Source organism: Haliotis cracherodii, unplaced genomic scaffold (genome assembly GCF_022045235.1).
Source record: "Haliotis cracherodii isolate W230 unplaced genomic scaffold, xgHalCrac1.p SCAF_15, whole genome shotgun sequence".
NCBI lineage: Eukaryota > Metazoa > Mollusca > Gastropoda > Lepetellida > Haliotidae > Haliotis > Haliotis cracherodii.
Window position 1 is genome coordinate 10,157,214 of NW_027266270.1, and position 144,179 is coordinate 10,301,392.

The 144,179-nt window shown below is 39.5% G+C and overlaps 8 protein-coding genes and 1 long non-coding RNA gene across 11 annotated transcripts; 1 reads left to right on the top strand and 8 right to left on the bottom strand.

Annotated features, from left to right (window-relative positions):
* Nucleotides 1–12,586: 12,586 nt before the first annotated feature.
* On the bottom strand, nt 12,587–18,858 carry LOC139462266 (uncharacterized). Of its 2 annotated transcripts, none has more exons than XR_011653020.1 (3): nt 17,330–18,858; nt 16,943–17,073; nt 12,587–12,651 (listed from the first exon to the last, which is right to left on the bottom strand). It is a non-coding gene; the product is annotated as an uncharacterized lncRNA (long non-coding RNA). The 2 variants fall into 2 exon arrangements; XR_011653021.1 differs by having other exon boundaries at nt 16,936–17,073.
* A 2,977-nt stretch (nt 18,859–21,835) lies between these two features.
* Nucleotides 21,836–32,034, bottom strand: LOC139462252 (A disintegrin and metalloproteinase with thrombospondin motifs adt-1-like). The gene is made up of 14 exons (XM_071243851.1): nt 31,914–32,034; nt 31,254–31,436; nt 30,393–30,584; nt 29,733–29,915; nt 28,872–29,063; nt 28,212–28,394; nt 27,104–27,295; nt 26,445–26,627; nt 25,584–25,775; nt 24,925–25,107; nt 24,082–24,273; nt 23,423–23,605; nt 22,563–22,754; nt 21,836–22,071 (listed from the first exon to the last, which is right to left on the bottom strand). The coding sequence occupies exons 1-14, from the start codon at nt 32,032–32,034 to the stop codon at nt 21,836–21,838; spliced, it is 2,607 nt and encodes an 868-aa protein (XP_071099952.1).
* Nucleotides 32,035–32,733: 699 nt separating this feature from the next.
* On the bottom strand, nt 32,734–42,681 carry LOC139462255 (SCO-spondin-like). Its single transcript, XM_071243854.1, has 14 exons — nt 42,561–42,681; nt 41,901–42,083; nt 41,040–41,231; nt 40,380–40,562; nt 39,519–39,710; nt 38,859–39,041; nt 37,998–38,189; nt 37,338–37,520; nt 36,477–36,668; nt 35,817–35,999; nt 34,956–35,147; nt 34,296–34,478; nt 33,435–33,626; nt 32,734–32,957 (listed from the first exon to the last, which is right to left on the bottom strand). The coding sequence occupies exons 1-14, from the start codon at nt 42,679–42,681 to the stop codon at nt 32,734–32,736; spliced, it is 2,595 nt and encodes an 864-aa protein (XP_071099955.1).
* Nucleotides 42,682–43,380: 699 nt separating this feature from the next.
* LOC139462256 (A disintegrin and metalloproteinase with thrombospondin motifs adt-1-like) lies at nt 43,381–53,328 on the bottom strand. The gene is made up of 14 exons (XM_071243855.1): nt 53,208–53,328; nt 52,548–52,730; nt 51,687–51,878; nt 51,027–51,209; nt 50,166–50,357; nt 49,506–49,688; nt 48,645–48,836; nt 47,985–48,167; nt 47,124–47,315; nt 46,464–46,646; nt 45,603–45,794; nt 44,943–45,125; nt 44,082–44,273; nt 43,381–43,604 (listed from the first exon to the last, which is right to left on the bottom strand). Exons 1-14 carry the CDS (start codon nt 53,326–53,328, stop codon nt 43,381–43,383), a joined length of 2,595 nt encoding a protein of 864 aa, XP_071099956.1.
* A 699-nt stretch (nt 53,329–54,027) lies between these two features.
* Nucleotides 54,028–63,979, bottom strand: LOC139462254 (A disintegrin and metalloproteinase with thrombospondin motifs adt-1-like). The gene is made up of 14 exons (XM_071243853.1): nt 63,859–63,979; nt 63,199–63,381; nt 62,337–62,528; nt 61,677–61,859; nt 60,815–61,006; nt 60,155–60,337; nt 59,293–59,484; nt 58,633–58,815; nt 57,771–57,962; nt 57,111–57,293; nt 56,250–56,441; nt 55,590–55,772; nt 54,729–54,920; nt 54,028–54,251 (listed from the first exon to the last, which is right to left on the bottom strand). The coding sequence occupies exons 1-14, from the start codon at nt 63,977–63,979 to the stop codon at nt 54,028–54,030; spliced, it is 2,595 nt and encodes an 864-aa protein (XP_071099954.1).
* A 688-nt stretch (nt 63,980–64,667) lies between these two features.
* LOC139462245 (SCO-spondin-like) lies at nt 64,668–77,745 on the bottom strand. Its single transcript, XM_071243844.1, has 18 exons — nt 77,557–77,745; nt 76,897–77,079; nt 76,035–76,226; nt 75,375–75,557; nt 74,513–74,704; nt 73,853–74,035; nt 72,991–73,182; nt 72,331–72,513; nt 71,469–71,660; nt 70,809–70,991; nt 69,947–70,138; nt 69,287–69,469; nt 68,425–68,616; nt 67,765–67,947; nt 66,903–67,094; nt 66,243–66,425; nt 65,381–65,572; nt 64,668–64,903 (listed from the first exon to the last, which is right to left on the bottom strand). The coding sequence occupies exons 1-18, from the start codon at nt 77,675–77,677 to the stop codon at nt 64,668–64,670; spliced, it is 3,357 nt and encodes a 1,118-aa protein (XP_071099945.1). The 5' UTR covers nt 77,678–77,745.
* Nucleotides 77,746–80,474: 2,729 nt separating this feature from the next.
* Nucleotides 80,475–104,368, bottom strand: LOC139462696 (coadhesin-like). Its single transcript, XM_071244523.1, has 10 exons — nt 104,281–104,368; nt 101,660–101,839; nt 99,676–99,861; nt 97,371–97,550; nt 90,614–90,799; nt 84,627–84,830; nt 83,549–83,749; nt 82,816–83,019; nt 81,263–81,466; nt 80,475–80,674 (listed from the first exon to the last, which is right to left on the bottom strand). The coding sequence occupies exons 1-10, from the start codon at nt 104,357–104,359 to the stop codon at nt 80,475–80,477; spliced, it is 1,824 nt and encodes a 607-aa protein (XP_071100624.1). The 5' UTR covers nt 104,360–104,368.
* Nucleotides 104,369–109,254: 4,886 nt separating this feature from the next.
* LOC139462697 (uncharacterized) lies at nt 109,255–129,671 on the bottom strand. The gene is made up of 11 exons (XM_071244525.1): nt 129,656–129,671; nt 127,825–128,732; nt 120,725–120,806; nt 117,823–118,023; nt 116,847–117,044; nt 116,268–116,462; nt 115,663–115,854; nt 115,044–115,235; nt 111,416–111,613; nt 110,733–110,844; nt 109,255–109,883 (listed from the first exon to the last, which is right to left on the bottom strand). Exons 1-11 carry the CDS (start codon nt 129,669–129,671, stop codon nt 109,685–109,687), a joined length of 2,493 nt encoding a protein of 830 aa, XP_071100626.1. The 3' UTR covers nt 109,255–109,684.
* Nucleotides 129,672–137,169: 7,498 nt separating this feature from the next.
* Nucleotides 137,170–143,064, top strand: LOC139462257 (uncharacterized). Of its 2 annotated transcripts, XM_071243856.1 has the most exons (5): nt 137,170–137,268; nt 139,383–139,567; nt 139,757–139,837; nt 140,184–140,309; nt 140,773–143,064. In XM_071243856.1, the coding sequence occupies exons 2-5, from the start codon at nt 139,402–139,404 to the stop codon at nt 142,725–142,727; spliced, it is 2,328 nt and encodes a 775-aa protein (XP_071099957.1). In that variant the 5' UTR covers nt 137,170–137,268; nt 139,383–139,401; the 3' UTR covers nt 142,728–143,064. The 2 variants fall into 2 exon arrangements, with proteins under 2 accessions (XP_071099957.1, XP_071099958.1); XM_071243857.1 differs by lacking the exons at nt 137,170–137,268; nt 139,383–139,567 and having other exon boundaries at nt 139,577–139,837; nt 140,192–140,309.
* Nucleotides 143,065–144,179: the final 1,115 nt, after the last annotated feature.

Sequence of the window (144,179 nt, forward strand, 5' to 3'; positions counted from 1 at the left end):
AAACACTACAATTATTTTTTTCAAAAAATACCGAATCTTAAAATGCCACCAGTTCAACATGTGTGAGAAAAATATGCAAAGTTTCGAAACAAATTATAAAACGGTTTCCGAGTAATGCCCCAGAAACGATACGTTCCGGACGGACGGAAGGACAGCACCCATGCCTATTTCCCCCTCCTCCTGCGTGGCGGGGGATAATAATCATTCTCGAATATCCGCCTAAACAGATTCCTTTAGATGTTAAAGGCAGAATAACTGTGAAATGTATATGAATATATCGCGAAAAGGGTGAGCATGTGAGAACCCTACACTCACAATTGGCATGAAAACGTATGTATTGTCTGACGCCACACAGCAATACTCCAGTCATGCGACAACACTGTAAACAAATCAGACAATTAAATGATGGACCAGAAAATCCAGTGACATAACAGTGCATTTACTAATTTTTTGGAAGCTAAATACAATTTGGTAATATGGAGTTAGGTCTGTTGTGTACAAATGAAGTCTTGGCTAGGCATTTAGATGATGAAGGAGCAAGAAGTAAGACGCATCTCTGAAACGTCGTGACAGAGAATAAAAAGAAGTTGCTCTGCATAAAAAAGTGTCAAGTATTCATATTGTGTATTCAAGAAGTAAAGACATTCTGCTGTTTATAAATAAAGAAACATGTCACAGAAATATAGTCGTTTTGAAACACAGAGTGGGACAGTTTTAATGTCTCGGTCGAAACATTTCGTTGAAGCTGACTCAGCATAATTGCTACTAAGCTTATGATTAAACTCCACCAGCAGAAAACTCGACCCAGTTCTGGTACATATGACACGTCAACGCCAGAGAATAACTCGCTAATCCACTGAAACAAATTCCATTGGTTGTAAAAGGCAAATTAGCCGTGGACATTATAAGATTGGGTCACTGAAATTCGGTGACCACCAGGTGTTCGCGAAAAGTGGAAGCTTGTTCTGCACTACCGAAGCACCTGATATAACTTATTGTTATCTATTTGACACATTCTCGTCTGACTGTGATCATGAAAAACAGTACTGAAAATGTCTTAAAGGCTAACTGATGCATGCCTAGCATCTTGTGTTCATAATCAAATGATCAAGTTACGTTTTGTGAGTTTGGGAATAAATTGTCCATGCGTTTATATCAGTATGCATGTATCCCAGATGTTCTCTATAGACATGCGTTTGTAGTACTAACTACCAGATGTACAAATATTATCAAAGCGTAATATAAATCGATAAACTAATTCACTCGCGGTGTCACTTTCTAGTGTATGAAATGAAGCATGACCGAATTCAAATTAGTCCTCGCCATACCCAGTTAGAAGTAGGCGGCAATCCTAAATCCTTTAGGAGGTTACGGTTTTGAAACTCAAACATCAATGACACTCATTAAAATGCGTTTATCGTGCTCGTTGACTTGAACACAGGAACGGGGCTGTTATTTCCAGCTAGAGCGAAATACCACCTAAAAATGTCCACTCAATGTAATCCAAACGCCAAGTCGCGAGGGCATTCATACTCGCCTTTCTATCAAATGAAAAGAAACAGCATTGGCGCAATAAATGCACAGACGCCTGCCGTCGTCACTCCCTAGCGATACGTGTTTACAACTGTGGTTGTGACAAATGGAGCTACTTCGGTTATTTTGCCATGTTATGTGATGCACTTGTCTGATTTGCACCAACTTTTGTATTGCCAAAGTGACACTGCGATTGAAATTTATTTTTGTGGTGACAAATTGTGCTCCCGCAATTATTTTTCGTGTTTTCTGTATGGACTTGACCAATTTAAACTAACATTTGTATTGAAATGTCCACATCTAAGAATAATTTGATGTATGACAAAATAGGCATGAAACCTCTACCGTCCGTCACAATTTACATGCTGTCGCTTATCCTGTTACGTCTCGGTTTGTCTTTTCCAAATTTGGTTGGAAAGTTTAGGTTTAGAGTCATGGGATTCATCCGAATGGTGTTGATATCTCAAGGCTAAAAGACAATTTCTTTTCTGTGTTTTTGAGGTACACATATATTATCTTGAGAAACAATTACATGGGATCATCAATTAGGGATTATGGAAACATGTACATGTATTAGTGATACATTTTCCATTCCACTTTTGTACTGGGTTCGAAAGCAGGATATTCAGGAGGATATTGGTGAGGTGGAGGACATAGAGGCATTTCCAGGTTATGTGTAAGTACTGACAATTGACATATTAGATTCCATTATCACCAGATCAAACATTTTTTACATCACCAGTGCTTTGAAAATAACAAATCAGTTGGTCTTGATGGCATTCTTAGTGAATATCTACCGTAAAACATTCGTCTTCTGTAATAATACCTTATTTACATATATTATTTCACAGCATCAAAACGGTGTTCTCCCGGAATGCTGGTTTACTGGAACACTATTCCCTTGCATAAAAAGAAGATGCCTCTGTTCCTTATAATTATTAGACAATAAGCCTAATTTACATTCGTAAAACTTTGACATCACTTCTTTAACAAAAGACTAGTGTATTTTGCTTCAATGCTTAGCAACATATCTGAAGGTTATTCAACTGTTGATAATTGTATAATTTTAAATGCTATTATTAAGAGTCACCTTTCACGTTCGAGGGTTTTTGCAGCATTGATTGAGTTTTCTTGTGCATTCGACTCCATTTCAGAGTATTTTTTTAACGCCAATGAGTACTAAAATGGGTGAAATGTTACAATCCATCTACATTATTCTTTCATTCAAACAAGAGCGTTTGCACACCACCGATTGTTTCATGGGTGTGAGGCAAGGCTGTATGCTTAGTTATCTTCTGTTCCAGTTTCGTAAATGAATTTGTTGGTGACAATGAACCAATATGTCGTTTTGATGTTCAATTACATCCTGATGTTACTCATATTGTTCTCCCATTTGCTGATGACTTTATGTCGTTTAACAATACTGTTAACAATCTACAAGCAAGGTTAAATGTATTGCTTGATTACTGTTGTAAATGGAAAATGTCAGTAAATCTATCGAAAACCCAAATAGTTGTTTCGAAAAATATAGTTTTCAAAAATGGTATCATGATGGAAATGCGATTGTGTTTCTGGATACAGCTCTCTTGGCATGTATTTTAGTAATAGACTCCTGTGGACGCAAGCTGTAAATAATATTGCAATTCAAGCAAGAAAGGTGGTTGTGGTCTTGTTAAACTGTATACATTCCTTAAAACCATAATCGCCTCACTTTTGCTTCAAATTATAAGATACAAAGATAACACAAATACAAATGTTTGCGCATGTCAATATGCATCAATATCGATAGAACACAAATACTCCAACTTTGATGACATGAATGTTTCTTAAAACTGCGAAACATACGTTTTGTCCTATACTATGTGCTCCTAAATGGTATTTCGTTTGTACAAAAGGCTCATGGCCTACAAGTACTGAATGGAGTTTGATTTTGATTCCCCTTTCCACGTACGTACTGGATTTGAAAGTTCCATAAAATCATGTGCAAAGAGAAATATATTGCTGGGTTCAGCAACTGTACATCAAAGATTAACCATAATCTGTAATACTGGACGTTCTTTATGTCAACATAAAGTTTTTGAGACAAGCAGAATTAATACCATGTGGAGTCTTAGGAGCTCAACGGAGTTCTTATTATTCTCATAAAAGAACAGAGTTTATTATGTAAAATCATTTGATTTTCCAAGTTTGCACATCACTTGTCCATGCAACACACGTCTTTTTGTGATCTATGGGGCATTAAAATAGATATTGCTTCATATCTTTCTTCAAATATCCGTAACAGATTGTTAAAAAGTAAAGTAAAATTTAATGTCACCTGAAGTTTACTGACAAAACAATATGTGAGATTCTGAAATTCCTCATAAATAACATCTATGTGAAATTTGGGGAAAGGGCAGTCCATACTGAGATAGTCTATACTTTGTTGATGTTGTTAGAAATAATTATTAATTAAACATTTCAATTGAGAATTTTGAAAAACCCAATATGTACGACGAATACAGACCACGTTTGTGAAAGAATGAATGGCAAAGAATGTATCAAAACCCGTCTGAGGTATATCGTGGCTTTCTACAAGTAGAACATTTGATATTCATTTGAACCCACGCTATAGTCGTGCGGGTGTTACTCTATGAAAATGTCATTCGCCTGTACACTTATTACGACATGTTTCTAATCAAACTAATTCTTTGGTGATATATTGTAAAGGCGTTGCAACATGCAATGACTCTGTATGCTTAAGATGGGCGTTATCTGTGGCTTTCTTGCGAATGAACTGAAGACGTTGAACATGTATTTAGTATCGCGAGGCATTGAATGCACAAAATGATTTCATTGTTAAGTGTCAGCTTTGAAAGTGAACAAAGATTTACCTAAGGCTGATATTCACCCTTTTATGTTCTGTTACATTTTATGTGTTCGTGTGTTCGGTCATATCGTATCATCGTTCGTAAAAGTCTCAGAAATGCATCATATGTACGCGTTCACGTACCCAAACAGTTATACAAGAATCTTCAGTTTCCTTGTAAATGACATTGTATCACAAACGTCATTCCATAATTACTAGAGGTATTGAAGTCGGCAAAGATATCTTAATGCCAAGCATATCTAATATGTGCACTATATTACAAGCCATGACATTTATCTCCAAAATGGAAAGTGACTAAACGATTAATATTTTCGTGAATAATGACTACATGTTCAATAGTATATTTATTATATCAACAAATGACCATGGTTATCAAGGATTTAAAGTTATTTTGTTCACACTATGTTCTGTAAGATAAATATATCGGATATGTGCTTTTGCTTTACAGTATTCATTCAACCAGCGAAGACAGTCTTATGAATGCCTTCCAGTATCAACGACGATGCCACAATGTACATTGGCTTGGTATGTTATATTCAAATAATTCTAGTGTTTGTCTAATTACATGGTAAAACATTATTCATATGTAATTAAAAGTGTATTTTAATGCGATGTTACTTTGGATCATGTTAATAAGTATTCAACTTTACGTGATGTGTGTTTGTTTGTTTGTTTGTTTGTCGTATAACGTCACACAGCGATAATACAGTTATATGACGACGGTCTGTAAATAATCGAGTCTGGTTCAGACAATCCCGTGATTTATATCAGCGAGCCTGACTACCTGATCCCGTCAGTCGCCCCTTATGACAAGCATATTCGCTTTTTACAGCCACCAAGGGTTGCTGAAGACCTATTCTACAGCGGATCTTCACGGGTCTCAGCTTATCTTGAATCAATTAATTCGTTTCGTCTTATCTGGCAAACCCGCTATATACATAAAGATCACAGTATAGAACTGTTTTGGTCCTCAAAGTTTTACCAATAATAGTTACCTTTATTTACATAAATCACCCCCTCATAAATGGGTTCATGGTATTTTTCGTTCCAATGAGCATCACCTGAGCTCTATGAGTAAATGATGGAATATGAGCCAAACAAATCAGTGGTTGATATCAAGAGCAAATATCCTCGGCTGTTTAACGAACATCTATTGTCTCCTCAAAGGGTGATAGTCGTCACGCAGACATCCTGTGCAGCAATGTTTCCATGAAGTTTGTGGAAACAATGTTGTTTTCACTAACGCAAGCACGACTCGGCATAAAACACATTGACTTAATTACAAATGCGAAATGTATACATGACCACTTTCAAGTAGATGTGAAAGTCAGAACTGTCAACCATCTGTGCAGACTGAAATACAGAAATCGTTATATAGACACTGTGTCAGCGTGTCCCTGACCAACATAGTGTTAAATGGTGGTCGCTGCATGGCGCCTCTATACTTGTTGCAGTATGAGTTGACTGTGGGTTATCAAAGCCGATCAACCAGCTATTGAAACGTTTATTTGAAAATAAGTATGCCACTAAACAGTAACAGTGAATAACTGTTTCAAATGAATAAACCTCGCCTTGCCAACGTGTATGGTGTCTATGATCCGACACATTGGATCTACACAAAAGCACACGAACACTACACGCTGCTACTTGTATAGCAGATTCTCAGAACTGACAGTGTTATGATCTCTACTGACAGGTTCGACAAAATGCAAGCATTTGAATGTCTCTCGTCTTGTAGCGTTCAGTGCAACGTGTTATTCGCATGCAGTTGATAAAACCTGTGGTTCCCTGAGTACATACATAACACAGGATCTAGTTTTGTAAAGGGCTTATATCAGTTGCAGTATATTTTGAAAACAGTTGTAAACGCTATTTGGAAATAGGGCATTGTTCGTACTTTGTTAAGCAAAGTGCCAAAGGGTATAGTTATGATAATTAATAATTATTAGGGAAATTAAACTAAAGAAATAACTAATAACAGAGATAACCCCACTTAACATCAAGGCAAGTACGAAACGTCCACCTGAATGCATTGGATCGCCTTCTTAAGTAGAGGTCAAACTGAATCATTTGTGCGTTGTGTACACAGTGACTGAAAAACAGAAATAGCTGTATACAAACTGTGTCAGAATGAACACTTTGCAAGATTTTCCAGTTTGTTTAATGGTAATCCCCGCATACCGTCTCTTTAGTGGTTGTGGGATGCATTGATCAGCGATGGTAACGACGATCGACATGCAATTGAATAGTTTACTTGAAAAGTACCTGTATGTATGCCTGTTACTGGTAATGTTGAAAAGCTAGTTCAAAGGAAGCTTCGCCCTGTAAACATGCATGGCGTCTGTTATCCAGTTCATTGTATCTACACTACAGCACACGAACACTGCACGCTGCTACTTGCACAGCCGATTTTCAGAACTGACAATGTACTAATCTTTCCTAACGCGTTCGACAAATTGCAAGCAGATGAATGTCTCTCGTCTTGTAGCGTTCAGTACAACGTGTTATACCCATTCCGTTCATATAATCAGTGGCTCATCGTATCTGTTTCATAACTACGTAAGGGACACAGGAGCTACTCTTGTAAGGGTTCATATCGGTTGAAATATAAGTTAAAAAACACTTGTAAACACTATTTTGAAATAGGGCATATCTTGTACTCTGTTCACAAATGACCTTATTTCATTGGCTACAGCAAAAGATATAACTAAAATAATGACAGATTGTAGGGAGACTACCACATAAAACTACGGACGATGCCATAATAAGCAAAGAAGATGATCCGAAGGATGCCAAGAACGGATAATTACACGAAGGGAATCTGAGAGAATGGAAATGGCCCAAGAGTACAGGGTTGATGAATGTGAGTGAGTGTGTGGGTTTTTTTAACAGCATTTCAGTTATATCACGGCGTGTCAGTTTGATGTGAGAGGACAGCCTGAAAGGATGTAGGTCTTAAACCTTAATGCATTTGGAAAAACCAACGAGCAACCCTATAAACACCAAACACGGCGAAACAGGAACCACTGTTTCTGGCACGCCCAAGGGACACAACTCTTGACAGCGAAATGCGCCTTACATGTAGTTGGGTAGGAGAGTGGTGGCCAACATTGTTGATGAATCTACAGGGCACCTCAGGCAATACATTGGATGTGACCAATGCTTGTATTTAATATGTAAATATATGTGTGAAGTATAACACGTCTTGTATAAACGGAATCAGCAGTATGTGGTTTATTTAAAGGTTAATCGGATTACTGGATTACTTTTTGTTAGTTTAATTAGTTTTATTGGTATGACTTAACACGTTGAAAGAGTACTGTTATTGTCCCGCCACTGGAGACATGGAATACTTCTACAATGGCCTTGTTCTACAAAGCGATCTTAGTGCAAGCATACGCTACTTAGCCTTTGTGGAACGGGTCCAAGGTAATCCGGAGTGGCAGTTAGTGCCATGACAATGGGTACACTGACAATTTTGTATTAACTAATAATAAACCTTTGATTCGAATTTCCAATATTAGCTTTAGAAGTAACACTCGTAAATATGTCATTGTGTTTTATTCAGCTGTGACAAATAGATGTCTTCAGAACAATTACCGGCAATGTACTTCGGTATTATCTCAATGTATATTGATAAATAATAAACGGAATATTTGTTGAAATTGATGTCTAAAGTTATGTATGGATAATGTTCATTAATATTAATGATTTACAATATATGAACACTATTTATGAGAACAGAACAACTGATTCATTTAGTTACTACGGATACATGTGCAGCCTCTTTTATCTCAAGTCAGGTGTACAAAGTAACCTTATTCTCAAAAAGAAAACAAAACTCAGCATTTGAGAAACAAATGGAAGATGAAACATATACACATTTTTATGTAAGTTGCCCATGGCTAGGGTATGTTGTTCTTTATCGGTAGCAATTACTCTCATGCTCTGCCCTATCAGTGGGATGCGCCTTGAGTGGGAACATGCCCTGTCCCCTTGGAAGCACCTGTTAGGAACCTGAACATGCACTGCACTATCGCTAGTACTTGTCATGAGTGTAAGCATGTCCTTCGCTATGGGTAGCACCCATAAGGAGCGTTGCCTTCCTGCCTTCTCTGTAGCACATGGCATGAGTGTGAGCATGTGCTGCCCTACCGGTAACACCTGTCAAGAATGCGAGCACGTTGAGTATCACCCGTAATGAGTGTGAGAATATTTTCACCTATGTAAAAGTGTCAGCATGTCTTGCCTCATTGCTCGCATGACCATTGTGAGACCATGTCCTGTCCTATCGGAAATACCCGTCATGTGTGTGATCATGTCCTGCCCTATCGGTATCACTTGTCATGGATGTGAGCAGGTCCTTATAATTAGTGGGTCATTTCCCATCGTCATAAAACTTGACTCTAACACATCTTGTAATGTTGGAAATTTTAAGATATTTCGGAGTATCCTCTACTTGTTGTGTTGTGTAAAGATCACTCACTCAAGATGACCACAAATGTGGCGGGGTCAAGGCACCGTCTGAAATAAGGAGGGTTTGGAAACAATATCGCCGAGGATACTCTGAAATCAACAAACAAACAACTTCTCTTTTTGTCAAATCATCTTTATTATATGAGCGTATATTGTCACGTTGTGCGAGTATCTCTTATTTCAACATGTAGCTAACTTAACACATTCCCTTGTGACAATTCTCACGTGTACTGACATTCTCCATGCAAATTAGTATCATATAAAAGTTGGGGTTACAAAACATTCATCTAACAACAAACTTTCAAATAATCCAATCATAATTCCTGCCTATGAACTTGATCGATTGACGAAATTGTACTGATATTATTTTCCCGATCTGATGTGTTTACGGGTGCTGATGGGTGATCTCCCCTGAATTAAGAGGAAGCTCAAACTAACCACTGCAAACCGACACAGTGGACACTCTTCTCCATGAGTAACTCCGGGACACTGACAATAAGGGCAGCCACTAGACCTCTGCTCCATAGAGCAACCTTCAGTGTTGCATATAGTTCATGATCACATGCAGTTCAGTCTCAGCACTACGACAGTTTTCTTTAACAGGTCATAGCTTTATATAAAGATACAAGATGCCCAATCAATGTATGTTAAGTTTGGAGATTTCATGTTCGCATTTAAGAATCACCCTGTCACCTCACTCTCAAATATAATCGGGAGCATGGATGGACCAGTCGTCCAAGGCGCCACAGTTCGCTGTGCAGAGTTGCGTCCCTTGGGCACGCCAGAAATCCATGATTGTGGGTTCGAATCCCACTTCGCCCCGATTACGTTTCTAGGTTTGTCAGCACCATACCCGTGCTCGTCGGTTCCTCGAAGTGGTTAACGTCTAAGACCTGCATAACTTCGGGCTTTCCTCCCACATTAAGCTGACACGCCGTGATATAACTGGAATACTGTTAAAAGCGGCGTTAAACCCAACTCACTCACTCAAACATAATCTCCTGTAGACGAAGGGAATGGAGATATCTACTCAAAGTAGATATTGCACAGCGACTGTACAGATATTGACTATCACTGCCCTATGAACCTTACTTGTTTTTCTCATCACTAACACATGCATTTTGAACTATTGTGTTATCCATCACTGCCAGATGATACTTGTGTTATTCAACATTTTACCAAACTTGTCTAACACACTTCAAAGTACATTCTACATGTAGGACAATGAGGACTATCTCTGAATTATGCTGGGATGTAATTGATACTGACACTTTAAATGCAAAGGATACCAAGCATTCAACACTGAATGAATTACTTATTGCACTGGAAGGTGAAAGAACTAGTTGTGTGACTTCTGTTAGTTAGGTAAGCTGACACAATTATGCCTATTGCCACGTATCTGGACAAAATAGCTTCAACTAATCTGATACTTGTTCTGCTGACTCTGCATATGCCTTGTCTACAATGGTTATTGCCGGTAACACTTATTGACCCAATAGCCTCTTATGGGATGAATAAGAACTATTCAGTATAAAGCTTTTGAGTCATGATGATTCGTCTTACAATACATATGTACAATGCATTATCATGGCCATAACCACACATGTTGTTAGACAGTGGAAGACCGTCGCTAGTGAACATGGATAACAGTGGAATAAACAGAGGTGTGTATATATATGCCGACAGTCTAGAGAAGAAGAAGAAAAAGAATCAGAAGAACTTGAGAAAGAACTTGAGTGCATAAGAAGTTGCAGGAATATATGTTGTCCTACTTTTAAAATACCAACGTAAGTTACCGTAAGAGCTCTAAGTATGTGTCTGAACATGGAAGCTGTGGAAATGAGGAAAGCAAAGTTAGAGAAGGAGAATGGACAACGAGGGAGGGGACGAAACAAACTACAAGACTTTTAAAAGCTGTTATGCTTGTTAACACCATATGCAATATAATATGACACGAGATATCAGACGAGCACTGGCGCAATTTTGATGTGGGGTTGTACCTTCAAGGCTCAAGACTGGCAGTTACAAGAACTTGCCCCGGAAAAAGACAATACTTTTACAATGAAGACAAGAAGGATGTTGAAACACATCTTTTACTGCACTGCCCACTGCGCAACACTGTCAGAATCCCACTTTAAAAAAATTACATTACACTCTCTGATCAGGAAAAACTGTATCCTAGTTTAGCCAACCCACTGTGTGATTATGTAAGTGCCTAAGCCTACAAGGATGATTTAGAAATTAAAAAAATTCACATTATTGAACATGTTAGATTTGTTATATAAACACAATACATATATATATATATTCACATTTAGGGTCATTTTAAACATATGTACAGAGTTGTGTTAGAATGCATTATATTTTAACATAGTCTGTGATAACTCCGGAAGGAGATGCTTGTATATTTATATGTAATCATTTTTATGCTACTTATTTCTTTATATATACAGGGTGATACCACCTAACTGTCGGCCTGTTCGTCTTCCATCGTTTATTTTAGGGTGAATGTATCTAAATACTGTATGACATTCAGATGACATCATTAAGCATGGGCGTACAGTAGGAGATCAGCTAATGCCACGTGACATTGGCTGTGAGGGAGAGGTTGAGGTCGTGGGTCACGATACTCAGTGATGGTGAATGAGTTTGGGCGTGTTGATGATGCAGACATGCCAATCATAAACAGGATTAATTTGGAATTCGGATACACAGTATACAAGAATAGTGAATATACCCCAGAGATTTCAATGGGCGTAAAAGTCAAAACAGCAGTGAAAATTACATGAATGCATCGTACATCATCACCAATGATTTCTGTCCACTAGCAGAAACATCAGCCCCAAGTAGACAAATAATGCATATGGCTACATTTAATGAGGTAAATGAATATCTAATTTGTAAACGAACATTTATTTCACAATATAAACCATAGTAAGAAGGTGGTTTAAGGGATAAATACAACAGATTTCGTATGTGTCAAACAAATTATCAAATAATTTTAACAAAGAGTTGGACAATATCATGATCAATGAACAGTTTACATTCACACACAAAACAACATACAGGTGATACGTATCCTGATACGTATATTCTTACGGCTGTTGATCATTCATTTATCGTGAATATTATAAGTAAGTAAAATCTTGGGATATTTGATCTTTATTGCAGATGGATGACAACTGTATGTTAAAGTTGAGATCAGGACAGAGTGTCTGTGTGTAAGGTGGAAGTAAACACTAGTGAGTGAGTGAGTGAGTTAATATTTAACGTCACATCGGCAATATTGCAGCCATATCGTGACGAGAGAAAATGTGACTTTCATAACATATATGTAAACTGAATAAAATTCTGTCGACGAAGGACAGTAAAACAACTAGATTATCACAGATATATGTTTAAAACTAGTACCGAACCATAAAATAGGACAATTCATAATAGTACAATAGATAAAATTGGGCTATATATCACCAGCAGCTAAAGTCAGGACACCATACTGAGGACCATGGGGACTTACAGTACCTTTGCTACCTGCATGGACCCCAGCAGGATTTACACCATCCCTTTAGTCACTGGCGACCGTTGACAGGGTTTAGCCGGAGATTTAAAACCAACAGATATGCTACGATTAAAACACTGGCAGATATAAAATTACTTTGATTTATGTGGGCTTACATATCCTCTCAGGGGGACAATAATTTTACGCTAGGAAGTAAACACTAGGTAGTAGCAGAATGGTGCAGAAGATGTGCGTTGATGTCCTTGACGTTGAGCTGAAATAACAATGAGAGGGATGCAGAAATGAAATGCCCTATTTTGAACGAAGAAATTCATTTTTATATAATTTCTCCCAAAACAGAATATACTTCACAGAACATAATCCCCCTTGACACAAGAGAAACCATAAACGAGCAATGAACATTCATATGTCAATCTCAAATGAATGCCTTGTATAATGGGTAAATCAGCGAGGTAAAGCCCCCTGTGTATTGGTGTATGTATACAAACTTTCAAATAATCCAATCATAATTCCTGCCTATGAACTTGATCGATTGACGAAATTGCACTGACATTATTATCCCGATCTGATGTGTTTACGGGTACTGATGGGTAGTCTCCCCTGAAATAAGAGGAAGCTCAAACTAACCACTGCAACCGACACAGTGGACACTCTTCTCCATGAGTAACTCCAGGACACTGACACTAAAGGCAGCCACCTGGCCTCTGCTCCATGTAGCAGCCTTCGGTGTTACATATAGTTCATGATCACATACAGTTCAGTCTCAGCACAACGACAGTTTTCCTTAACGGGGCCTAGCTTCAAATAAAGATCCAAGATGTCCAATCAATGTATGTTAAGTTTGGAGATTTCATGTTCACATTTTAAGAATCACCCTGTCACCTCACTCTCAAATATAATCGGGGGCACGCATGGACCAGTCGTCTGAGGCCCCGCAGTTCGCTGTGCATAATTGCGTCCCTTGGGCACGCCACAAAGCCATGATTGTGGGTTCGAATCCTGGTTAAACCAGTGTGTATTGGTTTATGTATACTTACTCTTTGATAAAATCAGTGTCCATTGTACGATTCCGACTCGATCATAAGCATGTGTTTATGAATCACTATTAAAAAATGGTGATAGCAGGTTTTCGCAACAACGTGGGCCCAACAGTGGCACTCTTCAAAAACACGTGTAAAGGCAAGACAGGTGATGACCTACAAAACGCGCAACATATGGTACAAGTAAAAAGAGGTTGGTTGGTTGGTTTGTTTGTTGTTTAACGCCGCACTCAGCAATATTCCAGCTATATGATGGGGGAGTAAAAAGAGGAAAATGCGTCAGACATAAATTTGGTCACTGATTTAGAATTTGTGCTTTGTGGATAGTTCTTTGTGACTCTCATTCTTCATGTACAGATCTAAATACAAAATAGATTAGGCGGTTTCACTTGCCTCTTTTATTTTTACTTTTAGTGGGTAAATCAATGGAATGGAATTGGCTACTTGGTTATTATTGAACTATCAGATAATAATCATCATCATCATAATATTAACCGTCTATTCGTATTCTTTTGGTGCTGTTGATTGGACGAAACAAGAAATTCAGGATATTGACACCCTAAGACAAATGATTGAGTTACAATTTAAACTTTAATGCATCGACATTATTTCAGCCATAAAGCGACCCCTCACATGAAGAATCATCATCGCACCACCCGCGCTCTTCCCTCAATCGCTGATATTTGCCAATTATAATGGGAGGGAGTAGTTTGATTAATGGTGGAGGTTCTTCATGATAGGATTGTTTTGTGCACTTTTGCATATACTTATTGGTCTGATGATCCTCTTGTGAAGCATGTCAAGACTCATGATGAAAACAGGGCATTTCACAGATTCCTTAAACAAGCCAAGAATGTTGGACATAATTTCAATGTTAATGTTAATTTTGTTGATAGTTCTGTGCTGCTGGACGGTACTGAAATGAGCGTCAACCAAGCGAGGTGCCATATAATATTGGATGAAGTCGGCGGGTCTAAAACGTGAAACAGAAGGCTTTCTGTTTGCTCCTCAGGCCCAATCACTTCCCACCCGAAACCGTTATCTATGTCCAATTTTTTTTCACACATACAGTAAAGTGAATCAGTCATACAGTCCGTAGCAGTAGTATTGTGTTAAACTTTAGAGGTTGCATGATTAGAAAACATATTCTGCTAACAATGTAACATAACGATATGAATATTCCCTTTTTCCTTATTATTACGCCTTTGAATCGTTATCGTGTAGTTGTCCGATTGCCGATCACGAACGTTAATACTACCTAATTTCGTTTACCCGACATACTCGTTGATCTGACCTCATGAGTTGAACAGAACATTTCGGATTAAAGGGACTTAACTATATGACATTTGCTTTCATTTTTGACAAATTGTCTTGAACCATTGACGACTGAGATGTCATAATGTCTTAGGCACCGTACTTAGTGACAAATGCTCCAACAAATGCCATCACGGAATGAAGTTTATCAACAAGGTTGTTGTGTGGGACAAATATCTTCTGTAAATATGAAGAAAGTCCTTCCTTGATTGAATTACGAATTATGGTTAATCATTGAGACATTCACCCTGCCATATATTTCTCGTCGCATGGATTTTTTCATGGAGTCCTGGTTCTCTGGAAAACATTTGACTGGGACAGAAAGAATTAATTCCAATTCTGTTACCTCTCTTTCAGTTTGTTCTTTCTGCCAATGGTAACAAAGACTTATTCAACACCGAGAGACTAGTGGACAGGAGAAGCGCTTTTCAGTGTGAGGAAAGAAACAAACACTTACATTCTTGTGCAAATTGTGCCAGTGACGGTTGCTACCTGCAGGGTAGAACATGCGTTATTCTCGTGTCTGGTAATGATCTAACGTTCACGTTTTATCATGACTGAAAAATGGCCAAAGATCAGAGAGATGTTTTTCGTGATCTCAAGACGCAACATATTCATGTAGTTTCCCTTGAATGATGTTAAGTGTTTCGTAACATTCTATATTTCAGGTTATTTTCAACTTTTAGTGAGTGAGTGAGTGAGTTACGATTTATAGTCACATCGGCAGTATTTCAGCCATATCGTGACTAAATCCAATCTACAGTAATAATACATAATTATAGACAATAACATATGTCGACAAAGGACAGTAAAATCACCAGATTATGACAGGTATAAATTTAAAACAAGTAAACAACCATATCATTGTGACTCTCAACAACAAAATATTGTCACAATGGGTTGTGAATCACCAGCAACCAAAGTTAGGCAACCATACTAGGGACTCAACTTTCAAAGGAGTACAATAATGAAACGTTTTGCAGATTTTTTTACCATGGTCATCGTTTCGCTGACATTCATGAATCTACATTTATCAGATTTCTAGATCTTCGACAATTTGTGTTTAGATCGTAATTGGATATTATCAAAGTGAGAAGACATGAAATAGCGACTGTTGTAAATCGTGCTACAATATGCTGGCGAAAATGTATTGTTTACATTCGAATAGGCTTATTCTTAAAACGCTTTGCTTCTGTTAATTTCTCAGCGTATTTACCAATTTACTGCGTAAATATTGTTGAATTTTCAATTTACCTGTTGTAACAGTTCATCATATATTCATAAAATACTTGATATTGTAGCAGGTTACCTCTTTTGTTTAACAAGCAACAATTAAGTCATTTATCTCCCACAAACGACGACGTGATTGCCATGTGTAGCATCCAGAAAATCTTATCGTGGAAATGAGTGTTGACATTGACATTCCCGATGTTCATGAATTACCCTTGAATGATTAAGTCACATTTTTCAATTGTTGTTGACAAATCAGGATTCATATGTATCGTACCAGAAATAGATCCAAATTGGTAAATCTACGGTGGCCATTCAGAGCCAGAGTAACAGCAAAGTTTTGAAGTACGAACAAGCATGCTCTTTCTACAAAGATTTCAACGAGCGTCATACGACCCTTTCTCAAAAGTTGTTTGACCAGAGTTACAATATTCCAGGTCATAGGAAAGCTTTCAAAAAGTCTCAATGTGGACATTTAGGAGAGTTTTCACATTTGATGTATAAGCGACCACAATGACCTAGTCGTGATTCACAATCACCTGGTCAAGATCAAGTCCAAATCCTACAATAGGCTCTGCTTTTAGCAGACATTTCTTAAGTTTATGGAAAGTTTTTGGTAGCATTTATTTACATCATTATCGTTGTTACCCAGTCACCTTTGTATCTCTCACATGAAGGTATCTTTAAGATTACGCGTTTTGTGAATTCAAAGATGCATGGGGCAGCAGGGTAGCCTATTGGTTAAAGTGTTCGCTCGTCACGCCGAAGTACCGGGCCCGATTTCCTAATTGTGTAACGCCCATTTCTGGTGTCCCCCATCCTGATATTGCTCCAATATCAATGACTTTGACCCTTGACTATCAGATTGGATAGGTTTATGCTTGGTAACCTAATTTTACTTCCCATGTGCAACGGAGAGCAGTATACCTTATGAATTGTGAATATGCACTTACTGCTTACTTTAGATATCGAGGATGAATCATCAGTTCTTCTTCAATACAAGGCTTTAGGGTGGCTTATATTTTCTTTCTTAGCGCTGATCAATCATCATGTTGCTTCAGGACTGGATCGTGGATATCATAAGGAGTGTACTGCAACAGAAAAAAGCATACTCATCTTCGAAACAACGCCATGGTGACATCAGAGATATGTATGGATAACACACGGAATGTCACGTTGCAAACAAGATTGAAACTTATAATTACTGATTTCCTTCTTGTGAGGGACTTTCACATTGTATTATGTGTATTTAGCTAATTTGGAAATTTTACAGTAAACGAAAGAATATATCTTGGTCCATGAGTATTCATTCCAGTCGAATGGCCAAAGCATCCATGCAATACGTACATTACAGAACCATGAACATCTAAGGTAACATTGGTCACATCGACCGGCACTTCCGATTGGACATCTCTACGGTTGAATCGTTGATGTTGACAGGTCTATTGCGTTTTGTCTTCGACTTGAAGTGTAGGTGTAGCTTACGAGTGGGTTCATTCATGTGAAGAAGAAGTTCAAATTTAACACAGCAGAGATTATGTACATTCATTCATTAAACAATACAATATATCGCATAGCAAACGTTTTTAAATATTAGTTATACAGATAATCATACATGTATAGAACAATTTAAAATAAGGCATAGCAAAGATTATGTACATTCATTCATTCACCAATGCAATATATCGCCCAACAAACGTTTTTGTATATTGTTTATACAGATAATCATTCACAATACGAAATAGCAAAGATTGTCAACATTAATGCATGACATAATTCAAAATATACCAGTGATAAGATTGTGTATGTTAATGTAATGAATAATTTATGATGTAGCAAAGCAAAGATTGTATACATTCATGCATTGAACAATTCAAATTATAGCAAAGTAAAGATTGTGTACATACATGCAGTATATCATCAACATTATTTCCTGGCAAAGAGTGTGTATACTAGTATTAATACATAGAATAAATGAAGATATAGCATAGCAAAGGTTGTGTACTTCCATCCATGAAACTTTACAAAATTACCATAGGATAAACTGTGTAAATTCATATATAGTACGATTAAAACATACAGTAAAGTAAATATTCTGAAGATATATTATGCTTATACGTGACACAGGAAAACAAAATTATACTTATTAGATGCATCAATAATAACAACATACAGAAGTTTTTTAATCAAATCTAAGGATGTAGCAAATATATTTCAATGATCAATGTATTTAAATGGTTGATGTGGTAAATGTGAAGATATCAAGCATGGTGTCAACAGCGATGCAGTAATAATAACATCCCATGTCATTAAAGGCAAGTTAGGAAAGCTGGATAATTTAGCTGGAAGACCAACAGCTGTAGGTGAGATCTATTATTCTATATCTTGTTCAATTGGAAAGAAGCGAAACATGCAGTAAGCATCAGTGTTCACATTCAAAACTTTCATCTCTCACACGGACATTTACACCGTTGGGGTGGTACATCATACTATGTTATATAGGCAAGGAGGTACTCTCTTCTGGTTCTACATTAATCGCAATACATCAGAACACAAAATCGGAACTTTGTTTATCACCCAGAGAGTAAACTGTTATCATAAATCAAAGGTAAATAGACACTCTTTTTCTGGTGTAATTTGTATTCATGGATGCAAACATGAAATGTCAAAAACCAGAGAATGACCCCTTTCGAACATCTACCGTAACAGATCCTATTGGGCTTAGACGGCTTCAAATAGTGGTGAAAAATATATGTACAGATCAATGAACATCAGTCATGACAACAAGTGTTTACGAAAAACTAAGAATGTCAAGCTAAAACGGTGGCTTCCAGGTGGTAAGTACGGTTTCAGATGGACAGACACTTACCTGGACATGTAGGGAGGCCGCAGTTTCCCATTTGGGTTTCTGTAAGTGCTGCTATACAGCTGATATTATTAGCCGGCGTAACACAACTTCTGCTTCTTTCCATGCTTCCCTCTTGGCCTTCACCACAGGTGGCTGTGCATGATGCAGCACTCCACTGGCTCCACTCGCCAACATCGTCATCCTCTAGTGGTTGGATTAAGACAATCGTTTCATTGTTTCGCGCAAAGCCTCTATATTTCTCTGGACAACATTTCTATCATTTCTACACAGATGAATGAACATTGGAAAGTCAGTACAAAAGGCTTGGTCAGACATACATAATATATGTGATCAATACAAGGAATATGAATTTCTTCTTAAGGTTTCCCATACTTTTGATTTCTTTAGTTTAAATACTCCTGGTATCTTTACAACAGTCGCTCTACACGACCAGAAGTTATGCGTATTTTAACTGCTGCTAGTTGTGACAGACACTTATCCAACACCCATATGAGACACCCATGTGAGAGTGAAGGCCAGCTTCTGTGTGATCATACAACTCTTAAGATGTCTTCTGATCATTGTGGTTCGACATATGACCAGAAAGACACCGTTTCGTCCTCCGATAATTAAACTGACAGTTGTACATGTACACATCAGAAGTATAAACTGTATGGCAAATTGGCCTTCACATACCACTACATGGAGGGACATTGCAGTATGTCTGACTGGTTTCAATCAGTGGACCTGTGCAGTTCTTGCCCCCGGCTTCCGGAGCAGGGTTGTTACAATCCCTACGTCTGCTCTGATTTGTCATGGCATCTACTCCACACGTGACAGGGCAGGGTACGATTGACCACGATGTCCAGTTTGACAGTCCTCCATCAACTGCAAAGTATCAACATGGTCAACAAAGGGAAATGCTAGCAATTTATACATTATCAATAACAAATGTGACAATTGTGTAGCAAATGCTGATGTTACGTTCATCTGACTATTTGCTTCGGATTGTGAAATCAGGAATGTTTTTGCTTTGCACGTTGAAAAGGAACCAGTGATATTTATTCACTGCAATTTGTTTTCGTTCTGCCCATGTCTCCCCTGTACAGTGTACATCAAATATAGCAAAGTGACGATTTATCTGATGCCTTTAGCAATTAATACATACTGTTATCAGGATATTCCATGTTCTTCAAAATGTGGTTACATAAAATGAAGTTGGCGACTGATTAACGACATAAAATGGACATGGTTTTTGATATCTTATTTTGGAAACGTGTCATACGAGCACGAGAATTGGAGACGGATCTGATATTCCACTCGTTATCTCTCCTTTGTTAACTTGGAGACACCCTATTTATGCAAACAACATTTACATACAAATTCGCTTTGTTAGAGCTGCGTCAGTCAAAGAGGTAAGGCTTTTCCATAGTCTGATGGTGGAAATATAGCACTAAGAATGTACATGAAACGAATTACTTCTCAGGGTAGGATTTCTACATTTTATAGACTGCAGCACATGAAAGTGTTACAGTTATACATGGCTGCACATGTACCTGGGCATTTAGGGAGGCCGCAGTTTCCCATTTGGGTTTCTGTTAGTGCTGCTATACAGCTGATATTATTGGCCGGCGTAACACAACTTCTGCTTCTTTCCATTCTTCCCTCTTGGCCTTCACCACAGGTGGCTGTGCATGATGCAGCACTCCACTGGCTCCACTCGCCAACATCGTCGTCCTCTAGTGATTGGAATAAGCAAACGTTTCATTGTTTCGCGCAAAGCCTCTATATTTCTCTGGACAACATTTCTATCATTTCTACAAAGATGAATGAACATTGGAAAGTCAGTGCAAAAGGTTTGGTCAGACATACATAATATATGTGATCAATACAAGGAATATGACTTTCTTCTTAAGTTTTGTCATACTCTTGATTTCTTTAGTTAAAATACTCCTGGTATCTTTACAATAGTGGCTCTACACGTCCAGAAGTTATGCGTATATTAACCGCTGCTAGTTGTGACAGACACATATACAACACCCATACGAGGGTGAATAAGCTTGTGTGGGATCATACAACTCTTAAGATGTCTTCTGATCTTTGTGGTTCGACATATGACCAGAAAGACACCGTTTCGTCCTCCGATAATTTAACTGAAAGTTGTACATGTACACTACAGAGGCATAAACTGTATGGCAAATTGGCCTTCACATACCACTACATGGAGGGACATTGCAGTGTGTCTGACTGGTTTCAATCAGTGGACCTGTGCAGTTCTTGCCCCCGGCTTCCGGAGCAGGGTTGTTACAATCCCTACGTCTGCTCTGATTTGTCATGGCATCTACTCCACACGTGACAGGGCAGGGTACGATTGACCACGATGTCCAGTTTGACAGTCCTCCATCAACTGCGAAGTATCAACATGGTCAACAAAGTGATATGTTAGCAATTTATACATTATCAATAATACAAATCCTGATGTTACGTTCATCTGACTATTTGCTTCGGATTGTGAAATCAGGAATGTTTTTGCTTTGCACGTTGAAAAAGAAACCAGTGATGTTTATTCACTGCGATTTGTTTTGGTTCTGCCCATGTCTCCCCTGTACATTATGCATCAAATATAGCAAAGTGACGATTTATCTGATGCCTTTAGCAATTGATACATAATGTTATCAGGATATTCCATGTTCTTCAAAATGTGGTTACATAACAAGAAGTTGGCGACTGATTAACGACATAAAATGGACATGGTTTTTAATATCTTATTTTGGAAACGTGTCATACGAGCACGAGAATTGGAGACGGATCTGATATTCCACTCGTTATCTCTCCTTTGTTAACTTGGAGACACCCTATTTATGCAAACAACATTTACATACAAATTCGCTTTGTTAGAGCTGCGTCAGTCAAAGAGGTAAGGCTTTTCCATAGTCTGATGGTGGAAATATAGCACTAAGAATGTACATGAAACGAATTACTTCTCAGGGTAGGATTTCCACATTTTATAGACTGCAGTACATGAAAGTGTTACAGTTATACATGGCTGCACATGTACCTGGGCATTTAGGGAGGCCGCAGTTTCCCATTTGGGTTTCTGTTAGTGCTGCTATACAGCTGATATTATTGGCCGGCGTAACACAACTTCTGCTTCTTTCCATTCTTCCCTCTTGGCCTTCACCACAGGTGGCTGTGCATGATGCAGCACTCCACTGGCTCCACTCACCAACATCGTCGCCCTCTAGTGGTTGGAATAAGCAAACGTTTCATTGTTTCGCGCAAAGCCTCTATATTTCTCTGGACAACATTTCTATCATTTCTACACAGATGAATGAACATTGGAAAGGCAGTGCAAAAGGCTTGGTCAGACATACATAATATATGTGATCAATACAAGGAATATGACTTTCTTCTTAAGTTTTGTCATACTCTTGATTTCTTTAGTTTAAATACTCCTGGTATCTTTACAATAGTGGCTCTACACGTCCAGAAGTTATGCGTATTTTAACTGCTGCTAGTTGTGACAGACACTTATCCAACACCCATATGAGACACCCATGTGAGAGTGAAGGCCAGCTTGTGTGTGATCATACAACTCTTAAGATGTCTTCTGATCATTGTGGTTCGACATATGACCAGAAAGACACCGTTTCGTCCTCCGATAATTAAACTGACAGTTGTACATGTACACATCAGAAGTATAAACTGTATGGCAAATTGGCCTTCACATACCACTACATGGAGGGACATTGCAGTATGTCTGACTGGTTTCAATCAGTGGACCTGTGCAGTTCTTGCCCCCGGCTTCCGGAGCAGGGTTGTTACAATCCCTACGTCTGCTCTGATTTGTCATGGCATCTACTCCACACGTGACAGTGCAGGGTACGATTGACCACGATGTCCAGTTTGACAGCCCTCCATCAACTGCGAAGTATCAACATGGTCAACAAAGGGAAATGCTAGCAATTTATACATTATCAATAACAAATGTGACAATCGTGTAGCAAATGCTGATGTTACGTTCATCTGACTATTTGCTTCGGATTGTGAAATCAGGAATGTTTTTGCTTTGCACGTTGAAAAGGAACCAGTGATATTTATTCACTGCAATTTGTTTTCGTTCTGCCCATGTCTCCCCTGTACAGTGTACATCAAATATAGCAAAGTGACGATTTATCTGATGCCTTTAACAATTGATACATAATGTTATCAGGATATTCCATGTTCTTCAAAATGTGGTTACATAACAAGAAGTTGGCGACTGATTAACGACATAAAATGGACATGGTTTTTAATATCTTATTTTGGAAACGTGTCTTACGAGCACGAGAATTGGAGACGGATCTGATATTCTACTCGTTATCTCTCCTTTGTTAACTTGGAGACACCCTATTTATGCAAACAACATTTACATACAAATTCGCTTTGTTAGAGCTGCGTCAGTCAAAGAGGTAAGGCTTTTCCATAGTCTGATGGTGGAAATATAGCACTAAGAATGTACATGAAACGAATTACTTCTCAGGGTAGGATTTTTACATTTTATAGACTGCAGTACATGAAAGTCTTACAGTTATACATGGCTGCACATGTACCTGGGCATTTGGGGAGGCCGCAGTTTCCCATTTGGGTTTCTGTTAGTGCTGCTATACAGCTGATATTATTGGCCGGCGTAACACAACTTCTGCTTCTTTCCATTCTTCCCTCTTGGCCTTCACCACAGGTGGCTGTGCATGATGCAGCACTCCACTGGCTCCACTCGCCAACATCGTCGTCCTCTAGTGATTGGAATAAGCAAACGTTTCATTGTTTCGCGCAAAGCCTCTATATTTCTCTGGACAACATTTCTATCATTTCTACAAAGATGAATGAACATTGGAAAGTCAGTGCAAAAGGCTTGGTCAGACATACATAATATATGTGATCAATACAAGGAATATGACTTTCTTCTTAAGTTTTGTCATACTCTTGATTTCTTTAGTTTAAATACTCCTGGTATCTTTACAATAGTGGCTCTACACGTCCAGAAGTTATGCGTATATTAACCGCTGCTAGTTGTGACAGACACATATCCAACACCCATACGAGGGTGAATAAGCTTGTGTGGGATCATACAACTCTTAAGATGTCTTCTTATCTTTGTGGTTCGACATATGACCAGAAAGACACCGTTTCGTCCTCCGATAATTTAACTGAAAGTTGTACATGTACACTACAGAGGCATAAACTGTATGGCAAATTGGCCTTCACATACCACTACATGGAGGGACATTGCAGTGTGTCTGACTGGTTTCAATCAGTGGACCTGTGCAGTTCTTGCCCCCGGCTTCCGGAGCAGGGTTGTTACAATCCCTACGTCTGCTCTGATTTGTCATGGCATCTACTCCACACGTGACAGGGCAGGGTACGATTGACCACGATGTCCAGTTTGACAGTCCTCCATCAACTGCGAAGTATCAACATGGTCAACAAAGTGATATGTTAGCAATTTATACATTATCAATAATACAAATCCTGATGTTACGTTCATCTGACTATTTGCTTCGGATTGTGAAATCAGGAATGTTTTTGCTTTGCACGTTGAAAAAGAAACCAGTGATGTTTATTCACTGCGATTTGTTTTGGTTTTGCCCATGTCTCCCCTGTACATTGTGCATCAAATATAGCAAAGTGACGATTTATCTGATGCCTTTAGCAATTGAAACATAATGTTACCAGGATATTCCATGTTCTTCAAAATGTGGTTACATAGAATGAAGTTGGCGACTGATTAACGACATAAAATGGACATGTTTTTTAATATCTTATTTTGGAAACGTGTCATACGAGCACGAGAATTGGAGACGGATCTGATATTCCACTCGTTATCTCTCCTTTGTTAACTTGGAGACACCCTATTAATGCAAACAACATTTAAATACAAATTTGCTTTGTCAGAGCTGCGTCAGTCAAAGAGGTAAGGCTTTTCCTTAGTCTGATGGTGGAAATATAGAATTAAGAATGTACATGAAACGAATTACTTCTCAGGATAGGATTTCCACATTTTATAGACTGCATTACATGAAAGTGTTACAGTTATACATGGCTGCACATGTACCTGGGCATTTAGGGAGGCCGCAGTTTCCCATTTGGGTTTCTGTTAGTGCTGCTATACAGCTGATATTATTGGCCGGCGTAACACAACTTCTGCTTCTTTCCATTCTTCCCTCTTGGCCTTCACCACAGGTGGCTGTGCATGCTGCAGCACTCCACTGGCTCCACTCGCCAACATCGTCGTCCTCTAGTGATTGGAATAAGCAAACGTTTCATTGTTTCGCGCAAAGCCTCTATATTTCTCTGGACAACATTTCTATCATTTCTACAAAGATGAATGAACATTGGAAAGTCAGTGCAAAAGGCTTGGTCAGACATACATAATATATGTGATCAATACAAGGAATATGACTTTCTTCTTAAGTTTTGTCATACTCTTGATTTCTTTAGTTTAAATACTCCTGGTATCTTTACAATAGTGGCTCTACACGTCCAGAAGTTATGCGTATATTAGCCGCTGCTAGTTGTGACAGACACATATCCAACACCCATACGAGGGTGAATAAGCTTGTGTGGGATCATACAACTCTTAAGATGTCTTCTGATCTTTGTGGTTCGACATATGACCAGAAAGACACCGTTTCGTCCTCCGATAATTTAACTGAAAGTTGTACATGTACACTACAGAGGCATAAACTGTATGGCCAATTGGCCTTCACATACCACTACATGGAGGGACATTGCAGTGTGTCTGACTGGTTTCAATCAGTGGACCTGTGCAGTTCTTGCCCCCGGCTTCCGGAGCAGGGTTGTTACAATCCCTACGTCTGCTCTGATTTGTCATGGCATCTACTCCACACGTGACAGGGCAGGGTACGATTGACCACGATGTCCAGTTTGACAGCCCTCCATCAACTGCGAAGTATCAACATGGTCAACACAGTGAAATGCTAGCAATTTATACATTATCAATAACAAATGTGACAATCGTGTAGCAAATGCTGATGTTACGTTCATCTGACTATTTGCTTCGGATTGTGAAATCAGGAATGTTTTTGCTTTGCACGTTGAAAAAGAAACCAGTGATGTTTATTCACTGCGATTTGTTTTGGTTTTGCCCATGTCTCCCCTGTACAGTGTGTGTCAAATATAGCAAAGTGACGATTTATCTGATGCCTTTAGCAATTGAAACATAATGTTATCAGGATATTCCATGTTCTTCAAAATGTGGTTACATAGAATGAAGTTGGCGACTGATTAACGACATAAAATGGACATGTTTTTTAATATCTTATTTTGGAAACGTGTCATACGAGCACGAGAATTGGAGACGGATCTGATATTCCACTCGTTATCTCTCCTTTGTTAACTTGGAGACACCCTATTAATGCAAACAACATTTAAATACAAATTTGCTTTGTCAGAGCTGCTTCAGTCAAAGAGGTAAGGCTTTTCCTTAGTCTGATGGTGGAAATATAGAATTAAGAATGTACATGAAACGAATTACTTCTCAGGATAGGATTTCCACATTTTATAGACTGCATTACATGAAAGTGTTACAGTTATACATGGCTGCACATGTACCTGGGCATTTAGGGAGGCCGCAGTTTCCCATTTGGGTTTCTGTTAGTGCTGCTATACAGCTGATATTATTGGCCGGCGTAACACAACTTCTGCTTCTTTCCATTCTTCCCTCTTGGCCTTCACCACAGGTGGCTGTGCATGCTGCAGCACTCCACTGGCTCCACTCGCCAACATCGTCGTCCTCTAGTGATTGGAATAAGCAAACGTTTCATTGTTTCGCGCAAAGCCTCTATATTTCTCTGGACAACATTTCTATCATTTCTACAAAGATGAATGAACATTGGAAAGTCAGTGCAAAAGGCTTGGTCAGACATACATAATATATGTGATCAATACAAGGAATATGACTTTCTTCTTAAGTTTTGTCATACTCTTGATTTCTTTAGTTTAAATACTCCTGGTATCTTTACAATAGTGGCTCTACACGTCCAGAAGTTATGCGTATATTAACCGCTGCTAGTTGTGACAGACACATATCCAACACCCATACGAGGGTGAATAAGCTTGTGTGGGATCATACAACTCTTAAGATGTCTTCTTATCTTTGTGGTTCGACATATGACCAGAAAGACACCGTTTCGTCCTCCGATAATTTAACTGAAAGTTGTACATGTACACTACAGAGGCATAAACTGTATGGCCAATTGGCCTTCACATACCACTACATGGAGGGACATTGCAGTGTGTCTGACTGGTTTCAATCAGTGGACCTGTGCAGTTCTTGCCCCCGGCTTCCGGAGCAGGGTTGTTACAATCCCTACGTCTGCTCTGATTTGTCATGGCATCTACTCCACACGTGACAGGGCAGGGTACGATTGACCACGATGTCCAGTTTGACAGTCCTCCATCAACTGCGAAGTATCAACATGGTCAACAAAGTGATATGTTAGCAATTTATACATTATCAATAATACAAATCCTGATGTTACGTTCATCTGACTATTTGCTTCGGATTGTGAAATCAGGAATGTTTTTGCTTTGCACGTTGAAAAAGAAACCAGTGATGTTTATTCACTGCGATTTGTTTTGGTTTTGCCCATGTCTCCCCTGTACATTGTGCATCAAATATAGCAAAGTGACGATTTATCTGATGCCTTTAGCAATTGATACATAATGTTATCAGGATATTCCATGTTCTTCAAAATGTGGTTACATAACAAGAAGTTGGCGACTGATTAACGACATAAAATGGACATGGTTTTTAATATCTTATTTTGGAAACGTGTCATACGAGCACGAGAATTGGAGACGAATCTGATATTCCACTCGTTATCTCTCCTTTGTTAACTTGGAGACACCCTATTTATGCAAACAACATTTACATACAAATTCGCTTTGTTAGAGCTGCGTCAGTCAAAGAGGTAAGGCTTTTCCATAGTCTGATGGTGGAAATATAGCACTAAGAATGTACATGCTGATAACAAGAAGTTGGCGACTGATTAACGACATAAAATGGACATGGTTTTTAATATCTTATTTTGGAAACGTGTCATACGAGCACGAGAATTGGAGACGGATCTGATATTCCTCTCGTTATGTTCTCCTTTGTTAACTTGGAGACACCCTATTTATGCAAACAACATTTACATACAAATTCGCTTTGTTAGAGCTGCGTCAGTCAAAGAGGTAAGGCTTTTCCTTAGTCTGATGGTGGAAATATAGCACTAAGAATGTACATGAAACGAAGTACTTCTCAGGGTAGGGTTTCTACATTTTATAGACTGCATTACATGAAAGTGTTACAGTTATACATGGCTGCACATGTACCTGTGCATTTAGGGAGGGCGCAGTTTCCCATTTGGGTTTCTGTTAGTGCTGCTATACAGCTGATATTATTGGCCGGCGTAACACAACTTCTGCTTCTTTCCATTCTTCCCTCTTGGCCTGGACCACAGGTGGTTGTGCATGCTAAAGCACTCCACTGGCTCCACTCGCCAACATCGTCGTCCTCTAGTCATTGGAATAAGCAAATCGTTTCATTGTTTCGCGCAAAGCCTCTATATTTCTCTGGACAACATTTCTATCATTTCTACACAAATGAATGAGCATTGGAAAGTCAGAACAAAAGGCTTGGTCAGACATACATAATATATGTGATCAATACAAGGAATATGACTTTCTTCTTAAGGTTTGTCATACTCTTGATTTCTTTAGTTTAAATACTCCTGGTATCTTTACAACAGTCGCTCTACACGTCCAGAAGTTATGCGTATTTTAACTGCTGATAGTTGTGACAGACACATATCCAACACCCATACGAGGGTGAATAAGCTTGTGTGGGATCATACAACTCTTAAGATGTCTTCTGATCTTTGTGGTTCGACATATGACCAGAAAGACACCGTTTCGTCCTCCGATAATTAAACAGAAAGTTGTACATGTACACAACAGAAGTATAAACTGTATGGCCAATTGGCCTTCACATACCACTACATGGAGGGACATTGCAGTGTGTCTGACTGGTTTCAATCAGTGGACCTGTGCAGTTCTTGCCCCCGGCTTCCGGAGCAGGGTTGTTACAATCCCTACGTCTGCTCTGATTTGTCATGGCATCTACTCCACACGTGACAGGGCAGGGTACGATTGACCACGATGTCCAGTTTGACAGCCCTCCATCAACTGCGAAGTATCAACATGGTCAACACAGTGATATGTTAGCAATTTATACATTATCAATAACAAATGTGACAATTGTGTAGCAAATGCTGATGTTACGTTCATCTGACTATTTGCTTCGGATTGTGAAATCAGGAATGTTTTTGCTTTGCACGTTGAAAAAGAAACCAGTGATGTTTATTCACTGCGATTTGTTTTGGTTCTGCCCATTTATCCCCTGTACAGTGTGTGTCAAATATAGCAAAGTGACGATTTATCTGATGCCTTTAGCAATTGATACATAATGTTATCAGGATATTCCATGTATTTCAAAATGTGGTTACATAAAAAGAAGTTGGCGACTGATTAACGACATAAAATGGACATGGTTTTTAATATCTTATTTTGGAAACGTGTCATACGAGCACGAGAATTGACGACGGATCTTATATTCTACTCGTTATCTCTCCTTTGTTAACTTGGAGACACCCTATTTATACAAACAACATTTACATACAAATTCGCTTTGTCGGAGCTGCTTCAGTCAAAGAGGTAAGGCTTTTCCTTAGTCTGATGGTGGAAATATAGAATTAAGAATGTACATGAAACGAATTACTTCTCAGGGTAGGGTTTCTACATTTTATAGACTGCATTACATGAAAGTGTTACAGTTATACATGGCTGCACATGTACCTGGGCATTTAGGGAGGGCGCAGTTTCCCATTTGGGTTTCTGTTAGTGCTGCTATACAGCTGATATTATTGGCCGGCGTAACACAACTTCTGCTTCTTTCCATGCTTCCCTCTTGGCCTGGACCACAGGTGGTTGTGCATGCTACAGCACTCCACTGGCTCCACTCGCCAACATCGTCGTCCTCTAGTCATTGGAATAAGCAAATCGTTTCATTGTTTCGCGCAAAGCCTCTATATTTCTCTGGACAACATTTCTATCATTTTTACACAAATGAATGAGCATTGGAAAGTCAGAACAAAAGGCTTGGTCAGACATACATAATATATGTGATCAATACAAGGAATATGACTTTCTTCTTAAGGTTTGTCATACTCTTGATTTCTTTAGTTTAAATACTCCTGGTATCTTTACAACAGTCGCTCTACACGTCCAGAAGTTATGCGTATTTTAACTGCTGATAGTTGTGACAGACACATATCCAACACCCATACGAGGGTGAATAAGCTTGTGTGGGATCATACAACTCTTAAGATGTCTTCTGATCTTTGTGGTTCGACATATGACCAGAAAGACACCGTTTCGTCCTCCGATAATTAAACAGAAAGTTGTACATGTACACAACAGAAGTATAAACTGTATGGCCAATTGGCCTTCACATACCACTACATGGAGGGACATTGCAGTGTGTCTGACTGGTTTCAATCAGTGGACCTGTGCAGTTCTTGCCCCCGGCTTCCGGAGCAGGGTTGTTACAATCCCTACGTCTGCTCTGATTTGTCATGGCATCTACTCCACACGTGACAGGGCAGGGTACGATTGACCACGATGTCCAGTTTGACAGCCCTCCATCAACTGCGAAGTATCAACATGGTCAACACAGTGATATGTTAGCAATTTATACATTATCAATAACAAATGTGACAATTGTGTAGCAAATGCTGATGTTACGTTCATCTGACTATTTGCTTCGGATTGTGAAATCAGGAATGTTTTTGCTTTGCACGTTGAAAAAGAAACCAGTGATGTTTATTCACTGCGATTTGTTTTGCTTCTGCCCATGTCTCCCCTGTACAGTGTGTGTCAAATATAGCAAAGTGACGATTTATCTGATGCCTTTAGCAATTGATACATAATGTTATCAGGATATTCCATGTATTTCAAAATGTGGTTACATAAAAAGAAGTTGGCGACTGATTAACGACATAAAATGGACATGGTTTTTAATATCTTATTTTGGAAACGTGTCATACGAGCACGAGAATTGACGACGGATCTTATATTCTACTCGTTATCTCTCCTTTGTTAACTTGGAGACACCCTATTTATACAAACAACATTTACATACAAATTCGCTTTGTCGGAGCTGCTTCAGTCAAAGAGGTAAGGCTTTTCCTTAGTCTGATGGTGGAAATATAGCACTAAGAATGTACATGAAACGAATTACTTCTCAGGGTAGGGTTTCTACATTCTATAGACTGCATTACATGAAAGTGTTACAGTTATACATGGCTGCACATGTACCTGGGCATTTAGGGAGGCCGCAGTTTCCCATTTGGGTTTCTGTTAGTGCTGCTATACAGCTGATATTATTGGCCGGCGTAACACAACTTCTGCTTCTTTCCATGCTTCCCTCTTGGCCTGGACCACAGGTGGTTGTGCATGATGCAGCACTCCACTGGCTCCACTCGCCAACATCGTCGTCCTCTAGTCATTGGAATAAGCAAATCGTTTCATTGTTTCGCGCAAAGCCTCTATATTTCTCTGGACAACATTTCTATCATTTCTACACAAATGAATGAACATTGGAAAGTCAAAACAAAAGGCTTGGTCAGACATACATAATATATGTGATCAATACAAGGAATATGACTTTCTTCTCAAGGTTTGTCATACTCTTGATTTCTTTAGTTTAAATACTCCTGGTATCTTTACAACAGTCGCTCTACACGTCCAGAAGTTATGCGTATTTTAACTGCTGCTAGTTGTGACAGACACATAGCCAACACCCATACGAGGGTGAATAAGCTTGTGTGGGATCATACAACTCTTAAGATGTCTTCTGATCTTTGTGGTTCGACATATGACCAGAAAGACACCGTTTCGTCCTCCGATAATTAAACAGAAAGTTGTACATGTACACAACAGAAGTATAAACTGTATGGCCAATTGGCCTTCACATACCACTACATGGAGGGACATTGCAGTGTGTCTGACTGGTTTCAATAAGTGGACCTGTGCAGTTCATGCCCCCGGCTTCCGGAGCAGGGTTGTTACAATCCCTACGTCTGCTCTGATTTGTCATGGCATCTACTCCACACGTGACAGGGCAGGGTACGATTGACCACGATGTCCAGTTTGACAGCCCTCCATCAACTGCGAAGTATCAACATGGTCAACACAGTGATATGTTAGCAATTTATACATTATCAATAACAAATGTGACAATTGTGTAGCAAATGCTGATGTTACGTTCATCTGACTATTTGCTTCGGATTGTGAAATCAGGAATGTTTTTGCTTTGCACGTTGAAAAAGAAACCAGTGATGTTTATTCACTGCGATTTGTTTTGCTTCTGCCCATGTCTCCCCTGTACAGTGTGTGTCAAATATAGCAAAGTGACGATTTATCTGATGCCTTTAGCAATTGATACATAATGTTATCAGGATATTCCATGTATTTCAAAATGTGGTTACATAAAAAGAAGTTGGCGACTGATTAACGACATAAAATGGACATGGTTTTTAATATCTTATTTTGGAAACGTGTCATACGAGCACGAGAATTGGAGACGGATCTTATATTCCACTCGTTATCTCTCCTTTGTTAACTTGGAGACACCCTATTTATGCAAACAACATTTACATACAAATTCGCTTTGTTAGAGCTGCGTCAGTCAAAGAGGTAAGGCTTTTCCTTAGTCTGATGGTGGAAATATAGCACTAAGAATGTACATGAAACGAAGTACTTCTCAGGGTAGGGTTTCTACATTTTATAGACTGCATTACATGAAAGTGTTACAGTTATACATGGCTGCACATGTACCTGTGCATTTAGGGAGGGCGCAGTTTCCCATTTGGGTTTCTGTTAGTGCTGCTATACAGCTGATATTATTGACCGGCGTAACACAACTTCTGCTTCTTTCCATGCTTCCCTCTTGGCCTGGACCACAGGTGGTTGTGCATGCTACAGCACTCCACTGGCTCCACTCGCCAACATCGTCGTCCTCTAGTCATTGGAATAAGCAAATCGTTTCATTGTTTCGCGCAAAGCCTCTATATTTCTCTGGACAACATTTCTATCATTTCTACACAAATGAATGAGCATTGGAAAGTCAGAACAAAAGGCTTGGTCAGACATACATAATATATGTGATCAATACAAGGAATATGACTTTCTTCTTAAGGTTTGTCATACTCTTGATTTCTTTAGTTTAAATACTCCTGGTATCTTTACAACAGTCGCTCTACACGTCCAGAAGTTATGCGTATTTTAACTGCTGATAGTTGTGACAGACACATATCCAACACCCATACGAGGGTGAATAAGCTTGTGTGGGATCATACAACTCTTAAGATGTCTTCTGATCTTTGTGGTTCGACATATGACCAGAAAGACACCGTTTCGTCCTCCGATAATTAAACAGAAAGTTGTACATGTACACAACAGAAGTATAAACTGTATGGCCAATTGGCCTTCACATACCACTACATGGAGGGACATTGCAGTGTGTCTGACTGGTTTCAATCAGTGGACCTGTGCAGTTCTTGCCCCCGGCTTCCGGAGCAGGGTTGTTACAATCCCTACGTCTGCTCTGATTTGTCATGGCATCTACTCCACACGTGACAGGGCAGGGTACGATTGACCACGATGTCCAGTTTGACAGCCCTCCATCAACTGCGAAGTATCAACATGGTCAACACAGTGATATGTTAGCAATTTATACATTATCAATAACAAATGTGACAATTGTGTAGCAAATGCTGATGTTACGTTCATCTGACTATTTGCTTCGGATTGTGAAATCAGGAATGTTTTTGCTTTGCACGTTGAAAAAGAAACCAGTGATGTTTATTCACAGCGATTTGTTTTGCTTCTGCCCATGTCTCCCCTGTACAGTGTGTGTCAAATATAGCAAAGTGACGATTTATCTGATGCCTTTAGCAATTGATACATAATGTTATCAGGATATTCCATGTATTTCAAAATGTGGTTACATAAAAAGAAGTTGGCGACTGATTAACGACATAAAATGGACATGGTTTTTAATATCTTATTTTGGAAACGTGTCATACGAGCACGAGAATTGACGACGGATCTTATATTCTACTCGTTATCTCTCCTTTGTTAACTTGGAGACACCCTATTTATACAAACAACATTTACATACAAATTCGCTTTGTCAGAGCTGCTTCAGTCAAAGAGGTAAGGCTTTTCCTTAGTCTGATGGTGGAAATATAGCACTAAGAATGTACATGAAACGAATTACTTCTCAGGGTAGGGTTTCTACATTTTATAGACTGCATTACATGAAAGTGTTACAGTTATACATGGCTGCACATGTACCTGTGCATTTAGGGAGGGCGCAGTTTCCCATTTGGGTTTCTGTTAGTGCTGCTATACAGCTGATATTATTGGCCGGCGTAACACAACTTCTGCTTCTTTCCATGCTTCCCTCTTGGCCTGGACCACAGGTGGTTGTGCATGCTACAGCACTCCACTGGCTCCACTCGCCAACATCGTCATCCTCTAGTCATTGGAATAAGCAAATCGTTTCATTGTTTCGCGCAAAGCCTCTATATTTCTCTGGACAACATTTCTATCATTTCTACACAAATGAATGAGCATTGGAAAGTCAAAACAAAAGGCTTGGTCAGACATACATAATATATGTGATCAATACAAGGAATATGACTTTCTTCTTAAGGTTTGTCATACTCTTGATTTCTTTAGTTTAAATACTCCTGGTATCTTTACAACAGTCGCTCTACACGTCCAGAAGTTATGCGTATTTTAACTGCTGATAGTTGTGACAGACACATATCCAACACCCATACGAGGGTGAATAAGCTTGTGTGGGATCATACAACTCTTAAGATGTCTTCTGATCTTTGTGGTTCGACATATGACCAGAAAGACACCGTTTCGTCCTCCGATAATTAAACAGAAAGTTGTACATGTACACAACAGAACTATAAACTGTATGGCCAATTGGCCTTCACATACCACTACATGGAGGGACATTGCAGTGTGTCTGACTGGTTTCAATCAGTGGATCTGTGCAGTTCATGCCCCCGGCTTCCGGAGCAGGGTTGTTACAATCCCTACGTCTGCTCTGATTTGTCATGGCATCTACTCCACACGTGACAGGGCAGGGTACGATTGACCACGATGTCCAGTTTGACAGCCCTCCATCAACTGCGAAGTATCAACATGGTCAACACAGTGATATGTTAGCAATTTATACATTATCAATAACAAATGTGACAATTGTGTAGCAAATGCTGATGTTACGTTCATCTGACTATTTGCTTCGGATTGTGAAATCAGGAATGTTTTTGCTTTGCACGTTGAAAAAGAAACCAGTGATGTTTATTCACTGCGATTTGTTTTGCTTCTGCCCATGTCTCCCCTGTACAGTGTGTGTCAAATATAGCAAAGTGACGATTTATCTGATGCCTTTAGCAATTGATACATAATGTTATCAGGATATTCCATGTATTTCAAAATGTGGTTACATAAAAAGAAGTTGGCGACTGATTAACGACATAAAATGGACATGGTTTTTAATATCTTATTTTGGAAACGTGTCATACGAGCACGAGAATTGACGACGGATCTTATATTCTACTCGTTATCTCTCCTTTGTTAACTTGGAGACACCCTATTTATACAAACAACATTTACATACAAATTCGCTTTGTCGGAGCTGCTTCAGTCAAAGAGGTAAGGCTTTTCCTTAGTCTGATGGTGGAAATATAGCACTAAGAATGTACATGAAACGAATTACTTCTCAGGGTAGGGTTTCTACATTCTATAGACTGCATTACATGAAAGTGTTACAGTTATACATGGCTGCACATGTACCTGGGCATTTAGGGAGGCCGCAGTTTCCCATTTGGGTTTCTGTTAGTGCTGCTATACAGCTGATATTATTGGCCGGCGTAACACAACTTCTGCTTCTTTCCATGCTTCCCTCTTGGCCTGGACCACAGGTGGTTGTGCATGCTAAAGCACTCCACTGGCTCCACTCGCCAACATCGTCGTCCTCTAGTCATTGGAATAAGCAAATCGTTTCATTGTTTCGCGCAAAGCCTCTATATTTCTCTGGACAACATTTCTATCATTTCTACACAAATGAATGAGCATTGGAAAGTCAGAACAAAAGGCTTGGTCAGACATACATAATATATGTGATCAATACAAGGAATATGACTTTCTTCTTAAGGTTTGTCATACTCTTAATTTCTTTAGTTCAAATACTCCTGGTATCTTTACAACAGTCGCTCTACACGTCCAGAAGTTATGCGTATTTTAACTGCTGATAGTTGTGACAGACACATATCCAACACCCATACGAGGGTGAATAAGCTTGTGTGGGATCATACAACTCTTAAGATGTCTTCTGATCTTTGTGGTTCGACATATGACCAGAAAGACACCGTTTCGTCCTCCGATAATTAAACAGAAAGTTGTACATGTACACAACAGAAGTATAAACTGTATGGCCAATTGGCCTTCACATACCACTACATGGAGGGACATTGCAGTGTGTCTGACTGGTTTCAATCAGTGGACCTGTGCAGTTCATGCCCCCGGCTTCCGGAGCAGGGTTGTTACAATCCCTACGTCTGCTCTGATTTGTCATGGCATCTACTCCACACGTGACAGGGCAGGGTACGATTGACCACGATGTCCAGTTTGACAGCCCTCCATCAACTGCGAAGTATCAACATGGTCAACACAGTGATATGTTAGCAATTTATACATTATCAATAACAAATGTGACAATTGTGTAGCAAATGCTGATGTTACGTTCATCTGACTATTTGCTTCGGATTGTAAAATCAGGAATGTTTTTCCTTTGCACGTTGAAAAAGAAACCAGTGATGTTTATTCACTGCGATTTGTTTTGCTTCTGCCCATGTCTCCCCTGTACAGTGTGTGTCAAATATAGCAAAGTGACGATTTATCTGATGCCTTTAGCAATTGATACATAATGTTATCAAGATATTCCATGTATTTCAAAATGTGGTTACATAAAAAGAAGTTGGCGACTGATTAACGACATAAAATGGATATGGTTTTTAATATCTTATTTTGGAAACGTGTCATACGAGCACGAGAATTGACGACGGATCTTATATTCTACTCGTTATCTCTCCTTTGTTAACTTGGAGACACCCTATTTATACAAACAACATTTACATACAAATTCGCTTTGTCGGAGCTGCTTCAGTCAAAGAGGTAAGGCTTTTCCTTAGTCTGATGGTGGAAATATAGCACTAAGAATGTACATGAAACGAATTACTTCTCAGGGTAGGGTTTCTACATTTTATAGACTGCATTACAAGAAAGTGTTACAGTTATACATGGCTGCACATGTACCTGGGCATTTAGGGAGGCCGCAGTTTCCCATTTGGGTTTCTGTTAGTGCTGCTATACAGCTGATATTATTGGCCGGCGTAACACAACTTCTGCTTCTTTCCATGCTTCCCTCTTGGCCTGGACCACAGGTGGTTGTGCATGCTAAAACACTCCACTGGCTCCACTCGCCAACATCGTCGTCCTCTAGTCATTGGAATAAGCAAATCGTTTCATTGTTTCGCGCAAAGCCTCTATATTTCTCTGGACAACATTTCTATCATTTCTACACAAATGAATGAACATTGGAAAGTCAGAACAAAAGGCTTGGTCAGACATACATAATATATGTGATCAATACAAGGAATATGACTTTCTTCTTAAGGTTTGTCATACTCTTGATTTCTTTAGTTTAAATACTCCTGGTATCTTTACAACAGTCGCTCTACACGTCCAGAAGTTATGCGTATTTTAACTGCTGATAGTTGTGACAGACACATATCCAACACCCATACGAGGGTGAATAAGCTTGTGTGGGATCATACAACTCTTAAGATGTCTTCTGATCTTTGTGGTTCGACATATGACCAGAAAGACACCGTTTCGTCCTCCGATAATTAAACAGAAAGTTGTACATGTACACAACAGAAGTATAAACTGTATGGCCAATTGGCCTTCACATACCACTACATGGAGGGACATTGCAGTGTGTCTGACTGGTTTCAATCAGTGGACCTGTGCAGTTCATGCCCCCGGCTTCCGGAGCAGGGTTGTTACAATCCCTACGTCTGCTCTGATTTGTCATGGCATCTACTCCACACGTGACAGGGCAGGGTACGATTGACCACGATGTCCAGTTTGACAGCCCTCCATCAACTGCGAAGTATCAACATGGTCAACACAGTGATATGTTAGCAATTTATACATTATCAATAACAAATGTGACAATTGTGTAGCAAATGCTGATGTTACGTTCATCTGACTATTTGCTTCGGTTTGTGAAATCAGGAATGTTTTTGCTTTGCACGTTGAAAAAGAAACCAGTGATGTTTATTCACAGCGATTTGTTTTGCTTCTGCCCATGTCTCCCCTGTACAGTGTGTGTCAAATATAGCAAAGTGACGATTTATCTGATGCCTTTAGCAATTGATACATAATGTTATCAGGATATTCCATGTATTTCAAAATGTGGTTACATAAAAAGAAGTTGGCGACTGATTAACGACATAAAATGGACATGGTTTTTAATATCTTATTTTGGAAACGTGTCATACGAGCACGAGAATTGACGACGGATCTTATATTCTACTCGTTATCTCTCCTTTGTTAACTTGGAGACACCCTATTTATACAAACAACATTTACATACAAATTCGCTTTGTCAGAGCTGCTTCAGTCAAAGAGGTAAGGCTTTTCCTTAGTCTGATGGTGGAAATATAGCACTAAGAATGTACATGAAACGAATTACTTCTCAGGGTAGGGTTTCTACATTTTATAGACTGCATTACATGAAAGTGTTACAGTTATACATGGCTGCACATGTACCTGTGCATTTAGGGAGGCCGCAGTTTCCCATTTGGGTTTCTGTTAGTGCTGCTATACAGCTGATATTATTGGCCGGCGTAACACAACTTCTGCTTCTTTCCATGCTTCCCTCTTGGCCTGGACCACAGGTGGTTGTGCATGCTGCAGCACTCCACTGGCTCCACTCGCCAACATCGTCATCCTCTAGTCATTGGAATAAGCAAATCGTTTCATTGTTTCGCGCAAAGCCTCTATATTTCTCTGGACAACATTTCTATCATTTCTACACAAATGAATGAGCATTGGAAAGTCAAAACAAAAGGCTTGGTCAGACATACATAATATATGTGATCAATACAAGGAATATGACTTTCTTCTTAAGGTTTGTCATACTCTTGATTTCTTTAGTTTAAATACTCCTGGTATCTTTACAACAGTCGCTCTACACGTCCAGAAGTTATGCGTATTTTAACTGCTGATAGTTGTGACAGACACATATCCAACACCCATACGAGGGTGAATAAGCTTGTGTGGGATCATACAACTCTTAAGATGTCTTCTGATCTTTGTGGTTCGACATATGACCAGAAAGACACCGTTTCGTCCTCCGATAATTAAACAGAAAGTTGTACATGTACACAACAGAACTATAAACTGTATGGCCAATTGGCCTTCACATACCACTACATGGAGGGACATTGCAGTGTGTCTGACTGGTTTCAATCAGTGGATCTGTGCAGTTCATGCCCCCGGCTTCCGGAGCAGGGTTGTTACAATCCCTACGTCTGCTCTGATTTGTCATGGCATCTACTCCACACGTGACAGGGCAGGGTACGATTGACCACGATGTCCAGTTTGACAGCCCTCCATCAACTGCGAAGTATCAACATGGTCAACACAGTGATATGTTAGCAATTTATACATTATCAATAACAAATGTGACAATTGTGTACCAAATGCTGATGTTACGTTCATCTGACTATTTGCTTCGGATTGTGAAATCAGGAATGTTTTTGCTTTGCACGTTGAAAAAGAAACCAGTGATGTTTATTCACTGCGATTTGTTTTGCTTCTGCCCATGTCTCCCCTCTACAGTGTGTGTCAAATATAGCAAAGTGACGATTTATCTGATGCCTTTAGCAATTGATACATAATGTTATCAGGATATTCCATGTATTTCAAAATGTGGTTACATAAAAAGAAGTTGGCGACTGATTAACGACATAAAATGGACATGGTTTTTAATATCTTATTTTGGAAACGTGTCATACGAGCACGAGAATTGACGACGGATCTTATATTCTACTCGTTATCTCTCCTTTGTTAACTTGGAGACACCCTATTTATACAAACAACATTTACATACAAATTCGCTTTGTCAGAGCTGCTTCAGTCAAAGAGGTAAGGCTTTTCCTTAGTCTGATGGTGGAAATATAGCACTAAGAATGTACATGAAACGAATTACTTCTCAGGGTAGGGTTTCTACATTCTATAGACTGCATTACATGAAAGTGTTACAGTTATACATGGCTGCACATGTACCTGGGCATTTAGGGAGGCCGCAGTTTCCCATTTGGGTTTCTGTTAGTGCTGCTATACAGCTGATATTATTGGCCGGCGTAACACAACTTCTGCTTCTTTCCATGCTTCCCTCTTGGCCTGGACCACAGGTGGTTGTGCATGCTAAAGCACTCCACTGGCTCCACTCGCCAACATCGTCGTCCTCTAGTCATTGGAATAAGCAAATCGTTTCATTGTTTCGCGCAAAGCCTCTATATTTCTCTGGACAACATTTCTATCATTTCTACACAAATGAATGAACATTGGAAAGTCAGAACAAAAGGCTTGGTCAGACATACATAATATATGTGATCAATACAAGGAATATGACTTTCTTCTTAAGGTTTGTCATACTCTTAATTTCTTTAGTTTAAATACTCCTGGTATCTTTACAACAGTCGCTCTACACGTCCAGAAGTTATGCGTATTTTAACTGCTGATAGTTGTGACAGACACATATCCAACACCCATACGAGGGTGAATAAGCTTGTGTGGGATCATACAACTCTTAAGATGTCTTCTGATCTTTGTGGTTCGACATATGACCAGAAAGACACCGTTTCGTCCTCCGATAATTAAACAGAAAGTTGTACATGTACACAACAGAAGTATAAACTGTATGGCCAATTGGCCTTCACATACCACTACATGGAGGGACATTGCAGTGTGTCTGACTGGTTTCAATCAGTGGACCTGTGCAGTTCATGCCCCCGGCTTCCGGAGCAGGGTTGTTACAATCCCTACGTCTGCTCTGATTTGTCATGGCATCTACTCCACACGTGACAGGGCAGGGTACGATTGACCACGATGTCCAGTTTGACAGCCCTCCATCAACTGCGAAGTATCAACATGGTCAACACAGTGATATGTTAGCAATTTATACATTATCAATAACAAATGTGACAATTGTGTAGCAAATGCTGATGTTACGTTCATCTGACTATTTGCTTCGGATTGTGAAATCAGGAATGTTTTTCCTTTGCACGTTGAAAAAGAAACCAGTGATGTTTATTCACTGCGATTTGTTTTGCTTCTGCCCATGTCTCCCCTGTACAGTGTGTGTCAAATATAGCAAAGTGACGATTTATCTGATGCCTTTAGCAATTGATACATAATGTTATCAAGATATTCCATGTATTTCAAAATGTGGTTACATAAAAAGAAGTTGGCGACTGATTAACGACATAAAATGGATATGGTTTTTAATATCTTATTTTGGAAACGTGTCATACGAGCACGAGAATTGACGACGGATCTTATATTCTACTCGTTATCTCTCCTTTGTTAACTTGGAGACACCCTATTTATACAAACAACATTTACATACAAATTCGCTTTGTCGGAGCTGCTTCAGTCAAAGAGGTAAGGCTTTTCCTTAGTCTGATGGTGGAAATATAGCACTAAGAATGTACATGAAACGAATTACTTCTCAGGGTAGGGTTTCTACATTTTATAGACTGCATTACAAGAAAGTGTTACAGTTATACATGGCTGCACATGTACCTGGGCATTTAGGGAGGCCGCAGTTTCCCATTTGGGTTTCTGTTAGTGCTGCTATACAGCTGATATTATTGGCCGGCGTAACACAACTTCTGCTTCTTTCCACGCTTCCCTCTTGGCCTGGACCACAGGTGGTTGTGCATGCTACAGCACTCCACTGGCTCCACTCGCCAACATCGTCGTCCTCTAGTCATTGGAATAAGCAAATCGTTTCATTGTTTCGCGCAAAGCCTCTATATTTCTCTGGACAACATTTCTATCATTTCTACACAAATGAATGAACATTGGAAAGTCAGAACAAAAGGCTTGGTCAGACATACATAATATATGTGATCAATACAAGGAATATGACTTTCTTCTTAAGGTTTGTCATACTCTTGATTTCTTTAGTTTAAATACTCCTGGTATCTTTACAACAGTCGCTCTACACGTCCAGAAGTTATGCGTATTTTAACTGCTGATAGTTGTGACAGACACATATCCAACACCCATACGAGGGTGAATAAGCTTGTGTGGGATCATACAACTCTTAAGATGTCTTCTGATCTTTGTGGTTCGACATATGACCAGAAAGACACCGTTTCGTCCTCCGATAATTAAACAGAAAGTTGTACATGTACACAACAGAAGTATAAACTGTATGGCCAATTGGCCTTCACATACCACTACATGGAGGGACATTGCAGTGTGTCTGACTGGTTTCAATCAGTGGACCTGTGCAGTTCATGCCCCCGGCTTCCGGAGCAGGGTTGTTACAATCCCTACGTCTGCTCTGATTTGTCATGGCATCTACTCCACACGTGACAGGGCAGGGTACGATTGACCACGATGTCCAGTTTGACAGCCCTCCATCAACTGCGAAGTATCAACATGGTCAACACAGTGATATGTTAGCAATTTATACATTATCAATAACAAATGTGACAATTGTGTAGCAAATGCTGATGTTACGTTCATCTGACTATTTGCTTCGGATTGTGAAATCAGGAATGTTTTTGCTTTGCACGTTGAAAAAGAAACCAGTGATGTTTATTCACTGCGATTTGTTTTGCTTCTGCCCATGTCTCCCCTGTACAGTGTGTGTCAAATATAGCAAAGTGACGATTTATCTGATGCCTTTAGCAATTGATACATAATGTTATCAGGATATTCCATGTATTTCAAAATGTGGTTACATAAAAAGAAGTTGGCGACTGATTAACGACATAAAATGGACATGGTTTTTAATATCTTATTTTGGAAACGTGTCATAAGAGCACGAGAATTGACGACGGATCTTATATTCTACTCGTTATCTCTCCTTTGTTAACTTGGAGACACCCTATTTATACAAACAACATTTACATACAAATTCGCTTTGTCAGAGCTGCTTCAGTCAAAGAGGTAAGGCTTTTCCTTAGTCTGATGGTGGAAATATAGCACTAAGAATGTACATGAAACGAATTACTTCTCAGGGTAGGGTTTCTACATTTTATAGACTGCATTACATGAAAGTGTTACAGTTATACATGGCTGCACATGTACCTGTGCATTTAGGGAGGCCGCAGTTTCCCATTTGGGTTTCTGTTAGTGCTGCTATACAGCTGATATTATTGGCCGGCGTAACACAACTTCTGCTTCTTTCCATGCTTCCCTCTTGGCCTGGACCACAGGTGGTTGTGCATGCTGCAGCACTCCACTGGCTCCACTCGCCAACATCGTCATTCTCTAGTCATTGGAATAAGCAAATCGTTTCATTGTTTCGCGCAAAGCCTCTATATTTCTCTGGACAACATTTCTATCATTTCTACACAAATGAATGAGCATTGGAAAGTCAAAACAAAAGGCTTGGTCAGACATACATAATATATGTGATCAATACAAGGAATATGACTTTCTTCTTAAGGTTTGTCATACTCTTGATTTCTTTAGTTTAAATACTCCTGGTATCTTTACAACAGTCGCTCTACACGTCCAGAAGTTATGCGTATTTTAACTGCTGATAGTTGTGACAGACACATATCCAACACCCATACGAGGGTGAATAAGCTTGTGTGGGATCATACAACTCTTAAGATGTCTTCTGATCTTTGTGGTTCGACATATGACCAGAAAGACACCGTTTCGTCCTCCGATGATTAAACAGAAAGTTGTACATGTACACAACAGAAGTATAAACTGTATGGCCAATTGGCCTTCACATACCACTACATGGAGGGACATTGCAGTGTGTCTGACTGGTTTCAATCAGTGGACCTGTGCAGTTCATGCCCCCGGCTTCCGGAGCAGGGTTGTTACAATCCCTACGTCTGCTCTGATTTGTCATGGCATCTACTCCACACGTGACAGGGCAGGGTACGATTGACCACGATGTCCAGTTTGACAGCCCTCCATCAACTGCGAAGTATCAACATGGTCAACACAGTGATATGTTAGCAATTTATACATTATCAATAACAAATGTGACAATTGTGTAGCAAATGCTGATGTTACGTTCATCTGACTATTTGCTTCGGATTGTGAAATCAGGAATGTTTTTGCTTTGCACGTTGAAAAAGAAACCAGTGATGTTTATTCACTGCGATTTGTTTTGCTTCTGCCCATGTCTCCCCTGTACAGTGTGTGTCAAATATAGCAAAGTGACGATTTATCTGATGCCTTTAGCAATTGATACATAATGTTATCAGGATATTCCATGTATTTCAAAATGTGGTTACATAAAAAGAAGTTGGCGACTGATTAACGACATAAAATGGACATGGTTTTTAATATCTTATTTTGGAAACGTGTCATACGAGCACGAGAATTGACGACGGATCTTATATTCTACTCGTTATCTCTCCTTTGTTAACTTGGAGACACCCTATTTATACAAACAACATTTACATACAAATTCGCTTTGTCAGAGCTGCTTCAGTCAAAGAGGTAAGGCTTTTCCTTAGTCTGATGGTGGAAATATAGCACTAAGAATGTACATGAAACGAATTACTTCTCAGGGTAGGGTTTCTACATTCTATAGACTGCATTACATGAAAGTGTTACAGTTATACATGGCTGCACATGTACCTGGGCATTTAGGGAGGCCGCAGTTTCCCATTTGGGTTTCTGTTAGTGCTGCTATACAGCTGATATTATTGGCCGGCGTAACACAACTTCTGCTTCTTTCCACGCTTCCCTCTTGGCCTGGACCACAGGTGGTTGTGCATGCTAAAGCACTCCACTGGCTCCACTCGCCAACATCGTCGTCCTCTAGTCATTGGAATAAGCAAATCGTTTCATTGTTTCGCGCAAAGCCTCTATATTTCTCTGGACAACATTTCTATCATTTCTACACAAATGAATGAGCATTGGAAAGTCAGAACAAAAGGCTTGGTCAGACATACATAATATATGTGATCAATACAAGGAATATGACTTTCTTCTTAAGGTTTGTCATACTCTTAATTTCTTTAGTTTAAATACTCCTGGTATTCTTACAACAGTCGCTCTACACGTCCAGAAGTTATGCGTATTTTAACTGCTGATAGTTGTGACAGACACATATCCAACACCCATACGAGGGTGAATAAGCTTGTGTGGGATCATACAACTCTTAAGATGTCTTCTGATCTTTGTGGTTCGACATATGACCAGAAAGACACCGTTTCGTCCTCCGATAATTAAACAGAAAGTTGTACATGTACACAACAGAAGTATAAACTGTATGGCCAATTGGCCTTCACATACCACTACATGGAGGGACATTGCAGTGTGTCTGACTGGTTTCAATCAGTGGACCTGTGCAGTTCATGCCCCCGGCTTCCGGAGCAGGGTTGTTACAATCCCTACGTCTGCTCTGATTTGTCATGGCATCTACTCCACACGTGACAGGGCAGGGTACGATTGACCACGATGTCCAGTTTGACAGCCCTCCATCAACTGCGAAGTATCAACATGGTCAACACAGTGATATGTTAGCAATTTATACATTATCAATAACAAATGTGACAATTGTGTAGCAAATGCTGATGTTACGTTCATCTGACTATTTGCTTCGGATTGTGAAATCAGGAATGTTTTTCCTTTGCACGTTGAAAAAGAAACCAGTGATGTTTATTCACTGCGATTTGTTTTGCTTCTGCCCATGTCTCCCCTGTACAGTGTGTGTCAAATATAGCAAAGTGACTCTTTATCTGATGCCTTTAGCAATTGATACATAATGTTATCAAGATATTCCATGTATTTCAAAATGTGGTTACATAAAAAGAAGTTGGCGACTGATTAACGACATAAAATGGATATGGTTTTTAATATCTTATTTTGGAAACGTGTCATACGAGCACGAGAATTGACGACGGATCTTATATTCTACTCGTTATCTCTCCTTTGTTAACTTGGAGACACCCTATTTATACAAACAACATTTACATACAAATTCGCTTTGTCGGAGCTGCTTCAGTCAAAGAGGTAAGGCTTTTCCTTAGTCTGATGGTGGAAATATAGCACTAAGAATGTACATGAAACGAATTACTTCTCAGGGTAGGGTTTCTACATTTTATAGACTGCATTACAAGAAAGTGTTACAGTTATACATGGCTGCACATGTACCTGGGCATTTAGGGAGGCCGCTGTTTCCCATTTGGGTTTCTGTTAGTGCTGCTATACAGCTGATATTATTGGCCGGCGTAACACAACTTCTGCTTCTTTCCACGCTTCCCTCTTGGCCTTCACCACAGGTGGTTGTGCATGCTACAGCACTCCACTGGCTCCACTCGCCAACATCGTCGTCCTCTAGTCATTGGAATAAGCAAATCGTTTCATTGTTTCGCGCAAAGCCTCTATATTTCTCTGGACAACATTTCTATCATTTCTACACAAATGAATGAACATTGGAAAGTCAGAACAAAAGGCTTGGTCAGACATACATAATATATGTGATCAATACAAGGAATATGACTTTCTTCTTAAGGTTTGTCATACTCTTGATTTCTTTAGTTTAAATACTCCTGGTATCTTTACAACAGTCGCTCTACACGTCCAGAAGTTATGCGTATTTTAACTGCTGATAGTTGTGACAGACACATATCCAACACCCATACGAGGGTGAATAAGCTTGTGTGGGATCATACAACTCTTAAGATGTCTTCTGATCTTTGTGGTTCGACATATGACCAGAAAGACACCGTTTCGTCCTCCGATAATTAAACAGAAAGTTGTACATGTACACAACAGAAGTATAAACTGTATGGCCAATTGGCCTTCACATACCACTACATGGAGGGACATTGCAGTGTGTCTGACTGGTTTCAATCAGTGGACCTGTGCAGTTCATGCCCCCGGCTTCCGGAGCAGGGTTGTTACAATCCCTACGTCTGCTCTGATTTGTCATGGCATCTACTCCACACGTGACAGGGCAGGGTACGATTGACCACGATGTCCAGTTTGACAGCCCTCCATCAACTGCGAAGTATCAACATGGTCAACACAGTGATATGTTAGCAATTTATACATTATCAATAACAAATGTGACAATTGTGTAGCAAATGCTGATGTTACGTTCATCTGACTATTTGCTTCGGATTGTGAAATCAGGAATGTTTTTGCTTTGCACGTTGAAAAAGAAACCAGTGATGTTTATTCACTGCGATTTGTTTTGCTTCTGCCCATGTCTCCCCTGTACAGTGTGTGTCAAATATAGCAAAGTGACGATTTATCTGATGCCTTTAGCAATTGATGCATAATGTTATCAGGATATTCCATGTATTTCAAAATGTGGTTACATAAAAAGAAGTTGGCGACTGATTAACGACATAAAATGGACATGGTTTTTAATATCTTATTTTGGAAACGTGTCATACGAGCACGAGAATTGACGACGGATCTTATATTCTACTCGTTATCTCTCCTTTGTTAACTTGGAGACACCCTATTTATACAAACAACATTTACATACAAATTCGCTTTGTCGGAGCTGCTTCAGTCAAAGAGGTAAGGCTTTTCCTTAGTCTGATGGTGGAAATATAGCACTAAGAATGTACATGAAACGAATTACTTCTCAGGGTAGGGTTTCTACATTTTATAGACTGCATTACAAGAAAGTGTTACAGTTATACATGGCTGGACATGTACCTGGGCATTTAGGGAGGCCGCAGTTTTCCATTTGGGTTTCTGTTAGTGCTGCTATACAGCTAATATTATTGGCCGGCGTAACACAACTTCTGCTTCTTTCCACGCTTCCCTCTTGGCCTGGACCACAGGTGGTTGTGCATGCTACAGCACTCCACTGGCTCCACTCGCCAACATCGTCGTCCTCTAGTCATTGGAATAAGCAAATCGTTTCATTGTTTCGCGCAAAGCCTCTATATTTCTCTGGACAACATTTCTATCATTTCTACACAAATGAATGAACATTGGAAAGTCAGAACAAAAGGCTTGGTCAGACATACATAATATATGTGATCAATACAAGGAATATGACTTTCTTCTTAAGGTTTGTCATACTCTTGATTTCTTTAGTTTAAATACTCCTGGTATCTTTACAACAGTCGCTCTACACGTACAGAAGTTATGCGTATTTTAACTGCTGATAGTTGTGACAGACACATATCCAACACCCATACGAGGGTGAATAAGCTTGTGTGGGATCATACAACTCTTAAGATGTCTTCTGATCTTTGTGGTTCGACATATGACCAGAAAGACACCGTTTCGTCCTCCGATAATTAAACAGAAAGTTGTACATGTACACAACAGAAGTATAAACTGTATGGCCAATTGGCCTTCACATACCACTACATGGAGGGACATTGCAGTGTGTCTGACTGGTTTCAATCAGTGGACCTGTGCAGTTCATGCCCCCGGCTTCCGGAGCAGGGTTGTTACAATCCCTACGTCTGCTCTGATTTGTCATGGCATCTACTCCACACGTGACAGGGCAGGGTACGATTGACCACGATGTCCAGTTTGACAGCCCTCCATCAACTGCGAAGTATCAACATGGTCAACACAGTGATATGTTAGCAATTTATACATTATCAATAACAAATGTGACAATTGTGTAGCAAATGCTGATGTTACGTTCATCTGACTATTTGCTTCGGATTGTGAAATCAGGAATGTTTTTCCTTTGCACGTTGAAAAAGAAACCAGTGATGTTTATTCACTGCGATTTGTTTTGCTTCTGCCCATGTCTCCCCTGTACAGTGTGTGTCAAATATAGCAAAGTGACGATTTATCTGATGCCTTTAGCAATTGATACATAATGTTATCAGGATATTCCATGTATTTCAAAATGTGGTTACATAAAAAGAAGTTGGCGACTGATTAACGACATAAAATGGACATGGTTTTTAATATCTTATTTTGGAAACGTGTCATACGAGCACGAGAATTGACGACGGATCTTATATTCTACTCGTTATCTCTCCTTTGTTAACTTGGAGACACCCTATTTATACAAACAACATTTACATACAAATTTGCTTTGTCGGAGCTGCTTCAGTCAAAGAGGTAAGGCTTTTCCTTAGTCTGATGGTGGAAATATAGCACTAAGAATGTACATGAAACGAATTACTTCTCAGGGTAGGGTTTCTACATTTTATAAACTGCATTACAAGAAAGTGTTACAGTTATACATAGCTGCACATGTACCTGGGCATTTAGGGAGGCCGCAGTTTTCCATTTGGGTTTCTGTTAGTGCTGCTATACAGCTGATATTATTGGCCGGCGTAACACAACTTCTGCTTCTTTCCACGCTTCCCTCTTGGCCTGGACCACAGGTGGTTGTGCATGCTACAGCACTCCACTGGCTCCACTCGCCAACATCGTCGTCCTCTAGTCATTGGAATAAGCAAATCGTTTCATTGTTTCGCGCAAAGCCTCTATATTTCTCTGGACAACATTTCTATCATTTCTACACAAATGAATGAACATTGGAAAGTCAGAACAAAAGGCTTGGTCAGACATACATAATATATGTGATCAATACAAGAAATATGACTTTCTTCTTAAGGTTTGTCATACTCTTGATTTCTTTAGTTTAAATACTCCTGGTATCTTTACAACAGTCGCTCTACACGTACAGAAGTTATGCGTATTTTAACTGCTGATAGTTGTGACAGACACATATCCAACACCCATACGAGGGTGAATAAGCTTGTGTGGGATCATACAACTCTTAAGATGTCTTCTGATCTTTGTGGTTCGACATATGACCAGAAAGACACCGTTTCGTCCTCCGATAATTAAACAGAAAGTTGTACATGTACACAACAGAACTATAAACTGTATGGCCAATTGGCCTTCACATACCACTACATGGAGGGACATTGCAGTGTGTCTGACTGGTTTCAGTCAGTGGACCTGTGCAGTTCATGCCCCCGGCTTCCGGAGCAGGGTTGTTACAATCCCTACGTCTGCTCTGATTTTTCATGGCATCTACTCCACACGTGACAGGGCAGGGTACGATTGACCACGATGTCCAGTTTGACAGCCCTCCATCAACTGCGAAGTATCAACATGGTCAACACAGTGAAATGCTAGCAATTTATACATTATCAATAACAAATGTGACAATTGTGTAGCAAATGCTGATGTTACGTTCATCTGACTATTTGCTTCGGATTGTGAAATCAGGAATGTTTTTCCTTTGCACGTTGAAAAAGAAACCAGTGATGTTTATTCACTGCGATTTGTTTTGGTTCTGCTCATGTCTCCCCTGTACAGTGTGGGTCAAATATAGCAAAGTGACGATTTATCTGATGCCTTTAGCAATTGATACATAATGTTATCAGGATATTCCATGTATTTCAAAATGTGGTTACATAAAAAGAAGTTGGCGACTGATTAACGACATAAAATGGACATGGTTTTTAATATCTTATTTTGGAAACGTGTCATACGAGCACGAGAATTGACGACGGATCTTATATTCTACTCGTTATCTCTCCTTTGTTAACTTGGAGACACCCTATTTATACAAACAACATTTACATACAAATTTGCTTTGTCGGAGCTGCTTCAGTCAAAGAGGTAAGGCTTTTCCTTAGTCTGATGGTGGAAATATAGCACTAAGAATGTACATGAAACGAATTACTTCTCAGGGTAGGGTTTCTACATTTTATAGACTGCATTACAAGAAAGTGTTACAGTTATACATGGCTGCACATGTACCTGGGCATTTAGGGAGGCCGCAGTTTCCCATTTGGGTTTCTGTTAGTGCTGCTATACAGCTGATATTATTGGCCGGCGTAACACAACTTCTGCTTCTTTCAATGCTTCCCTCTTGGCCTTCACCACAGGTGGTTGTGCATGCTACAGCACTCCACTGGCTCCACTCGCCAACATCGTCGTCCTCTAGTGATTGGAATAAGCAAATCGTTTCATTGTTTCGCGCAAAGCCTCTATATTTCTCTGGACAACATTTCTATCATTTCTACACAAATGAATGAACATTGGAAAGTCAGAACAAAAGGCTTGGTCAGACATACATAATATATGTGATCAATACAAGGAATATGACTTTCTTCTTAAGGTTTGTCATACTCTTGATTTCTTTAGTTTAAATACTCCTGGTATCTTTACAACAGTCGCTCTACACGTACAGAAGTTATGCGTATTTTAACTGCTGATAGTTGTGACAGACACATATCCAACACCCATACGAGGGTGAATAAGCTTGTGTGGGATCATACAACTCTTAAGATGTCTTCTGATCTTTGTGGTTCGACATATGACCAGAAAGACACCGTTTCGTCCTCCGATAATTAAACAGAAAGTTGTACATGTACACAACAGAAGTATAAACTGTATGGCAAATTGGCCTTCACATACCACTACATGGAGGGACATTGCAGTGTGTCTGACTGGTTTCAATCAGTGGACCTGTGCAGTTCTTGCCCCCGGCTTCCGGAGCAGGGTTGTTACAATCCCTACGTCTGCTCTGATTTGTCATGGCATCTACTCCACACGTGACAGGGCAGGGTACGTTTGACCACGATGTCCAGTTTGACAGCCCTCCATCAACTGCGAAGTATCAACATGGTCAACACAGTGAAATGCTAGCAATTTATACATTATCAATAACAAATGTGACAATTGTGTAGCAAATGCTGATGTTACGTTCATCTGACTATTTGCTTCGGATTGTGAAATCAGGAATGTTTTTGCTTTGCACGTTGAAAAAGAAACCAGTGATGTTTATTCACTGCGATTTGTTTTGGTTTTGCCCATGTCTCCCCTGTACAGTGTGTGTCAAATATAGCAAAGTGACGATTTATCTGATGCCTTTAGCAATTGATACATAATGTTATCAGGATATTCCATGTATTTCAAAATGTGGTTACATAAAAAGAAGTTAGCGACTGATTAACGACATAAAATGGACATGGTTTTTAATATCTTATTTTGGAAACGTGTCATACGAGCACGAGAATTGACGACGGATCTTATATTCTATTCGTTATCTCTCCTTTGTTAACTTGGAGACACCCTATTGATGCAAACAACATTTACATACAAATTCGCTTTGTCAGAGCTGCTTCAGTCAAAGAGGTAAGGCTTTTCCTTAGTCTGATGGTGGAAATACAGCACTAAGAATGTACATGAAACGAATTACTTCTCAGGGTAGGGTTTCTACATTTTATAGACTGCATTACAAGAAAGTGTTACAGTTATACATGGCTGGACATGTACCTGGGCATTTAGGGAGGCCGCAGTTTCCCATTTGGGTTTCTGTTAGTGCTGCTATACAGCTGATATTATTGGCCGGCGTAACACAACTTCTGCTTCTTTCCATGCTTCCCTCTTGGCCTGGACCACAGGTGGTTGTGCATGCTGCAGCACTCCACTGGCTCCACTCGCCAACATTGTCGTCCTCTAGTCATTGGAATAAGCAAATCGTTTCATTGTTTCGCGCAAAACCTCTATATTTCTCTGGACAACATTTCTATCATTTCTACACAAATGAATGAACATTGGAAAGTCAGAACAAAAGGCTTGGTCAGACATACATAATATATGTGATCAATACAAGAAATATGACTTTCTTCTTAAGGTTTGTCATACTCTTGATTTCTTTAGTTTAAATACTCCTGGTATCTTTACAACAGTCGCTCTACACGTACAGAAGTTATGCGTATTTTAACTGCTGATAGTTGTGACAGACACATATCCAACACCCATACGAGGGTGAATAAGCTTGTGTGGGATCATACAACTCTTAAGATGTCTTCTGATCTTTGTGGTTTGACATATGACCAGAAAGACACCGTTTCGTCCTCCGATAATTAAACAGAAAGTTGTACATGTACACAACAGAACTATAAACTGTATGGCCAATTGGCCTTCACATACCACTACATGGAGGGACATTGCAGTGTGTCTGACTGGTTTCAGTCAGTGGACCTGTGCAGTTCATGCCCCCGGCTTCCGGAGCAGGGTTGTTACAATCCCTACGTCTGCTCTGATTTGTCATGGCATCTACTCCACACGTGACAGGGCAGGGTACGATTGACCACGATGTCCAGTTTGACAGCCCTCCATCAACTGCGAAGTATCAACATGGTCAACACAGTGAAATGCTAGCAATTTATACATTATCAATAACAAATGTGACAATTGTGTAGCAAATGCTGATGTTACGTTCATCTGACTATTTGCTTCGGATTGTGAAATCAGGAATGTTTTTGCTTTGCACGTTGAAAAAGAAACCAGTGATGTTTATTCACTGCGATTTGTTTTGGTTCTGCTCATGTCTCACCTGTACAGTGTGGGTCAAATATAGCAAAGTGACGATTTATCTGATGCCTTTAGCAATTGATACATAATGTTATCAGGATATTCCATGTATTTCAAAATGTGGTTACATAAAAAGAAGTTGGCGACTGATTAACGACATAAAATGGACATGGTTTTTAATATCTTATTTTGGAAACGTGTCATACGAGCACGAGAATTGACGACGGATCTTATATTCTACTCGTTATCTCTCCTTTGTTAACTTGGAGACACCCTATTTATACAAACAACATTTACATACAAATTTGCTTTGTCGGAGCTGCTTCAGTCAAAGAGGTAAGGCTTTTCCTTAGTCTGATGGTGGAAATATAGCACTAAGAATGTACATGAAACGAATTACTTCTCAGGGTAGGGTTTCTACATTTTATAGACTGCATTACAAGAAAGTGTTACAGTTATACATGGCTGCACATGTACCTGGGCATTTAGGGAGGCCGCAGTTTCCCATTTGGGTTTCTGTTAGTGCTGCTATACAGCTGATATTATTGGCCGGCGTAACACAACTTCTGCTTCTTTCAATGCTTCCCTCTTGGCCTTCACCACAGGTGGTTGTGCATGCTACAGCACTCCACTGGCTCCACTCGCCAACATCGTCGTCCTCTAGTGATTGGAATAAGCAAATCGTTTCATTGTTTCGCGCAAAGCCTCTATATTTCTCTGGACAACATTTCTATCATTTCTACACAAATGAATGAACATTGGAAAGTCAGAACAAAAGGCTTGGTCAGACATACATAATATATGTGATCAATACAAGGAATATGACTTTCTTCTTAAGGTTTGTCATACTCTTGATTTCTTTAGTTTAAATACTCCTGGTATCTTTACAACAGTCGCTCTACACGTCCAGAAGTTATGCGTATTTTAACTGCTGATAGTTGTGACAGACACATATCCAACACCCATACGAGGGTGAATAAGCTTGTGTGGGATCATACAACTCTTAAGATGTCTTCTGATCTTTGTGGTTCGACATATGACCAGAAAGACACCGTTTCGTCCTCCGATAATTAAACAGAAAGTTGTACATGTACACAACAGAAGTATAAACTGTATGGCAAATTGGCCTTCACATACCACTACATGGAGGGACATTGCAGTGTGTCTGACTGGTTTCAATCAGTGGACCTGTGCAGTTCTTGCCCCCGGCTTCCGGAGCAGGGTTGTTACAATCCCTACGTCTGCTCTGATTTGTCATGGCATCTACTCCACACGTGACAGGGCAGGGTACGTTTGACCACGATGTCCAGTTTGACAGCCCTCCATCAACTGCGAAGTATCAACATGGTCAACACAGTGAAATGCTAGCAATTTATACATTATCAATAACAAATGTGACAATTGTGTAGCAAATGCTGATGTTACGTTCATCTGACTATTTGCTTCGGATTGTGAAATCAGGAATGTTTTTGCTTTGCACGTTGAAAAAGAAACCAGTGATGTTTATTCACTGCGATTTGTTTTGGTTTTGCCCATGTCTCCCCTGTACATTATGCATCAAATATAGCAAAGTGACGATTTATCTGATGCCTTTAGCAATTGATACATAATGTTATCAGGATATTCCATGTATTTCAAAATGTGGTTACATAAAAAGAAGTTAGCGACTGATTAACGACATAAAATGGACATGGTTTTTAATATCTTATTTTGGAAACGTGTCATACGAGCACGAGAATTGACGACGGATCTTATATTCTATTCGTTATCTCTCCTTTGTTAACTTGGAGACACCCTATTGATGCAAACAACATTTACATACAAATTCGCTTTGTCAGAGCTGCTTCAGTCAAAGAGGTAAGGCTTTTCCTTAGTCTGATGGTGGAAATATAGCACTAAGAATGTACATGAAACGAATTACTTCTCAGGGTAGGGTTTCTACATTTTATAGACTGCATTACAAGAAAGTGTTACAGTTATACATGGCTGGACATGTACCTGGGCATTTAGGGAGGCCGCAGTTTCCCATTTGGGTTTCTGTTAGTGCTGCTATACAGCTGATATTATTGGCCGGCGTAACACAACTTCTGCTTCTTTCCATGCTTCCCTCTTGGCCTGGACCACAGGTGGTTGTGCATGCTGCAGCACTCCACTGGCTCCACTCGCCAACATCGTCGTCCTCTAGTCATTGGAATAAGCAAATCGTTTCATTGTTTCGCGCAAAGCCTCTATATTTCTCTGGACAACATTTCTATCATTTCTACACAAATGAATGAACATTGGAAAGGCAGTACAAAAGGCTTGGTCAGACATACATAATATATGTGATCAATACAAGGAATATGACTTTCTTCTTAAGGTTTGTCATACTCTTGATTTCTTTAGTTTAAATACTCCTGGTATCTTTACAACAGTCGCTCTACACGTCCAGAAGTTATGCGTATTTTAACTGCTGCTAGTTGTGACAGACACATATCCAACACCCATATGAGGGTGAATAAGCTTGTGTGGGATCATACAACTCTTAAGATGTCTTCTGATCATTGTGGTTCGACATATGACCAGAAAGGCACTGTTTCGTCCTCCGATAATTAAACAGAAAGTTGTACATGTACACAACAGAACTATAAACTGTATGGCAAATTGGCCTTCACATACCACTACATGGAGGGACATTGCAGTGTGTCTGACTGGTTTCAATCAGTGAACCTGTGCAGTTCTTGCCCCCAGCTTCCGGAGCAGGGGCGTTACAATCCCTACGTCTGCTCTGATTTGTCATGGCATCTACTCCACACGTGACAGGGCAGGGTACGATTGACCACGATGTCCAGTTTGACAGCCCTCCATCAACTGCAAAGTATCAACATGGTCAACACAGTGATATGCTAGCAATTTATACATTATCAATAACAAATGTGACAATTGTGTAGCAAATGCTGATGTTGCGTTCATCTGACTATTTGCTTCGGATTGTGAAATCAGGAAGGTTTCTGCTTTGCACATTGAAAAAGAAACCAGTGATGTTTATTCACTGCGATTTATTTTGGTTCTGCCCATGTCTCCCCTGTACATTGTGCATCAAATATAGCAAAGTGACGATTTATCTGATGCCTTTAGCAATTGATACATAATGTTATCAGGATATTCCATGTATTTCAAAATGTGGTTATATAAAAAGAAGTTAGCGACTGATTAACGACATAAAATGGACATGGTTTTTAATATCTTATTTTGGAAACGTGTCATACGAGCACGAGAATTGACGACGGATCTTATATTCTATTCGTTATCTCTCCTTTGTTAACTTGGAGACACCCTATTGATGCAAACAACATTTACATACAAATTCGCTTTGTCAGAGCTGCTTCAGTCAAAGAGGTAAGGCTTTTCCTTAGTCTGATGGTGGAAATATAGCACTAAGAATGTACATGAAACGAATTACTTCTCAGGGTAGGGTTTCTACATTTTATAGACTGCATTACATGAAAGTGTTACAGTTATACATGGCTGCACATGTACCTGGGCATTTAGGGAGGCCGCAGTTTCCCATTTGGGTTTCTGTTAGTGCTGCTATACAGCTGATATTATTGGCCGGCGTAACACAACTTCTGCTTCTTTCCATGCTTCCCTCTTGGCCTGGACCACAGGTGGTTGTGCATGCTGCAGCACTCCACTGGCTCCACTCGCCAACATCGTCGTCCTCTAGTCATTGGAATAAGCAAATCGTTTCATTGTTTCGCGCAAAGCCTCTATATTTCTCTGGACAACATTTCTATCATTTCTACACAAATGAATGAGCATTGGAAACTCAGAACAAAAGGCTTGGTCAGACATACATAATATATGTGATCAATACAAGGAATATGACTTTCTTCTTAAGGTTTGTCATACTCTTGATTTCTTTAGTTTAAATACTCCTGGTATCTTTACAACAGTCGCTCTACACGTCCAGAAGTTATGCGTATTTTAACTGCTGATAGTTGTGACAGACACATATCCAACACCAATATGAGGGTGAATAAGCTTGTGTGGGATCATACAACTCTTAAGATGTCTTCTGATCATTGTGGTTCGACATATGACCAGAAAGGCACCGTTTCGTCCTCCGATAATTAAACAGAAAGTTGTACATGTACACAACAGAAGTATAAACTGTATGGCAAATTGGCCTTCACATACCACTACATGGAGGGACATTGCAGTGTGTCTGACTGGTTTCAATCAGTGAACCTGTGCAGTTCTTGCCCCCAGCTTCCGGAGTAGGGGCGTTACAATCCCTACGTCTGCTCTGATTTGTCATGGCATCTACTCCACACGTGACATGACAGGGTACGATTGACCACGATGTCCAGTTTGACAGCCCTCCATCAACTGCAAAGTATCAACATGGTCAACACAGTGATATGTTAGCAATTTATACATTATCAATAACAAATGTGACAATTGTGTAGCAAATGCTGATGTTGCGTTCATCTGACTATTTGCTTCGGATTGTGAAATCAGGAATGTTTTTGCTTTCCACATTGAAAAAGAAACCAGTGATGTTTATTCACTGCGATTTATTTTGGTTCTGCCCATGTCTCACCTGTACGGTGTGTGTCAAATATAGCAAAGTGACGATTTATCTGATGCCTTTAGCAATTGATACATAATGTTATCAGGATATTCCATGTATTTCAAACTGTGGTTACATAACAAGAAGTTGGCGACTGATTAACGACATAAAATGGACATGGTTTTTAATATCTTATTTTGGAAACGTGTCATACGAGCATGAGAATTGACGACGGATCTGATATTCTACTCGTTATCTTCTCCTTTGTTAACTTGGAGACACCCTATTTATGCAAACAACATTTACATACAAATTCGCTTTGTCGGAGCTGCTTCAGTCAAAGAGGTAAGGCTTTTCCTTAGTCTGATGGTGGAAATATAGCACTAAGAATGTACATGAAACGAATTACTTCTCAGGGTAGGATTTCTACATTTTATAGACTGCAGTACATGAAAGTGTTACAGTTATACATGGCTGCACATGTACCTGGGCATTTAGGGAGGCCGCAGTTTCCCATTTGGGTTTCTGTTAGTGCTGCTATACAGCTGATATTATTGGCCGGCGTAACACAACTTCTGCTTCTTTCCATGCTTCCCTCTTGGCCTGGACCACAGGTGGTTGTGCATGCTGCAGCACTCCACTGGCTCCACTCGCCAACATCGTCGTCCTCTAGTCATTGGAATAAGCAAATCGTTTCATTGTTTCGCGAAAAGCCTCTATATTTCTCTAGACAACATTTCTATCATTTCTACACAAATGAATGAACATTGGAAAGTCAGTACAAAAGGCTTGGTCAGACATACATAATATATGTGATCAATACAAGGAATATGACTTTCTTCTTAAGGTTTGTCATACTCTTGATTTCTTTAGTTTAAATACTCCTGGTATCTTTACAACAGTCGCTCTACACGTCCAGAAGTTATGCGTATTTTAAATGCTGATAGTTGTGACAGACACATATCCAACACCCATATGAGGGTGAATAAGCTTGTGTGGGATCATACAACTCTTAAGATGTCTTCTGATCATTGTGGTTCGACATATGACCAGAAAGGCACCGTTTCGTCCTCCGATAATTAAACAGAAAGTTGTACATGTACACAACAGAAGTATAAACTGTATGGCAAATTGGCCTTCACATACCACTACATGGAGGGACATTGCAGTGTGTCTGACTGGTTTCAATCAGTGAACCTGTGCAGTTCTTGCCCCCAGCTTCCGGAGCAGGGGCGTTACAATCCCTACGTCTGCTCTGATTTGTCATGGCATCTACTCCACACGTGACATGACAGGGTACGATTGACCACGATGTCCAGTTTGACAGCCCTCCATCAACTGCAAAGTATCAACATGGTCAACACAGTGATATGTTAGCAATTTATACATTATCAATAACAAATGTGACAATTGTGTAGCAAATGCTGATGTTGCGTTCATCTGACTATTTGCTTCGGATTGTGAAATCAGGAAGGTTTTTGCTTTGCACATTGGAAAAGAAACCAGTGATGTTTATTCACTGCGATTTATTTTGGTTCTGCCCATGTCTCACCTGTACGGTGTGTGTCAAATATAGCAAAGTGACGATTTATCTGATGCCTTTAGCAATTGATACATAATGTTATCAGGATATTCCATGTATTTCAAACTGTGGTTACATAACAAGAAGTTGGCGACTGATTAACGACAAAAAATGGACATGGTTTTTAATATCTTATTTTGGAAACGTGTCATACGAGCATGAGAATTGACGACGGATCTGATATTCTACTCGTTATCTTCTCCTTTGTTAACTTGGAGACACCCTATTTATGCAAACAACATTTACATACAAATTCGCTTTGTCGGAGCTGCTTCAGTCAAAGAGGTAAGGCTTTTCCTTAGTCTGATGGTGGAAATATAGCACTAAGAATGTACATGAAACGAATTACTTCTCAGGGTAGGATTTCTACATTTTATAGACTGCAGTACATGAAAGTGTTACAGTTATACATGGCTGCACATGTACCTGGGCATTTAGGGAGGCCGCAGTTTCCCATTTGGGTTTCTGTTAGTGCTGCTATACAGCTGATATTATTGGCCGGCGTAACACAACTTCTGCTTCTTTCCATGCTTCCCTCTTGGCCTGGACCACAGGTGGTTGTGCATGCTGCAGCACTCCACTGGCTCCACTCGCCAACATCGTCGTCCTCTAGTCATTGGAATAAGCAAATCGTTTCATTGTTTCACGAAAAGCCTCTATATTTCTCTAGACAACATTTCTATCATTTCTACACAAATGAATGAACATTGGAAAGTCAGAACAAAAGGCTTGGTCAGACATACATAATATATGTGATCAATACAAGGAATATGACTTTCTTCTTAAGGTTTGTCATACTCTTGATTTCTTTAGTTTAAATACTCCTGGTATCTTTACAACAGTCGCTCTACACGTCCAGAAGTTATGCGTATTTTAAATGCTGATAGTTGTGACAGACACATATCCAACACCAATATGAGGGTGAATAAGCTTGTGTGGGATCATACAACTCTTAAGATGTCTTCTGATCATTGTGGTTCGACATATGACCAGAAAGGCACCGTTTCGTCCTCCGATAATTAAACAGAAAGTTGTACATGTACACAACAGAAGTATAAACTGTATGGCAAATTGGCCTTCACATACCACTACATGGAGGGACATTGCAGTGTGTCTGACTGGTTTCAATCAGTGGACCTGTGCAGTTCTTGCCCCCAGCTTCCGGAGCAGGGTTGTTACAATCCCTACGTCTGCTCTGATTTGTCATGGCATCTACTCCACACGTGACATGACAGGGTACGATTGACCACGATGTCCAGTTTGACAGCCCTCCATCAACTGCGAAGTATCAACATGGTCAACACAGTGATATGTTAGCAATTTATACATTATCAATAACAAATGTGACAATTGTGTAGCAAATGCTGATGTTACGTTGATCTGACTATTTGCTTCGGATTGTGAAATCAGGAAGGTTTTTGCTTTGCACATTGAAAAAGAAACCAGTGATGTTTATTCACTGCGATTTGTTTTGGTTCTGCCCATGTCTCACCTGTACAGTGTGCATCAAATATAGCAAAGTGACGATTTATCTGATGCCTTTAGCAATTGATACATAATGTTATCAGGATATTCCATGTTCTTCAAACTGTGGTTACATAACAAGAAGTTGGCGACTGATTAACGACATAAAATGGACATGGTTTTTAATATCTTATTTTGGAAACGTGTCATACGAGCATGAGAATTGACGACGGATCTGATATTCTACTCGTTATCTTCTCCTTTGTTAACTTGGAGACACCCTATTTATGCAAACAACATTTACATACAAATTCGCTTTGTCGGAGCTGCTTCAGTCAAAGAGGTAAGGCTTTTCCTTAGTCTGATGGTGGAAATATAGCACTAAGAATGTACATGAAACGAATTACTTCTCAGGGTAGGATTTCTACATTTTATAGACTGCAGTACATGAAAGTGTTACAGTTATACATGGCTGCACATGTACCTGGGCATTTAGGGAGGCCGCAGTTTCCCATTTGGGTTTCTGTTAGTGCTGCTATACAGCTGATATTATTGGCCGGCGTAACACAACTTCTGCTTCTTTCCATGCTTCCCTCTTGGCCTGGACCACAGGTGGTTGTGCATGCTGCAGCACTCCACTGGCTCCACTCGCCAACATCGTCGTCCTCTAGTCATTGGAATAAGCAAATCGTTTCATTGTTTCGCGAAAAACCTCTATATTTCTCTAGACAACATTTCTATCATTTCTACACAAATGAATGAACATTGGAAAGTCAGTACAAAAGGCTTGGTCAGACATACATAATATATGTGATCAATACAAGGAATATGACTTTCTTCTTAAGGTTTTTCATACTCTTGATTTCTTTAGTTTAAATACTCCTGGTATCTTTACAACAGTCGCTCTACACGTCCAGAAGTTATGCGTATTTTAACTGCTGATAGTTGTGACAGACACATATCCAACACCCATATGAGGGTGAATAAGCTTGTGTGTGATCATACAACTCTTAAGATGTCTTCTGATCATTGTGGTTCGACATATGACCAGAAAGGCACCGTTTCGTCCTCCGATAATTAAACAGAAAGTTGTACATGTACACAACAGAAGTATAAACTGTATGGCAAATTGGCCTTCACATACCACTACATGGAGGCACATTGCAGTGTGTCTGACTGGTTTCAATCAGTGGACCTGTGCAGTTCTTGCCCCCAGCTTCCGGAGCAGGGTTGTTACAATCCCTACGTCTGCTCTGATTTGTCATGGCATCTACTCCACACGTGACATGACAGGGTACGATTGACCACGATGTCCAGTTTGACAGCCCTCCATCAACTGCGAAGTATCAACATGGTCAACACAGTGATATGTTAGCAATTTATACATTATCAATAACAAATGTGACAATTGTGTAGCAAATGCTGATGTTGCGTTCATCTGACTATTTGCTTCGGATTGTGAAATCAGGAAGGTTTTTGCTTTGCACATTGAAAAAGAAACCAGTGATGTTTATTCACTGCGATTTGTTTTGGTTCTGCCCATGTCTCACCTGTACAGTGTGCATCAAATATAGCAAAGTGACGATTTATCTGATGCCTTTAGCAATTGATACATAATGTTATCAGGATATTCCATGTATTTCAAACTGTGGTTACATAACAAGAAGTTAGCGACTGATTAACGACATAAAATGGACATGGTTTTTAATATCTTATTTTGGAAACGTGTCATACGAGCATGAGAATTGACGACGGATCTGATATTCTACTCGTTATCTTCTCCTTTGTTAACTTGGAGACACCCTATTTATGCAAACAACATTTACATACAAATTCGCTTTGTCAGAGCTGCTTCAGTCAAAGAGGTAAGGCTTTTCCTTAGTCTGATGGTGGAAATATAGCACTAAGAATGTACATGAAACGAATTACTTCTCAGGGTAGGATTTCTACATTTTATAGACTGCAGTACATGAAAGTGTTACAGTTATACATGGCTGCACATGTACCTGGGCATTTAGGGAGGCCGCAGTTTCCCATTTGGGTTTCTGTTAGTGCTGCTATACAGCTGATATTATTGGCCGGCGTAACACAACTTCTGCTTCTTTCCATGCTTCCCTCTTGGCCTGGACCACAGGTGGTTGTGCATGCTGCAGCACTCCACTGGCTCCACTCGCCAACATCGTCGTCCTCTAGTCATTGGAATAAGCAAATCGTTTCATTGTTTCGCGCAAAGCCTCTATATTTCTCTGGACAACATTTCTATCATTTCTACACAAATGAATGAGCATTGGAAACTCAGAACAAAAGGCTTGGTCAGACATACATAATATATGTGATCAATACAAGGAATATGACTTTCTTCTTAAGGTTTGTCATACTCTTGATTTCTTTAGTTTAAATACTCCTGGTATCTTTACAACAGTCGCTCTACACGTCCAGAAGTTATGCGTATTTTAAATGCTGCTAGTTGTGACAGACACATATCCAACACCCATATGAGGGTGAATAAGCTTGTGTGGGATCATACAACTCTTAAGATGTCTTCTGATCATTGTGGTTCGACATATGACCAGAAAGGCACCGTTTCGTCCTCCGATAATTAAACAGAAAGTTGTACATGTACACAACAGAACTATAAACTGTATGGCAAATTGGCCTTCACATACCACTACATGGAGGGACATTGCAGTGTGTCTGACTGGTTTCAATCAGTGGACCTGTGCAGTTCTTGCCCCCAGCTTCCGGAGCAGGGTTGTTACAATCCCTACGTCTGCTCTGATTTGTCATGGCATCTACTCCACACGTGACATGACAGGGTACGATTGACCACGATGTCCAGTTTGACAGCCCTCCATCAACTGCAAAGTATCAACATGGTCAACACAGTGATATGTTAGCAATTTATACATTATCAATAACAAATGTGACAATTGTGTAGCAAATGCTGATGTTGCGTTCATCTGACTATTTGCTTCGGATTGTGAAATCAGGAATGTTTTTGCTTTGCACATTGAAAAAGAAACCAGTGATGTTTATTCACTGCGATTTGTTTTGGTTCTGCCCATGTCTCCCCTGTACATTGTGCATCAAATATAGCAAAGTGACGATTTATCTGATGCCTTTAGCAATTGATACATAATGTTATCAGGATATTCCATGTATTTCAAAATGTGGTTACATAAAAAGAAGTTGGCGACTGATTAACGACATAAAATGGACATGGTTTTTAATATCTTATTTTGGAAACGTGTCATACGAGCATGAGAATTGACGACGGATCTGATATTCTACTCGTTATCTTCTCCTTTGTTAACTTGGAGACACCCTATTTATGCAAACAACATTTACATACAAATTCGCTTTGTCGGAGCTGCTTCAGTCAAAGAGGTAAGGCTTTTCCTTAGTCTGATGGTGGAAATATAGCACTAAGAATGTACATGAAACGAATTACTTCTCAGGGTAGGATTTCTACATTTTATAGACTGCAGTACATGAAAGTGTTACAGTTATACATGGCTGCACATGTACCTGGGCATTTAGGGAGGCCGCAGTTTCCCATTTGGGTTTCTGTTAGTGCTGCTATACAGCTGATATTATTGGCCGGCGTAACACAACTTCTGCTTCTTTCCATGCTTCCCTCTTGGCCTGGACCACAGGTGGTTGTGCATGCTGCAGCACTCCACTGGCTCCACTCGCCAACATCGTCGTCCTCTAGTCATTGGAATAAGCAAATCGTTTCATTGTTTCGCGAAAAGCCTCTATATTTCTCTGGACAACATTTCTATCATTTCTACACAAATGAATGAGCATTGGAAAGGCAGTACAAAAGGCTTGGTCAGACATACATAATATATGTGATCAATACAAGGAATATGACTTTCTTCTTAAGGTTTGTCATACTCTTGATTTCTTTAGTTTAAATACTCCTGGTATCTTTACAACAGTCGCTCTACACGTCCAGAAGTTATGCGTATTTTAACTGCTGATAGTTGTGACAGACACATATCCAACACCCATATGAGGGTGAATAAGCTTGTGTGGGATCATACAACTCTTAAGATGTCTTCTGATCATTGTGGTTCGACATATGACCAGAAAGGCACCGTTTCGTCCTCCGATAATTAAACAGAAAGTTGTACATGTACACAACAGAAGTATAAACTGTATGGCAAATTGGCCTTCACATACCACTACATGGAGGGACATTGCAGTGTGTCTGACTGGTTTCAATCAGTGAACCTGTGCAGTTCTTGCCCCCAGCTTCCGGAGCAGGGGCGTTACAATCCCTACGTCTGCTCTGATTTGTCATGGCATCTACTCCACACGTGACATGACAGGGTACGATTGACCACGATGTCCAGTTTGACAGCCCTCCATCAACTGCAAAGTATCAACATGGTCAACACAGTGATATGTTAGCAATTTATACATTATCAATAACAAATGTGACAATTGTGTAGCAAATGCTGATGTTGCGTTCATCTGACTATTTGCTTCGGATTGTGAAATCAGGAATGTTTTTGCTTTGCACATTGAAAAAGAAACCAGTGATGTTTATTCACTGCGATTTATTTTGGTTCTGCCCATGTCTCACCTGTACGGTGTGTGTCAAATATAGCAAAGTGACGATTTATCTGATGCCTTTAGCAATTGATACATAATGTTATCAGGATATTCCATGTATTTCAAACTGTGGTTACATAACAAGAAGTTGGCGACTGATTAACGACATAAAATGGACATGGTTTTTAATATCTTATTTTGGAAACGTGTCATACGAGCATGAGAATTGACGACGGATCTGATATTCTACTCGTTATCTTCTCCTTTGTTAACTTGGAGACACCCTATTTATGCAAACAACATTTACATACAAATTCGCTTTGTCGGAGCTGCTTCAGTCAAAGAGGTAAGGCTTTTCCTTAGTCTGATGGTGGAAATATAGCACTAAGAATGTACATGAAACGAATTACTTCTCAGGGTAGGATTTCTACATTTTATAGACTGCAGTACATGAAAGTGTTACAGTTATACATGGCTGCACATGTACCTGGGCATTTAGGGAGGCCGCAGTTTCCCATTTGGGTTTCTGTTAGTGCTGCTATACAGCTGATATTATTGGCCGGCGTAACACAACTTCTGCTTCTTTCCATGCTTCCCTCTTGGCCTGGACCACAGGTGGTTGTGCATGCTGCAGCACTCCACTGGCTCCACTCGCCAACATCGTCGTCCTCTAGTCATTGGAATAAGCAAATCGTTTCATTGTTTCGCGAAAAGCCTCTATATTTCTCTGGACAACATTTCTATCATTTCTACACAAATGAATTAGCATTGGAAAGGCAGTACAAAAGGCTTGGTCAGACATACATAATATATGTGATCAATACAAGGAATATGACTTTCTTCTTAAGGTTTGTCATACTCTTGATTTCTTTAGTTTAAATACTCCTGGTATCTTTACAACAGTCGCTCTACACGTCCAGAAGTTATGCGTATTTTAACTGCTGATAGTTGTGACAGACACATATCCAACACTCATATGAGGGTGAATAAGCTTGTGTGGGATCATACAACTCTTAAGATGTCTTCTGATCATTGTGGTTCGACATATGACCAGAAAGGCACCGTTTCGTCCTCCGATAATTAAACAGAAAGTTGTACATGTACACAACAGAACTATAAACTGTATGGCAAATTGGCCTTCACATACCACTACATGGAGGGACATTGCAGTGTGTCTGACTGGTTTCAATCAGTGAACCTGTGCAGTTCTTGCCCCCAGCTTCCGGAGCAGGGGCGTTACAATCCCTACGTCTGCTCTGATTTGTCATGGCATCTACTCCACACGTGACATGACAGGGTACGATTGACCACGATGTCCAGTTTGACAGCCCTCCATCAACTGCAAAGTATCAACATGGTCAACACAGTGATATGTTAGCAATTTATACATTATCAATAACAAATGTGACAATTGTGTAGCAAATGCTGATGTTGCGTTCATCTGACTATTTGCTTCGGATTGTGAAATCAGGAATGTTTTTGCTTTGCACATTGAAAAAGAAACCAGTGATGTTTATTCACTGCGATTTATTTTGGTTCTGCCCATGTCTCACCTGTACGGTGTGTGTCAAATATAGCAAAGTGACGATTTATCTGATGCCTTTAGCAATTGATACATAATGTTATCAGGATATTCCATGTATTTCAAACTGTGGTTACATAACAAGAAGTTGGCGACTGATTAACGACATAAAATGGACATGGTTTTTAATATCTTATTTTGGAAACGTGTCATACGAGCATGAGAATTGACGACGGATCTGATATTCTACTCGTTATCTTCTCCTTTGTTAACTTGGAGACACCCTATTTATGCAAACAACATTTACATACAAATTCGCTTTGTCGGAGCTGCTTCAGTCAAAGAGGTAAGGCTTTTCCTTAGTCTGATGGTGGAAATATAGCACTAAGAATGTACATGAAACGAATTACTTCTCAGGGTAGGATTTCTACATTTTATAGACTGCAGTACATGAAAGTGTTACAGTTATACATGGCTGCACATGTACCTGGGCATTTAGGGAGGCCGCAGTTTCCCATTTGGGTTTCTGTTAGTGCTGCTATACAGCTGATATTATTGGCCGGCGTAACACAACTTCTGCTTCTTTCCATGCTTCCCTCTTGGCCTGGACCACAGGTGGTTGTGCATGCTGCAGCACTCCACTGGCTCCACTCGCCAACATCGTCGTCCTCTAGTCATTGGAATAAGCAAATCGTTTCATTGTTTCGCGAAAAGCCTCTATATTTCTCTGGACAACATTTCTATCATTTCTACGCAAATGAATGAACATTGGATAGTCAGTACAAAAGGCTTGGTCAGACATACATAATATATGTGATCAATACAAGGAATATGACTTTCTTCTTAAGGTTTGTCATACTCTTGATTTCTTTAGTTTAAATACTCCTGGTATCTTTACAACAGTCGCTCTACACGTCCAGAAGTTATGCGTATTTTAAATGCTGATAGTTGTGACAGACACATATCCAACACCCATATGAGGGTGAATAAGCTTGTGTGGGATCATACAACTCTTAAGATGTCTTCTGATCATTGTGGTTCGACATATGACCAGAAAGGCACCGTTTCGTCCTCCGATAATTAAACAGAAAGTTGTACATGTACACAACAGAACTATAAACTGTATGGCAAATTGGCCTTCACATACCACTACATGGAGGGACATTGCAGTGTGTCTGACTGGTTTCAATCAGTGAACCTGTGCAGTTCTTGCCCCCAGCTTCCGGAGCAGGGGCGTTACAATCCCTACGTCTGCTCTGATTTGTCATGGCATCTACTCCACACGTGACATGACAGGGTACGATTGACCACGATGTCCAGTTTGACAGCCCTCCATCAACTGCAAAGTATCAACATGGTCAACACAGTGATATGTTAGCAATTTATACATTATCAATAACAAATGTGACAATTGTGTAGCAAATGCTGATGTTGCGTTCATCTGACTATTTGCTTCGGATTGTGAAATCAGGAATGTTTTTGCTTTGCACATTGGAAAAGAAACCAGTGATGTTTATTCACTGCGATTTATTTTGGTTCTGCCCATGTCTCACCTGTACGGTGTGTGTCAAATATAGCAAAGTGACGATTTATCTGATGCCTTTAGCAATTGATACATAATGTTATCAGGATATTCCATGTTCTTCAAACTGTGGTTACATAACAAGAAGTTGGCGACTGATTAACGACATAAAATGGACATGGTTTTTAATATCTTATTTTGGAAACGTGTCATACGAGCATGAGAATTGACGACGGATCTGATATTCTACTCGTTATCTTCTCCTTTGTTAACTTGGAGACACCCTATTTATGCAAACAACATTTACATACAAATTCGCTTTGTCGGAGCTGCTTCAGTCAAAGAGGTAAGGCTTTTCCTTAGTCTGATGGTGGAAATATAGCACTAAGAATGTACATGAAACGAATTACTTCTCAGGGTAGGATTTCTACATTTTATAGACTGCAGTACATGAAAGTGTTACAGTTATACATGGCTGCACATGTACCTGGGCATTTAGGGAGGCCGCAGTTTCCCATTTGGGTTTCTGTTAGTGCTGCTATACAGCTGATATTATTGGCCGGCGTAACACAACTTCTGCTTCTTTCCATGCTTCCCTCTTGGCCTGGACCACAGGTGGTTGTGCATGCTGCAGCACTCCACTGGCTCCACTCGCCAACATCGTCGTCCTCTAGTCATTGGAATAAGCAAATCGTTTCATTGTTTCGCGAAAAACCTCTATATTTCTCTAGACAACATTTCTATCATTTCTACACAAATGAATGAACATTGGAAAGTCAGTACAAAAGGCTTGGTCAGACATACATAATATATGTGATCAATACAAGGAATATGACTTTCTTCTTAAGGTTTTTCATACTCTTGATTTCTTTAGTTTAAATACTCCTGGTATCTTTACAACAGTCGCTCTACACGTCCAGAAGTTATGCGTATTTTAACTGCTGATAGTTGTGACAGACACATATCCAACACCCATATGAGGGTGAATAAGCTTGTGTGTGATCATACAACTCTTAAGATGTCTTCTGATCATTGTGGTTCGACATATGACCAGAAAGGCACCGTTTCGTCCTCCGATAATTAAACAGAAAGTTGTACATGTACACAACAGAAGTATAAACTGTATGGCAAATTGGCCTTCACATACCACTACATGGAGGCACATTGCAGTGTGTCTGACTGGTTTCAATCAGTGGACCTGTGCAGTTCTTGCCCCCAGCTTCCGGAGCAGGGTTGTTACAATCCCTACGTCTGCTCTGATTTGTCATGGCATCTACTCCACACGTGACATGACAGGGTACGATTGACCACGATGTCCAGTTTGACAGCCCTCCATCAACTGCGAAGTATCAACATGGTCAACACAGTGATATGTTAGCAATTTATACATTATCAATAACAAATGTGACAATTGTGTAGCAAATGCTGATGTTGCGTTCATCTGACTATTTGCTTCGGATTGTGAAATCAGGAAGGTTTTTGCTTTGCACATTGAAAAAGAAACCAGTGATGTTTATTCACTGCGATTTGTTTTGGTTCTGCCCATGTCTCACCTGTACAGTGTGCATCAAATATAGCAAAGTGACGATTTATCTGATGCCTTTAGCAATTGATACATAATGTTATCAGGATATTCCATGTATTTCAAACTGTGGTTACATAACAAGAAGTTAGCGACTGATTAACGACATAAAATGGACATGGTTTTTAATATCTTATTTTGGAAACGTGTCATACGAGCATGAGAATTGACGACGGATCTGATATTCTACTCGTTATCTTCTCCTTTGTTAACTTGGAGACACCCTATTTATGCAAACAACATTTACATACAAATTCGCTTTGTCAGAGCTGCTTCAGTCAAAGAGGTAAGGCTTTTCCTTAGTCTGATGGTGGAAATATAGCACTAAGAATGTACATGAAACGAATTACTTCTCAGGGTAGGATTTCTACATTTTATAGACTGCAGTACATGAAAGTGTTACAGTTATACATGGCTGCACATGTACCTGGGCATTTAGGGAGGCCGCAGTTTCCCATTTGGGTTTCTGTTAGTGCTGCTAAACAGCTGATATTATTGGCCGGCGTAACACAACTTCTGCTTCTTTCCATGCTTCCCTCTTGGCCTGGACCACAGGTGGTTGTGCATGCTACAGCACTCCACTGGCTCCACTCGCCAACATCGTCGTCCTCTAGTCATTGGAATAAGCAAATCGTTTCATTGTTTCGCGAAAAACCTCTATATTTCTCTAGACAACATTTCTATCATTTCTACACAAATGAATGAACATTGGAAAGTCAGTACAAAAGGCTTGGTCAGACATACATAATATATGTGATCAATACAAGGAATATGACTTTCTTCTTAAGGTTTGTCATACTCTTGATTTCTTTAGTTTAAATACTCCTGGTATCTTTACAACAGTCGCTCTATACGTCCAGAAGTTATGCGTATTTTAACTGCTGATAGTTGTGACAGACACATATCCAACACCAATATGAGGGTGAATAAGCTTGTGTGGGATCATACAACTCTTAAGATGTCTTCTGATCTTTGTGGTTCGACATATGACCAGAAAGGCACCGTTTTGTCCTCCGATAATTAAACAGAAAGTTGTACATGTACACAACAGAACTATAAACTGTATGGCAAATTGGCCTTCACATACCACTACATGGAGGGACATTGCAGTGTGTCTGACTGGTTTCAATCAGTGGACCTGTGCAGTTCTTGCCCCCAGCTTCCGGAGCAGGGCTGTTACAATCCCTACGTCTGCTCTGATTTGTCATGGCATCTACTCCACACGTGACATGACAGGGTACGATTGACCACGATGTCCAGTTTGACAGCCCTCCATCAACTGCAAAGTATCAACATGGTCAACACAGTGATATGTTAGCAATTTATACATTATCAATAACAAATGTGACAATTGTGTAGCAAATGCTGATGTTGCGTTCATCTGACTATTTGCTTCGGATTGTGAAATCAGGAAGGTTTTTGCTTTGCACATTGAAAAAGAAACCAGTGATGTTTATTCACTGCGATTTGTTTTGCTTCTGCCCATGTCTCACCTGTACAGTGTTTATCAAATATAGCAAAGTGACGATTTATCTGATGCCTTTAGCAATTGATACATAATGTTATCAGGATATTCCATGTATTTCAAAATGTGGTTACATAAAAAGAAGTTGGCGACTGATTAACGACATAAAATGGACATGGTTTTTAATATCTTATTTTGGAAACGTGTCATACGAGCATGAGAATTGGAGACGGATCTGATATTCCACTGGTTATCTTCTTCTTTGTTAACTTGGAGACACCCTATTTATGCAAACAACATTTACATACAAATTCGCTTTGTCAGAGCTGCTTCAGTCAAAGAGGTAAGGCTTTTCCGTAGTCTGATGGTGGAAATATAGCACTAAGAATGTACATGAAACGAATTACTTCTCAGGGTAGGATTTCTACATTTTATAGACTGCAGTACATGAAAGTGTTACAGTTATACATGGCTGCACATGTACCTGGGCATTTAGGGAGGCCGCAGTTTCCCATTTGGGTTTCTGTTAGTGCTGCTAAACAGCTGATATTATTGGCCGGCGTAACACAACTTCTGCTTCTTTCCATGCTTCCCTCTAGGGCTGGACCACAGGTGGCTGTGCATGCTGCAGGACTCCACTGGCTCCACACGCCAACAACGTCGTCGCCTAGTGGTTGGAATAAGCAAATCGTTTCATTGTTTCGTCCAATGCCTCAATATTTTTCTTCACAAAATGTCTATCATCTCTACACAGATGAATGAACATTGGAAAGTAAGTACAAAAGGCTTGGTCTGATATACAAAATATATGTGATCAATAGAAGGAATATGACTTTCTTCTTAAGTTTTGTCATACTCTTGATTTCTTTAGTTTAAATATTCCTGCTATCTTTACGACAGTCGCTCTACACGTCCAGAACTTATGTGTATTTTAACTGCTGCTAGTTGTAACAGACACATATCTCACACTCATATGAGAGTGCATAAGATTGCGTTTGTACATACAGCTCTTAAGATGTCATATGATATTTGTGGTTTGACATATGACCAGAAAGGCACAGTTTCGTCCTCCGATAATTAAACTGAAAGTTGTACATGTACACTACAGAAGTATAAACTGTATGACAAATTGGTCTTCACATACCACCACATGGAGGAACATTACAGTGTGTCTGACTGGTTTCAATCAGTGGACCCGTGCAGTTCTTTCCACCGGCGTCCGGGACAGGGGCGTTACAATCCCTACGTCTGCTCTGGTTTGTCATGGCATCTGCTCCACATGTGACAGGGCAGGGTACGATTGACCACGATGTCCAGTTTGACAGCCCTCCATCAACTGCAAAGTATCAACATGGTCAACACAGTGATATGTTAGCAATTTATACAATATCAATAACAAATGTGACAATTGTGTAGCAAATGCTGATGTTACGTTCATCTGACTATTTTCTTCGGATTGTGAAATCAGGAATGTTTTTTCTTTGCAAGTTGAAAAAGAAACCAGTCATGTTTATTCACTGCGATTTGTTTTGGTTCTGCCCATGTCTCACCTGTACAGTGTTTATCAAATATAGCAAAGTGACGATTTACCTGATGCCTTTAGCAATTGATACATAATGTTATCAGGATATTCCATGTTCTTCAAAATGTGGTTACATAAAAAGAAGTTGGCGACTGATTAACGACATAAAATGCACATGGTTTTTAATATCTTATTTTGGAAACGTGTCATACGAGCACGAGAATTGGAGACGGATCTGATATTCCTCTCGTTATGTTCTCCTTTATTAACTTGGAGACACCCTATTTATGCAAACAACATTTACATACAAATTCGCTTTGTCAGAGCTGCTTCAGTCAAAGAGGTAAGGCTTTTCCATAGTCTGATGGTGGAAATATAGCACTAAGAGTGTACATGAAACGAATTACTTCTCAGGGTAGGATTTCTACATTTTATAGACTGCAGTACATGAAAGTGTTACAGTTATACGTGGCTGCAAATGTACCTGGGCATTTAGGGAGGCCGCAGTTTCCCATTTGGGTTTCTGTTAGTGCTGCTATACAGCTGATATTATTGGCCGGCGTAACACAACTTCTGCTTCTTTCAATGCTTCCCTCTAGGGCTGGACCACAGGTGGCTGTGCATGCTGCAGGACTCCACTGGCTCCACCCGCCAACAACGTCGTCGCCTAGTGGTTGGAATAAGCAAATCGTTTCATTGTTTCGTCCAATGCCTCAATATTTTTCTTCACAAAATGTCTATCATCTCTACACAGATGAATGAACATTGGAAAGTAAGTACAAAAGGCTTGGTCTGATATACAAAATATATGTGATCAATAGAAGGAATATGACTTTCTTCTTTAGGTTTGTCATACTCTTGATTTCTTTAGTTTAAATATTCCTGCTATCTTTACGACAGTCGCTCTACACGTCCAGAACTTATGTGTATTTTAACTGCTGCTAGTTGTAACAGACACATATCTCACACTCATATGAGAGTGCATAAGAGTGCGTTTGAACATACTGCTCTTAAGATGTCATATGATCTTTGTGGTTTGACATATGACCAGAAAGGCACAGTTTCGTCCTCCGATAATTAAACTGAAAGTTGTACATGTACACTACAGAAGTATAAACTGTATGACAAATTGGTCTTCACATACCACCACATGGAGGAACATTGCAGTGTGTCTGACTGGTTTCCGTCAGTGGACCTGTGCAGTTCTTTCCACCGGCGTCCGGGACAGGGGCGTTACAATCCCTACGTCTGCTCTGGTTTGTCATGGCATCTGCTCCACATGTGACAGGGCAGGGTACGATTGACCACGATGTCCAGTTTGACAGCCCTCCATCAACTGCAAAGTATCAACATGGTCAACACAGTGATATGTTAGCAATTTATACAATATCAATAACAAATGTGACAATTGTGTAGCAAATGCCGATGTTACGTTCATCTGACTATTTGCTTCGGATTGTGAAATCAGGAATGTTTTTTCTTTGCAAGTTGAAAAAGAAACCAGTCATGTTTATTCACTGCGATTTGTTTTGGTTCTGCCCATGTCTCACCTGTACAGTGTTTATCAAATATAGCAAAGTGACGATTTACCTGATGCCTTTAGCAATTGATACATAATGTTATCAGGATATTCCATGTTCTTCAAAATGTGGTTACATAAAAAGAAGTTGGCGACTGATTAACGACATAAAATGCACATGGTTTTTAATATCTTATTTTGGAAACGTGTCATACGAGCACGAGAATTGGAGACGGATCTGATATTCCTCTCGTTATGTTCTCCTTTGTTAACTTGGAGACACCCTATTTATGCAAACAACATTTACATACAAATTCGCTTTGTCAGAGCTGCTTCAGTCAAAGAGGTAAGGCTTTTCCGTAGTCTGATGGTGGAAATATAGCACTAAGAGTGTACATGAAACGAATTACTTCTCAGGGTAGGATTTCTACATTTTATAGACTGCAGTACATGAAAGTGTTACAGTTACAAATGGCTACACATTTACCTGGGCATTTTGGGAGGCCGCAGTTTTCCATTTGGGATTCTGTTAGTTCGGCTATACAGCTGATATTATTGGCCGGCATAATACAACTTCTGCTTCTTTCAATGCTTCCCTCTAGGGCTGGACCACAGGTGGCTGTGCATGCTGCAGGACTCCACTGGCTCCACACGCCAACAACGTCGTCGCCTAGTGGTTGGAATAAGCAAATCGTTTCATTGTTTCGTCCAATGCCTCAATATTTTTCTTCACAAAATGTCTATCATCTCTACACAGATGAATGAACATTGGAAAGTAAGTACAAAAGGCTTGGTCTGATATACAAAATATATGTGATCAATAGAAGGAATATGACTTTCTTCTTTAGGTTTGTCATACTCTTGATTTCTTTAGTTTAAATATTCCTGCTATCTTTACGACAGTCGCTCTACACGTCCAGAACTTATGTGTATTTTAACTGCTGCTAGTTGTAACAGACACATATCTCACACTCATATGAGAGTGCATAAGAGTGCGTTTGAACATACTGCTCTTAAGATGTCATATGATCTTTGTGGTTTGACATATGACCAGAAAGGCACAGTTTCGTCCTCCGATAATTAAACTGAAAGTTGTACATGTACACTACAGAAGTATAAACTGTATGACAAATTGGTCTTCACATACCACCACATGGAGGAACATTGCAGTGTGTCTGACTGGTTTCCGTCAGTGGACCTGTGCAGTTCTTTCCACCGGCGTCCGGGACAGGGGCGTTACAATCCCTACGTCTGCTCTGGTTTGTCATGGCATCTGCTCCACATGTGACAGGGCAGGGTACGATTGACCACGATGTCCAGTTTGACAGCCCTCCATCAACTGCAAAGTATCAACATGGTCAACACAGTGATATGTTAGCAATTTATACAATATCAATAACAAATGTGACAATTGTGTAGCAAATGCTGATGTTACGTTCATCTGACTATTTGCTTCGGATTGTGAAATCAGGAATGTTTTTTCTTTGCACGCTGAAAAAGAAACCAGTCATGTTTATTCACTGCGATTTGTTTTGGTTCTGCCCATGTCTCACCTGTACAGTGTTTATCAAATATAGCAAAGTGACGATTTACCTGATGCCTTTAGCAATTGATACATAATGTTATCAGGATATTCCATGTTCTTCAAAATGTGGTTACATAAAAAGAAGTTGGCGACTGATTAACGACATAAAATGCACATGGTTTTTAATATCTTATTTTGGAGACGTGTCATACGAGCACGAGAATTGGAGACGGATCTGATATTCCTCTCGTTATGTTCTCCTTTGTTAACTTGGAGACACCCTATTTATGCAAACAACATTTACATACAAATTCGCTTTGTCAGAGCTGCTTCAGTCAAAGAGGTAAGGCTTTTCCGTAGTCTGATGGTGGAAATATAGCACTAAGAGTGTACATGAAACGAATTACTTCTCAGGGTAGGATTTCTACATTTTATAGACTGCAGTACATGAAAGTGTTACAGTTACAAATGGCTACACATTTACCTGGGCATTTTGGGAGGCCGCAGTTTTCCATTTGGGATTCTGTTAGTGCTGCTATACAGCTGATATTATTGGCCGGCATAATACAACTTCTGCTTCTTTCAATGCTTCCCTCTAGGGCTGGACCACAGGTGGCTGTGCATGCTGCAGGACTCCACTGGCTCCACACGCCAACAACGTCGTCGCCTAGTGGTTGGAATAAGCAAATCGTTTCATTGTTTCGTCCAATGCCTCAATATTTTTCTTCACAAAATGTCTATCATCTCTACACAGATGAATGAACATTGGAAAGTAAGTACAAAAGGCTTGGTCTGATATACAAAATATATGTGATCAATAGAAGGAATATGACTTTCTTCTTTAGGTTTGTCATACTCTTGATTTCTTTAGTTTAAATATTCCTGCTATCTTTACGACAGTCGCTCTACACGTCCAGAACTTATGTGTATTTTAACTGCTGCTAGTTGTAACAGACACATATCTCACACTCATATGAGAGTGCATAAGAGTGCGTTTGAACATACTGCTCTTAAGATGTCATATGATCTTTGTGGTTTGACATATGACCAGAAAGGCACAGTTTCGTCCTCCGATAATTAAACTGAAAGTTGTACATGTACACTACAGAAGTATAAACTGTATGACAAATTGGTCTTCACATACCACCACATGGAGGAACATTGCAGTGTGTCTGACTGGTTTCCGTCAGTGGACCTGTGCAGTTCTTTCCACCGGCGTCCGGGACAGGGGCGTTACAATCCCTACGTCTGCTCTGGTTTGTCATGGCATCTGCTCCACATGTGACAGGGCAGGGTACGATTGACCACGATGTCCAGTTTGACAGCCCTCCATCAACTGCAAAGTATCAACATGGTCAACACAGTGATATGTTAGCAATTTATACAATATCAATAACAAATGTGACAATTGTGTAGCAAATGCCGATGTTACGTTCATCTGACTATTTGCTTCGGATTGTGAAATCAGGAATGTTTTTTCTTTGCAAGTTGAAAAAGAAACCAGTCATGTTTATTCACTGCGATTTGTTTTGGTTCTGCCCATGTCTCACCTGTACAGTGTTTATCAAATATAGCAAAGTGACGATTTACCTGATGCCTTTAGCAATTGATACATAATGTTATCAGGATATTCCATGTTCTTCAAAATGTGGTTACATAAAAAGAAGTTGGCGACTGATTAACGACATAAAATGCACATGGTTTTTAATATCTTATTTTGGAAACGTGTCATACGAGCACGAGAATTGGAGACGGATCTGATATTCCTCTCGTTATGTTCTCCTTTGTTAACTTGGAGACACCCTATTTATGCAAACAACATTTACATACAAATTCGCTTTGTCAGAGCTGCTTCAGTCAAAGAGGTAAGGCTTTTCCATAGTCTGATGGTGGAAATATAGCACTAAGAGTGTACATGAAACGAATTACTTCTCAGGGTAGGATTTCTACATTTTATAGACTGCAGTACATGAAAGTGTTACAGTTATACATGGCTGCACATGTACCTGGGCATTTAGGGAGGCCGCAGTTTCCCATTTGGGTTTCTGTTAGTGCTGCTATACAGCTGATATTATTGGCCGGCGTAACACAACTTCTGCTTCTTTCAATGCTTCCCTCTAGGGCTGGACCACAGGTGGCTGTGCATGCTGCAGGACTCCACTGGCTCCACACGCCAACAACGTCGTCGCCTAGTGGTTGGAATAAGCAAATCGTTTCATTGTTTCGTCCAATGCCTCAATATTTTTCTTCACAAAATGTCTATCATCTCTACACAGATGAATGAACATTGGAAAGTAAGTACAAAAGGCTTGGTCTGATATACAAAATATATGTGATCAATAGAAGGAATATGACTTTCTTCTTTAGGTTTGTCATACTCTTGATTTCTTTAGTTTAAATATTCCTGCTATCTTTACGACAGTCGCTCTACACGTCCAGAACTTATGTGTATTTTAACTGTTGCTAGTTGTAACAGACACATATCTCACACTCATATGAGAGTGCATACGATTGCGTTTGAACATACAGCTCTTAAGATGTCATATGATCTTTGTGGTTCGACATATGACCATAAAGGCACAGTTTCGTCCTCCCGTATTTAAACTGAAAGTTGTACATGTACACTACAGAAGTACGAACTTGATAGCAAATAGGCCTTAACATACCACTACATGGAGGAACATTGCAGTGTGTCTGACTGGTTTCCGTCAGTGGACCTGTGCAGTTCTTTCCACCGGCGTCCGGGACAGGGGCGTTACAATCTCTACGTCTGCTCTGGTTTGTCATGGCATCTACTCCACATGTGACAGGGCAGGGTACGATTGACCACGATGTCCAGTTTGACAGCCCTCCATCAACTGCAAAGTATCAACATGGTCACCACAGTGATATGCTAGCAATCAAAATAATAATCAATAATAATCAATAATCAATAATGAATGTGACAATTGTGTAGCAAATGCTGATGTTTTGTTCATCTGACTATTTGCTGCTTATTGTGAAATCAGGAACTGACTTTTTTAACAGTGCCTATTATTTATTGCCGCCGCACATATTTTGACCCGTTGTATTATCTTTTATGACTGTAGACCTAATTTGATGTCTTTCAAGATCATTTGTTAATTGTTTATGGATCCTTTTTGGTTATTTACTGATTTCACAATTTAATTCTGTACCTATCGAGTTCTGGGTTATTCTATTCGACTGAATTTGGCAATCAACATGTTACAATCCATTAAGTTTGAACCAATGCATATCAAACACATTGTCTCTTGCTGGGATGTCATGCAGGTAGTATAAGTGGCGTCAGTCCCCATGCAAGGACCCGAGTTTTAAGGCCTGACTTTGGTTGGTGGTTTGGCAGCCCGTTTTTATACTGTATTTGGTTTTTGTTTGGTTTGATGTTGAACGTCGCACTCAGCAATATTCCAGTTATATGACCAAATTCACCCACCTTCTTCTTTAAAAAATAACACTGTCAGGGATGTCTGTCATCATTCATTTTAATAAGTGTATAGCAGTATTTAACACACTTAATATGATGTCCACATTCAAAAAATATCTTCAACATTCAGCCAGTATCGCAATATCGCCGTGCGAGTTACATATTTACCAATGTCTAAAATAAATTAATTAGTGTGAAAAGTTTCGACACTGACATGCGTTGAAACCCCAAATCTCCACACCCTAACGAAGAATAGGTTTCATCTTAATATCGACTAATTTAAATAAAATGCAAACTGGCATATTTACAAAGTGAAACCGAAGCTTTTAATGGCAAACAAAACCTCATTGGCTTGAATCTTTGTTAATTTGTTAATCTATATACTTTGAACAATGATAAAAAGAAAACATCTTTTAATGTTCAGCTTGGTTCTGTCGTACTATGCTATTGCTAATACACTCTGTATTTACGATTTTGCATTTACATGGTAGTGAGTGAGTGCCGCTGTTAGCAATATTCCAGCAATATCACGGCGGGGGACCCGGGTCTTCGGCGAGTCGAGCGAGCGTTTTATCCACTACGCTCCCCGACCGCCCCCATTTACATTGTAGTTGACACTAGTACACACCTGGACAACGAGCGACTTTACACGATCTGACGACGATCTCCTGCACTGGTTCAATGCAGAATGATCCACCATTGGCCGGAACTGGGTTGTCACATTGTCGCAGCCTTAATGATACTCCCGTAACATTCTCCCCACATGTTGGACACCGCGGAGTGTCCCACTCTCCCCATTCTGACACTCCACCATCAACTGTGAAATTAACAGAAATTAATTTTAAATGTTTGAAAATGGTCACGAATTTGGAACGTTGAATATATGCGTATTCTACATTTACATCAATCGTTTCTAGGATTCAAACAGTGACGTTAGAACCAAAGTTAATGAACTAAGGAAATATATAAGGTTGGTAGTGTCAAGAGGTAGAATTTAGACACACTAAAGTGTCACTAAAATAGAAAAGACAAGGGTACGCGTAATTATGTCCATTTCTTTTCACGATCAATTTCAATTGCAATTATGCATAATCGCAGAATATCTTATAACAGTTTATACAAACAACACACAACATCTACCGCCAAGAGAAACATACTAAATTCTTCTTTCTTGTATCCTACCTGTAACTTTCAATATGTTTGTACAATTAGTTTATTAATGATCGTAATATGTACATCTTCACCTGAACTGTAATCCACAATATCCTTAATATACAGTGGTACAGGAACAAAATATTGGTGTCTTTTATTTGTCGTGTCAAGTTTAACTTAACCATGTCGTTTTCCTGATTACATATTTTAGTCATGGAAAGAGTTCAATGTATACAAAGCAGAGCTACAGCACCTGGGCATGGAGATAGATTCGTGCATTTCGAGTTTCTTTCCTGAGAAGTTGAACCGTCACAAGGAAGCCCACCATTGAATGAAGGAGGATTGTCACATGCCCTACTCCTTCTCTGTAAAGTTTCCACATCGACTCCACAAGTCTTTGGGCAGAAGATCTGTGTCCATTCACCCCACTGACTGAAACTGCCATTCACGACTTGACCTAAGACGAAAAATCGATAACAAAAGACAGTGTTAGAAAAAGTGTGCTCTTTTAACTCAATATGTACACATCTATATGTCACAGTGACACGTTAAAGTGGCATCGGCTGATTGTGTTTTGTTTTTTTATAAACAAAGAAAAACTAGCTTCCAACATTCGTACAATTACGAGGTCGCATGATACGAGGGATTGTTTACTGGAAAAGACACACCAACACGTTCTTACCAGGGAATCATGAGTGTTAAAAATACTTATTGATGGAACACGTACAGTTGCCCTCTTTCGCCATCCATGCAAGGTATAAAACGGTCGATCTCTTGATTATATACAGTTTCAACAACCACATGTCACTGTGAACGTTTAGTGACTAACTTTGGAACAGGTTTTTGCAGACTTTGGCACAGTTTTCTGCAGACAAAAAATGTGCGCAAGGTCAACAACACAAGTCCACGATCAAGTTGCTGTTTACCTGTGCCAGGACACCAGAGTTCAAGTTTCTGACCAGACAATACGCCATCGTCAGCATGCAGCTAATCGGCAACATTGAAACATGTTAGGAGTTGGAGTATATACACCAGGGCAATCGCCGATGGTCTCGTGTCATGTTTTCAGATAGTCCAGATTCACGCTGGACTTTCTAGACAGATGTTGATGTGTCTTTAACGAAAGTCATGCGAACGTGAACGTAAGAAACATGACAGAATTTGGGGTAGGTCTGTAATGATATGCGGCGGGATCACCATGATTGCCACAACGCCACTGCATATCGTTCTTGGAAGGATTACTCCAGAGACAACATACTGATGCCAATAGTTGTGCCGTTTGCCCGCCATGCTGGTTCACGTTTTGTTTTTCAAGGCAATAATCCTTATCCCCAGCGTGCACGTAATCAACTACTTTGTCCTTCCCTTTCCTTAGTCATTCATTACAATCACTCGACGCCTCTTTGTCTTTCAGTACTCGTCTATTATTTTCGAATACGCCTGCCTTTTTGGAGAGTACACATAAATATAAACGTTTAAAAAGAACACGATTTTACGTTATGATATTAAGGAATAGTGTGTGTCAAGTTATGTAAAAACGTTTTTATCTCTCCTTCTAAGAAAATTCTTTGTAAAATGCGTGTGCGGTGGATACCATATATAAAACAGAACACATGCTTGCTTTCAACATATTCGACACCGATCATGACTGCATGTATCAAGAATATATGATTTGACAGAAATACGTTCCAATGCAATGATCTATAACACTTTAAACTTTGAACTCAATCTTAGTTGATTTAAAAATCGAGATAATAATACCTATATTTGTAATAAGTGTTAGTGAGCAAAATATTATTGTTTTACCTGGACATGGAGGAATGCCTTCACATACTTCAAACTTTTGTTGAAAATAGGAACCTTCACAGCGCTTTCCACCATTAAATGGCACAGGGCTATCACAAGGCCTATATCTGTTTAGCAGCCTTCTAATCTGCACTCCACAAGTTTCAGGGCATGGATCAGCAATCCACTGGCCCCATTGGCTGTAACCGCCATCAACGACATCATCTTAAAAGGGAAAGTCACAGGTTTCAAAAGCTCATTTATCGCAAATGAGTATTATCACATTCTGAACATTATCAGCAGTATACCTTACATTTAAAAGTAAGTTAAATAAGAGACTCCCGTCTGTTCAAGTCTTTCGGAACGAAATAAGAAACTACTACAACCTTACTAAATGTTCAGCGATTACTGAGTGTGACATTGGCCTATTCTATAAATTTTGGTCAACTTGCCATCATCTATTTAAATGATTAATCAACTATGTACTGGAATGTCACATTTTATCAAATAAATGTAAAATTATTGAAAAAATGAAAAATTATAAAAAAATTATCAGCAGTAAAATTATAATATCACAAAGAAAACTGATGCTCAAATATTCTTCAGAACGTGTGATATAATAGTTTTATTGCAATCAAGGTTATTTTTTGTATTCTTTATTTGCATAATAAACGGTTGTGAAAATACACCAACTGATTGGTAAACCCTAACGAAGTACGTTAGTACTGAGTAGAATATTTATCAGCTACATTACCTGGACACGGGGGTATGGGACACTCCATGGATGTTGATTCAGAGTTGGTACCATTGCACGGATGTCCACCGTTTTGTGGTGCAGGACTGTCACATGACCTGTTTCTCCAAATATTTACGGTAACTCCGACACCACAAGTCTTTGTGCACGTCGATCCAGCCCACTGGCTCCATTCTCCATAACCACCATCAACTACATCATCTTGAAAATATATCACTCGGACCTTAACAGCTCATATAGCATTTAGGTAAGTTGTCTTTCAACATATGTTATGTGTGTAGATATATAATTTTAAAAATGAATGTACGTGTGTGAACACACCTTTGCCAAAAACTGGCGGCATACTAGGGTGCTGTCCAAGTTTAATTGGTACAATAATGCTTGAACTAGGAATGAATACCTGAATTAGGAATGCGGTTGTATGTATATTAAGCGAAAGTGTGTAACATTATTAGAATGTATTCTCAAACATGGGGATTTTGAATCAAACGTTTACAGTTCTTAGCACTTGTTGTTACAACTTGCATCATAAGAAAAGGTCGATGGTGCAATCATGGTGTAAACATAATTAAAGAATAGAAGTAGTTGGATGCGTAGCATGTAGGATGTATAAGATCTCATACATCAGTTCGATTTGAGGACATTTCCACGTTAAATAATTTGCTAAAATATTAGTATTTTATTTCATTTTATGATTTTAGACATGTAGAGCACATTTCCAAATTTGAGGCATCAGTGACATAAATGATGTCAAATGCAAATCCTCATTTTGACTTGTACCATATGTTCCCATGGTTTTTTTCACCTTTTCGAGTAAAGCTATTTCACTATTTGGTTACTTCTCAAACACTTGATTCATAAACACATGATATAGTCGGAATCGTACAATCGAGATTTATACTGGATATGGGAAGCTTTATATATATAATAAAAAAGTCCAAGATGAGCTGTATAATTTACTCAACCGGTTTCCCAATTTTCTACAAAAAACACAGACATTTCTGTTTCTAGTTCATGTAAATCCTGTTTAATATATATATTAATGTAACACTTCCATTAAAAGACAAGTAAAACCTACCTGGGCAAGGTACAACACCCTGGCAATCAATTTGTCGTGCCTCGGCAGACGGTCCTTGACAAGGCAATCCCCCATTTTGTTGTGCCGGGCTATCACAGGATCTATTTCTCCTTTCTACTGTCTGAACCTTGACTCCACAGGTTAGTAAACATTGATCCGAAGCCCATGGGCCCCACTCTCCATAGATGCCATTGATTATGCCATCTTAAAAGGAATGAGTTGTTTTGTGGAAATATATAACATGGAACTCAAACTGCATCTTCGATTTACGATAGCAAACAAAGATACATTTGTTCATAAGCTAGTGCATACAAAATATCAATATACAATATTTTTTAAAATAGTTAAAAACGTACTTAATAATATCTTGATTTTATAGAACATTATGTGTTTAACATTTACCTTAAAAATATTTACTCAAGGTGTTGACTGATGTTCACACCATTTCGTGATCATCTCTCCCTCGAGGATAGACACGTGAAGATCCGGGTTAGAATAGGTCTTCAGCAACCCATGCTTCCCGTAAAAGGTGCTATACTTGTCGTAAAAGGCCAATTACGGGATCGGGAAATGGGTGGATCGATACACATTGTGTCAATCGCCGGATTGTCTGGCCCAGACTCGATTATTTAAAGACCGCCGTCATATAGCTGGAATACTGCTGAGTGAGGCGTTGAACAATAAGCAAACGAAAACCCTCGAGGATAATTCAAGGATTAGAAGGTTCGATTCCTAGAAATGTATGCAATCTAGGCTGCCTTTGAGGCGCTAAAAGGTTAACAGTCACACTGCCATCTTAGCCGACTGGGTACCCATTTACTGCTAGGTGAAAAGAGGCATATTTCAACATCTATGTAATATGACAAAATATATACACAAATCTTTATAACATTTTAAATATCCTGTATGTCAGATGTCAGATTAACTGGTATTTGGAACAAATTCTCCAAAACTTATGTCAAACTCATGCATTTTCGTTACTTGTGAGGGGCGGTCGGGTAGCCTAGTGGTTAAAGCGTTCACGCAGAAGACCCGGGTTCGATTCCGGACATGAGTACAATGTGTGACGCGTTATTTGTAGCCAGGAGAATCGCAACGCTCAATATGCGGAAAACCGGGCGGAAAACTGCATCAATGTTTTCGCTGCAAAATTCGAAGGCATTCCTATGAGGAATGTGGACAGACTATTTGAACAAACTAACATGATTATGAAAGATGTGTGAGGCGATAAGTGAGGTCACAGCACGGAATTCAGAGTCAAGGTTTAATTTCAAAGGAATATCTCTTCATACAGTTGCATCATCCAGTGTAAATTCAAATATCTTTGTTCAGTAATGCAATTAATCTGTTTAGGTGAGAAGTTTCCCACAAAGAAAACATAACTGTTTTGTTTTAGAATTTATACATCAGTGAAATTGACACTTGTAGTTTATTCAGGTAAAATATCTTTCCGAAAAGTAATATAACTTTGCGAATATAACTTTGCGCCGCGAATTCTTTCGAAATACGATTGCATAACCACCGATATCTCCATTGATTCTCACTTTTACGCCGACATTCGCGGTAAATCGCTGAAAAACGAATTCGTGAAGCGTGTGACTTCTTTTCAGCGAAGGTCATATTCATCATTGTGTCATTGATATTTCAGTCATTTAACAACCATTCTTTAATCAGATTGACCAAAAGTTATTAAGAATTCAAAACGTCTGAACATCACAATCGATTAACTATTGTAGTATTAGAAGCCACAAAAATGAAACATACATTTACTCTTCTTTTAATCCTATAATTTTATCACCGGGTGATGAAATAAAACATAAAAACGTTTTAAATTCGTTATCATAATACAGGAAATGGCACAATATTTGTATTTTTGCGTTTTGTAAATTGCCTTGGTGAAAATCACAGTCATTTTACTCATTGTCCGTAACATATTCACATATCTTTGAGGAGAGGAGATCTGAATCACTGTCAAAAGAGCCAAGGTGAATAACACTCGTCGTAGTGTGTCTCGCATCTTCGATAAGATACAGTGTGTTTATATGATACAGGAAATACACATCGTATCCTCCTAGAGCTGACTTCCCAGTCGTTCTTCGTTTACTCTCATGTTAGGTTATGATTATTCGAGTTGACTGTTAGAAACGCTCTGGCTTTTCAGGACTGTACACAAAAAATCACAACATCATTGTGAGCATTCTTATATCCTAAGTTGACGGTACTCTGTGATCCAAATGTGTGCTACATGCCAATGAAAACTATTCAACCATGTCACGTTATACTATAGGCAGGAGGATCAGCACAATAAGTCATTGTTAGCAGAGCTATTCAGCTTGGGGCAGACAACGTTTGTTTGTTGGTATGGGTTCCAACTTTCATACTGGTTGTCGTGTGTGGTTATTGTAAACAGTGTTTCCTTTGGTACACAATATAAAGTTTACGTGAAAGATCACTTTATATGCATTGAAGAGCTGTGATGTCGTGAGTGTATTGGGGTTATGCAATGGCGTGTCGGGTTACTGTTGTGAAAAGTGAAGTGTCGCCAGGACTTAGACATTTACAACTTTGGCGAAGCAATGGCTAACCAGCACGGGTTTTGAGAGGTAAAGTCGTGGCGAATCTGGATTTCGAAGCCACGATCATCGCATCCTGGCACCACAACGTGACGCAACTCTTCACAGGGAAACGCAGCCTCCTATGTCAATTATCTAGTCGTGCCTGTTCCTGGTGCTGGTATATAAGATATGTTCTTATGAGAAAGACACATTATTTTAATGTACATGAAGTTAATTCCACTGATATTTTAGGTGAAGATGCTGTTCTTGTTTAAAATGGCAATTTCATTATCAGGGGATGCATTGGTGGTCCAGTTCGCAATTCGCTGTCAAGACTTGTGACCATGCATGTCGACCAAATGATGAGCGGTAAATGTCTGATTTTGACTTGCATGACGTTGGGCTTCTCTCACACATCAATCCGTCTCGCCTTGGTATAAATGAAATACTGTCACACCACCACCTTTCTTTACGTAGACAGCATTGAAAGTCAAGTTTATTCAATTCTAGCTGTCATGACCGTTCGAGGGTGAAGCTATTAAGCCTGGACCCGGATGTTTGTTTAAGGCATTCTGCCATGCAGCGACTTGGCAATAACCTTTAAAGATCAAGTTTGTCCCATCAAACTATTGTGAAAAGTTTCTGGGTGTGCCGTGTTCCATGACATGTTCAATAACCTATTACGGCATGGCAGTATAAATAGACAACACACAAATATTTGAATGGATATTAAGTCACTTGAAATAAATATAAAGATGACGAACAGGGGCCGACCAGTAAAGACTCACGGGTACTGTAGTGTGTGCATGTTGTATAAAATGCGTGGGATTGAGTGGCTTATAATGTGTGTCTGTTTAATTGTGTTCTGTATGTGTGTCTGTTTAATTGTTTTATGTCTGATTGTCTGTTCAATTGTCTTCTGTCTGTATATTCTGTTTTATTGTCTGTTTATATGCCTTCTGCCGATATATAATGTCCTGAATATTCTTAGCTATTCATGGCTATTACAGATTAATCACCGCATATTGATTGGTTATTCCTATCGGATGCTCATTTGTGCTTCTGTGTATGGTTATTAACTTCAACATAGAAAAGTGTCCAATGAATCAACAACCAGCGTCCACCCTGTCGGCCAATCATAAAACAGTATTCGTAGTCTTCTAGTGGGCGTGACCAACAAACCTTTTCAGTTTATAGAAATATGTGTACTCAAACCTGCGTGTTCCGCAATGAAATGCTGTGGAATCACCAGCAATTTATTTATTTTTCTTTAAGTCAGCAATATCCTTGTTACATCACGAAAGCCTGCATACACAAATTGATCAACGATCTCACAATCTGGGTACGATGACCCAAAGGGAAGTAATAGATTCAAATACTGTATCTGAAATGTATACCCATATAAATGTGAAACAAGGCTGGGTATTATATTCAATTATATACCAAGCAAATGAAAAAACTAAAAGTCAGTCTATTTCTGAGTGGAAAATAATTGCAAACTATGTACTTCCAAAGAAATCGAATGTCTCAGTTACGTTACTTAAAATATGTATTTCCAATGGAATCGTACAGTATAGAACCTGTTTGAGTAATGTTGTTATCATTGTAAAATTCATAAACAGTTAGAAAGAGCACTAAATATGATCTTGTCTATTCATTTAATTTGAAACTTATCTAATTTTAGGATACGATTGGTAAAGAACGTGTATTTGGAAACCGAAAAAGAACAAATAACTTAAAAAATCAAGCGTCAGAATTCAACTTTTGGGATGACTTTAAAAGACATTCAGGACCATCGTCAAGCAATAGTTACCTTTGTGATATAATTCTATATCGTATTGATGATTTCCGGAAGTTTCGTTCAATGTTTCCAGCGTGAAAGGTACTTATATGTTTGTATATGGTGACTTTCAAATCGGTATTAACAATAGAAATGTACCTTCAGGAAGTAAACAAGAAGATCTATAAAGTAACCCTAACAAGATTCCGATGCAGCTGCCATAAACTTATGATCGAAACTGGACATCATACCAATATAGAAGAAAACAAAAGTTTTTGCCCACAATGTCAAAAATTGGACTTCAACTACATTGAAAATGAATATCATTTCCTTCTTATTTGTACTTCATATTCAACATTACGTTTACATTTTATTGATACATATTTTCACACTAATCCATCATATGAACAATTTGTAAATCTTATGTCTTCTAAATGTAAATACACTATTACACAACTTGCTAAATATATCTACCACGCTACTATGGCGTCACTATGGAACCTTTTTTGCCTTCATCACGATCATATCATCGCTAACCTAACAGGATTTCGGAATTTGTCCGTAATGTCGTGGCACGGATTGAATGAACCAAGAGAACATGTGTTTTTTAAATCAAAAGTCGACTAATATGGACTCACCTATGTTAGATTTGAACATTGAACTATTATGCTAATCGCCCAAGGCCTGTATCAGGAAAACAATATTTTCAAGGAGTTACAGATTGATCTCAAATGAGCATATATCCTGGGAGAGCCAGTTTTGGACATCAAATATATATTTCAAGATATCATTGAAATCCAAAATATACCGGATCAACGATTGGTGGTTTCGGAATAATGTCCGTTGACGTCCATGAGAGTAGGCGTTTGAAAGCACGATATCGGTGGTTAAAGGATTCGAACTAGGAACGAGGACCACATAAGGACCTCACCTTGTGAGGTGCTTAAATGCTTCTAAGTTTCATTACAATTTCATCCCATCGGATCAACGATTAAAGGTAACGGAATAATATCCGTTGGCGTTCATACCATAATATCCTGGAAAGCCGGATTTCGGTGTTTAATGTGACCGTACTGACGAGTAACATACAAGGACCTCACTTTTAAAATGCGTTTAAGTCTCATTACAATCTCTTCCCTTCGGATCAACGATTGAAGGTAACGGAATATTATCCGTTGGCGTTCATGACAGTAATATCCTGGAAAGCCGGACCGTACTAATGAGTATCATACAAGGACCTCACTTTTAAAATGTTTTTAAGTCTCATTACAATCTCTTCGCATCGGGTACCCATTCACTGCTGGTTGAGCAGAGACATATTTCTAACAAAGTAACATCTCTAAGCAGGCACCAGGTGTAGGGCAAGGCCGAAGCCCAAGAACCCTCAAGAGTCGAGTTTGCCGAGCGGCCACCTCTGGATCGTACAGAATCTACGAAACCTGTGACAGGATTTGTAAATTGAATTCATGGTATGTCAGCGTTTACTCAATGCGGTATGTAATCAGCAAATTACCTGAATCACATGAATAGAACATCAGCCACAAAATGTATCTGAAGAAACAAACTATTTTTAGTTTCATTACAACAGAAATAAATGTTATTGAGAACTTTTAATGTGGTACTTGCATGTAAGATGTGAGGACGTAACATACCTGGGCACCTCTCGTCCCCGCAGGATCTTTGTTGAGTTTCTTGAGATGGTCCTTGACATTGAGCTCCATTAAATAGAGGGCTGGGATTGGTACAGCTTCTGGTCCTGGTGAGCGTCAGCGTGCCTTGACATGTGGCTGAACATGTAGCACTGACCCACATCCCCCACTCGGAGAATCCTCCATTCACTATAGGAGATATATAGCAATTGTATATACTTACAAGAAACCATAATAACGTAACTTTTGTTTGTTGTCTAACGCCGAATTCATCAATATGCCAGTTATATGACGGAGGTCTGTAAACAAGACAACCCATATATATCATGTGCTTAGATCCACACATTTTGGATAAGATGACACGCATCAACAAAGAAAGCGAAGTTGACTAACACACGCGTTAATCAAATGAAGTTACCTAAGAATGATCAAAGTACAATTTCATGAATTTTGACCTGAATATTATTGAGTTGCGTGTATCATCAACTTGTATGATACATGCCGCTGCAGTGACGTCATCAAACGATGTGTGGCCTCATTTGTTCTCCTTAGAAAAGGGATTTGGATCTGGAGACTCTCGAGACAAATCCGAAGGTAATAATAATTTAATGGAAATGTCCCTCTCTCGAAGCCAATGTTAACTCCGGAGAATAATCAGTCTGGAATATCTTCCGAATTGATTCCATTTGGCGAAAATAAAATTGTACGATGGATCACCAGGTGTTCGTAAATAGGATTAAGCATGTCCTGCTCGCGTGCACATGTCTCCGCGTTCACAATTTCATAAAATAGACGTCCCGTGACGATCCGGAGTAGAATAGGTCTTCAGCAACCCATACGCTTGCCGTAAAAGGCGACTATGCTTGTCGTAAGAGGCGACTAACGGGATCGGGTGGTCAGGCTTGCTAACTTGGTTGATGCATGTCATCGATCCCAAATGCGTGGATCGATGCTCATGATGTTAATCACTGGATTGTCTGGTCCAGACTCGGTATTTACATACCGCCGTCATATAGCTGAGTGCGGCGTTAAACAACCAACAAAGACAAAGACATTAAATAGGCGCCAATGAGTAAGGAAGTGTGAAAACTCAATCTAAAGTTCAAAGCATGGGAATCCATTGCGCATCATGTTGACAAGTAACGTGTCCACCATACAATTCCTGGAACGACTTAAACATGAATAAATGTATTCCCACTTACCTGGACAGGGCGCGAGAACACATGTTTGTATTTCTGTGTCAGCTAGTGGGGAATCACAGAACAATCCTCCAAATGCTGGAACAGGATTGGTGCAGGTTCTTGTTCTTGTTCTGCGTCTTTGTGCGTTTGTGCCACACGATTTAGAACAAGAAGAGTATGTATTCCAACTTGTCCACATACTGACGCCGCCGTTAACTACTGATAGAGGATAAATGAACCATTTTAAATGGTGTGAAAACATTCTGCTCCCGAAATTATGTATTATCTCGGTTCGGAATTGCTGTCGATATAGATTGTATTGTGTGTGTGTGTGTGTGTGGGGGGGGGGGGGGGGGGGGTGTACAGGAAAACCAGACATAGGCAACGGGTGTGAGACCTGTGAGATAGTTATAGGCTTACGCTTAAAGATGATACTATTAGAAATAAAACTATAAACAATCACAATTTTCGCAACCTGAAATGACAACCTATCTACATGGAAATTCATATCTGCCATACAATCTCCTACGTAGGACTTACTACCTCCAACGTAGGACTTACTATCTCATACGTAGGACTTAGTATCTCCTACGTAGGACTTAGTATGGACTAGAATAACCATCTCCTATGTAGGACTTAGTATCTCCTACGTAGGAGATTGGAAAGTCGACGTAGAAATGTTCGTTCGTCACGCAGAACACTCCGGTTCGATTCTCCACATGGGTACAATGTGTTGAACCCAAGTCTCTTTCTTTCCATCTGAATTATATTGGAACCACACCTTAAATTATAGGACGGGCTAATGTCTAGATGAGGAAATATATATTAAAACAGCTTGGATAACTTGGATAATCTGATCGGTAGAATATCGTTAATATACTGGATTTGGAACATTTCACTTCGGATGAAACATTTTCTTGATAAGCATCGTTTTCATTCCCAGTCCAAACCTTAAATAGTGTCATTCAGCAGGGCTACACGTATATCGTGGGGAATCACAGAACATTCCTCCTAATGCTGGAACAGGATTGGTGCAGGTTCATGTTCTTGTTCTGCGTCTTTGTGCGTTTGTGCCACACGATTTAGAACAAGAAGAATATGTATTCCAATTAGTCCACATACTGCCGCCGTGTACTGTGGATAAATCAACCGTTTTAAAATGTTGTGAAAACATCTGCGGGACTGCATTATCTCGGTTGGGAATGACTGTCAACATAGATCGCATTGGTGTGTGTGTGTGTGTGTGTGTGTGTGTGTGTGTGTGTGTGTGTGTGTGTGTGTGTGTGTGTGTGTGTGTGTGTGTGTGTGTGTGTGTGTGTGTGTGTGTGACCGGGATTGTGTTGGTGTACAGGAAAACCAGACACAGGCTACGGGTGTGAGACCTGTGAGATAACTATACGCTAACGCTTAAAGATGATACTATTAGAGTTAAAACTATAAACAATCATAATTCTCACAACCTGAAATGACAACAACCTATCTACATGGAAATTCATATCTGCCATATGTATGTGGCATGTGTGTGTGTGTGTGTGTGTGTGTGTGTGTCTGTCTGTGTGTGTCTGTGTGTGTGTGTGTGTGGGGGGGGGGGGGGGGGGGGCCTTTGAAGTTAGTTACTTAGCGTAGGATGGGTAAGGAAGCGTAGTAGGGCAACGGTGAGTGTATTTTTTGTCTGAGTATCTCCTTCGTTGGATTTACTATCTCCTACGTAGGACTGACTATCTCCTACAAAGGATTTTCTATCTCCTACGTAGGACTTACCACCTCCTATGTAGAACTCAATATGGCCTAGAATAACTATCTCCTACGTAGGACTATCTCCTACATAGGAGTCCTACGAAGGAGATATTAAGTCGTACGTAGGAGATAGTGGTTCTTGGCCATACTAAGTCCTAAGTAGGAGATAGCAAGACATACGTAGGAGATAGTAAGTCCTACGTAGGAGATAGTAAGTCCTACGTAGGAGATAGTAAGTCCTATGTCGGAGATAGAAGGTCCTATGTAGGAGATAGTCAGTCCTACGTAGGAGAAACTAAGTCCCGCGTAGGAGATACTAAGACAAAAAAGAATTGCCCTACTACGCTTCCGTAGATGGGAGATACTACTCGGCCACTTGAAGTTTGGTACAATAACAATAATGCTGTTGAAGTTGAATGTCATGTCTTATTCCACTACCCTATCTAAAATAACTTGAAAAAGCCTTTTAGAGAAATAGAGAAGAGAAGGTGCAATAGTTTTACTGATTTTAATGACGTGTGGAAAATGTGTTTTATCCTGTCCAGACTAAAAATCCTGATCCTCCGTGTCTTATGTATCATGTCAGTTAAATGTACTGTATATAAATGTTTTCAATATCATTGTTCTATTTGTATACACAATGACCCCCCGGGTAGCCTATTAGATAAATGTTCGTTCGTCACGCAGAACACTCCGGTTCGATTCTCAACATGTGTACACTGTGTGGAACCCAAGTCTCTTTCTGTCAATCTGAATTATATTGGAACCACACCCTAAATTATAGGACGTGCTAATGTCTGGATGAGGAAATATATATACTGAACAACAAAACTTCCTGTGACATTGAATAAGATTTAATGCAAAGTTATTTTTTTTACCAAATCTGAAACAATTTCGCTTTGCAACAGATAAAATACTCCTGTAAGTGTTCAAATGTGCTTAATTTGCCATACTAATTTCAGAAAATGCGTGATTTCATAAAAAAAAACATGAACATGCCAAAATGTCAATTTACAAATCAATAGCGTGTGTGTCCCACCTCTGGTTGTGATGCAAGCAACACATCTTCGTCTCATGGACTGGACCAGGCGTCGCACAAAGTCCTGTGGGATATCAGTCCATATCTGCTGGAGCATGTTTCGAAGTTCCTGGAGTGTCTGTGGAACACGTGGTTGACGTCGAAGACGCCGATCCATCTCATCCAACATGTGCTCGATTGGTGAGAGATAAGGGGAGCGAGCCGGCCATTCACGTTGTTTTTTTAAGAGAATCCTGAACATGTCGAGCAATATGAGGTCGGGCGTTGTCGTGTTGAAAGGTAATGACTGGGCCATGACGACGTAAAAACGGTAGAACAACAAGGTCGATGATCTCGTCGCGGTTGCGCTGTCCATTGAGTTTTCCCTCTACCACTATCAAACGGGTCCTCTGTCTTGCTGTAATCCAACCCCATACCATAACTCTGCCGCCCCCGAACCCATCTTCGTCCATGATACAATCATTGACGTAACGTTCACATCGACGTCGGTACACTCGAATGTTTCCATCACTGTGGCTGAGGTGAAAACGAGACTCGACAGTGAATGGAACTTGTCCCCACTGCATGGCCGTCCAGCGTAGACGCTGTCTGCACCACTGTAGACGTGCTTGACGATGGTTTCCTGTCAAAATGGGACGTCTGGCGGGTCTTCTGGCGACAACCCTGCACATCTGTGGCGGCGACTTATTCGTCGAAGGCCAGGTATGCTTCTTGCAGTCACTGTTGCTGGCTGGGATCGATTCCGTAGGCGTGTTGTTCGAATCCAGTTGTCTTGTCGATTATTGGTTACGCGTGGCCTGCCACTCCGAGGATTGTCTCTGACTGCATTCGTCTGTTGCCAACGTTGCCATAAACACCAAATGGTGTTTCTGTGGACGTTAAATTGTCTTGCAACATCACGTTGACTCGATCCTGCTTCAAGCATACCAATGGCTCGCAGACGTTCGTTTTCGGACAGGCGTGGCATTTCGTAATGTTGAATAATTGCGTAGTTTTGTTGTTTTTCTGAGTGTTTGTTGTCAACAAGACAACAGCTAAACAATGCATAAGGAATCCCGTTAACGCACATGTTTTATACCCATTCTTGGGTAGTGAAATGCATGGGGCTTGCATAAAAGTCATCTTTTGCATGGAATGCATGCTTTTCTGTAGCAGTTGCGTTTTTGTGACTTGATTCCGTACATGTACTACAATACTGAAAACCAAACTTTACTTGTTTTGATGCACTAAAATACAATAAAATATTGGTGTCACAGGAACTTTTCGTGTTGATTACATTAAACACAGCTGGTGATTCGTCTTTTGCTTGGATAACTTGGATAATCTGATCTGTTGAATAACGTTATTACACTGGAACATTTCACTTCGTATGAAACATTTTCTTGAGATGCATCAATTTCATTCCCAGTCCAAAACTTGAATAGTGTCATTCAACATGGCTACACGAATATCGTATTTATTATATATATATGTGAGTGTTTTCGGTGACCGTAACAAGAGTGATTTATCCTACTGGGTACCTATATACTGCTGGGTGTACACATGCATATTTTAAATTATATGTCATATCACGAAATAAAAAAACAAACCATACAATCAAAACCATATGGTATTTCGCGATAGCTGTATATCAGATTAACTGGTATTTGGAACAAATTCTCTTAAACGTCTGTCATACTCTTCCTTACTAAACGGGGCATGGGTGGCCCAGTCGTCTAAGGCGCCGCGATTCGCTGTGCAGAGTTGCGTCCCTTGGGCACGCCAGAAACCTATGATTGTGGGTTCGAATCCCGGTTTGGCCCGATTAAGGTTTCTAGGTTTGTCAAACCCATACCCGTGCTCGCAGGCAAACGTCTGAGACCTGCATCTCTTCGGGCTTTCCTCACACATTAAGCTTACACTGCGTGATATACATGTAACTGGAATCATGTCAAAAGTGGCGTTAAATCCAACTCACTCACTCTCAACTGAAAAAATGCATATCCATTAAATGGGACTCCATCAAATAATATTCTGCCGTGGGGGGCTAGTCATGATCGAATTGACTCCCAAGGCGCGTCGTTTGTAGCCAGGAGAATCGCAGCGCTCTATGTGCGCTCGATGTGTCAGTCACGAGCCATTTCCGGGCGCTGAAAACTGCATCAGCGTTTTCGCCTCAAAGTTCGGTGGCATTCCAATGAGGAAAGTGGACAGACTAGTTGAACCAAATAACATAATTACATCAGATATGTGGGGCGATAATTGAGGTCACAGCATGGATTTCAGAGTCAAGGTTTCATTTCGAAGGACTATCTCTTTATACAACTGCATCATCCTGTGTATAACTCCAAGTCTTTGTGTAGTTACGCAAGGTAGACTTAGTCTACGTTTCCGAGAAAACATAAATATTTACAGAATTCATAAATCAGTGAAATTGACACATGTAGTTTCTTGAAGTAACATATCTTTCAGACAAGTCATACAACTACATTTTTCAGATGCAATTATTGTGTTACTGCGTATGTGTTGATTATGTTTGACTGATTTTAGGTTGACATGAAATAATATGTACAAGAATAAAACCCTTTTTCCAAAACATTTCATTATAGTTTCTGGCAGCCTTGCTGATAACTGACAGTTCCCCACGACGTTGTGGCGTTTTACAATGTGGGAAATCATGAAAGTGCTGTTCAACATGAGTTCATTAAGTCAGCAGTAAACTGCCCACGAACTCGCTCATGGTAGATTGTCATTATTTAGAACTTCACGAGGTGCAATGCTGGCGTACGAGAAAGTTGGGATCGTTATAAATACGAATGCTTACCTGGACATCTTGGAATACTGCAGATCGTCTCTTTAGACTGAAGCAACGGCCCTGAACAATCAGCCGGCGTGGATGTACACTGCCTGTTTCTGTAGACTAGTTTGGTAACACCTCGTCCACACGTTTTCCCACAAGGAGGGTCTGACCAATTCGTCCACTCCGAAAAACCTCCACTATCACCTGTAGTGAATATACAACCAGTCAAAAATCACAGCATAACAACTAGATACGGGAGGAAAACTCGATGCAGGTGTACGACGTTTACCACTTGGCGAAACACACAAGCATGGCGCCTTAGAAACACCCGTGTCCCACGATCAGAATTTTGGGGGCTTTTCCTTTGAATTGTATTCATTTTCAAATTGATCTTTGTCGCGTATAATCCGAATTAATTCGAAAGCGTTGGGCATCCAGCGATTTCACCATCGATTCTCATGATTACACTGACATTCCCCGTAAATCACTGAAAATCGAATTCATGAACATTGTTATTTACTCAGCGAGGGTCAAATAGATCATCGCTGCGACTCCTTCATCAATTTCACCGCTCGTTGTTATTTCCATCTAGTTGCTCGTCAAAATGGAACCTTTTCCTTATGCGTCAATCGTTTGTAAATATACGGGGAAGGGGACCATGGCCATGACAACGTCGTATTTCCCTGTGCAATTTACATTGGAAATAAGGCTTTTGGGGGTTTTCTTACATCGTTTATGTTGTAATACACACACACTCAAGTAAGATAAATAATGACATTTTGCAAGATATATTGAAACCGAACTACGACCGCTTGTTCTGAAAGGCATACATGTTCGGTTTACAGAAATTACTTATTATTATGATCAGGTGGTACGGTAGCCTACAGTAGCCTACTGAACATTGACAGTTCATCTCTCTGTTTCGGTCTTGGCCGTGGTGTCATCACTGTATCGTTTACTTTATATCGGTTCAAACTGATGTTTTCATTTCGCTTGGGTTTGTTTCATTTCCATGATACAGATAAAGTATTATGAATAATACTGTTTATGTCTGTATATCAGATGTGTGAGGTGAAGTGAAATTGGGTCGCGTTCATGATTATAGCAACGTGCATGCACGTTTTTGGTGGTGTTGGGGGTTGGGACTGAGGGTGGCGATGGACGTTTGTTCTAGCCCGGACTAATAGCGGATTTATGGTTCTTACCCGTTTAATACCATGTCGCAGTTTAAATCCCACAATGCAGTATATTTATTCGGCTAAAACTTTTGCACGCAGCTGTACAATACATATATGACCATTCACCACCTCATCAATGCATATATATTATGTTTATAAAAGTATTTATATTCATAATTCATAACGCAAATTAAAAGGAAACGCCTTTCTCTTGTTAAAATTGCAACTTGGTCAAGAATTTAAGCTGTTGGGAAATGTCATAGTGTCATGTTGTAAAGTTACTATCTTTTTTGCCTTGATCACAATCACATAATCACTAACCTAATAGGATTTCGGAATTTGTCTGTAATGTCGTAGTACGAATGGAATGAACCGAGAGAAAATGTGTTTTTTTAAATGAAAATCGACGAAGATGGACTCACCTATGATAGATTTGCTTAAATGCTTTTTAAGTTTCATTACAATTTCATCCCATCGGATAAACGATTGAAGGTAACAGAATAATATCCGTTCGCGTTCATGACAGTTATATCCTGGAAAACCGGATATCGGTGTTTAATGTGACCGTGCTGACGTGTATCATACAAGGACCTCACTTTTGTATGCGTTTAAGTCTCATTACAATCTCGATCTTCCCTTCGGATCAACGATTGAAGGTAACGGAATAATATCCGTTGGCGTTCATGACAGTAATATCCTGGAAAGCCGGACCGTACTAATGAGTATCATACAAGGACCTCACTTTTAAAATGTTTTTAAGTCTCATTACAATCTCTTCGCATCGGGTACCCATTCACTGCTGGTTGAGCAGAGACATATTTCTAACAAAGTAACATCCCTAAGCAGGCACCAGGTGTAGGGCAAGGCCGAAGCCCAAGAACCCTCAAGAGTCGAGTTTGCCGAGCGGCCACCTCTGGATCGTACAGAATTTACGAAACCTGTGACAGGATTTGTAAATTGAATTCATGGTATGTCAGCGTTTACTCAATGCGGTATGTAATCAGCAAATTACCTGAATCACATGAATAGAACATCAGCCACAAAATGTATCTGAAGAAACAAACTATTTTTAGTTTCATTACAACAGAAATAAATGTTATTGAGAACTTTTAATGTGGTACTTGCATGTAAGATGTGAGGACGTAACATACCTGGGCACCTCTCGTCCCCGCAGGATCTTTGTTGAGTTTCTTGAGATGGTCCTTGACATTGAGCTCCATTAAATAGAGGGCTGGGATTGGTACAGCTTCTGGTCCTGTTGAGCGTCAGCGTGCCTTGACATGTGGCTGAACATGTAGCACTGACCCACATCCCCCACTCGGAGAATCCTCCATTCACTATAGGAGATATATAGCAATTGTATATACTTACAAGAAACCATAATAACGTAACTTTTGTTTGTTGTTTAACGCCGAATTCAGCAATATGCCAGTTATATGACGGAGGTCTGTAAACAAGACAACCCATATATATCATGTGCTTAGATCCACACATTTTGGATAAGATGACCAGCATCAACAAAGAAAGCGAAGTTGACTAACACACGCGTTAATCAAATGAAGTTACCTAAGAATGATCAAAGTACAATTTCATGAATTTTGACCTGAATATTATTGAGTTGCGTGTATCATCAACTTGTATGATACATGCCGCTGCAGTGACGTCATCAAACGATGTATGGCCTCATTTGTTCTCCTTAGAAAAGGGATTTGGATCTGGAGACTCTCGAGACAAATCCGAAGGTAATAATAATTCTCAACTCTGTGGTAAGTATGTAATCTAGGCTGCCGTTGAGGCGCTAAAAGGTTAACAGTCACACTGCATTCTTATCCGACTGGGTACCCATTTACTGCCAGGTGAAAAGAGGCATATTTCAAGATCTATGTAATATCACAAAATATAAATATAAATAAAAACTTTAAGTCTAACTCCAAACCATATGGTATTTCGCAATAGCTGTATATCAGATTAAGTGTTTTTTGGAACAAATTCTCCTAAACGTCTGTCATACTCTTCTTTACTAAAGGAGGGTGGCCCAGTCGTCTAAGGTGGCGCGATTCTCTGTGCAGGGTTGCGTCTCTTGGGCACGCCAGAAACCTATGATTGTGGGTTCGAATCCCGGTTTGGCCCGATTAAGGTTTCTAGGTTTGTCAGCACCATACCCGTGCTCGCAGGCAAACGTCTGAGACCTGCATTACTTCGGGCTTTCCTCACACATTAAGTTTACACGCCGTGATATACATGTAACTGGAATAATGTTAAAAGTGGCGTTAAATCCAACTCACTCACTCTCAACTAAATGCATATGCATTAAATGGGACTCCATCAAATAATATTCTGCCACGGGGGACTAGTCATGATCGAATTGGCTCCCAGTGCGCGTCGTTTGTAGCGTGGAGAACCGCAGCGCTCTATGTGCGCTCGATGTGCCAGTCACGAGCCATTTCCGGGCGCTGAAAACTGCATCAGCGTTTTCGCCGCAACGTTCGGTAGCATTCCAATGAGGAATGTGGACAGATTAGTTGAACCAAATAACATAATCACATGAGATGTGTGGGGCGATAATTGAGGTCACAGCATGGATTTCAGAGTCAAGGTTTCATTTCGAAGGACTATCTCTTTATACAACTGCATCATCCTGTGTAAAACTCAAAGTCTTTGTGTAGTTACGCAATGAATCTATTTAGGTTAGATAGAATTAGTCTACGTTTCCGAGAAAACATAAATATTTACAGAATTCATACATCAGTGAAATTGACACATGTAGTTTCTTGAAATGACATATCTTTCAGACAAGTTAGATAATAGGTGCAGTTATTGTGTTACTGCGTATCTGTTGATTATGTTTGACTAATTTTAGGTTGACATGAAATAAATATGTACAGGAATGATAACCATTTTCCAAACCATTTCATTATAGTTTCTGGCAGCCTTGCTGATAACTGACAGTTCCCCACGACGTTGTGGCGTTTTACAATGTGGGAAATCATGAAAGTGCTGTTGAACATAAGTTCATTAAGTCAGAAGTAAACGGCCCACGAACTCGCTCATGGTAGCTTGTCATTATTTAGAACTTCACGAGGAGCAATGCTGTCGTACGAGAAAGTTGGGATCGTTATAAATACGAATGCTTACCTGGACATCTTGGAATACTGCAGATCGTCTCCTTAGTCTCAAGGAACGACCCTGAACAATCAGCCGGCGTGGATGTACACTGCCTGTTTCTGTAGACTAGTTTGGTCACACCTTGTCCACACGTTTTCCCACAAGGAGGGTTTGTCCAATTCGTCCACTCCGAAAAACCTCCACTATCACCTGTAGTGAATATACAAGCAGTCAAAAATCACAGCATAACAACTAGATGTGGGAGGAAAACTCGATGTGATGCAGGTTTAAGACCTTTACCACTTCGGCGAAGCATGGCACCTTAGAAACACCCGTGTCCCATGATCAGAATTTTGGGGGCTTTTCCTTTGAATTGTATTCATTTTCAAATTGATCTTTGTCGCGTATAATTCGAATTAATTCCAAAATCATGGGCAACCAGCGATTGCACTTTAACACTGACATTCCCCGTAAATCGCTGAAAATCAAATTCATGAACATTGTAATTTCCTCTCAGCGACGGTCAAATAGATCATCGCTGCGACTTCTTCATCAATTTCGCCGCTCAATGTTATTTCCAGCTAGATGCTCGTCAAAAAAGGACCTTCAACTTTTGCGTCAATCTTTTGTAAAGTTACGGGGAAGGAGGTCAGGAGACGGCCACGACAATGTCGTATTTCACTATGCAATTTACATTTACTCCATCGAGACGAGACAATGGAAATAAGGCTTTTGGTTTTTTTCATACATCGTTTATGTTGTAATACACACACACAAGTAAGAAAAATAATGACATTTTGCAAGATATATTGAAACCGAACTACGACCGCTTGTTCTGAAAGGCATACATGTACGGTTTACAGCAATTACTTGTTATTATGATCAGGTGGTACGGTATGACGATCACAGTAGCCTACTGAACATTGACAGTTCATCTCTCTGTTTCGGTCTTGGCCGTGGTGTCATCACTGTATCGTTTACTTTATATCGGTTCAAACTGATGTTTTCATTTCGCTTGGGTTTGTTTCATTTTCATGTTACAGATAAACTATTATGAATAACACTGTTTATGTCTGTATATAAAATGTGTGAGGTGAAGTGAAATTGGGTCGCGTTCATGATTATAGGGGTTGGGGGTTGGGTCTGAGGGTGGCGATGGATGTTTGTACTAGCCCGGACTAATGCCTGATTTAGCTGTAGCTGTACGTATACAATACGTATATGACCATTCACCACCTCATCAATGCATATATATTATATTTATATGTGTATTTATGTTCATAATTCATGACGCAAATTATAAGGAAACGCCTTCCTCTTGTTAAAATGGCAATTTGGTCAAGAATTTAAGCTGTTGAGAAATGCCGCCAGTCGAGAGAGTTGCTTACTTTCCTTATGGCGTCACAGTGTCATGTTGTAAAGTTACTATCTATGGCGTCACTATGGAACCTTTTTTGCTTTCATCACAATCACATAATCACTAACCTAATAAGATTTCGCAATTTGTCTGTAATGTCGTGGCACGGATTGAATGAACTGAGAGAAAATGTGGTTTTGAATCAAAAGTCGACTAAGATGGACTCATATATGTTAGATTTGAACATTTAACTATTATGTTAATCGCCCAAGGGCTGTATCAGGAAAACAATATTTTCAAATGAGCATATATCCTGGGAGAGCCAGTTTTGAACATTAAATATATATTTCATGAGATCATTGAAATCCCAATTAAACCGGATCAACGATTGGTGGCTTCGGAATAATGTCCGTCCGTAAGAGTAATCGTCTTGAAAGCACGATATTGGTGGTTAATGGATTCGAACTAACGAGGACCACATAAGGACCCCACCAAGGTAACGGAATAATATCCGTTTGCGTTCATGACAGAACACGTCCAATTTTAATTCTGGCAACCAAATAGTCCAGAAACTCTACGGTCTTTGCCCAGAATCGGTCAAAGGTATTGACAAAATTAAACATGCTGTTTTCATGGGAACATACCAAGGAAGAAAAAATGAAAAACAAATTGTTAAAACATTCAATATTTACACTATGTCGCCCATGGGCCGGCGAGAATATGTTTCTTTACTTATAACTTTTTTCTTCCTTGGTATGTTCCCATGAAAACAGCATGTTTAATTTTGTAAATACCTTTGACAGAGACTGGGCAAAGACCGTAGAGTTTCTGGACTATTGGGTTTCCAGAATTAAAATTGGACGTGTCAATTCAAGCTTAGGTAAACCTGTATTTAATAATCTACAAATGTAGCGATTAAAGTCAAGGGCGGCAGCTCATATAGTGTCATGCTTATTACCCAGATACAGAGAATGACATGATCTATTACACTGTTTATATCACCAAGAATTACGCTAAGTATAATATTCACCAAAGCATCGAATTCCGCTGCGCCGCCATTTTCTGCCTCTGTTATGTACCAAACCACAAAGTCGTGAGGGTTTGTTTTTTGGGGGCATTGAACAATTCGTGTGTGTTTTCTGGTAGCCAAAGCAATATAAACGAGTAGGTAAGAGTTGGCAGCCGCTGTTTGTATGTTTCGAGAATTATCATCATATCAAATCAAACATACATATTACACGTATGTATGCGAGTGATTTCCTTTGATATCTTCAGTAAACTAAAGTGAACATACCTTGTGATTTGGAAAAACCAATCGTTACGACAAATATCCAAAGAATGGCTGATTTATCCGGAAACGACATGGTTCGCATTTACATTTCTACATTATTCTCAGTACATGGGAAAGAGGTGTGTGGTAACCGACGTCGTAGGACTTCACGTATGAACCGAGACACGCCCATGAGTTGCTTTAGTAATGCTCTCCTTACAGGCACACATTTGAAATGGCATTTTGATATGAATATACACGCTCATGCATATGCTAGTTCTATATCTGCAATCAAATCAATACTCGATTTCCTTGTCAGTTATACAAACGTTATTTCAGGCAGAACCATGCATGAGTGAAAGTGTTCAATGAGGATATATCTCCCTATCCTGTTGAACAAAATTGACGTGAACGATATCGCATTTTCCGACTATTGAAATGTAAATGTAATGTAAACGTGTAACGCATGTATAAACCCTTTACATTTAGCCCACTATCACGAGGTAAATGCAACGATAAAAGCGTGTGTTTAAGTCATATCAAGGCTAGAAATCTTTAGACCGTATGTCCTATTGGACAAAACCTGATTTAACACACTATATAAGGCAATGTTTAACCCAGGGCGGTAGGGTAGCCTAGTGGTTAAAGCGTTCGTTCGTCACGTGTGAAGCCCATTTCTGGTGTCCCCGCCGTGATGTTGCTGGAATATTGCTAAAAGCGCGCGGAGTAAAACCATACTCACTCACTCACTCACTCACTCAATGTTTAACCCGATTTTCAATTCGAGTCAATTCAATATTACTAGTGTCATCTAGCCCAAGGAGTTTACGCTTGTTATTGTCCAACAGTCAAATGTGTATTCTACTGTTCAATTGCGACTCCCTCCTTCAGATATTGTTGATTCCTCTCATATATTCTGTAGTGGCGGTAGGACAGCTTGTATCCTCCCAAAGTAACTTCATGCCAAAATCACTGCAGTGTAATACAACATATATAATGGTCCAGTGTCTGTCACCCCAAATGCCCATGTGGACTTGTCTTACAACAAAGCCAAGTGTTTAAACGTTCGCCCGTCCCAGAAAAGGCCAGGGTTTGATTCTCAAAGTTGGATCTGTGAGGCCATTTTTGGTGCACCATACACACACCACGCACCACTCACCACTCAACAATCATCCCTGATTGCTGGAATATTGCTATACGTGCGAAACACCATGCTCACTCGCTTATATATGCAGAGTACTGTTAACTATCAGGTGGTCGCATGGTAATGGTAGCCGATAATTAGGCACTACATAAAATAAGCTCGTGTTCACCTTTAAAGGACTCTTATCCATTCGAATGGGGGTGTCATGTCCATATTACTACTCTTCATTAATCAATATCGCCAATATCACAATAATATTGATTCAGCGTTTGACCACTATAAATACTCTGGTTCACACTATCCTTTTCATGAGTCTATGAAAGCAGAAAGCATTCTGCAGCATCACCAATGCAGTTCGACAGAAAGTAAAGCAACAATATAATTTCCTGCAGGCAGTGTAAAATCATCTGAATGTGATCACGTACACAAGTACTAAAAATGTCTTTAAGGCTTCTGATGCATGCTTCACATTTTAATAAACTGAATCACAACCGAATGCCATTTCTTCCCCGCCCAAACCGTTTGATAGTACGCAGCAATCCTTCAGACCTTTAGTAAGTTTCGGATTTGAAACGCAATAATAATGACACTATTTACATACCGGTTTACGTCCTGGTTGACTCAAACACAGACACGGGGTTATTTACCTCCAGTTAGTTCGCATAACCAACCCACAGGGCACGTACACATGTTACAGGATGTTTTGGACAGCACAATGTAATCCAAACGCAACGCGGTGAGGGTATTCATACACGAATTCCTGTCACATGAAAAGAAACAGCATTGGTGCAATAACACAAGACCTCCCGTCGTCACTCCCTAACGATAACTGTTTACAACTTTTGTTGTGGTAAACTGTGCTCTTGCAGTTATTTCTTTTTTTTCTTTTTTTTATTATACCTATCTTATTTACAGTTACGTTTGTATGGTTGATTTTCACATCTAAGAGAAATTATTGTAGGACAAAATAGGCATGACAATTCTATCTATCTATCTATCTATCTATCTATCTATCTATCTATCTATCTATCTATCTATCTATCTATACACACGTATGCGCAATACAAATCATATATCTTACTATACTCAACAACAAAAGTTCCTGTGACACCAATATTTAAGTGTATTTTTCAAACAAGTAAAGTATGGTTTTCAATATTGTAGTACATGCATGGAATCAAGTCACAAAAACGCAACTGCTACAGAAAAGCATGCATTCCATGCAAAAGTTGACTTTTATGCAAGCCCCATGCATTTCACTACCCAGAATGGGTATAAAATCATGTGCGTTAACGGGATTCCATATGCATTGTTTAGCATCGTGCTGACAACAACCACTCAGATAAACACCGCGACGAGATCATCGGCCCTGTTGTTCTACCGTTTTTACGTCATCATGGCCAAGGCATTTCCTTTCAACATGACAACACCCGGCCTCATATTGCTCGACTTGTTCAGGGTACTCTTCAACAAAACAACGTGAATGTCACCCCCTTGCCGGTTTGCTCCTCTTATCTCTCACCAATCGAGCACATGTGGGATGAGATGGATCGGCGTCTTCGACGTCAACCACGTGTTCCACAGACACTCCAGGAACTTCGAAACATGCTCCAGCAGATATGGACAGATATCCCACAGGACTTTTTGCGACGCCTGGTCCACTCCATGAGACGAAGATGTGTTGCTTGCATCGCAACCAGAGGTGGACACACACGCTATTGATTTGTAAATTGACATTTTGGCATGTTCATGTTTTTTTTATGAAATCACGCATTTTCTGAAGTCGGTATAACTTTGCATTAAATCCTATTCAATGTATCAGGACTTCTTGACAGTGATTCATAAACACATGATCATGATACAGTTGGAATCGTACATCGTACAATTAAGATTTGTTTGTCTATTTGTTAACGCCGCACAGTATTCCAGCTATATGACCGCGGTCTGTAAAAACTGTTGAACAGTATTCCAGATATATCACGGCGGGATGCAGGTCTCGAACGCTGACCACTTCGGTGAAACCCACAAGCACGGAAAAGGTATGGACAAACCTAGAAACATAATCGGGGCGAAAATGGATTCGAACCCACAATCATAGGTTTCTGGCCTGCCCAAGGGACGCAACTCTGTACAGCGAATCGCGGCGCCTAAGACGACTGGGCCACCCGTGCCCCCTGCTTCACCACGACGTGACCTCCTGTGCAATTTGTCAGATCTCGACGGATAGAGTTATCGGTAGGAGTAAATCAGATCTGATTTTATGAGATTGGAGATATATCAAACTTTGTCGGCCAACTGTAATCCACAGGGCACTATCGTGCCCATGCTGAAAAAGCAGTACTGTTAAAATAAGAAACACTACGGCAGACCACTCATATAAGAAACCTTTATGTATTTTCCTTCTTGTGGCATGTGGAAAACATTGACTTATAACCGTGTGGATGCATTTCCGTTTTGGATCGGCAGATCATAGAGCATGTAACATTCGACACAATGTAAATATCAGCAATTGGCAATAATTGTGAAATACATTGACGATGTTGAGTTTGTGGATTTGCACCAGATGATTTAATTGATTTAAGTAAAAAGTAAAAAATACTCTATTCGTTATTAGACATGCTCAGAAGAATCAATGACAGAATATTTCTGCAGTTTCTGATGTTCATTAAAAACAGAACACTTGTTGAAAGTCACTTGACGAATGTGATATATCTAGCGTTATCCATGGAAACTACATATGAATGTGACTTAGTTGTTTTCATCTACTCAATTCAGGGCTTAGTCTAAGAAGGTGCATACATGCATAAGGTATAACCTTAAAGAACATATACATGCATAAGCTATTACCTTAAAGAACATATACATGCATAAGGTATAACCTTAAAGAACATAAACATGCATAAGGTATAACCTGAAATAATATATACATGTACATGCATAAGGTATAACCTTAAAGAACACATACATGCATACGTTGTAACCTTAAAGAACATATACATGCATAAGTTGTAAACCTTGAAGAACATATACATGCATAAGGTATAACCCTAAAGAACAAATACATGCATAAGGTATAACCTTAAAGAACATATACATGCATAAGGTATAACCTTAAAGAACATAAACATGCATAAGGTATAACCTTAAAGAACATATACATGCATAAGGTATAACCTTTAAGAATACATACATGCATAAGTTATAACCTTAAAGAATATATACATGCATAAGGTATAACCTTAAAGAATACATACATGCATAAGCTATCACCTTAAAGAACATATACATGCATAAGGTATAACCTTAAAGAACATGTACATGCATAAGTTATAACCTTAAAGAACATATACACGCATAAGGTATAACCTGAAATAACATATACATGCATAAGGTATTACCTTAAAGAATACATACATGCATAAGTTGTAACCTGAAAGAACATATATATGCATAAGGTATAACTTTAAAGAACATATACATGCATAAGTTATAACCTTAAAGAACATAAACATGCATAAGTTATAACCTTAAAGAACATATACATGCATAAGGTATAATCTTAAAGAACATATACATGCATAAGGTATAACCTTAAAGAACATATACATGCATAAGTTATAACCTTAAAGAATACATACATGCATAAGTTATAACCTTAAAGAACATATACATGCATACGTTATAACCTTAAAGAACATATACATGCATAAGGTATAACCTTAAAGAACATAAGCATGCATAAGGTATAACCTTAAAGAACATATACAGGTTTAAGGTAAAACCTTAAGAGAAGATATGCAGATATAAGGTGAAAACTTTAAAGAACATATGTAGGTATAAGGTGTAACCTTAAAAGAACATATTGTTAATAACAAAACACAATTATTGCACATTTTGAGAGACATTTTCTCTCTAGCATAGTAACCTGCACCTTACCCTAAATGACATCATCACACCTTTATGCAGAATGATTATCCCCTGAAAAATGGTTAACACTTTGTATAAAATAGACGTAAAACTATATATCGACAAACATCACGAATTGACAATTTTTTTCTTGTTAAGGGTTAAATCACTTGAGATCAGCGAGCATTGAAGAAACAGTGAGGTTGTTTCCCCAAAAACATTTATATTACCATTCAAAGTCTCCTACACTACCGTCAGTATATACTCCCTTGACTATGGGGTAGCCTATTGGTTCAAACGTTTGCCCCTCCCGCCTAAACCCTGAGTACACGGAAACAATGTATGAAGCTTCTCTCTGATGACCCATTCACGATGCACCTAATACTCCCTTGAGGGTATGTCCATGGTTGCGACTAGTTCTTCCTGGCTTTGCAAAATATCCGGGTTTCTTGGTTCCCACAGTTTTAGATCCAAACTTATACTACTAATTGTTGTGTCGTGATCAACATCTGTCCCTGCTTCTGAAGGCTCCGTTTCTGAGGATTCAGATGGTGGTTCATTGTCTTCAACATTTGATCTGAAACATTGGTGAAGAGTCATAAAACCAAGATATCCAATGTGGCGGGACTGAACCGAACCGATTCAAACATTCCATATAATAAAGTTATTTCAAAATAATAGTGTCATCAGCATGGTCCAATCAGCACAACAGTAAACACATTAGGATTAGTTATATTAGAGGGAATCATGTGTCTCTATATGTGTTTGTTTCCGACAATCATGTCGACAACCTATATATGTATGCACGCAAACCTATCATAACACCTTACTACTACTTAAAAGGAAAATGAATGTAGAAGAAATGCACTATGTCGTTTCCATTAGGTCATGAAGAGTCTTGATCTTGACCCACAGCCACATCATGAACAGAAAGGTCCATGGTCCGGACTGTTTTTATGTTAATCTCGCCATTAACGTCAATAAAAACGAAAAATTGCCTTTTTATACTGTGTACACACGATTACCGTATTGCCCAACTATCGATATCTTTCAAATGAATTTAGAGTTGTGCTCAAAGACATATAAATAGGATTTAGTGTCCCCAGCTCACATTCTGTTCTGAGAATGCTCATTGACACGCTACCTGGGTAGAATAGGTCTTCAGCAATCCATACTTAAGTAAAAGGCGACTATGCTTGTCGTAAGAGGCGACTAACGGGATCGGGTGGACAGGCTCGCTGTCTTGGCTTATGCATGTCATCGTATCCAAATTGCGTGGATCGATGCTCATGATGTCAATCACAGGATTGTCTGGTCCAGATTCGTTTTTTTATAGACCGCTATCATATAGCTGGAATATTGCTGAGTGCGGCGTTAAACAACAAACAAAGAAACATTGACACTGACAAAAACACCTTGAGCTTACTTTTTCTTGTGAAAGTAGATTGCAGATGCCATGACTACTATAGTAACGACCAGCAGTGCAGCCAGGGAACCACTTATCCCGATCAGGAGATAACTCACCGTTGTGGGGATAACTGAAATCATATTTATCAAAATAAAACTTCTGTCAAAAGAAGAATATGACATAATGAAAAGCAGGTACAGCAATAGCGACATACGGCAGCGTGAAGACACTTCCAGTACACACCGAAGAACACACTCCGATGTTCGTGTGAAAATAAACGTTTGTGTGCGTGAGTGCGACAGCTTTGTTTCATGCCGGTTTGCACAATGTTTCAGTCGGAGGAAGCCCCAAGAGCACGGGTATGGTCACGGCTGACAAATCTAGAAACATAATCGGGGCGAACCGGGATTCGAATCATAGGTTTCTGGCGTGCCCAAGGGACGCAACTCTGCACAGCGAATCGCGGCGCCTTGGTCGACTGGGCCATCCGTGCCTCCAGCTGACACTGGAAACCTAACATGAACAGAATATCGACATGAATCAATCGTTATTGCACATAATCCCCATGACACATGTGACATTAGTGACCCCTGGTGTCATCAGTGACTTTCCGTGATCCATCCATATAAGTATGACTATTGTGCCCGGTGGAGTCGAGCCTGGCTGTTCTGTGGCTTTGCCGTTGTGTGTTCAATACTCACCTGGGTCTTCGCAATCAACTCCACCACATGTTCCGATCTTTGTCTCCAAGAGTGGATCTGTACAGTTCCGCCCACCATAGGCAGGTTCTGGGTCTGAGCAGTTTCTTTTCCGCACCAGATGTTTCGTTGTTACTGGTCCGCAAGTGGCAGGACATGGATTGTCTATCCACGTTGACCACAAGCCGGGTTGTCCATGCACTAAAACATATTATTGTGTCTGAACCAACGACTCACTTACAAGGCAGACAGAAAATAGATATAAAGTAATGTGTGGTTTGTAGGTATCATTCAGTAGATGATCTCCGGAAACCCCATGACATAATTTCAGCATCTTTTTCACAATTTCAAGAGCAATTCTTGAACCAAAAACTGTTTTTTGGGCGCTGAAAATAGAAAAGGTTTTCCGGAATTTCCCGAGCGGTCTCTTTCAACACGTACATGTACCTACATCCTGAGACAGACAAATAGTTACTCTGGATGATATGGCGCCGTTGTACCTTGTATGACATCATATCTTCCTATGATAACTGCGCTCCTGAGTTTATTACATTCAATCGAATACCACGTTTTGAGACTTTGAAAAATAATATTTGTCGAGAAATCCATGTGGTCCGAAGCTTTAAGAAATTATACAGGCCTTGAGTCCAATTTAACACGTTTTAAATAGTCAGATTGTGAAATATGCTTAACTGAAACGTAATCTCCGCTGAAAAAAAGAGTGTTTGACATATACAATATTCAGCAAAGTTGGTCGAATGACAAATCCACTTCGTCTTAATGTATGTACTATAAGCATTATAGGCCGCTTCAAAACGTTGAGTTGTATTTACCTTCTGACATTATAACATATTTAACGTACTTAGATTTAAGGGGGATACTTTATGGTGCAACACGACGTTTCGGAGTATATGCTTACTCCTTCGTCAGGTGAATGAATGCTATGAGCCAGAGTGAGTGAGTGAGTTGGGTTTAACGCCGCTTTTAACAGTATTCAAGTTATATCAATTGATCTCAGGTCTCAGACGTTTACCACTTCGGTGAAACCCACCCGCAAGGGTATGGTGCTAACAAAACTAGAAACATAATCGGGGCGAAAAGGGCTTCGAAGCCACAATCATAGGTTTCTGGCGTGCCAAAGGGACGCAACCCGGCACAGTGTGTGAAGCTGCTTGTACTAATCTGACTAGACTGATGCCGATTTATAGTGCAAGCCCACTGAGATACCATGCGGCAGTTTAACATGAATACCCCATCCAGACACAGTATACTGACTCCGAGCCGACCAGTCCTTGTTTTATCCCCTTAAATGCCGAGCAACAATAAGTACCATCTTTTAACGGCTTTTGGTATGACGCGGCGGGGGATCGAACCCCGGGTCTACCACAAGACCACGGAAGTGGTCTGACTGAAATAAGCTGACTCTGACTACGTACATAAGTGTTAAGCATATGTTTTGCTTTGTGCACACCACATTATCACGATTTTGAATAAACAGCGATTAAATGAATTTTCACATGAATTTTGACATGCAAAATAAACACAGAATAAAGCCATCGTAGTTTTTTTGTAAAACCAGATCCAGACCTTGTAACAGATACAATCTTTAACAAAAATGGTGTCAATCGCGAACACATTAGACAACTTTGAAACAGTAGGCTGACATTATTACCTGGACGTTCAGCAAACCCAAACATAATCTGAGCGAACCGGGATTCGAACCCACAATCATAGGTTTCTGGCGTGCTCAAGGGACGCAACTCTGCACAGCGAATCGCGGCGCATAAGACGACTGGGCCACCCGTGCCCCCTTATATATCGGACGGTAAGTTTCGATAACATGTCAAATAGCAAACAATCGTACCGCGACGATGTGGAACGTTCCTCCTAAATTAAGCGGACGCATCGTTTTACATTGAACTACTCTTTTAGCGGCAAATCTCTCACATGAGGCAAATGCACCAACACACCTTCACATGGTGGAACATCACAAGGTATTATATTGGTTTCCATCAAATGGTCCACACAATCGTCTCCAGCGTGCCTGGGTGAAGGATAGGTACATGTGCTATTTTTACTCTTTGTGGTTGTTGCAGAAACACCGCATGTTCTTGAGCATGGAAATATCGACCAGGACGACCACGTTCACACAATCCCATTAACTGTGATAAAATAACAATTTCAATTTGTCTTAAATATACAGGTGTGGCACGTTGTTCTTTTATCCAAAAACAAGTGCCACTTGAGGACGTAAGGAACCGATCTGTTCGTTCTCCAAACACCCCCTTGTCCATTCTGCGAGATTAACACTCACTTTAGGAGTATGCCTTTTGATCACAGCGGGCTGCTTCTAACACTGTTGTTGAAAACAGAGCAGAAATTGCTTTATTTAGTTGATGGAAGCATGGAAGTGCTTAGAATAATATTGACATACGTTTTGTCAAAGGATAGGATTCTACCGTAAACAAAAATACGTATTTCCATTTACGCAATAGTTTTAATAACCTGGGAAGACCACATCCAATCGGCTGAGTCTCTAATAGTTCTGACTTACAGCTGATATAATTGGACGTTCTTTTTCTTAACAACTTCCCCTCTTAGTCTGCACCACATGCGGCTGTACATGACGGGCCAGACCACGCTGACCAATTGGTAACATTATCATCCCCTGAACATTCAAATACATATCATTTCTTAAGATGTTTCAGAAATAACACCTATGCTAGATTGATGCGCCCATGTATATTGCAATATGAAGACACAATGCCATTTAGAAAGTGGTCAAATGTAACAAACATTGTTTGGGATAACACTTTCTGAGTAAAGTACAGATTCTCGTACTTTTTTGGGAAGTCCTGTCCGGGATTCGAACCCACACTGCCAGAGTGAGGAAACTAATCGCCAGCACTCAAAATCAGCGATCTAACCCAACCAGCCACCAAAAATGAAAGTCCGACAACCGGTAGTCTAGATCACGTACTTTGTGTACCCCTCTGTACGTGATCTAGACTAACAGTTCCACATTCATTATTGTGGAGGCCTCGGTGGGTGGGTTTCATTGGGAGGCAGTTTCGAATTTCGCTTTCCCCCAAATATCCATCACATTTTGCCCCGCCATATTGCGAAAGAGTACATTGCCTGTTTCTGGTGACAACCTTCGTGGCGTTGATGACGCAACTCACAAGAAATTTGGGATCATCCATCAACAGGAAAGCAGTTAAAACTTGTAGTGTTTCGTAACATCTTCCTCTTCCACCGCATACTATAATTGTTTCAGTTATCCATCCATACCCGAAATGGTATGAACAGTTTGTTGTTTTAATGCCGCACTCAGCAATATTCCAGCTATATGGTCGGCGGTCTGTAAATAATCGAGTCTGGACCAGACAATCCAGTGATTGATATCATGAGCAACGATCCACGCAATGGGGATCGATGACATGCATCAACCAAATCAGCGAGCCTGACCACCCGATCCCGTTAGTCGCCTTCTACGAAGAGCATAGGCACCTTTTTATGGCAGGCATGGGTTGCTGAAGACCTATTCTACCCTGGATCTTCACGGGTCTAATATATTAGATCTTAAACCATGAGACAACCTTAGGGTACAAAACACGGAACATGTACATACTCGGACATTCCGTGTGGTTACAGTTTCTCGTTTCGGTGTCCGTTAGATGCCCCGAGCAGTTGGCGCTACCAAACTGTGGGACAGGATTAGTGCAGGTCCTGTTCCTTGTCACCTTCTTCGTTGCATTACGTCCACAGGTTTCAGGACACTCAGGGTCATCCCATTCTCCCCATTCGGACATTCCGCTATCAACTACAATTAAAACAGATTCGTAAGTTACATATCCTGAAGATTACGAACTAGACTGTGCCGAAACGATGGGTGTCATGTCATGTAATTGTTTGCGAATAATCTGGACGTTATAATACACTGTACACACATGAGCACACGGTTCGGGCAAGTCCTGCTTGTGAACTATTCATGACACTACGTCAACACGTGACAGGACAATAAGGGTCCGAGGGTCACATCACAAAAAGGGTTGCCCATGTCTTCCCTTTCAGTTAATAAATAAAATGTAAATGTTATGCAAAACACAATAATGTTTTTATTTATGATTATATTTTTATCTTACGATGTTGCATTAAACGTAGCTGTCGTTGAAATAAAAGACATCTAAACATAGTATCTCCTGTACATAATGTGGTCATTACTATTATACGGTAGCACCTGTACATACTTGGGCAGGGGTCCAAACCACAAGATGACAACACGTTATCCTGAAGTGTGTCATTACAAAATAATCCACCATACTCCGGTATGGGATTATTGCATCTTCTGAGTCTCAGTGACGTTCCCGTGGCATTCTCCCCACAAGTTACATTACATCGTGGTTTGTCCCACTCGCCCCATTCAGACACGCCACCATGCACTGCGGAAACATAGATACAACAAACAGAGAGTGATGGTCATATGCTTTAACTTCTCGGCTGATAATAGTATTCTCCAAATGTCAACCTTAGATTCATCATCCACTCGTAATTGATATATTTTATTACGTCCTTTGTAATATTGATTTTTGAACGCACAATTGATAACATCTGCGTTGCAAAATTCGCCAAAAGCAACTTTATCGCACATAATCTGATCATTAACTTGTATTTACTGTTGAATAGTCCACAAATCATTTTGACCGATTGGAAAAAGCACCTTTTGAAAAGATTATGAGGGTTATGCAATGAAATAATACCATATTTCTCACAATAGGTATTATTTCTTTTTTGAAATATTTCGGTATGAAGTGCAGTGCTATACAATGCAAACACTGAAAATATAATATCTTACCTTTGCATGGTGATATATCCTTGCAAATCCCACTTTTTTCTTGAGAATTTGGCCCTTGACACGACAGCCCGCCTCGCAAAGGTTCAGTACATGTTCTGGTTCGTCTCAGTCTAGATGCAACGTTGATTCCACAAGTCTCAGGACATGATTCTTCTACCCAGGCACCCCAACTTTCGTAACTTCCATTAACTGCATCTACAGTTTTTAAAGGAATGTAAGTCGAAAGATATATTCGAACAAGTACTTTGTAATTATACACCTGTAGTCACCTAACTTGTGGAACATAATGAGAATAATGTAGGCCATATCAGTCTATTAACCGAAGCAAGCAGTTTTAATAGATATAGGTATTAGTTTGCTGTATTAAGAGTCAACGTATTAATATAAATATAGGCGTTTAATGATACATCTACCCACACATAATATATCATTCTATGCCATCGTATGCCTAATGTGTGGATCGGCGTTCATGATGTCAATCATTGTTTGGTCTACAGTCGATTATTTAGCCGTCATATAGCAAACAAACAAAGCTTATGTATGATCAAATCGACAATTATACTTAAATAGATACATTACCTGGGCATCGGGCTATTCCTTCACACAGTCCGTTCTTTATTTCAGAATCGTGATCGGCACATGATCCACCATTCCTTGGTGGAGGGTTGTCACAGCTCCTGTTTCTTCTAAGTTCAAGTTGAACCATAACTCCACATGTCTTTGGGCATATACCTTCCCATTCGCTCCATTCGCTGTAGTTACCATTAATAACCTCACCTGTTTCAAATCAAACCAACTATTAGTTGTTTTAAAACTTAAGTGCTTCATGACTACTTGAAACTGATTCATAAACGCAAGCTAGAGATATGGAGGGTATCGTCCAATCAACTCTACTTTTGGCAGAGATTTCTTGTGGATATGGGAAGGGTTTTGTCGCTTTTAATGCTGAAGTTAATATAAGTAGTGTGACAGTGTGTTCAATTGTGTACAGTACTATGAGATCAAATTTCGGATAGGTCTTCTAAGGGACCCATCATTTGAGAAGTGCGGGTAGATGAATTTCAGGTACAGTTGCAAAAGCAGATTTTTTAAACTTAAAACTATGAGCCTAAATATCTTTCCACACAAAACATGACATTAGATATTTTCCTTTTTAAAAGTGGTTAAACGCCTAAGAACCCCCTTCACTTGCGGGTCTACATCAGCTGCAACTCCTTTATATGACGAAGCCCAGGTGATACATGGGGGATGATTATTCTCTGGCGCTGTGCTTGGTCCCTGATCCTCAATTTTGCCAACCAAACGTCATGCCTATTCCAAATTGTTTCATCAAAATATTAATACAATCGGTTACGTTCGCTTTAGGTGTTCGTCCAACATTGCAAGTGTTGCTGTTCCTAGAAGTCGAGATAGAACTTTGAATACGGTAATATCCAACTAAACTCACTCACTTTGATCGATAATATTGTGAGGACTGTTTCACATGCTCAGAAATATGTATTTGTCAAAAGTCTCGCATGAACAGCTACATACTGCCGCGTTACACTTCTCTCACCGCATGACGTCAGATTGCAGGGTATCCGACGAGAATCCTGCAACTTATGGCCTTGTTGTTCACATGTCATTCCATTCCCCTCTGGTAATGGGTCATCGCAGAGCCTCTGTCTTATCGAGATGCCTGTGACATTGTTCCCACATGTTTGATCACACTGAACCTCAGTCCATGCCAGCCATTCAGAAACACCGCCATTCACATCTGAAAAAAACAGTGTCGTTACGTTCAGTATTCTCTCCCATTATAACGCTATAGAATCATAGGCTCAATCATCCACCAAAACAGACACCACAGAGAGCTATCGTTATCACATATTTTGATAAATGATCCTTTTGACGAAACTGAATTTGCAACGTTTGATCAGGTATGCTTGCGCTGCTGAGACCTGGTTTGAAAACCAACATGCATTTACATCCAGAGGTGTACACCTTATAAAACAAGGGACAAAACAGCAAATCAGCTGTTTATATCTTGCAACGACAACATCGTTGAAGGTTCTTCTTAAGACATATTCAATACAGGTAATATAATCTTAATATTATGTCATCATAGCTGACCTACTATGGTGACCTACCTTTGGTTATTGGTGATCTATAGCCCTTTTTTATTTTGTACTGTTATCAATTGTTATGAATTTTATTATGATATGCTAGTTTTAAAATCTGCATCTGTGATAGTCTAGTGTTTTTGCTGTCCTTTGTCGACAGATTGTAATGTCTATATTTCTAATGTACAACTTGATTTAGTCACGATATGGCTGAAATACTGCCGATGTGACTATAAATCTTAACTCACTCACTCATCATAGCTGAGACACAGCACCTTAAACGCCTTAAAAGTTGCAAGACATGTCAGCTGTGGCAACAAAATGAAGCTGAACATGATAACAGATCGAACTCTGGAACTTGCCCTGAATATAAACATTTGCAAGTGATGCAGCCGCACTATGAGTGTGTTATATTGCAATACACATCCTACAGTTTATTTTTGGCGATTTTTGTACGATGTCAACGTAATGTCAAAACCATATTTCTTTTACGTTGCAGCTCTTTATTTTTTTAAAATCGATGACTGAATTTTTTTGTTACAACTGAACACAATCTACTTTGTGAGGGCGGTCGGGTAGCCTAGAGGTTAAAGCGTTAGCTCTTCACGCCGAAGACCCGGGTTCGATTCCCGACATGGGTACAATGTGTGAAGACCATTTGTGGTGTCCCACGCCGTGATATTGCTGGAATATTGCTAAAAGCGGCGTAAAACCATACTCACTCACTCACTCTAATTTGTGAAAGCCAGTATGAACCAAATTTGTTTGAGTAGGAGGTTAGGCACCCTACCACAGTTCAGTGGATTTGCCTCCCTTACACCAGTGTTTTGGTAATCGTAAACCGATCACGTGACGCACGTGACTGCATCAAGTCTCTTTCTGCGTACACCAGCAAGCAGCCAAACGCGAATTTCATAGGCAACATATTATTTATCCCTTCCCTCCCAGCCCAATTTTGCTTTCTTTGTCAATGGGTTTACGTGTTAATATTGTAATGTAAACATGTTTTTCATCAGGACCAAGTTTGGTAAATCAATACTTCTTGCATCATACTTCTCGCATAATGAGTATGCATATCTGTTCATTAGCAATATAAATCAATGATTCACTGAATGCATAAGGATGTGTTTAGTGCTCTAATTTTCTTCGTGTTTCAGTGCCTCCCACCAGTATACTATATAACTTGGTGCAGCAATAGTTGGCGGAGGTCGTGGCAGGCAACTCATATTTTCTCATTAACACTCATTAACTGTAAGTAAGTTCAGCCTCAACATGCTAACTGCACCTCATATAGTGTACCCAAACCACAGAGGATGACAGTGTATGTAATGACACAGGATGGACTGCAGCTCATGCCTCACGTTGTGTTTAGCCTCGGAGGATGAACTGAACTGTCATCTCTATTCCGGCCCATTTGGTCATGTGTATATTCCGGCCCATTTGATCATATGTATATTCCGGCCCATTTGGTCATGATGTGTATATTCCGGCCCATTTGGTCATGATGTGTATATTCCGGCCCATTTGGTCATGTGTATATTCCGGCCCATTTGGTCATGATGTGTATATTCCGGCCCATTTGGTCATGATGTGTATATTCCGGCCCATTTGGTCATGGTGTGTATATTCCGGCCCATTTGGTCTTGATGTGTATGTTCCGGCCCATTTGGTCATGATTTGGTAGTTACTCCATTGCGTCTCGATGTGTACCCATCTAAACCTCGGACGCAAGCAATGTAACTGCATTGCTGTGAACTGTGTAACACTGCTTGTCGCGACTTCCGTCTGTATTGTTATGTAATAAAGCTGCCCGTTTTTGCCACTGAAGAAGCATCGTGTCATCTTTTGTATTCTTTCATTCACACTTAATCGCAGTTTGAACAATATGGTGTGCGTTAAACACAGTGTTTTGATTAGTCCACGTCATTTAATGATTCATGCGAGATCGATCAGCTGACTAAGATCTATGAAGTAAAGTTGGACAATGCAGGCATACCTAGTTGGTCGAACATATTGTTGATTCATTGTTACAAGCATACATGTTTCATGTCAATATAAATGTCCACTTTCTCAGTGTACACATAAATCCCTTACCATTTCACTTCAATTTGGTTTGGATTTTAGTATTTTGTGTCATCGATAATGTCTTTGAGAAAGTATTTCAACAAATACTTTACATCTCATAACAGACTGGCTATATCAAAAGAAAGTTATGTAAACAGAGTTTGGCCAAAGAATAAGTTAAAATATGAAGAGACGTATAAACGAGGTAGTCTATCAATGTGTCTATCAATGTACATCTTACACCACTTGGGTGTTACAGCTACATCTAAAGGTACAAATAAAATATCTTACCTAGCGAATATGACGGCACAATCCAAAGGAGGAAAATCCATGAAAATACTAATGGCATATTCTCAGCAACCGGATTGCTAATTTGCCGACAACAGCGTCAGGCTCAACATGAACTGCATACACATCGTCTACATTCACGTTACCATATGTGGTAGCTAAAGACGATCTGAACTAAGTAAACTTTGTATCAGTGACAGAAACTAATAACGGAATGTTGATCTTTATTTGACTGTTACCTAAAGCTAAAGGAAACCCACGACCCGTTAGGGTGTCATTTCAAGAAAGAGAATGTTCACGCTGCCGACGCCCATGAATAGAATACGATTACGCTTAAGTAATATCTCAGGTGCGTGTTAAAACATCTGTTTGTGCGACCAAGTATTTGAATGGGGTTTGCGTGGACTTACAATGTACATGTGCGCTGTGTGTTAGGCATAACAGAACTAATGCTGATCTCTTCACTGACTCATTCACACCTCAGAGAAGATACTCATTTATAAATGCGCAATGCATTAATGCCCATACTTGTATAACAGAGATTACAAAGAAATGCTATTTCTACATGCGTACTTCTACTGTGTAACAAATAAAAAGTAATTTTTGAATGTCACCTTTCACTGGTATATGCTTTCTCAAGTTACACATATCGCGAGTGTGACATTGTTCGGCTCGTCATGCCGCTCTATTCACCACTGGGGCAATCGGGAAGTGGTTTAAGGCGTTCGCTCGTCACGTCGAAGACCCGGGTTCAATTCCCGACATGGGTACAATGTCTGAAGCCTATTCCTGGTGTTCCCGGGCGTGATATTGCTGGAATATTGCGGAAAGCGGCGTAAAACCATACTCACTCTCTATTTACCACTGCCGTTCGTTGGTTGGTTGAAGCCAGTCAATAGTATTCAACGCCGTGATACGTTTGGAATATTGTCAGAATCGGTCTGGTAATAAGCATTCGCAATCTCGACTAAATATTAACGATATCAGGTTTTCGCGATCCTACCCAACCAAGGAAAGTCAATTGTTCACCCGAAAAAGCATGGCATCACATGGGGCAAATCAAAAAAGGAATTGCATCGGACATATTTTTTGTCATTGAATTGCGTGTCTACCATAAAACGTTTTGAAAGTTTTATTAAGGCCTTAAATGGTGTAACGCAGACCAAATAACATTTTGGCTCGAGCTTTTTTAAAGTTAAGAAATGTAGAAAACACTAAAAATGGGCTAACATCACTATTCGATTCATAAGCATACGCTCGCCAAATAGCCGGGATTGTCAGCAGAGATCTCTTATAATTAGCAAACAGGTTTCCTCGCTTTTATGCACACATTGTTCCCATATAAGGGCAATCAAGACCATGCATTCCGCATAGTGAAGGGGAGCGTTAAATGCTGGGCTACCCCACACCCCTTAAACGTAAAATGTTATTGACAGAAAATAATCTCGATTTTCTAACGCAACAGATTCCTTTGAGTATAATAAGCAAATTAGACGTGAAAACGATGGATCACTGGAAAATAAGCGATGTCATCAGGTATCGGCTGTGAGAAGAGTATTTTAAGTCAAAAGAATGTATCCCATGTACATGTGTTACTGCCTCATGAGTTTTTCAAATTGAAAATAAACAAGTATTCGATAAATAAGAAAACAATCGAAAGGAATGTACATCTGCACTTCGTTTATCATTTTATTTTAGTTACAACGCAAATTCTATTACAAAGTAGACACAATTTATTCTATTATCATTTACTTTAATCACGTTGAATCATTTTCAATCCCTGATCTCTATTTCGTCAGTTTACAATAAGGGTTTTTTAAATAGTTTTGAAATCCGTAAATCACAATCGAAACCAAATTTTAAGAATTTCGAGTGGCGAGTGCCACTGACGAGTGCAGACAGGACGAGCTTCTCCTTTTCCCTAACACTATATGTCATCAAATATATTCAGTGAAGCTTCCATAAAATTCTTTTCCAACGATTTTGACTTGACATTCGAGACTGGCGTTGATTTTTTATATGTATGTAACGGCGCACATAACAATATTCCAGCTATAAGGTGGCAGACTGTAAGAAAGCGAGTCTGAATCAGACAATCCACAGTTGTATGGCAGAGGATCGTCACATGCCCTACTCCTCTCTTTTAAGTTTGTGTCCATTGATATTGCCGACTTCGGCGTTAAACAACAAACAAACCATTCACTCAGCGACATGACCTGTAACATGTATTATCAATTTCGATTCAAAACAATTATCGTCTTTCGTATGTCGCGGCAGGGGATCGAACCCGTGACCGTCTGCTTTCCGGACGGACGCTCTACCACAAACCAACGGAAGCGGTCAGTGTCTCTAAATTCATTTCTTCTTTTTACTCAAACACGAAACTGGAAATACAAAATGTTTTTGTTGGGTTTTTTTTTTTCATTTAAACTTCCTTCTATTCATCCATTATGTATGAGTAGAACAGCAGTGAATTTGAACATTTGCAAAGGGATCCCCCGAACTGACCCGTTTTGTCGTTGGCTAGTTAATGTTAGCATTGTCGAGTTTATAATTCTCTTGAGGATACCCGTACCGCCATAGCATTGATTGACATTTTGACTCGGGATTATATTGGTAGACCCATGGTTCATCACCCGTTACGGATCTTTTTTTTCAATTTGACGAAATTTTCCTCTTTTAGCACTTTAGCTTAATTTTCTTTGGCAGTGTCAGTGCTTTTTTCCCTTTGGCACCAAACGAGCAGATATCTTATTCATCTGTAAATGTTCATGGATAATAGTTTCAATGGATCAATGACTCAGAGCTGTGACTTCCTCAAGTTCAGCAATGACAAAACGTCTATCCGACAGTATTAGTTTTTTTTATATCTCCTTGTCTGAATCTTCATTGATGGAAGTTGAGGGACGTCAAGGTCATTATTAAGGCTTATTCTCACAGCCTTAAACAATGCTGCCCAACGTTTAGCAGTGGAATAGCTAGGGCACTTATGACATGCGGTCATAAATTTCTTGGGGAGTACTCGTTCTTTTCCATTTCCGTGTCCATTTGGACTTATATCACTTTCAACTGGCTGTCACTTATATAAACGACCTCAACAGACCTCAACAGACTAAACAATGTACAACATTTAGGGGTTCACCTTGTTATGGCCCATAGTTGGAAGTTAGTCAGGCTTTGAACTTTTGGCCAGCAATCATATTTCGTATTTCTTATTTTGAAATCTCATCTCTCCAAATATTTGTAGTGTGTCTTATCTCGGCCTATGTGACTTCCGATGGCTTTCGCTTCTATCGATGTGTCACATCTTTCCTATTATCTTCCTGTCACCATCTTCTGTCAGTACTCGCAAGTCGATCCTGACATTTCAAAAAAGATTCATTTCCTGTAATTTTACGCATTTGACATTAAACATGTTTCGTGGACAAATTATTGTGGTACATTTGCATGACAATATACTTGTGAATGTATGATAAGGATATATATCTAAAAGTTTAAAAATATTAAATATTATATATATAACGCATACCATTGTAATGTTTTCATTAACGATATTGTAATTATTCGTTTCATATAATGACTTTCAATGGCATGTTCAAAAAGTTTAAGTTTTAAGTTTATTTACATGTGATACATTCTTTCGAAGGTAGATTAATATTGTCACAGGCAGCAGATTGACAGCCATAGGTAGGTAACTTCATATTTACATTTATTAGTGTAATAATACGAGACGGTGAGCGCAGTGTCGGAAAAGTGAAGCTCCTAAAAACGAAATGTCAAACTCATTTTGAGGCAAAAGGGGTATATGCATTTCAGATGAGATTAGAATAGCCTGAAATTTATATCACCAAACTTGATTTTACTTATTCCTATAGAAGTTTGGTTTGTGACAAGGCTTTACTTTACGGGATGGTTGTCTCCCCACACACATAGATGTTACCTGCGCACTGCTATAAACCCAACAACTGCTTAAGAAATGTTCTTTGCACCTTTTCAATACATTCAGTTTATGAGCAATCCCAATTTTTTCAACCATAGTGCTAAACAAAAGTATCAAACAAATCCAAAGACGACTTTATATCTAATTTATGTTTTCGCATTTCAAAACCTTTACAGCTTTGATGTGTTTAGCATTTAAAGACCGTTTAACTCCCAGATAATTAAAGAGAATACCAATTTGTAAGGGTGTGTATTGGTGTGGTTAACAGGTTTGTTTGTTTGTTGTATAGCGCCGCACTCAGCAATATTCAAAGCTGTATGACGGATGTGGGTAAATATTCGAGTCTGGATCAGACAATCCAGTGATGGGCATTGATCCATGGAATTAACGGTTAAATTTGACTTTCTGAAAACAACGTTAACCTTACTTTTTTCAATGTTAACTTAACCTTCAACCCCAATGTTTGACAGTAAGTGTGTAGAGTATCCAAACAATCTTGACGGTCACTTGGTGATTTACTAATCATTACCATGCCATCAGCAAATAGTAGTAGATAGAGAATTAAATCTTCCATTCTAAATCTTCAAGTGTTACCACTAAAAATAAACTTCCAAATCTTCAATAAAAAGAAAATAAGCAGTGGTAATAATATTTCACCCTTTCTAATCCAGAGTAAAATTCGGGACTACACTTATTAACTATTTCATTTCGTTATACATACAGCGACAAAATGTTAGAAATTTACCAAACGCTTTCTGGTTGTAGACAAATACACAAAATAATGTATCGTGTCTTATGATTTTATCAATAAATGGAATGTCAGACAAAATTGGCATCAACGGTGCTGCAAACCTTCTTTAAACATTTTTAACATTTTTCCAGCCTGGCATTTCAAACCGTTGTGAAAACTTTCACAAAAGTATTTGACAATGCTATGCATCTATAATTATGGGCATTCCCTGCTTACTTTACTTTATTTCGTAACCTATTTAATGGAAGCGTTCTAGTGATATAAACATATTTATTTCCATAAAGTGGAGGGATTGGCAAACAAGCAAATTTTGCTTATCTGAATGCCGCTCCCAAACATAATACACATACAAATTAAAATGTATTGAAAGTGACATAAGAAATAGCATACATTATATAATTGACATAAAAGATAAGTATTGTTCTGAAGTGTTTAATTACTGGATTATCTTTCGTAACTACAGCTACGTTGTTATTTACACCCAGCACAACAAAAACGCAGTATTTATATAGCAAAGTAAAAATCTCTGAATTGGCAAGAAAATAAAACTGTGATCTGATTTCAAAATTTCAAGATTCGTTAAATGTGAATTACCATTTAGAATTGAATTTAATTCGTAGTCTTTAACGAAATAATACATATTTTGCCTAAATGTACTGTTTAAGGGAAAGAAAGAAATGCAGTGCATCTTCCGTGTAATAGCTACAACAACATCAAGCGTTCTCATGTAGAGGATGTTCTGTTCGCTCTGTTTCTAGTTGTCTTGTTTCTATACATCTCCAACTTGATGACCGTAAAGTTTGCTGCATTCTGTCAAAAGTTATTGTTGTTCTTGTTGTTGGTGGTGGTGCACTAAGTGTTTAAGAGGTCGCCTTCTGCCTTAGCAATTTTATCTGACCTGTCCCTCTTTGGGACTCATGTGTGTGAGTAGGGTACACATATCTATTGTGAGTTTGGTAGTCACATAAATTCTGTAGTATTCATAAGTAGACAGAAAAGTACATATAGCATCGAAATCCACCCGCTTCATACTTATACAGAATAATTCACAATATATTGTCTCTTCTCTACAGCAATCGGACATCTGGCCGACACTGGCCTGAAATATTCTTGATCAGAGTGGTAAGTGGTAATGGGGTAACAGCTAAACACGTATCGACCAGACATCTTAGATCCAAGGCAGTCTCGCTTTTTGCTCAACACCAACAACACATTTTCAAGTAGGACACAAAGACCCCACTCAGCTAAGGCTACACACGGCATCCCGCAACAACACCAACACCAGAATTCGTGGTAAACACCAATTTAAATCCAACCAAACATTTTTGTGGCGAACTGTCAAGACGATTGGAACAATTGCACCAAATGATGACAATTGCAGATAGCCTCTTCAGGCAGCCATTATCTAGGCATATCCACTTATCCCTATGGCCCTTGACAGCCGTCTGATTGATTCCGAAGTTGTAATGCTAAAGTGGATGCAAATGGTGGTCAACGGAATATCATGTTCAGTTTGAGTTTATAGCTATTAACCCACTTACATATTGTATATGCATAAACTTAAATACATTATTCTTTACTTTTGCGTTTCTGTTGCGTTTCAGTACTAGTATATAAATATGGATTTCGTGATTATCTCCCTTGTACTGAAGGAGTTGCTATGTGGCTTCATTGTTCTGTGTTGTTATGAGGTCTTGTCCGGGTTAGACGGAGCCTTCAGCAACCCACGCTTGTAGTAAGATGCGACAAACGAGATCAGGTTTTCAAGTTCGCTGACTTCATTGTCGCATGTCATTGTGTCCCAATTACTTAGGACGATGCTCATGATGTCAAGCGCTAGATTGTCTTGTCCCGATTCGATTGTTTATAGACCATGGTCATATACTTGGAATATTGCTAAATGTGTTAAACAACAAATAAACGAAACGTCACGCACGGCAATACTTTATTACTCATGTATAGACAAGAGGTTCATTGGAACAGACAGCACTCGCCTATAAATAATGTAGTTTATAATTTCACTTTCTTTGTGAGTACTTGTTTAACAGTGGTGCTGAATCTTTCGTGCACTTAATTTGCTTTACGGCCTCGCGCCATAAGAAGGTCATAAATGGCATGATATCCTTTTTGCCTTGCTATCATGGCAGCCGTGTTCCTATTATTGTTCCTGTTGTTAATGTCCACAATGTCATGAGACAAGACATACTTTACAATCTTTAAATGTCCCCTGAGAGAGCTCAAATGGAGGATGGTGTCACCTGCAGAATCAACCAGGGAAGCATCACCGCCTTCATTCAGAAGTAGGCTCAGCACTTTCCTATGTCCAAAATATGCCGCAATCAGCAATGAGGTCCACCCATACCTTCCTCTACTGTTGATATCTACTATATCCTGTGATAGAAGATAACTCACCATCTTCACATGTCCCCCGATACAGGCCCGATGAAGGATGTTGTCACCATTATCACCCACATGAGAAACATCACTGCCTTTACTAACAAGTAGATCAAAAATTTCTCTGTGTCCAAAATACGCCGCAAGCATCAACGACGTCCGCCCAGACGCCCATCTACTGTTCATATCTACAAAGTCCTGTGACAGAAGATACCTAACCATCTGCACATGACCTCCATCAATTGCTACGTGAAGAAGGCTGCAATTGTAATCATCCAATAGTGATACATTACCTTGCATACACACTAGAAAATCAAACGCATCTCTATGGCCATAATATGCCGCTCTCATCAGTGGGGTTCTTCCGAACTTCCCTCTACTGTCAATGTCACCAATGTCCTTCGAGAGAACAAACTTCATTATGTTCACATGTCCGCCAATAGTGGCAAGATGAAGAATATTGTCATTGTTCTGATCGACAAGCGACACGTTTGCTCCTTTACTGATAAGTAGGCCAAACACGTGTATATGCCCCCACAATGCCGCAATCATCACTGATGTCCTCCCACCCTTGCCTCTACTGTTAACATCAATAATGTTCTGTGACATGATATACCTTGCCATCTCCACCTTTCCACTGCGGCAGGTCAAGTGTAGGATGTTATTACGGTCATCATCCATTTGTGACATATTAGCTCCTCCACCTTTTAAAAAGTCAAAGATTTCTCGATGTCCCCCATGGGCCGCTATCATGAGAGGTGTCCTGCCGTGTTCCTTTCCTCTACTGTTGATATCCACCAGACCCTTTGACAAGATGCGCTTCACTTGACCAAGATCCCCTTCCAGACATGCTTTGTGAAGTGGATTGTTTTCTGAAATGTTTTTCTTATCATGTGGAGAACTCTCCGAGTAGTTATGTTTTTCATCTGTAGATATGTAAACAAGAATTAATTATGTTAATAATAACACTACAATGATATTCATTGTTAAAAGCATTCATAGACGAAATATGTCCAGAATTGTTTATTCATTACTGACTTGCTATTAGTGTTAACTTTATATAATAACATAGCATATATCTAAACATGTACCTGAAGTGTTTGAAGCAAAGCAATCATCACGAAAATGCAGTCTATTTTAATTTCGGACTTTCTTTAGAATTATTCAAAGCTTCCGATATTAGACATTCGATTATACATTCAACAAAGCAAATATAGAAACAGTGCACAACTCTAAATATATGTTATATGTATCAGCTTATCTGTTTTCTTTTCACCATATTTTGTGTGTTTTTTCTCAAAAGAATAATTGAAATACCAATGGTTCATAAACAACAGGAACAGGAACAGCAACACATTACGACTACACTTTCACTTTCATGCAGTTCAACCTTAACACATCTGGTGTTATAACTGATGTGCAGTGGTTCATGCATGATGTTTTCAAAGCTATTTTACCCTTTACACTAAATGGAATCTGTTTCGACGGATGATCAAAACTGGCTATTCTATTGCATTGACGCTATATATTTCTGAGCAAATCTTCCATTCTATTTTCTGTTAACAAGTGTTGAACAAAAAATTAATATAATAACTATTTCGAAATAATAATTAATATAACAACCCGTGAATAGGTCAATTAAACATCGTTTACATCAACGTCCACAGTGGCAAAAGTTTAAGTTTTGCTGCTCTGATTTATCATACATCTTGCATTAGCACTCTTTTCTTTGTCCAGTTCTTCAGGCTTCTCAATAACTTTAAACTTGTGACCATTCCCTTACCTGGTATTAGTAATCAGATGAGATGTAGATTGATGTTACTATTCATGACGAAATCATACTTCTTACCCAGCCCCGAGGTCATGCAGTATATACATACGCGACACACAGCTAATAAACCTCGATGTTACAAATTACCTTTTACACGGACAGCTTTGCCAGATTGAGTGTACAAGCATCGTGACCTCAAACCACACGTGTTAGTCCCAATCCGGTCCTACAGTCAGGGGTAGTAATGATCATAAGAAAATATATAGCTGTTCAATTTAACATGTTGTTGAATTAGCCTCATGCCATTGAGATAAACATAATGTTGCACATGTATATCTTAGAGTCAATATGTAAAATGAGTCAATGAGTAAAATGTGTGTTTTCACCAAAATATTTCCGTCATTTTTCAATTACTTTTCTGTCAGAAAGACTAACATTCATAAAGAAGTTCAATGGGGCTTACAATCATCACAATAGACTTATTATACAATGATTAGAAGCCAAACCATTTAAAAAAAACATACATGGACTTCAGTTGTCTATGAACCCTATCATTTTCAATCATTGGGTGATGAAAAAGAGCTTTCAAATGTTTGGAATTTGTCATCATAATATAAAATATGTAAAAATAATTGTTAAGTGACTCAAATATTTTATCGTTCTCTAAAGTGAACATTTCAGTCGCTTTACACATTGACTGTAATATATATGCTATCATATATGTTGTATCAGTACATTTTTGACAAACTACATACCAACACTCATCATGTTCATCAGAAACCACATTCAGTGACAATCCTATATCATAACCTGGATATTCCAGGGTAGAATAGGTTTTCAGCAACCCATGCTTGCCGTAAAAAGTTAATATGCATGTCATCGATCCCACTTGCGTGGATCGATGCTCATGATATCAATCATTGGATTGTCTGGTCCAGATTCGATTATTTACAGACCGCCGTCATGTAGCTGGAATATTGCTGAGTGCGGCGTTAAACAACAAACCAGCCAACCAAATCATGACCTGTGATTATAGGTGGTGGTTTCACTGAGAATATACCCAGAATTGAGTGTAATGGAACAAACTAAGATTCTCAATACGATCAACAGTCAACTCCCTTGACAAAGACATTACTTACATATTAAGGATTCCCTGGAAGTACAATGTATCCTTCTTTCATCCATATTTCATCACGTGACAGATGGCAAGTCAAAGTTTCAATATGGTATTCATATTTCAAACAGATGACGTTTTCGATACATTTATGCTGACACAGCGCGATGCCACTGTTTCTGACATAAGTGTGCTTCGATGACTCTGTTGTTTTAAGTCCACACTGTTTCGAGCTACTTATGGAATATTGAAACATCAGAAAAACTGATAATTTCTGGAGGAGGTTACTCCACTCCCTCGAATACGTTGGCATCATATTTAACGTCCTCTAAATGAGACAACAATGTTTGGAAAGTATCAAGGAAGAGAGTAAATACAAGATTACAGGCAACAGTTCTCAGAGAGTTATCACCAGGTTGTCAGTGAATGTAAGATTTGGGCATCCGATTAGATATCTCTCCGGTCGGTAAACACAAGACCACTCACAATGAGGATTATCACGAGGTAGACAATTCATGTACAACTAGAGTCATCATCGCCCAGAGATAACACCAGCAATTCGATCCTGTCTTTCAGCAGTGTACACCAAAGCTATCACGTGACAATGACGTCTTCACTAACAAAAAATACATCAGTGGGAGTGTACATTTTAAACCTCAAACTGGCATTGTTAACAGAAACTATACATGTTCAAGCATCTTGGCGACAGAAAGGTGTTGACAATGCACTTTTGACGTTACCATTGTGGTAATAGATATAAATATAATGGGAATGACAATGACAGGTTTGATCAATGAAACATTTCACAAGGTGCATAACCACACTATTTCCAGCGAAAAAAAGGTGGTGCAAACCCTGACTGGGACTTGTGCACGTAACTTTTTTTGTGTTTAACGCCGCACTCAGCAATATTCCAGCTATATGGTCGGCGGTCTGTAAGTAATCATGTCTGGAACAGACAATCCAGTGATTGATATCATGAGCATCGATCCACGCAAATGGGATTGATGACATGCATCAACCGAGTCAGCGAGCCTGACCACCCGATCCCGTTAGTCGCCTCTTACGACAAGCACAGTCGCCTGTTACGGCAAGCATGTGTTGCTGAAGACCTATTCTACCCCGGATCTTCACGGGGCCGTGCAGGTAGCAGAAGAACGGGAATTCCCTGTGGTCCCTCGTATGGGTGCCTACCTTTGGTTGCTGGAGATCTATAGTCCGATTAAATATTGCCCTGTATATGTAGCAGTTTTATAGGGTTTTTTTCAAGTTTGTTTGAATATTAATCTGATACAAAGTACTGGTTATTATACTCCCTTTTGTAGATAGTTCTCATACTTGAAGACATGGATAACATGAGTAGATGTCAAGCGTTAAAGAACCATGTGGAATATTAGGTGATTTTAGGTGACACTGGATTGGTTAAGCACTGTGTTGAAAGTGCTAGAAGCTTGTTAGATTATATAATCTGGCACATCCCTGCTTGATCTTTCATTTATGATCACATTTCATCTGACCAGCTTTCGTGTGAAGATCACTTATCACCTCGGATTCCCAGCCTGGGCCTATCTCAGAAGCTTGACAACTGTTGCGGATAAGTGAACATTATTATCACTGAACTTTTCTATATCACCACTGCCATCATATTTTGTATTTGACATTGTTATTTAACACTGTACCACCAGTCTATTGCATACTGCCATTGTAATTGCTGTGCAGTACTTTGTATTGATCTGTAAACCTAGTTGAACTGTGTAATACTATTGTTGATTGTATACCATTTGTTGATTGGTTGTTGGTTTCACACTGAATTCTTTTACGTACATATTTTGGGGTTAACATATATATATACTCCACATACTATACTCCACGGCAATGAAGATTCATCTTCCTCAGACAATGAACACATTAAAAAATCAGTTCACAATTACATCATTGAAACAAACCGCTTTACGTAAGTTATGTGTCAACTTAAGAATATAAAATGCATTTGGTATCTTGCTTTCCATTTTATTTCATTTTGTGTTACTCATCAATGTCTGCTCTATAGACTTCATTACAATCTACATGTATAATGTACAATATTAGGAGAAGTATTAATATAGGCCTTTTTGGCCTGTTTGCTAATCCTTGTTCCATTTTGTAATGCTATGTAATGTAAAATCTGAACATTAATGGAAATAAAATACTGTTTAAATCATATGTTCATTACGCTTACTGACAAATGACGCATTGATCAAGGGGATGGGGATCCTTAAGTTTGTCATGTCGGTACTTCCATAATCAAATGTTCTGACACAATTGAACTTGGTTCTTTGCGAAAAAATGAAAACAATACATTGCGTTGTTGATAATTCACATAATGTAAGTTTCACTTGACTCAAATATTTTCTGTAAATATAAACAGAAGCCTCCCTTAAACAGTATTAAGGATTATGGTTAATCTTTGTGACAGAGATATGCGGAATGCAGCAATATATTTCCCGTTGTACGAACTTTTTTAGAAACATTTAGAGCTAGGTTATTTCAGAATGATTATTGATATCTAATTAATGCATGGACATGTATACTAGGAGAATAACGACCTACGTGAAATTACGAATTATCTGTCCCCAGTGGTAAATATATGGAAGTCGTGCACTTTGTCTTTCAACATTAATTCTCGACGGACAGGACATCCAGAATTGGGAGGTTGGTTGTAATTTATATTATGGTCTGTATAAAAGCCTGTACCTTCCTGAATTTGAAATTTGTAAACAGGGGAATTGATGCCTCAAATTTAAGTAACATTCTTAGACAAACAATCTAGCTAAAATATTTCAAATTACTGGAACCACCAACAACTTCATTATCCTTAACAGACACTATATATCCTATTGTTCATAGGAAAGCTATACAAATATGAGTTTGTGTTTAAGAGTACACAGTTTTTAGTTTGTTTGTTTAAGTTGTTTGTTGTTAAACGCCGTGGTCTGTAAATAATCGAGTCTGGACCAGACAGTCAGCAATTGTCATTATGAGCATAGATCTACGCAACTGGGATACGATGACATGATTCAACAAAGTCAGCGAGCCTGACCACCTGATCCCGTTAGTCGCCTCTTACGACACGCACAATCGCCTTTTACGACAAGCCTAGTTTGCTAAAGACTTAGTCGAACCCGGATCTTCATGCGTAGGTTTTAAGAATTAACCAACTGGTTTTAAGTAAAATTCATTTGACTTTTGTTTGTTTGTGCTTGCTGTCAGTTCTTTTCGGGATTGCATTATTATAGAAAATATCAAATCTTCTAGTTACAATAAGGACGGACTGCCAACGTCAATTTATTCAGATTCATGTTAATCTCAAACACACGCACTTTTGCCCATTTAGTCATTCGCGTCTGATTTGACACCACATATCCAGGGAAAATAAGGAAACAGCTAGTCAGCAACTATTTTACAAAATGTATAGCAGTTCTTGTACTCCCGATCCCAGGTGGTGTTTGACATTATCCATTGTTGAATAATTAATTATCACATTCTTGACTTTCAATCTATTTCAAGGTTTTATACCGGAAATGGAGATTGTAGGCAATTAGTTCCAAGTAGTAAAACTTTCTGTGACACAAAAGGGTATTTGGTTACAAAGCAAGAGCGGTTTCCGCAAAAGTGCATTGAATATGTATTCAAGTACATCACTTGTATGTATGGCATTTCCGATGGGGTATTAATCACTTGCTTTCTCACACAGGACACACAGGAAACAATAGACAATGCTATAATTCATAAGCAAAAACATTGTTGCCAAAAACGTAGAATTTCTTATTTGGATCTCCATTGTCAATTTGCTAATTACTCTGTGTGTGCGTGCGTGCGTGCGTGCGTGTGCGTGAGAGAGAGAGAGAGAGAGAGAGAGTGGGAGAGAGAGAGAGAGAGAGAGAGAGAGCGAGAGAGAGAGAGAGAGCGCTTGTACTGGTCCGGATTAATGCCTATGTTATAGTGCTAGCCCACTGAAATACTATGCCGCTGTTTACCATCATTACCAATCTCAGACACAATATACTGACTCCGAGCTACTTATGGCAGTAAGTTAAAATCTATAATTTAACGTCGCATCGGAATTATAGCGGGGGGACACATGGAAACAGCAATTTATAGATAACATTGCCTGCTTCATGACTGCACTAATGCTTCGTTTAAAAGCTTCTTATGAGCAAGATTAGCATGCAGCCCTATCATCAAGTTCAAAGATAACCCTCAACATCGTAATCGTAATAATATATTTAAGTATAGGACTTCACTTGCACAGTTGAGATGTTGTTCCCACCAGTTTCGAATTGAAACTTGTAAATACAGAAAAGAGATGAAACCCCAACGGTTGTGTTTGGTTTGTAACCAGGATCAAATAGAAGATGAGTATCCGGATCCATCCCTGAAAAGGATTTAATGAGGAACAACTTAATGTTGCTTTTTTCGTATATAGGGAAGTTATGAAGTTTCAAGTAACATCTTCCCTACAAATAGGCGTTCCAACAGCAGAACCAGTTGAGAGCAATTTCCTTGTCGTTAAAAGAATGTATGTCGTAAACCAATGCTTTCTCATATAAAAAAAGACGAGGGTAAAGTTGACAAGGTCTCTATCTCCTAAAACCTGGTTCTGAAAGTAAGAAGTTGGAAGGGCTGTTACATAAATTGTTTGATAGGCATTACTTTGAAGTTGGCGGGTGACAAAGTAGACACAATTTATGGACATAACATAAATTGTGTCCGCTGTTGCATAAGCTTTCAAGCGTACATCTTGGAAACATATTTCGGAATTTAGAAGTAGGTAGGGGGCACGGGTGGCCCAGTCGTCTAAGGCGCCGCGATTAGCTGTCCGGAGATGCGTCCCTCAGGCACGCCAGAAACCTGTGATTGTAGGGTTCGAGTCCCGGTTCGCCTGAATTATCTTCGGGGCGAACCGGGATTCGAACCTACGGTAATACGTTTCTGGTGTGCCCAAAGGATGCAACTCTGCATAAAAAGGTAGGGTCCGTCTCAAAAACAAAACCTGGACAAAAACATTTACATCTTAGTTTGGATAAAGGTGTGATCACTACAGGTAGTAGTATATCGGATGTTTGAGCGTCAAATACCACCGACTTGCCGTTGTATGATGTCAGTGTTCCCGGTGTCATATCCTTCAATGTGGGTGAGTGGGTTGAAATTGTACGTCACTTCGGCTGTTTTTCAGCCATATCGTGACGGGAACTTAGACAATTACAATAAATATATTAAGATTGAAAAACAACCTGTCCTAGATGGACTGTATAATAACTAGAGTATCACAGTTTCGATTTTAACACTAGTTGAGAACATTTAAAAGACTCAATGATCACAATATTAAAAATGGGTTAATGATCACCAGATCCAAAGTAAAGATATCGTACCAGGGATCGTGGGGACTTCGAATTCTTGTACCTGCACGGATACACCAGCCCTTTAGCTTCTGGTGATGGTACGCAGTTTAGCTGTCAGTTAAAATAGACAAAAATACTACGTTTAAACCTGTGGTATGAATAAACGTACTTTGAAAGATGTAGTATTACATATCCTCTCAGGGGGACAATAATTTTACACTACAACAACCCTATTTAAGGACACCGCCACTAACAATCTAAGTTACAAGTTAAACACTGCCAATATTATTAAAAATAACTATCTACACAATTCAAAATTGAACAATAAGTTCTATTTCTTGTGGGGAATTTATCAAATCAACATATCGTTATTAACTGAGTAGCAATGCATTTTTAACTCGCAAGTACGAGAATACAGTTGTAATTACGTGTTCTTTAAAACGTCGTTATTGCGAGATGTTTATTAGGCGTCATTACCAGCATGTGTGTCACACTAGTAACATAGAAAACATTGTTTAAGATTACGTATATTACTTTAATGTAAATCACTTGGCAATCACTACAGTATCTCCCGTAGCAATAAGGATATATATGCTTACAAATCTCTATATTTGCATGAGAGAAAATATATTTATGTATCCAAATAAACACTGATGTGAGAGAAATGCTCATGGTGTCAGTCACTGGATTGCCAGGTGCAGACCCTCTCTCTCTCAATGAATAAATAAAATAAATAAATAATCAGGGGTTTTAAATCTCGGAATTTCAAATACCAAGAATCCAGTAGTCATTGTAACGTGACGAATCGAGATGAATGTAGGACACTCGTTATTTATAAAAAAAACGCCGTGACTATTAAGCTGCGTATAAAACAAGCACTTGTTTTATTCATATATTAATTTACTACTATTACAATGCCTAATTAGTCAAGTAAATCATATTTTAACGTTAATTGTCACTAGTGCAGCCGGTTTTATCGACGCCATGTCATGCAAAAGGCGAGTCGGGGAAAAAGGAGGTCAAAAGGGGGTTTCCCACGTATTTTCCTTCATGTGTTATTAATAGCGCAACGTCACACATCATATCTGTTTGATGTGGACAACGTAAACTCAACCGCGGAAGAATCTCGCTGGAATATACAATATTTTAAAGTTCGGTAGGCCTTTCACTAACAGGATAGGATATATTCAACGCCGGTAAGTATTCAGAGCTTAAATAAAACACTGTATAATAAGTACAGTGACACCCCGTAACTCCGGTGTCACTTCTCCCGATAGGTGAGGCGGGGTGTAACTTCGCGATCAAGAATATTGCACTTGTACTGACGTGTATGCACCTGTGTGTGTGTGTGTGTGTGTGTGTATGTGTGTGTGTGTGTGTGTGTGCGTGCGTGTGTGTGCGTGCGTGTGTGTGTGCGTGCGCGCGTATCGATTTCGGGTAGATTGCAACTTCAAGGTGAGAGACACAAAGGTGACGGGAAAAGATGCGTTCTACGCAAAATATGCGTTATAATGAAAATAGATTTGTTCAACAGAAATTACATTCGTTTTTACAAATAATACTTTTGTTATAGCGGGAAAAAAATTCGTTATTACGGCAACAGATTCGATATTACGAAAATATGACGATGTGGACAGCTGTTTACTTTCAAGGTGCTTGGTTTATGTAGCGTGGTCCGATGTCATCGAGACAAACACTGGCAAACTAAATACAGTGAAATACTATTCATCCGGAAACCTGCCCTCCGGGCGATTACCCTTGAGAACTACCCTCTATATCAAGGGACGTCACCACGTATTTCTAATTCTATAATCCGGAAATTTCTTAATTCGGAACATTTCGCTTGGAGCAACACGGTCTAGAATGAACCCAAAGATTCATGAATGAACCATTTAGTTGTTTTCTTAAATGTACTGCTTTAAGGTATTAGATGTTAAGTGGATGAGTAAATATTTCACATCGGTCATATTCCAGCCACATCGTGATGTTTGTAAGGGACATTTGAGTAATTGGGCTGTTATATACCTGCTACAAGGGAGGTAACTGTACGTCGTAGCCAGTGATGCGTGACTATGTTTACTTAACCACACCGTTAAAGATTTTGAGTTAGTCCATCTTAAATCCAAGTCGCCTTACAATCGGACAATGGGTTTGTGCAAGAGGAATGGGACAATTGTGTTGTGATTGTAAAGTGGATCGTAGGCGTCGAAGATCGAATGTAACTGGGATTGTTTTGAACAAGTGGGCCCAGGCCCACTCATGGGGTCTATCTTTGACATTCTTTGACGTACGAAGTGTTGTTACGCGACGCTAATCCAGCGATCAGCCTACTGTTAATTCAGATCACTGAGAAGTGTTCACATTGTAAAAAAATAGATACTGATACATTGACAGTTGTATATTAGAAATATTACCACCTGTTTTATTACAAAAGGTCGTAAAGTCAATCCGCCTTCAATAATCCTACGGGGCGGTCGGGTAGCCTAGTGGTTAAAGCGTTAGCTCGTCACGCCGAAGACCCGGGTTCGATTCCCGACATGGGTACAATGTGTGAAGCCCATTTCTGGTGTCCCCCGCCGTGATATTGCTGGAATATTGCTAAAGCGGTGTTAAACCATACTCACTCACTCACTCACTCAATAATCCTACAGCGATTATGGCATCACATTAACGTCAGGTCGAAATGAAAATCCATCGAATCTCCCTACCGATTGGCATCCTGGCCTGCATGAACCGCTGAAGCTTAATAAGTTAGCATACATGACGAAAGGTCCTAATTTTTCAATTCTGAGGGTGCATAATCTGCTACTTGCAAACACTATACTAACAAATGTAAAAATATAGAAAACCTTTCTATCTAAAGCATGCCTTTTTTGTTCCCCTGTGTTAGCGCTAACCCAGCCACGTAATGACTCTGTGAATCCGCTTCACAAAAAGTTTCCTCAGATCAAGCTCAGTTATAACTAACCAATGAGACAGTTTTTCAACAATGCATTTGAATTATGCCAGCTTCTATGCGATATGGTTGAAAGCATCAACAATAGTCCAGAAATAATGTTGCATGATTACGTTCACAGTCGCAGTACTTTCGATGTTGGTGGTGAGCAATTAGGAGTGAGTGATGATTGTTATACGTTTTTTTCAGCGATATTCCGGCAATATAACGGGTGGAGGGGGGAGGGGGGGGGGGGGGGTGCACCAGAAATTGTCTTCACACGTTCTCCCCAGACCACTTTATTGGATACCATACCATTTTGACATAGCGATTGATGCCATGTTGGCATTACTGTATCATTGCTATTTTTTCCAGTTTTCACTTAGCCGTTAAAATGGACACCGAAGATGACTCTGGCGAATACATCACACCCAGGTCTAGCTGGAGTACGTCTAGTAGCGATGAAGCAGACGGTACCTCTACACCTGAAGAAGATGAGGAGTCTTTTTGTTCTGTATCCCACCAGTCACCCTGGCGTAAACAGTGCAATAAAAAGACAGGTAGCAAGATTAGAACATGGCGTAATAATGCTGTCCATGTGATAACAATGTGATTAAGGTTACGACATTCAAGGCCACGGTAAAGTTTCAAAACGTTTTTAGGAAGATATGTGGATGTCATTTCCAAATGTATAGTTTATTGTTGATTTCATTTCCAGAATAACATCGTCTTTTTCATTTCGTTTTCAGAAATACAGGGATCAGTTCTACAACCGGGGGAAATAGTTACCGATGGTGATATGTTACCTCGAAATCATTCACAACCTGTTGGTATGACACATGTTTCTTAACATATTGATTGTACAATTGCTACTACTAAAATAGTTTGAACAATATTATTTTTTCCATGAATAAAACCCTGGATTGGTCAACAGGCATAATGCCTATTTCAAGACCTCTCCACTACATATATGATCCACACAATTTTCAGAATAACACACTATTGATACATTTTTTACACAACGTACCGAGCGATATACCATATCCCTTATCATGAAAAGACAGTCAGATTTTACATTGATTAATTTTTTAAAATGCAAGATCTTCTTCTACAATGTAAAATGTTAAGCATGTGTTTGAGGAATATCATCTCTATTTCTTTACCATCTTTTTACAGTTTTTCAGAAGAACATATACCAAGCAGAGTTTACAAGCGCTCCCAAATATGTCACCATTGGACAAGGAAACACGATTCAGCAATATAAACCGGGTGATAAAAGGAGCCGGGTACAAATGATCCGAGGTAAGTGTTAGGTATGTCTAACGTAAATGCAAATCAAGCCATCGGTGATCCTATACAGTACCTATTCTGTCGAGAGCATAGAGGACGTGAGAGGTAATTCCGCACTGTCTTTACAAGGACTGCATTCGTGAACAAGTTTCAGTCATAGATGTTTAAATATGAGGTAGTTCTCTACAGATTTTTTATGTAACGTTTGTACAGTTACGGGAATAGTCAACATCAAGACAAAAGGTTAATAATTGGATAAACCAAAACCTGGAAGTGTAATGTTATCGAGCTCTTGCTGTTAATGACAGATAACACTTTAATACTAATCAATTTGGTAAAACGAAAAAGGCCATACTTGTGAATTTAACATTTGAGATACATTGCTAAGTTTATTTCTCAGACTCAAATGCATTGTATTGATGTTAGATACCATTTCCGCAGGGTGGCTAGTGATATGTGTCGTTTTTTGTTTCAGGTAAAACAGAAACAAGTATTGAACTCTGCTCATCGACAACTGTGGATACCAACGGCGTGTCACGAGTGATGGACTCTATTGCGAAAGGGTCATCTTTCGTGATTATCACTGGATCACACGGAGATGGAAAAACAACAATCGCTCAAAGAGCCATGTCAAAACTAAGAGCACAAGGGAAACAAGTATTTCATGTATTCACACCGGCAGATCTCTCTGAAGTTGATCTGAACATCAGTGAACCAGTCATTATGTTGGATGACATATGTGGAGAGATAAACTTTGATGAAGGAAAATGGAAGAACTGGGAACCTGTTCTGAAGGGTATACTAACAGGCACAGACAGAAAGCCTTTAGTTCTGTTTGTTGGCAACAACTTTGTTCTTCAAGAGTGGTCGAGATACATTGATTATTTACCCGTTACAAAGGTAGACACAGTGGATGTATCACTGACACCAAGAACATTTCAGGAAAAGGAAAATATTTTGTCAGCACTTGAAAAGAAAATAGATGTGAAGATTGGTCCACAGAAACGCAGACAAGTATGTGAATGGGGTAACCATGGCTTCCCAAAATTGTGCGAGTTGCTTCTGGAAAGGTGCAAGGGAAACATCCATTCACAAGTAGCATCAGTGTTCCGACTTCCAACACCATTAGAAGAGCATGATGTCATGAATTTTGTTAAGTACAGGGGCAAGAGAATCCTCTTGAAGAAGCTACTTGAGAACCGAGGAGAGTTAGACATATTCCAAGAGACGTCTTCTGAACTTAGATATGAACTCACAGTGACAGCTAGAAATCTTGATGGAACATACTTGACCAAGAGAGACAATGTGTATGTATTTCACAAGCACTATATGTATGACCTTGTGGCGTCAACTCTTTGGGAGGACGATCCGAGATTCGTTATTGAAAACTGCACGATGGCATTCATCAACAGGACATTGCAACTGCAGTGTCAACAACCTTCTGGAGCCACAACACAGTTCCTTTTCATCCCAGACTTTCTTCACAAATATCTCCTGTTTAGATTTGCAACAGAAATTTGCAAAGGCAATATATATTTGGCGCTCTCACACAGAGCATGCAGGTGGGAACCTTTTGCGAAGAAACTCATGACTACTGTACTTCGAGACAACAATTCATCCATGGAAACTGTTGTCTCACTTATGGATGACACTCACAAACTGACATTTGCCTACCTATCCACAAGCAATGGTGGTTTTCATATTTTGAAACGCATGGTGGAGCAACTGGAACCCATTACATCGGAGCTTATAAAGGAGATCCTTTTTGGCATTTGTGATGCTGCATCAGTTGACGGGTTAAAATATCTGATAGACAAAGACATTGAATTGGATATCAATGTCAGTAATGATGCTGGTCAAACCCCTATCATGGTAGCTGCCAATACGAAGGAGGAAACTTTTGTTATGGAACTCCTAGCAATCAATCCTAACGTTACTGCATCCGATTTAATTGGCAGGACAGTACTGCACTACATCTGCGAAAATGGACTAGCTAGGGCAATAAAGAAGATAGCTTGTGCAAAAGAAGATGTTGACAGGAAGGACGAATCTGGCCGTACAGCTCTTTTTAGTGCATGTGAGTATGGAAACATTGACATAGTGACGGAACTTATCAACATGAATGCCAGCATAGACTTGCCATCCTTGCATGAGGCTTGTAAGTCAAAGAAGGCAAACATTCTCAGACTGTTGCTGGCTGAAGGAGCACCTGTTGACGCTGTTTCAAAGGATGGTGACACCCTTCTTCACTCAGCATGTGAGGGGGGCAAAGAGGTGGTCGATCTGCTACTACAAAAAGGCTTAGATATCAACACACCTGGCTTCAAAGGAAGAACTCCTCTTGACAAAGCAATAGGACTGGAAAATGACACTATTGCAAAATACTTGGAAGATAAAGGCGGTAAACGCAACCCAAATCTGTCATCTTAGCATATCCCAACACGATCTTGCAAGCACACAGGTTTTGACAAAGCTAAATGGGTATGTGGAAATACCCTTTATCCGTGTCAACATCAATCCGGTGAAAATAGTGTTGAGGTTCTAATGAGAGGTTTAAAATTAAGTTGAAAGAAAAAATAACATGAGCATCATAGGACATTTCAGCAATAACGTAACAACATTCACACTTGTCCAATTCAAAGGTTATCTCAGCTTGACTACTGCAGTAGCCTCTACGAGAACTTCATGAACATCTAATCAACTGTAATGTGTCCAACACATAGCTGCCAGGAAATACGAGTATACTGAATGAGCTTCACTGGTTGCCACTGATGATCCAGTTCAGGACTCTTGGGGTAACAGGCACATGTTCCACGCGATCCCTAATATCAGGTATCCACCAGAGTTTGTAGTAGTTTGTGTTTTTGTTTAACACCACACCCAGAAACATTTCAGGTGTATGACGGCGGTCTGTAAATAATAGAGTCTGTACCAGACAATCCAGTGATTGACATCATAAGCATAGATCCACAGCAGTAGTAGTCGTTTGTGATGGTAGTAGTCGTGTGAAACCATTCCATATCATACGTTTCTATACTTTGATGTATATGGCACATATATGTATATAAAATTTAGAGTAGACGTTCATGTTCAAACTCAAAGGAGTACAGATGCATATGAAAGTGCATTAAAAATTATTTACAGTGTTCTATTAGTATCTATTACATCAGCCTTCATCAGTAGTATGGACAGGAAATGGGTGGCGGAATTCGCTGTGCAGAGCTCAATCCTAATAGGCATGCCGGAAACCTATGATCGTGAGTTCGAATCCGAGATTCGCTCTGATTAAACTTCCAGGTTTTGACAGCACAGTATTCGCACTCCTGGGATTGACCAAATTGGTAAACGTTCAAGATCTGCACCACTTCGCCCTTTCCGCCCACATTAAGCTCATACACAAGCTTTATATAATTGAACTACCGTAGAAAGAAGTGTCCAAACCTAACTCACTCATTTACTCATCAGTACCATGCATTGTTGATACAATTTTCAGGAGTCCAGCCAACCCAGTCGTGTCAGCCTTGGTATCGTACTAAATATTGAATGTAGGTTTTATTTAGATTTAGAGGGAACCAAGGCTATGATACAAGCAGACCAAGTATCACGTCGACGCTAATATAAGATTTTCATTTGATATGTCGGATGTTTTTTATTATAACTGAACACGTTTTCCAATGTTTCGGATAACTGGATAAATTGTTATTTGAATTCCTAAACGTTTTTTCTTTCTAGTCAGACCAGGTAGCCAACGGCCTACTGAAAGAAAACACAGAAGAAGTGGTGGTGTAGTTATTTTTTAATTCTTTGTTCGATTTTTTTTCTTGTTTGGGGGGTTGCTTTCGTTAAACCTCTTTTTTTTCATTGATGGCTTTAAGTAGGATG

Excerpts from the sequence above, each read along its gene's own strand:
- LOC139462697 (XM_071244525.1), bottom strand. Across the intron at positions 116,463-116,846 it reads AGGAATAGCCCGATGCCCAG|ATGCAGTTAATGGAAGTTAC; the intron begins GTAATGTATCTA and ends TAAAAACTGTAG. Across the intron at positions 115,855-116,267 it reads GGATATATCACCATGCAAAG|TGCATGGTGGCGTGTCTGAA; the intron begins GTAAGATATTAT and ends ATGTTTCCGCAG.
- LOC139462256 (XM_071243855.1), bottom strand. The coding sequence starts at position 53,328 with ATGACAAATCAGAGCAGACGTAGGGATTGTAACAACCCTGCTCCGGAA. Across the intron at positions 51,879-52,547 it reads CGGCCTCCCTAAATGCCCAG|TTGATGGAGGGCTGTCAAAC; the intron begins GTACATGTCCAG and ends GATACTTCGCAG. Across the intron at positions 50,358-51,026 it reads CGGCCTCCCTAAATGCCCAG|TTGATGGAGGGCTGTCAAAC; the intron begins GTACATGTGCAG and ends GATACTTCGCAG.
- LOC139462696 (XM_071244523.1), bottom strand. The coding sequence starts at position 104,359 with ATGCGAACCATGTCGTTTCCGGATAAATCAGCCATTCTTTGGATATTT. Across the intron at positions 90,800-97,370 it reads CAGTATTCCAAGATGTCCAG|TGAATGGAGGATTCTCCGAG; the intron begins GTAAGCATTCGT and ends TATCTCCTATAG. Across the intron at positions 83,020-83,548 it reads TCCCATACCCCCGTGTCCAG|ATGATGTCGTTGATGGCGGT; the intron begins GTAATGTAGCTG and ends TTCCCTTTTAAG.
- LOC139462255 (XM_071243854.1), bottom strand. The coding sequence starts at position 42,681 with ATGACAAATCAGAGCAGACGTAGGGATTGTAACAACCCTGCTCCGGAA. Across the intron at positions 38,190-38,858 it reads CGGCCTCCCTAAATGCACAG|TTGATGGAGGGCTGTCAAAC; the intron begins GTACATGTGCAG and ends GATACTTCGCAG. Across the intron at positions 32,958-33,434 it reads CAATGTCCCTCCATGTAGTG|AGGACGACGATGTTGGCGAG; the intron begins GTATGTGAAGGC and ends TCCAATGACTAG.
- LOC139462252 (XM_071243851.1), bottom strand. The coding sequence starts at position 32,034 with ATGACAAATCAGAGCAGACGTAGGGATTGTAACAACCCTGCTCCGGAA. Across the intron at positions 28,395-28,871 it reads CAATGTCCCTCCATGTAGTG|AGGACGACGATGTTGGCGAG; the intron begins GTATGTGAAGGC and ends TCCAATGACTAG. Across the intron at positions 26,628-27,103 it reads CAATGTCCCTCCATGTAGTG|AGGACGACGATGTTGGCGAG; the intron begins GTATGTGAAGGC and ends TCCAATCACTAG.
- LOC139462245 (XM_071243844.1), bottom strand. The coding sequence starts at position 77,677 with ATGACAAACCAGAGCAGACGTAGGGATTGTAACGCCCCTGTCCCGGAC. Across the intron at positions 76,227-76,896 it reads CGGCCTCCCAAAATGCCCAG|TTGATGGAGGGCTGTCAAAC; the intron begins GTAAATGTGTAG and ends GATACTTTGCAG. Across the intron at positions 70,992-71,468 it reads CAATGTCCCTCCATGTAGTG|AGGACGACGATGTTGGCGAG; the intron begins GTATGTGAAGGC and ends TCCAATGACTAG.
- LOC139462257 (XM_071243856.1), top strand. The coding sequence starts at position 139,402 with ATGGACACCGAAGATGACTCTGGCGAATACATCACACCCAGGTCTAGC. Across the intron at positions 139,838-140,183 it reads AAATCATTCACAACCTGTTG|TTTTTCAGAAGAACATATAC; the intron begins GTATGACACATG and ends ATCTTTTTACAG. Across the intron at positions 140,310-140,772 it reads CCGGGTACAAATGATCCGAG|GTAAAACAGAAACAAGTATT; the intron begins GTAAGTGTTAGG and ends TTTTTGTTTCAG.
- LOC139462254 (XM_071243853.1), bottom strand. The coding sequence starts at position 63,979 with ATGACAAATCAGAGCAGACGTAGGGATTGTAACAACCCTGCTCCGGAA. Across the intron at positions 60,338-60,814 it reads CAATGTCCCTCCATGTAGTG|AGGACGACGATGTTGGCGAG; the intron begins GTATGTGAAGGC and ends TCCAATGACTAG. Across the intron at positions 54,921-55,589 it reads CGGCCTCCCTAAATGCCCAG|TTGATGGAGGGCTGTCAAAC; the intron begins GTACATGTCCAG and ends GATACTTCGCAG.